The sequence below is a fragment of the Sporothrix brasiliensis genome (genome assembly GCF_000820605.1).
Source record: "Sporothrix brasiliensis 5110 chromosome Unknown Cont19, whole genome shotgun sequence".
In the NCBI taxonomy this organism is placed as follows: domain Eukaryota; kingdom Fungi; phylum Ascomycota; class Sordariomycetes; order Ophiostomatales; family Ophiostomataceae; genus Sporothrix; species Sporothrix brasiliensis.
The window spans coordinates 3,613,606-3,735,501 of record NW_024467138.1 but is presented as its reverse complement, the minus strand read 5'-3'; the positions used below and the strand labels follow the sequence as shown (position 1 = coordinate 3,735,501).

At 55.7% G+C, this 121,896-nt stretch overlaps 26 protein-coding genes and 1 non-coding gene across 27 annotated transcripts; 13 read left to right on the top strand and 14 right to left on the bottom strand.

Annotated features, from left to right (window-relative positions):
- Window positions 1-945: 945 nt before the first annotated feature.
- Window positions 946-1,782, bottom strand: SPBR_00934 (enoyl-CoA hydratase; the record flags this gene model as incomplete). The annotated part of the gene is made up of 1 exon (XM_040759253.1): window positions 946-1,782. The coding sequence occupies one exon, from the start codon at window positions 1,780-1,782 to the stop codon at window positions 946-948; it is 837 nt and encodes a 278-aa protein (XP_040618827.1).
- Window positions 1,783-2,997: 1,215 nt separating this feature from the next.
- SPBR_00865 (peroxisomal dehydratase) lies at window positions 2,998-3,963 on the bottom strand (the record flags this gene model as incomplete). Its single annotated transcript, XM_040759184.1, has 1 exon — window positions 2,998-3,963. One exon carries the CDS (start codon window positions 3,961-3,963, stop codon window positions 2,998-3,000), a length of 966 nt encoding a protein of 321 aa, XP_040618826.1.
- A 368-nt stretch (window positions 3,964-4,331) lies between these two features.
- On the bottom strand, window positions 4,332-4,961 carry SPBR_01024 (uncharacterized protein; the record flags this gene model as incomplete). Its single annotated transcript, XM_040759343.1, has 1 exon — window positions 4,332-4,961. The coding sequence occupies one exon, from the start codon at window positions 4,959-4,961 to the stop codon at window positions 4,332-4,334; it is 630 nt and encodes a 209-aa protein (XP_040618825.1).
- Window positions 4,962-7,325: 2,364 nt separating this feature from the next.
- Window positions 7,326-9,005, top strand: SPBR_00476 (4-coumarate-CoA ligase; the record flags this gene model as incomplete). The annotated part of the gene is made up of 1 exon (XM_040758795.1): window positions 7,326-9,005. The coding sequence occupies one exon, from the start codon at window positions 7,326-7,328 to the stop codon at window positions 9,003-9,005; it is 1,680 nt and encodes a 559-aa protein (XP_040618824.1).
- Window positions 9,006-9,585: 580 nt separating this feature from the next.
- Window positions 9,586-10,329, top strand: SPBR_00978 (uncharacterized protein; the record flags this gene model as incomplete). The annotated part of the gene is made up of 2 exons (XM_040759297.1): window positions 9,586-9,642; window positions 9,706-10,329. The coding sequence occupies 2 exons, from the start codon at window positions 9,586-9,588 to the stop codon at window positions 10,327-10,329; spliced, it is 681 nt and encodes a 226-aa protein (XP_040618823.1).
- A 1,805-nt stretch (window positions 10,330-12,134) lies between these two features.
- Window positions 12,135-13,078, top strand: SPBR_00881 (uncharacterized protein; the record flags this gene model as incomplete). Its single annotated transcript, XM_040759200.1, has 2 exons — window positions 12,135-12,455; window positions 12,533-13,078. The coding sequence occupies 2 exons, from the start codon at window positions 12,135-12,137 to the stop codon at window positions 13,076-13,078; spliced, it is 867 nt and encodes a 288-aa protein (XP_040618822.1).
- Window positions 13,079-13,235: 157 nt separating this feature from the next.
- SPBR_09047 (uncharacterized protein) lies at window positions 13,236-14,182 on the bottom strand (the record flags this gene model as incomplete). The annotated part of the gene is made up of 2 exons (XM_040767173.1): window positions 13,236-13,888; window positions 13,963-14,182. 2 exons carry the CDS (start codon window positions 14,180-14,182, stop codon window positions 13,236-13,238), a joined length of 873 nt encoding a protein of 290 aa, XP_040618821.1.
- Window positions 14,183-17,324: 3,142 nt separating this feature from the next.
- SPBR_00734 (uncharacterized protein) lies at window positions 17,325-18,505 on the top strand (the record flags this gene model as incomplete). The annotated part of the gene is made up of 2 exons (XM_040759053.1): window positions 17,325-17,992; window positions 18,061-18,505. 2 exons carry the CDS (start codon window positions 17,325-17,327, stop codon window positions 18,503-18,505), a joined length of 1,113 nt encoding a protein of 370 aa, XP_040618820.1.
- A 1,028-nt stretch (window positions 18,506-19,533) lies between these two features.
- On the top strand, window positions 19,534-19,606 carry SPBR_09526. Its single transcript has one exon. It is a non-coding gene; the product is annotated as a tRNA-Thr (tRNA).
- A 2,479-nt stretch (window positions 19,607-22,085) lies between these two features.
- SPBR_01035 (uncharacterized protein) lies at window positions 22,086-22,687 on the top strand (the record flags this gene model as incomplete). The annotated part of the gene is made up of 3 exons (XM_040759354.1): window positions 22,086-22,395; window positions 22,464-22,549; window positions 22,643-22,687. The coding sequence occupies 3 exons, from the start codon at window positions 22,086-22,088 to the stop codon at window positions 22,685-22,687; spliced, it is 441 nt and encodes a 146-aa protein (XP_040618819.1).
- A 624-nt stretch (window positions 22,688-23,311) lies between these two features.
- On the bottom strand, window positions 23,312-25,034 carry SPBR_00452 (uncharacterized protein; the record flags this gene model as incomplete). The annotated part of the gene is made up of 2 exons (XM_040758771.1): window positions 23,312-24,583; window positions 24,807-25,034. The coding sequence occupies 2 exons, from the start codon at window positions 25,032-25,034 to the stop codon at window positions 23,312-23,314; spliced, it is 1,500 nt and encodes a 499-aa protein (XP_040618818.1).
- Window positions 25,035-25,595: 561 nt separating this feature from the next.
- On the top strand, window positions 25,596-26,834 carry SPBR_00702 (uncharacterized protein; the record flags this gene model as incomplete). The annotated part of the gene is made up of 1 exon (XM_040759021.1): window positions 25,596-26,834. The coding sequence occupies one exon, from the start codon at window positions 25,596-25,598 to the stop codon at window positions 26,832-26,834; it is 1,239 nt and encodes a 412-aa protein (XP_040618817.1).
- A 2,707-nt stretch (window positions 26,835-29,541) lies between these two features.
- SPBR_01011 (uncharacterized protein) lies at window positions 29,542-30,207 on the top strand (the record flags this gene model as incomplete). Its single annotated transcript, XM_040759330.1, has 2 exons — window positions 29,542-29,933; window positions 29,991-30,207. The coding sequence occupies 2 exons, from the start codon at window positions 29,542-29,544 to the stop codon at window positions 30,205-30,207; spliced, it is 609 nt and encodes a 202-aa protein (XP_040618816.1).
- A 403-nt stretch (window positions 30,208-30,610) lies between these two features.
- Window positions 30,611-31,574, bottom strand: SPBR_00866 (heme steroid-binding protein domain protein; the record flags this gene model as incomplete). The annotated part of the gene is made up of 2 exons (XM_040759185.1): window positions 30,611-31,111; window positions 31,197-31,574. The coding sequence occupies 2 exons, from the start codon at window positions 31,572-31,574 to the stop codon at window positions 30,611-30,613; spliced, it is 879 nt and encodes a 292-aa protein (XP_040618815.1).
- Window positions 31,575-32,403: 829 nt separating this feature from the next.
- SPBR_00163 (uncharacterized protein) lies at window positions 32,404-35,304 on the top strand (the record flags this gene model as incomplete). Its single annotated transcript, XM_040758483.1, has 1 exon — window positions 32,404-35,304. The coding sequence occupies one exon, from the start codon at window positions 32,404-32,406 to the stop codon at window positions 35,302-35,304; it is 2,901 nt and encodes a 966-aa protein (XP_040618814.1).
- Window positions 35,305-41,715: 6,411 nt separating this feature from the next.
- On the bottom strand, window positions 41,716-42,118 carry SPBR_01111 (uncharacterized protein; the record flags this gene model as incomplete). The annotated part of the gene is made up of 2 exons (XM_040759429.1): window positions 41,716-41,828; window positions 41,974-42,118. 2 exons carry the CDS (start codon window positions 42,116-42,118, stop codon window positions 41,716-41,718), a joined length of 258 nt encoding a protein of 85 aa, XP_040618813.1.
- Window positions 42,119-50,266: 8,148 nt separating this feature from the next.
- On the top strand, window positions 50,267-54,568 carry SPBR_00049 (uncharacterized protein; the record flags this gene model as incomplete). Its single annotated transcript, XM_040758369.1, has 2 exons — window positions 50,267-51,118; window positions 51,314-54,568. The coding sequence occupies 2 exons, from the start codon at window positions 50,267-50,269 to the stop codon at window positions 54,566-54,568; spliced, it is 4,107 nt and encodes a 1,368-aa protein (XP_040618812.1).
- A 1,049-nt stretch (window positions 54,569-55,617) lies between these two features.
- On the top strand, window positions 55,618-56,856 carry SPBR_00701 (adenosine deaminase; the record flags this gene model as incomplete). Its single annotated transcript, XM_040759020.1, has 1 exon — window positions 55,618-56,856. The coding sequence occupies one exon, from the start codon at window positions 55,618-55,620 to the stop codon at window positions 56,854-56,856; it is 1,239 nt and encodes a 412-aa protein (XP_040618811.1).
- A 206-nt stretch (window positions 56,857-57,062) lies between these two features.
- On the bottom strand, window positions 57,063-59,678 carry SPBR_00204 (uncharacterized protein; the record flags this gene model as incomplete). Its single annotated transcript, XM_040758524.1, has 1 exon — window positions 57,063-59,678. One exon carries the CDS (start codon window positions 59,676-59,678, stop codon window positions 57,063-57,065), a length of 2,616 nt encoding a protein of 871 aa, XP_040618810.1.
- Window positions 59,679-60,968: 1,290 nt separating this feature from the next.
- SPBR_00382 (glutamate decarboxylase) lies at window positions 60,969-62,880 on the bottom strand (the record flags this gene model as incomplete). Its single annotated transcript, XM_040758701.1, has 3 exons — window positions 60,969-61,125; window positions 61,278-62,549; window positions 62,636-62,880. 3 exons carry the CDS (start codon window positions 62,878-62,880, stop codon window positions 60,969-60,971), a joined length of 1,674 nt encoding a protein of 557 aa, XP_040618809.1.
- A 4,697-nt stretch (window positions 62,881-67,577) lies between these two features.
- Window positions 67,578-68,078, bottom strand: SPBR_01076 (uncharacterized protein; the record flags this gene model as incomplete). The annotated part of the gene is made up of 1 exon (XM_040759394.1): window positions 67,578-68,078. The coding sequence occupies one exon, from the start codon at window positions 68,076-68,078 to the stop codon at window positions 67,578-67,580; it is 501 nt and encodes a 166-aa protein (XP_040618808.1).
- Window positions 68,079-68,309: 231 nt separating this feature from the next.
- SPBR_00082 (uncharacterized protein) lies at window positions 68,310-72,011 on the bottom strand (the record flags this gene model as incomplete). The annotated part of the gene is made up of 2 exons (XM_040758402.1): window positions 68,310-71,512; window positions 71,651-72,011. 2 exons carry the CDS (start codon window positions 72,009-72,011, stop codon window positions 68,310-68,312), a joined length of 3,564 nt encoding a protein of 1,187 aa, XP_040618807.1.
- A 1,991-nt stretch (window positions 72,012-74,002) lies between these two features.
- Window positions 74,003-77,827, bottom strand: SPBR_00072 (inositol hexaphosphate kinase; the record flags this gene model as incomplete). Its single annotated transcript, XM_040758392.1, has 3 exons — window positions 74,003-75,937; window positions 75,995-76,235; window positions 76,299-77,827. 3 exons carry the CDS (start codon window positions 77,825-77,827, stop codon window positions 74,003-74,005), a joined length of 3,705 nt encoding a protein of 1,234 aa, XP_040618806.1.
- A 4,136-nt stretch (window positions 77,828-81,963) lies between these two features.
- SPBR_00196 (uncharacterized protein) lies at window positions 81,964-84,612 on the bottom strand (the record flags this gene model as incomplete). The annotated part of the gene is made up of 1 exon (XM_040758516.1): window positions 81,964-84,612. The coding sequence occupies one exon, from the start codon at window positions 84,610-84,612 to the stop codon at window positions 81,964-81,966; it is 2,649 nt and encodes an 882-aa protein (XP_040618805.1).
- A 1,048-nt stretch (window positions 84,613-85,660) lies between these two features.
- Window positions 85,661-91,591, top strand: SPBR_00018 (uncharacterized protein; the record flags this gene model as incomplete). The annotated part of the gene is made up of 1 exon (XM_040758339.1): window positions 85,661-91,591. The coding sequence occupies one exon, from the start codon at window positions 85,661-85,663 to the stop codon at window positions 91,589-91,591; it is 5,931 nt and encodes a 1,976-aa protein (XP_040618804.1).
- A 524-nt stretch (window positions 91,592-92,115) lies between these two features.
- On the bottom strand, window positions 92,116-94,049 carry SPBR_00368 (histidyl-tRNA synthetase; the record flags this gene model as incomplete). Its single annotated transcript, XM_040758687.1, has 2 exons — window positions 92,116-93,469; window positions 93,550-94,049. 2 exons carry the CDS (start codon window positions 94,047-94,049, stop codon window positions 92,116-92,118), a joined length of 1,854 nt encoding a protein of 617 aa, XP_040618803.1.
- Window positions 94,050-94,723: 674 nt separating this feature from the next.
- On the top strand, window positions 94,724-96,892 carry SPBR_00301 (translation initiation factor eIF-2B subunit gamma; the record flags this gene model as incomplete). Its single annotated transcript, XM_040758620.1, has 3 exons — window positions 94,724-94,901; window positions 94,990-96,654; window positions 96,777-96,892. The coding sequence occupies 3 exons, from the start codon at window positions 94,724-94,726 to the stop codon at window positions 96,890-96,892; spliced, it is 1,959 nt and encodes a 652-aa protein (XP_040618802.1).
- Between the last annotated feature and the right edge of the window lie 25,004 nt (window positions 96,893-121,896).

The window sequence follows — 121,896 nt, the reverse complement described above, 5'->3', positions numbered from 1 at the left end:
ATTAGCGCTTTGACAGTGGTAAAAGCCAGCTAGAGCGGGGTAGACGCCCTGACGCCTTTCCAGACGTCCAAACAGTGAGCTTCTGGAGTGCTAAATTGGGGTACTGCGGGGAGCATCCGGGAGATTGGGAGTGAAGGGGGGTGCCATGAGCGAAAGTTTGCGACAGCGGCCAATTGCACCATCGCCAATGCCATATGAGTGGAAATAGAGGGATCATTACAGACTGGGGCCAACAGGCTCATGATGCATTGGTAGGAAAGCCTTTCAGCACAGAAATGCGGTGAGGAGTAGGAGTGAAGAAAGGGGGATGTGAATGCAATAAGCTGCATTGCCAACTTGTGTGTTACGTATAATTTAACTGCTGAACTTATTAGAGCTGAGAATTTAGGATGAAGGGATGGCATTTCACCCACGTGGAGTCCACATGATAACCGGTCTGCCAGGTTGCAGAAGAGAGCGATCTGCACTGGCGCCGTCTTGACGGATTATCACCTTAAACCGACAACGGCGTTCGATGAACCCGTGAGGAGACATGGGATACATCGACCGAGTGGAGGTGGACGACGAACTTGTGAACGTAGCAGCAAAACTTGAATAGTCACCGCCAGAACAGACGCTGCAAATCTACGCCTCCCTGCGTGACTGACGTTGTTGCTCTTCTCCTCTCTCGATGCTCCTCGGTAACACCAAACACACCGCGCTACTGATTTATTTCATCATGAAGAGGCATCTTGCTTTGCTTGCCTTCTGCCGTCTTGGGTTTGCAGAGTATTATTCTATTGGGACTATGTACGGATGCCGTAAGACACGGCTAAACCTGCTGCTCATGCAAGAAATGGTAAGAAAACGTAGATGACAATGGCAAACATAGAAAACGACTTTTTTGTACAGTTTTGGGTTTCGTCCTGGAAGAGGACTGGCAACGAAGAGACAGCGGGCTCCCGTCTACAGCCGGCTCGCCTTCCACCGGGGCGCCCGCTTCTCGCTGAAGGCAGCCAGGCCCTCGAGGATGTTCTCGCCCTTTTGCAGCTCGGCAAACTCGCGCTCCAGGGTAATCTCGACGGCGCGCTCGACGGGCGCCGTCTCCCAGCCCTGGCGGATGCCCGCGCGCGAGCAGATGATGGCGTCCGGGCTGTGCTGGGCAATGGCCTCGGCGTAGCGCACGGCCTCGGCGACGACCTGGTCCTTGGGCACGACCTTGTTGACGACGCCCCAGGCCTGCATCTCCTGGGCCGACACGTTGCGGCCCGTCAGGGCCATTTCGGTGGCGCGCTGCAGGCCGACGGTGCGGAGGAGGCGCGGCAGGGCGCCGCCAATGGCGGCAATGCCGCACTTGACCTCGGGCAGGGCAAAGTAGGCGTCGTCGGCGGCGACCACCAGGTCGCAGTTGACAATGAACTCGCAGCCACCGCCCATGGCCAGGCCGTTGACGGCCGCAATGACGGGCTTCTTGCCGAGACGGCGCGACAGCGGCTTGAAGGCCGGGGCGTTGCCCATGCGCTTGCTGGGGTCGGCATCGGGGGCCATGGAGCGGTTCCACTCCTTGAGATCCGCGCCGGCCGAGAAAGCGCGGCCGGTGCCGGTGATGATGGCGACGCTGAGGTTGGGCTCGTCGTCGAACCACGTCCAGACCTCGTTCATTTCGATCTGCCCAATGGTCGGCATGGCGTTGAGGTCGCGCGGGCGGTCCATGCGGACGAGGAGGACGCGGGGCGCTGGGAAGGAGAGCTTGAGGAAGACGGGCGTCGCCGGCGGTGGCGTGGTTGTGGGATAGGACGCCATTGTGTGAGGTGGTGAGGGAGTGAGGAGGTGAGGTCGTTGAGAGAGGACGATGGTATGCGAAAATGGAAAGAGTAAGAAGAAAAGAGGTTTCGATCGTGAGGGCCGTGCATGCTATGCTATGCTGATGCTGATGTCGCGAGCCCGATCTTGGAAGTAAAGAAGTGAAATGACAAGACAAAAAAAGAAGAAAAAGGCAGCTTTGGTCAAGTCAACCAGGAGCGCACAAGGCGTGGGTGGGAATGATGTAGAGCAAGGAAGAACAACCACCACAATTGACGCTCGGCTTGTGACGATGCGATGTGTGGGCGCTGGCGGGTCGGTTATGGTTGTATTGCGCCGTCTGCGGGAAGGAGCACAGAACGGCGGACGATGAACAGGTTACCCAGAATAGCAAGACCGGCAAGACAGAAGGAAAGAACCCCAATCCCCAAGCCATGGGAGGTGAACCGGCAAGACCCACCTAGCCTGTTCTCTGACCCCGCTGAGTCTCTGGTGGACCAGGTCGCTTCTTTCCTAGGAAAAGCCCCGAAGCCAACTAGCCCAGTCCACTGAGTGGCAGGTGCGGGAAATCGATACACGCGCGGTGATGAATCATTTTCTCGATTACTTTTGGGGATTTGGAGAGCATCAACGGACACTCGGTGCTTGTCAGTTCGATGGTCGATAGCGAGCGGGAAAGGTGCTGACGTCTCGACGTTAGAGGATAGTATGGGCATTGCCAGATGTGGTACGATTCAGTATGTAGATGCTGTTATTACGGATCTGCTACTGGTAAGGATGATCTGCTAAGATGCTGAAATGTCATTGAAAGATCATCTCCTGAATTTCGTCGTCTTTTCAATCGGACTCTACGGTTCCGACCCTGTTGACAGCTGTCTCCGGCACCGCTTTGTTGATGCTGATGTTGGCAACGTGTCATGTGATTTATTGCCGGTTTGCAGCACCCAACAGCTAATTGCCTAATGCGGTAATCGATTCGTTATCGACCGCCAGGGACTGAATAACAGACCATCTTCAACATTGCAACAGGCCGCGTTGTCCGCATGCCACAGCCTGTTTTGTTCTGCGTATTGTATTGCGTGACGTCTCTTACATTGATTTCATCTTGCTTCTTGTCCAACGCAATACGCTGCATTCATATGGTCCTATCTAGTCGCAACGGTACTATGTACATGATTTTTGCTTTTTCTTCTTCTTCTGCCAGCTTGTCTTCGCTTACAGCCGGCTCTTCTCCTGCTTGATCTTGGCGTAGCCGTTGGACAGAGCCACGCGGCCGTCCTCGACAACGACCGTCTCAAAGGCAATGTTGTCGTAGCCGCCCTCGCTGCCCACCACCCACATGCGCGTCTCCAGCTGGTCGCCCGGGTAGACGACGCTCTTGAAGCGGGCGCCAAACGACTTGAAGCGCGCCGGGTCCGAGTTGCCCAGCGCGCGCAGCACGCCGTGCGCGGCAATGTTCCACGTGCCGAGGCCCTGCATGATGGCGCCCTTGAAGCCGCCGCCGCGGCCAAACGCGTCGTCGGCGTGCAGCGGGTTGTAGTCGCCGCAGAGGCGGTAGAGCAGGGCCGTCTCCTTGGTGGTCTGGAAGCGCGCGACGGCGTCGGGTCCGCGGTTCTGGGGCATGGTCACGGGGACCTTGGCCGGGCCGCGGGGGCCGCCGTAGCCGCCCTGCTTGATGCCAAAGGCCATGGACGTCATCTTGACGTACACGGTCCCCGTCTTGGCGTCGAGCAGCGTGTACTCGTTGTCGGCAATCATGTTGCCGCCCTTGTCGTAGACGCCGAGGACCGTTTGGTGGATCTCGAGGTCCAGGCCGTCGGAGCTCACGGGCAGCGGGCGCACAATCTCGATGCCGCGCTCGCCGTCGACCGAGTTCTGGACGTCAAAGGGCGGCACGCCAGGGACGTCCGCGGAGATCATCTTCTTGACAAAGTCAAAGACGTCCTGGTCGGTCTGCTTGAAGCCCAAGTTGATGGGGAACGTCGGGAACGCGGCGAACTTGGGATGCAGCTCGTACAAAAAGTGCAGCTCGTCGGCCTGGACGCCAATGGCGTTGGCAAAGAGCAGGACATCGCGGCGGTTGTAGCTGCACTTGATGACCGGGTACTTGTAGCCAACCGCCTTGCTGAAGTCGACGTTGTCGTAGCGCCCAGAGGCGTTCTTGACGGGCTTGTCAGACATTGTGAGGGTGGACCGGCCGTGGAGGTGAGAGAAAGGGAAGAGGAAGAGGAGTACACAATAATGTTTAGAACATCGGCGTCGATGTCGCCGAAGGCCGCTGTAACGGTACCTCGCTACAGCGACAGGGGCTAACAGACCGGAACTAGGCCTGGCGTCTGGCAAGGCCAGGCCCGCCGCCCATGGCAATGACCGAGGCAGTTGCCACTGAGAAATGTTTTTGGGTCCTCCAGGGGTTCATTACAGGTCTACTAAACACCTAAGAGTCTTTCAGCCATAAGCGAAACGATCAGTCACGATAACTACTGATTATTTACTTTGTTCTTGATTTGCAGCGCAACATACATTATCTCTTCCTCACTTTCTACCCTCTATAGCATAAGTCCTCCCCACCGCAGTATACGCCGCCGTCCGCCGTGCGTCTTCGGCCGCCACCAGCTCAACCGGTATGGCCACGTGACGCAACCGCATAATTCGCCGACGCTCTTGCCGAAGCCGTCGACAATACAGCTGCTGCTTAGGCCGTCCCGTAGCAGGCCGCGCACCAAAATGTGCACGGCCCGCAGCTCGGGAAACTCACAGCGTTCAATCGCGTACTCGGGCCGCCAGTCGTCGCCCAGCAGCGCCTGCGCACGCTCGCTCGTCGAGAACGCCTGAAGCCACGGGTCGGCGGCGTCGTCGCGCATCCAGACGCCAATGTTGGCGTTGCCTCCCTTGTCACTGGACCGAGCAGAGGCGAGGTCGCCAAAGGGGCAGACGACCGTGCCCTTGTAGTCCGGCATGGTGACCGTCGGCCCGTAATCGGGCTGCACGGCAGCCTTGTCGGCGCACAGGGCGGCATCCCTCGCGGGCACGTCAACGACAGTGGCCACGCCGGCAAAGTTGCCGCCCGTCGACATGGGCCCGCACTCAATGACGTGGCCGGCCAGGGCCTGCGGGTGGAGTGCGCCGCCGTCGCCGATGGCGCCGGAGCAGTTGACAATACGAATGGCGCGTTTCATTTTGGGCTATGTGTGCAGGACGAGGTGCTGAATATCCGTAGAGTGTACGGATGTAGAGCTACGTTTCCTGGATCGTTTATACCAACCTCCAGATCGCCTTGTCCCGGCATTCACGGGCGCCCCCGTGCCGGCGACCGGGCTCTGCAAGGGCCACCTGACTCGGTATGGGTGCCATGGGTTTTGCGTTTGGATTGCATTCGAGTACGAGCGAGGCCGGCCTGCCAAGCCGAATTTGCATCACCGGATTGCATCACCAGCGGGGAGAAGGAAGTTGTTCTGAGCAACGACTTGTACCCCCAAAGAGGAAACTGTTGAACAGGAAGACACCTTTGGGCAGCATGGTCTGCATGAGCTTTATGGACTGACAGGGAGGCCACGGGTCTGCCACGGGGACGGTGCGCACAGGGCACATCTACACCACTGGCAACTGCCATAGCTGCCCCCAAGATCGCTGCCAATGAGCCCCAGTGCCGAGGATCTGGATATCGAAATGCACTGACCAAATTGTCCTCTAACAAGCCAATCGAATCACTGCTCCCACTTATACAATTACAACTAACACGAACGGTTCAAGGCTCTTGGCCAGCGACCTAGCCGCAATTCGCCGGTCCTTGGTTATTTATGAGCAGCTTTCGGGGGACCCTTTTCCGGGGCAAAGTCATCAAGGCCAAGGCCAGACTTGCCGTCCGTAAAGCGTCAAGCCACCGAAATGCAAGGGCGGGAAGACAGCGCAAATGGATGCGGAGACGATGGCGATTTGGGGTCCGTAAATGGTATCCAGAACGGCTGCCCAGGACGGGCTCTTTCCCCAAACTGAATCATCACCCAGGAAAAGGTTTATCCGCCCCTCCCTCACAGTACGGACAGGGCTGCCTGCCGCGCTAAGCACTAGCTCTTGCTTGGATTGGTTTTTAATTCTGCTGTTGCTCCCTGGCACAGCACCTTCCCTCTCTCTCCCCATTTTCGCTGTCTCCTCTTTACGGAAGGAGGCCCCTGCTTTCGTCGCTTCTGTTACCCACTGCGGAGAACGATACGACATCACTATTGCTGCATCTGTCTTACGGGATTCGCTGGAATTGATTTAGTGCGTGGCAGCGTGGGTGAGACGGAGAGAGACGGCGGAGGTAAGGACCTCGCCTGCTCGCAAAACGTGCTGCCAACAACGTGCGAGCCTTTGCGAGATGCCTGCCAACAGAAGATGGACTCCGTGTGGCGTCTCTCCACCCGCCGCTCCTGCCCAGAGCGTCGATGCCGGCCGCAACTTCCCTCGCGCCTCTCCACCCTCTTTTTCCCCCCGGCGCCTTCCACCATCGATGCTAACCACCCACTCGCGCCTGCCTACAGTAGTTCCCCTCTGCGCATGCTTCGGAAACGGACAAGTCTTGCGCAAGTACGAAATACAGTCGTAGCCACTTGCCCAGCCGGCGCCCACGCCTTTCCCCGTCGTTTCCCTCTTTTTAGCTTCCCGTCGTTCGCGCCTTCCCATAGCGCCATCTGGGTGGGCATCACGTTTGGGAAAGAACTTGGCCCCTTTGACTTGACCCTTTGTCTCCATTTTGTGGAATCTCTCCTCATCTTGGCTTTCTCATCACCGTCCATCTCTCTTTGTGTACATCCACCACGCGTGTCTTGTTTCCGCTCATCGCATACTCCAAATACCCTGCTCATACTCCGTATCTGCCGACCCACGGAGCGTATCGTCGTCAGCGCCCCGACTAGACCGGGGTTACGAGGATCTCAGCCCCCCGGTTGGCTCTTGTTTTTATTTTTAATTTAATTGCTATTTTCGCACAATTGGGGTCCAGCACGCCGTCGCTTGGGTCCTGTCATTGTGTTGCCTCTCGATCAGAAACTGCTGCGCAAGCGTGCTTATGTGGGTGTACCAGAGGCGACCCTGGCCTTGCCGAGCTTGCCTTGGACCTTGTCGACTTTTTTCGATACTATTTTTTGCTGGCATTTCTCCTCCTTATGTGACGTCTCCAACAAATCGAGACTCGAGACTTGGGACGAATTCGGATTGCAGCTCGCCATCGGGCCATACTTTTTGGAAGTTCCCGTTGCACTCACGTTCGCCTTTTTGGGACGCATTCTCTCCATCTTCCTGGATATCGTCTTTACATCTTTTGGCCCTTTTTCTTGAACTTTTTTTCCCAGTTTTGGAGCGTGCGTGTCTGATGATCACGCCGAGAGAAGTCGAATCACTGTCTTGTTTTTGAGCGACGGAAAGTGCAGCTTTACTTTTGCCTTTTATCTAGGTTGTTGGCATCGTCGATTTTTGCTTGATTCTTTTCTTTTTTCTTGTTCTCTTTTGCTTTGTTCTCTTGCGCTTTTGTCATCTCCCTGCACCAGTCTCCCATCGCCACAATGCGCATCTACTCCTCCGGGACGATCGACGTCCCTTACGATGTCAACCTCACAGAGCTCCTCCACACAACCGGGCGGCCGCTGCCCGAGTCGCATCTGATCGCCGCCGACAATCTGACAAACCGCAGCATATCCCTCGGCGAGCTGCGTGACCGGGCCGGCCGTCTCGCGCGCGGCCTGCACGACAACCTCGTCCCCGAGGATCAGGCCCGGTGGGCCATTATCCTGCCCAACAGCGTCGACTTCCTCGAGCTCTTCCACGCCATTCTGTGGACCGGCGGTATCGTGGCCCCCATCAACTGGGCTCTGAAGGACACCGAGATCGGCCACGGCCTCGCCGTCAGCCGCCCGACCTACATTGTCGCCTACGGCGCCATTCTCGACACCGTCAACCGGGCCATCCGGATCGCCGAGCGCGCGCTTGAGGACGCCGGCACGCCTTGGGCCACGCGGCCCATTGTGCTGACCGCCGTCACGCCCCGGCCCGGTCTGATGCACCTGGACCGCGATTTCCTGGCGCCGGTCGGCCACCGCCTGCCCATCCCGCACCACAAGGACACGTCGTCGCGCGTGGCCACGATCCACCTGTCGTCCGGCACCACGGGCAAGCCCAAGGGCGTCGAGTTGACCCACCGCAACTACGTGGCCAACGTGCTGCAGCTGTTCAAGCACGACCCGGACCAGTTCCACGCAGGCGTGCGCACGGTTGCCATCACGCCGTGGGCGCACATTGGCATGACCACGATGCCGCTCTTCAACGCGCCCTACATGGGCCTGTTCCACCACGCCATGCCCCAGTACGACTTTGACCAATTTGCCGCCATTGTCGACTCGTGCAAGGCCACCACCTTCCAGGGCCCGCCCAGTATCGTGCTGCAGCTGGCGCGCTCCGACATCTACGACCGCTACGACTTTTCGCACGCCGAGACCATGACGGTGGGCGGCGCCAACTTCAAGCCGGACGTTCTGGAGCCGCTGCTCAAGAAGGCCCCCTGGAAGCTCGTGCAGGTCTACGGCATGACCGAGGCCGCGGGCTACGTGGCCTTCCAGAAGCTCAAGGAGGACGTGCCCGACGGCGTCGTGGGCTACCTGCTGCCCGGCATTGAGGCCTGCCTCAAGAAGCCGGGCACCGACGAGGACGTGCCCGAGGGCGGCGCCGGCGAGCTGTGGCTGCGCGGACCCAACATTACGCGCGGCTACCTGTTCAACTCGGACGCCACGCGCTCGGCGTTCCCGGCACCCGGCTGGTACAACACGGGCGACGTGTGCAAGATTGACACGCTGGGCCGCATCAGCATTGTCGGCCGCACCAAGGAGCTCATCAAGTACAAGGGCTTCCAGGTGTCGCCGGCCGAGCTCGAGTCGTACATCAACTCGCACCCGGCCGTGTCCGAGGGCGGCGTGGCGGCGACGTGGGACGAGAGCCAGCTGACGGAGCTGCCGACGGCGTGGGTGGTGCTGACCGAGGAGGCGGCGCGGACGCCGGTCACGGCCAAAGCAGCGCTCAAGGACATCCACGCGAGCATCGACAGCCAGGTCAGCGGCTACAAGAAGCTGCGGGGCGGCGTGTGGCAGATTGCGGCGCTGCCCAAGAACCCGACGGGCAAGATCCTGCGCAAGCAGATGGAGCAGATGCGCGAAGGGCCATGCTCGCTGGACAAGCCGATTTCGAAGCTGTAACTTGTCTGTTTGTCTGTGGCGGCGCCTCCTTGATCATTAACACGAAATTCAGCGTCTTGGATACCTTTGTACATAATCGTAGATTGCTAGCTTTCTTGTCATATTTTATCTTATTTCCTTTCTTTCACCTCCCTCTGATAATGAAACATGTCCTCTGCATCTCGTCGTTCAAATTGAAAAGCCTTTCGTTGTAATGCAAGAGAAAGCCTCTCTCAACGTATCTTGGCGCTTGTGTTTGTTGGACGCCGGGGCAACCCACAAATTCTCCAATTCTCCGCTCAGAGAGACACGCTGTGCCTGAACATGATCAAGCGCAGACTGTGCGAGGTGTGGTGTCCGGCAAAACATCCCCGAATCCACGGACTGGGTGGAGTTTGACCTGGTCTACCCCAGACTCGGCCGCTCCTCTCGTCTCCCCTCTGGCTGTGTTTGTCCTCTCTCATCTCTGAGAAGGCCGTATAAGACTGTCCTTGTCCCTTAGAGGGATTGAATCTCTTTTTTTTGGTTCTTTTTGGCCCTATGGTCCTTGTTCGCATGCGTCACAAAACAATTTCTACACTTACAATCATTTACCGTCATCATGCCGAAGCTTGTGTTTGCCATCCTGCCCACTGTTGGCGGCAAGGTTCGCGATGAGGTACGTTGTCTCGTCTTCCATATCTACGTAATTTTTTTTGTCACAGACCACTCACCTTTCCAGTACATTGCCAAGCTGGCCGCCACGTCGGCCTACGCCAAGGCTCACGAGCCCGGCGTCCTCACGTACGCCGTCTGCCTGCCCCGCGACGAGGCCGACCAAAAGACCATTTACATGATCGAGACCTACGCCGACCAGGGCGCCTTGGACGCCCACATGCAAATCGACCTCGTCAAGGACATGATTGCGTGGATGGGCGGGCCCGCGCCGGTGCTGGAGGGCGCCCCCACCGTCCTCGCGCTCGACGTGGTCGACGACGGCGCTGGCAAGTTTGGCCTCTTTGCGCGGCCCGCGGGCGTGGCGGCCGCCGCCGACCCGTACATTGTTGTCGGCGCGCTCGCGTACAAGGACGCCGCGCTGGCCGACAAGTCGCTGGCGTACTGGGCCGACGTGGCGGCGACGACCAGGGCGGACGAGCCGGGCTCCCTGGTGTACGCGCTGGCACGCAGCGCGGCGGAGCCGGCCAAGCTGTATACGTTGGAGGCGTACGAGAGCGAGGCGTACCTCTGGGAGACGCACGCCAAGAGCGCGGCGGTGCAGAAAAACGTGGCCGACACCAAGGACTGGCGGGCCGGGCTGACGCACTACTTTGTGAAGCAGGTGCATGGCTTCCTGGCGCGGTCCTAGATGTCGGCGTTGCGCTGGCATCATCGTACCGCCTTGTCGACTCGGATTTGTTGACTAGACTTTTGTACGTAGAACACGAGCCAAAGAGCTTGCTGCCTTTATCGTCTTGGTTGGTGTTTCGTACACGACGCATAAAGCACCATGGCTGGCAATAAGCGAGTCAAGACGAGGACTGAATCATTAGACGCTAGGAGAATGATTCACCGGCGTTTGGGATTAGCACTGATACAGTTGTGGCAGGCGTTGTGCAGATGTTGGTGTCAAGCAATTGGAGACTTGCGGGTGTCCTGGTCAATAAACGGCAGCTGCCAGTTGTGTTATTGTCAGCCAAGGGCTGCGGCTGATGGACGAAAAAAATAATGGGAGTATTAATGTTAATAAAAATAAACGACGTCGGCTGACGGGACATGCCGAATCCAATACCCAGCCGTGTCTAGACGAGGCTGTTGTCGCCAGGCTCGCGCGGCTCAAAAGGTCATGATCGGCGGATTTCTGGCTTGGATTGGTCCGCCGTGGGTCTTGAATATGACGTTGGGATATTGGTTCGGTTCGTCATTATGCCGTATCGTCACGTCGCCGGTGCATGGCTGCCTCGTGGCTTGCGGGTCAGGGCAGGAATTGGGATGGTTCGCATAATTGCGTAACGTATGTCGTACACATAAATACTGGCTGTAACCTTCCCCCGGTCACTGAAACGGAAATGATGGTCGAATTGGTGTTTGGAAGAAGAAACCAGAATTCCGGAAAAAAAAAAAAGACGTAAATAAATTAATAAAAGTAACAAAACAAAAACGAAAAGGGAAAATGAGACACGATGCGATATGGAAATCGTTTGCAGCGCCCTTACAATCCGACGCATCTCATAAGTGGAAAATTAGCTGGACTGCAGAACACTGGATGTCGTCTTGAAAAGTGCCGTTGCAAAACGCGCAGAAAGACACGGCAAATTCTCCACCCTTCCTGCCGGCACCGGCCGACGTCATTTAGCGGGGAAGGCCAACCAGCGCGGCAACTGAACAATTACCCGACGCGGCAATCGTGAATTTGCCCTTTTCGGACCGCCACCGCCAGTTCAAAGGCCGATGAAGAAAAGTACGGAAGGAGCAAAGGCCTCACAGGCGCATCACAAGGAAGGCACTTGCGACGTGCTCACAGTTGCACAGAACTGACCACCTAGGAGGACACAACCCAGACGATGCCGGCGGTGACGAAGGCCGATCTATTTGTATCTCGTAGAACAAGCAACCGGCCCAAAGCAGTAAATGTCACTCCAGGCATTAATCGCCCAAATCAACGGCAACCCAGTACGACTTACAGTGGCTCGACTCGTGCCTTCCTCTGAAGTGACGCGAGAGAGAGAGCTCCTCGCGGAAAGAGCCCGTCTAGCGCCAGAATGGGAAAGGGCCAAACACGCCAACTGGACCACTGGACCACCGGCCAATTGCACCTGCCCCGCCTTTCGCGACTGCCTCCTCAACGGCGAATGTCCGGCATCGCTCGATTGGCTCCGATTCGAAAGAGTTGGAACGAGTCTCCTTCAAATAACGACACCATCCAGGTACCCCATCTCGTTCTCTCTTGGTTTCTTTTGTTTCTTGCTGTTTTATTACACGACGCCCCCCATTCTCATGCTTCTAGCTCGCCTTGTCCCCCGGACTTCGAACATTTTCCGTGCATTCCCTTCCGCCCCGGCCATTTCTTCGGCGACGTTCTACCGACGCCTTTTCAGTCCGAGTTTCACTCCTGCAGCAATACGAACAATTCCAGGAGCGAGAGCGTTCTCTTCTACAGTCATTGCCGCCGCCATGAAGCTCCTCTACCCCACCTCCCTCAAGCTCGACGTGCAGAGCCTCGAGGGCTTCTCCGTCGAGCTGTACCCCTACGACGTCGCCAAGCCGTTCCCCGACGAGCATGTCGACGCCGAGATTCTCGTGACGTGGACCAACACGGCCGCCAACTTGAAGGACGGCGCCCAGCGCCTGACCAAGCTGCGCTGGATCCAGTCGCTGGCCGCCGGCCCCAACGACGTGCTCAGCGCCGGCTTTGATGCCTCCAAGATTGCCGTGACGACCGGGTCGGGCCTGCACGACCACACCGTCGCCGAGCACACGCTGGGCCTGCTGCTGGTGGCGGCGCGCCGCTTCGACGAGATGCGCGACTACCAGCTGCAGGGCAAGTGGCCGGGCACCTGGGCGGCGCGCAGCCCGACCGCCCGGCCGGCAAGTTCACGACGCTGCGCGACGCCAACGTTGTTGTGTGGGGCTTTGGCAACATTGCCAAGCGGCTGACGCCGCTGCTGGTGGCGCTGGGTGCGCACGTCAAGGGCGTGGCGCGCTCGGCGGGCGTGCGCGACGGCATCGAGGTCGTCGGCGAGGACCAGCTGCCGGCCGTGCTCCCCACGACGGACGCGCTCGTGATGATCCTGCCCGGCAGCGACGCGACGCGCAACGCGCTGAGCGCCGAGCGCATCAAGCTGCTGCCCGCGCACGCGTGGGTTGTCAACGTGGGCCGCGGCACGAGCGTCGACGAGGCGGCTCTGGCAAAGGCGCTCAACGAGGGCCGGCTGGGCGGTGCGGCGCTGGACGTGTTTGAGACGGAGCCATTGCCCGCGGCGAGCGAGCTGTGGAAGGCCAAGAACCTGGTGGTGTCGCCGCACGCGGCGGGCGGCCGGCCGCAGGGCGCAGAGGCGCTGATTGCCGACAACCTGCGGCGGTTCCGGGCCGGACAGCCGCTGAAGAATGTGATATAGACTGTGGACGGCGTGAGTATATAGACAAAGGAGAAGATGATAAAGATACAATGATAAAATGACAAAATGACAAAATGACAAAACGACAAAACATATACATTACGATTGATATATTACAGACTGCACGGCATGCATTGGCGACGGCCGAGTGGAACACTCAACTATGACAAGCCAACAGCATTCCCGCGACGACAAGCGACCACAACGCACAAGCCCCCTGTGACCTGCTCTTCGACGTGCCCGCCGACGCTGACGTTGACGCCGATGCGGTCCCAGACACAAAGCACCCCGTCGCCGTACCCGCAGGCACTGTGCTCAGCACCTGCAGCGGCACCGACGCCGACGACGCGGACGCCGCCACCACGAGCCAGTCCGACGGGATGGCCACGACACCGTCCACGCCCTCGATGCCCGCGCACGCATTCGCACAGGCGGCCGTGCTCGCGCTCTCGCTCGTCAGGTTGGTCGACTCGCCAAACAGCCGCGAAAAGCAGTTGTCGACGCACGACAGGCTGCCACACGGCACGTACGCGCCCGGAGCGAACACGGTCGAGAACAGCTGGCTGCGGCCGGTGGCGTTGGCCAGGACGAACGCGGGCGACGACGGCGCCGACGACGTCGACGACGACGCGCCGCCGTAGACCGAGCCGTCGGCCTGCAGCACCTGCATGCGCAGGGCGAAGCGACGGCCCGAGCCGTCCACCGACGGCGGCACCGTAAACGGCACGTGCACGTCGGCAAACTGGATGCGGTCGCCGTACACGGTGATGCCGGGGATGTCGCAGAGGGGCGTACTTTGTGTGAGATAGCCTATGTCATGTCAGGAATTGACGCAGCAGAAACGTGTCAAAGGCATGGGCCATGCTCTCGACCCTGTTACGTACACTCGGACGTCGCGTTCGACAAGGACGTGGTGTCGCGGCCGACGACGGCCAGAAACACTTCCAGGGCGCGCACGGCGCTGGTGTCTCCGTGGCCGGAACCACGCAGAGTGCCGGCTGCAATGGTGGCCGTGCTGGGCACGCCGGCCGTGACGGTCGCGGGGACGGCAAAGAAGGCGGATGTGGACGCGGGGGCGGACGACGAGGCAGACAAGGCGGACATGGCGGACACGGCGGACAAGGGGGCCGAGAAAACGGATGCAGGCACGGCGTCAACCATGACTGCGGAGCCCCACCAGTCGGGCCAATACAAATATGGACCGTCGTGAAGCAAAGGAGGCGGGTGTGAAGTCGACCGTGTTCAATTGTGCGCGTTGGGCGATTCGATCACAAACAAGAGATGTTGAAATACAGAACCGCGTCGCAAAGCAGCACGATGTGCAGTGCGTCCCGCGCCTAATTTCCCGTCGAGTCAGGTCAGAGCGTCCGCTTGTAATGGCATCGACCCCAAGACGGCGCAGAGCTGTGATGACCCCCGGTAAAGACGGCATCTCACTGCTCGCCAGTGACAGTAGTCCCCACCTTTCAGTGAGCGTCAATTGTGACCAAAACTGCAGCACCAGTAGTCGTCATCACAGTCGTTGAAAACAAGAGGACGTTAGTTGAAGAGTTTGGCAGTCACGATGTTCATTTTGCGAGAAGTAGGAGTAAGCAATGTTGGGCTCAATTCCGGTCTCAATAGATGGTACTGTTTACCGCCTGTTTTCATTGTTGTCTTATTTTGGAGACTGCTTATCTTGGTTTTATTTATTACTTTTGTTCTCGTCTTCTTCTTTTTCATTGTACTTTTTGTGATTATAGGGATTCTAACTGGGAAGTGTTTGTTTTGTCAAGTGCTGTAATTTTTCTGTTTTATTACGTTTGAACACTGACTCGTGTATTTCTCTTGCTATAAATGTCCACAAAATCCACGTTAATCTCGATGATTTTATTTTTACTCTATTCCAAGCACAAATACAATTTCGAGCAACAGCAGTTCTGTGGCATCTCGAAATAGCACATTGTGAAGCGAGCCTACGCAGCTACTCAGCTTCCTCTGTTGAAACAATTTCATGAATATTTATCCGAGGATTATCTCAAGACAGCCTAGCAAGTCAAGGCAGCGACTGGTAATGCGACTATTGGTACTACCAACGTTGTGAAACTAGTATGACGAAGGGTTCCCTTTTCAAGGTCGACACTGCACGCTCGAAAGGTGGAACGGTTTATGCCCTCTGAAAATGCATAAATCATGTCTTCTCGCGGTGCAACTGCACTTCCACGAATAGCAATGACCGACGCGAAAGGTCCGCCAAAGGTGTCTAAACTTGGCAAACCTCGACCTCGCTACCGATGCCCTCGGATAGCGCTCTGACTGGCAGGGGAGAGACGGGCTGAGAGAAGCTGGTACCTGATAGTTCCCTTAGACGCAACCTCTTCACTTGGAGCAGAAACACGGCATTTGTTAACTGGCGATGCTTGAAATACTTGGCAGGTTTGATTTTACTAGGGGCAGGCTTGCAGGCCGGGAACTTGTGTTGTTGACGAATATTGACGCGTGAAGAACAGCATGATGTGCTCGGTGCGAATTATACGCGGGACGTGTGAAAGAGTAGACGTGTGAAAGAGTAGACATGTGAAAGAGTATTCAAAGGTAACAACGTCAAGGGACGATGAACGGGTACTAGAGAACAGCGGTTCAAATACCCGACAATCTGCAGCAAAATGAATAATAAACAATAACAATAAACAACAATCGACAGCAAAGTCAACAAATCCGAATGCACGTCGATGAATCTCATTTTGCTATTTCATGTCGCTTTACTGAATATTAGTCCCTTTGCACTACTTATTGTCGCTCCTTTGCGTCTGTCGCCAAGAAAGGTGGCCGCCTTACAGACAGGGGTCAGGTCCTGGCCTGGGGATCGTCTTGAGGGTTTCAAGCCGTTTCAGAGCCTCAACAGGACCCCGAAGCCCACACTGCAACCAGGAAAATGGCGTTTCCGACTCCTTTCGCGCCTTTCTCGGGTCCGTCGTTGTCTATTTTGTCCCCTGTCGATCTGCTTCAATGCCTCTTTTTTGTATGTATTTATGTATTTAGCGCATTCGCATTGGCAGTCGATCAAACACCATTCAACCAAAGTTGTGTCTGCGCCGCCTCTGACACCCACGACGCGCGGGCTCCAGTACGACGTCAAATCAGGATGCAACGAGACAGAGGGCGGTCTTCTTTGGGTGCTTGCGATTGGTGTAGCCGGCTTTTCTCTGCGCTTTCGTGCCCAGATGGCATTTTCTCAAACTGTCGACGACGCAGGGAAAAGGGGAGTTATAGCATCTAGAAATCATAAAGATATAACAGAAGAGCAAAGAATTGCAATTGAGATAGAAACAGGGAAATTGGGACAATAAAGAGAGAAAGAACAAGTAAGAGCTCGTACTGAGCAGAAATAGTAAGGAAAGTAAACATGCGTGCGTCGTTCGTAGGCAAATGCACATTTACCAACAGGAGTACCAACAGACTCAAATGCTACCGACGCTGTAACAAACCACGACCTACACAAACCCTGTCGTCATCGTCACTGATGCATCGTAATCGAATGCTGTTCGTAGTCAAGTTTTGAACCTGTCAGCCAACCTGCCCAAAATAGCCAGGTGAGGCAGCCGCCTGCACATTTCTGTACATCTCCTGGCCTCCTGGCCTCCTGGCCTCTCCTCCTGGCCTCCTGGCCTCCTGGCCTCTCCTCCTGGCCTCCTGGTCATGGTCGGCCTCCACCCCAGAGCCGTGGAAAGCACCTGGCCGAACCCTGAGCGACCCTGGTCTGTTTCGAGGAGAGCCGAGACGACCTTCCTGTAGATGCCCTGTTTTTGAGTGTCTGTGTACGACTTACTCCGTCCTGTCGTCTATGCACTTTTGTGGTATGCACGTTGTTTGTGTGCACACTTTATTGAAATAGGCGGTGCTCGCAGTCTCGACACTCTGCACATCTCGTCTCGTCTCTTCTCCCCTCCCCCCTTCTCCCTCTCTCCCTCCTTTCTTTCTCGTCTTTTGATCATTTACCCGACTATCGACATGATACGAACCGTCTAAACAGCTGTTTTTTTGAAAACAGGTTGCCGGTCAACATCTTCTCTTCTTCTTGTCCTCTCTTCCCTTCTCGTCATCTCTGGTAGACTTTTTTCATACGCCTTTTGACCTTCCACTGTTTTCTTTTAATTTTATTTTTCGTTTTTGTTTTTTCTGTTACTTCATTTTTCACTCTCGTTGTTCACCTCTCCGCTTATTCGTTGCTGTCTTATTTCGTTACTCGTTTTTACATGTCCTCATAATGTATGTTCTACGTGATCTTCTCGGCGGCGTGGCGGGCACGCTCGGCGACTTGGGTGCCGGCGCCGGCGCTCTCGTCTCGGGCCTCTTGCCTGGCGATTCAACTGCACCGACGAGTTCAGCAGCGGCTGCCGAGGCTTCAGTGGCTGCACCGACGACCAGCGCTGCGACGGCAGCGCCAACCGAGACCGAAGCCGCTACGACAACTGCTGCGGCAGCGACGACAACGGCCGAGCAACAAACAACGGCGACCGCAGCGGCCCCGGCGACGACTGCTGCATCGGGCTCTTCGGGCACTGACTCTGGCGTCACGGGCAACTCAGCCAGCGGCGGCGACGATACGTCCGACACCGGCAACAGCAACAACGGCAGCGGCTCCAAGGATAACAGCAATGGAAAGGGCGACGGCAACACCAACAACAACAACAACAACAACAGCGGTAACGGTAGCGCCAACGGCAACGGAAACGGCAATGACAACGGTAACGCCAACAACAACGGCAACGCCAATAACAACAACAATGATACCGCCAAAGGCGGCGCGGCTGCGACGACGTCGACTACTAGCACCGCTGCTGCTCCGACTGCCGCGGCAACGACGTCCACGTCCGACACGGCTGCCCTGCCGACTACCAACGGCGGCGCCATTGTTGTGACGCCGACGACAAGGTAGGCCAGGCCTTGACCGCCTCTCGCCGCAACGTAGAAGCCTGTGTGCCTTTTGCTGACAACCATAGCCCTTCTGCCACGCCCACGTCGACGACGACCTCCTTCATTACGAGCAACGCCGTCGTCACCGTGTCTGTCGCCCCCTCGAGCAACGCAGGCACCACCACTCTGGTTGTCGCCACGACGACGACGACACCGACCCTGTCCGGGACCGCCGGGACCGCCGAGACCGCCGCGACCCAGCTCCCCATGTCGGCCATCGCCGCCGCGTCCACCCCGACACTGGGCCTCGCGTCCGACAGCACGTCCTCGGGCGGCGGCATGAGCAAGCCCGCCATGGCCCTGGCCATTACGGCGCCCATTGTCGGCGTGGCGCTGGCCGGCCTGGGCATTATGATGTTCCGGCGGCGTGTGTCGCGGCGGCGCAACCGGGACTCGATGCCGTACGACGAGGAGTTTGAGAGTCTCAAGAAGAAGCACGAGGAGAAGTTTGACGTGGGACACAACTATTAAGGAAGTCGAACAGTAAGAAAATGCGAAGCATTTTTTTACCTTCTCTGTCCTTCCTTTCTTCCATTCTTCTTCCTTTGCCCCTCACCTCCTCACGAATTTATTTGATTTCTCCAATCTGCTAGCGGTTGAATTTGTGCCTTTTTTTGGTTTACTTTCTTTTGTCATTTTCCTAATTTGTTTTGGACGAAAAGATGGTTATACAAATACATCAGAGCCCTCATAGTCATGCTTCTCCTTCATCAAATACACTGTCTCCTGACGGGAGGAGCCATATTGCATCTGCACATACCCAGCGAAATAACGAAATCAACTCTTTTCGTTCAATGCTGTGACTACGACGAGACATGAGCACGGGTAGATCCGCTGAAGAAGTTGACAATCGTAACCATTCTTACCCTGACCCCTCATCGTAACTCTCAGAGCGCATGTTACGCAACCCACGACGCTTTGGCCGCCTTCTCGCCGGCAAAAACTCCTGTCGATCCCTCCGACAAGCAGTTACACTGTGGAGCTTTGCAAAAGGACACTGGTGGCAGACGGCAGATGCAAAGGATGCCCACGAGATAACACAGCCATCGGTCGATCGCCGTCTGAAATAAATTCCATGTGGCATCCTTTGTCGACTCTTTTCCGTCTGTGGCGCAAGGAGTACTCACTTCATAAATCACCCCATTCACCCCGTTCATCCCACAAAACGGCGGCGGCCCGGTTCTGTTAAATGTACAGCAGTACAACATAATGCGCCGTAAAATAACGCGGGTTAAAGCGTCTGAGCTCTGCCGTCTTTTCTTTTCTTTGTCCCGCGTCTGCACGGTTACTTTATTTCTCCGCATTCTTTCATTTCGGACCCGACTGCTCGGAACGGTGGTTTGATAAAGACTGATGAATCACGATGGCAAGCCAAGTATGATCGTATGAGGCTGTGGTCATCAACATAACTCAAACTCAACTTGCAAGTGTGAGGACGCCAACGTCGACACTCTCCTATTTGAGACCTAACTAGCAGCGGTTTCTCCCACTAGCGAAACGCCCGGGTAGCACAGTGGTAGCTGCGCCTGCCTAGTAAGCAGGAGGTCCGCGGTTCGATCCCGCGTCTGGGCAACGTTAGTTTTATTTTTGCGTCTTGAGAAAACGGGAGTTGAAATGTTTCTTCTTTTTCTTTTTCTTTTTCTTTTTCTTTTTCTTTTTCTTTTTCTTTTTCTTTTTCTTTTTCTTTTTCTTTTTCTTTTTTTTGTTCCTTCGACATTCCCCCCCCTAATCCCCGCCACACCGCACCCCCTTCCACCCCCGATCCCATACAAACGCTCGCCGATCTTGAGCGCATTACGCTCGCCCGTGTCGACAGGATCACTCGCGAGTACTGGACCGATGGCGCCGGCGAGAGTGTTACAGTGTGCGTGGGCCGGCCAGCGCTGTGAGGGCTCGCCTGCGGTGGGCAGCGTGGTGTCGAGCGGATGCGGACCATTCTGCGCGAGGAGCTGATGCATGGTATGGGTCTGACTGACCGGGCGTGCCAGGCTCAATGCCATCAAACCCCCGTGTCTACAGCTGGTGGGCGCAGGTGCGAGTGCGAAGATGTAAGGGACTGGCACGGAATATAATGAGCAAGACGATATTGATGACGACAACGGCGTGTTTGTTTCTATCAGATACCGTGGAGGTTTTTGGGACTTTGCACTTGGGATAGGCCACCAAGATCGTCAAAATCGATGCCAAACAAGAAAACGAGCATGGGTGCCACAAGAACGTGAGACACATTCAAGTTGGTGCCTCCCTTTTTAGAGTTCCCCGTGCGTGCATTAATTCTCCAGCAGCTTGATACAGAAGATTGGCCCCTCTTTTGTCCCACTGCGCTTCATTCCCACCTCATTTTCACCCGTCTCACCGTCTCTCGTCAGTCACACAAAGCGGGAACGGGTGAGCACGAGGCGCAATGACATTCCAGCACGGAGTGCAGCGAAGAAGAATCCAATCAATACAGAGTACGACGATCCATAGCATCCGAGGAACAGGACGAGGGCGTGGGTGACACAGGAATAAGACGAACAGTGGACACACGGACATGACTCGCCACTGGGACATGCCAGCCTGCGTGAGCATGCAGGATCTTCAGAACTGCGTCTGTGCACTTCCGCGTGCATTATGCAGCCGTACCATATCCCGATCTAGTGGTTCTTTGTGCTTTGGTGTGTATCCTGCAGCAGATCGAGTCAAGCCATGGCCGTGGGCCAGGTTCGATGCATACGCATACAGCATCCGAGCATGACTCGCCAATGTTTGCCCTTTTGCATCCATAATGCCCACAATTGTAGATGGCTTGAGATTGAGGGCGTCTAGGACATGTCGGCCATCGTAAACGAGTGACCAGGTTGAGCCCGGGCTGTGAGCCGGAGCAGTCGCCGACCTGGACGACCGTCCACACACACCTCGTGGCAAGACAAAGTGGATAACTCTGCTAGCCCACACTCATCCGGCGGAGATTGGATATACACCATCTCGGTGGCACCACGGTACGGGACGAGAGAAACAAACTGGGGATATTTCGGTGGTATTGTAGGTATGTGATATTTGTTTCATCGCTGCTGTTGTTATTGTTCATTTTAGTTGCCGCTTTACCACTCGGCCCGTCTGCTTCTGTACATCTCGGGCGCTTGCCACGTTTTGCGTTCTTGTGGATATGCGCCACTGGGGAAATTATGTGTTTGCAAAAGAAACAAAGCCTCCGTTTCAGTCGCACGGTGGGTAATGGTTCATCGGCACGCACAGAAAGAGAGTGGTGTAGAGTGAAATATGAGTCCAAAGTCCAAGGGAGATGCAAAAGATGAAAAGAATACAAAGTGAAACAGGCAGATATGTAAGGCGACGCGATTGTCGTACTGGCCAAGTCGGCATCATCTCCCTCGCAGCAAAAGTCAGCATCATCTCCCTCGCAGCAACCATGTAATTGCCTCAGTCTGATGATGGCAGCTCTGGCCTCGGCTCGTCCTGGTCGTCGTCTTCGTCAACACGCCTTTACTTATGCCGCCCGTAGTTGTAGCCGACGTTCCTCAACGCTTTCTCTCGTCCTACATTGGCATTGGATACAAGGTCAAGATCTAAGGTAGGTGCGGAAGTCAATGCATCCTTTGCAGGTTTCAACTTTGCTCGTCGCCAGCTCTCGCTGTGTTGCACACCTCCCACATCCCTGGATCTTCCACCCACACAGTCGGTGAATGAGAGACATTGAGAGGGAGAACAAGTGTTCTGCGGTAGTACAAATGTCCGTGTGGAATGAATTGCCGCTCTCGTCGAGACAGTTGACAAACAAATCACCGAGGACAATCGCCAGAGACAAGACGGTTGTTCAATGTCAGCATTCTCTGTTTACTCGTCACAAGCTTCTTCCCAGGACGAGACTTGTTGGTGTCTTCCTTCCACATCCCCAAGTATAAAGTCCGCTCTTGTCGCTCTCTCTCCTTTCACCGTTTTACTTCTCCTCATCAACCTTCCAGCCTCCATCCGCTCAGCATATTCAGTCTATCCTCCATTCATCTACTTATACCCTACTCCATTCACATCCACCCTACTTCCACTCATCAACATGAAGCTCCACGCCCTCGCTCTTGCCGCCCTCTTTGCCACGGCCATTGCCGTCCCCTATGCCGGGTCCTCGGGCGACGGCTCGGGCAGTGACAATGGCGGCGACGGCCGCGACGGCCGCGACGGCAGCGACGGCAGCGACGGCAACGGTGGCAGCGGCGGCAACGGTGGCAGCGGCGGCAACGGTGGCAGCGGCGGCAACGGCGGCAGCATTGCCATCTACGAGGCTTGCCCATCTGGCCTCATTGGCTCCTACCCGCAGTGCTGCACGGTTGATATCCTCGACGTCCTGAGCCTCGATTGCAAGCCTGGTACGAAACGAGGGAGGCAAACCAGAACGAGGCAAAACAAAACGAGAACACATGACTGACAAGAATAGTCCCTCGCACCCCGACATCCGCTCTCGACTTCAAAGAGGCCTGTGCTTTGGTCGGCGGCTCGCCCGAGTGCTGCACCGTTCCCATTGTATGTCTTTCTATCATTTCCTTCTGATATTGTTCACGTGCCTCGTTTTGTCTTTCGCACCTATATTTCGTTACTTCTTTTCTAACAGAACAGGCCACTCTTGGTCTCCTCTGCGAGGCTCCTCCGGGCACTTTGTAAGTGGTGTCTTTAGAAGACATCATCGACTGTCGATACGGACAGTCCTCAGCCCAAGAACAGGCGGTCAGTCAACATGGAGAATAGCGCACAATTGGTTCGGGGTGCAATGCAATGATCTAATGATCTGGAGATCTGGATGGCATTCCTCCTCAAAAGCTGGCTGTGTGAGCGTTTCTCGCTAAAGCACTCGAAACTCATCGTCTTTATGCCCCATTTTACTTTTCTTCTCGCGTTCAATTTCACAAGTACACGATTGCCTACAAATCTAAATTGTCTCCTGCGCGAATCCTTTTGTATTTATATACACTTCTTTTCCAGGCAGAGCTGCCATAATTTAAATGTGATAAATCTACCCAGAATCTCAGTAACAGCAAGAGCCATTGGCCTCGCAACGTGCCTGCCTCATTCGTCGCTGTAAGTGAGTGGGTCCGGTATGACGCAACAGGTCCCAACAGGGCCAGACAGCGCGGGGCTGCCCCAAGCTGAACGATCAGGACCCCTTTTTTAGCATCAGGCACCAGGAACAAGATCTCGCACCTTTAAAGCATCGCCCCAGATCACAACATCACAACCATCACAACCATCACAACCACAATCGCAGCTCCTGAGCAATCACCACCCATCTCATTGCTCGCCATGGCCCCCCACAATGGCCTCGTGCACGCCAAGGAGTACGACATCAAGGACAGCAACGTCGAGCTGATTGGCTCCGACATTGACCACCGCGTCAAGTACGCCTCGGCCGCCACGGAGCCCGCCTGGAACAACGGCGTCGTCGGCGTGCAGCCGGGCCTCTTTGTCTGGCGCATCGAGGACTTCCAGGTGGTGCCGGTGCCCGCGCACGGCGTCGGTCTCTTCTACGACGGCGACAGCTACATTGTGCTGCACTCGTACAAAGTCGGCCGCGACACGCGCGCCCCTGCGCTCGGCCACGAAATCTTCTTCTGGCTCGGCAGCTACACGTCCCAGGACGAGGCCGGCACCGCCGCGTACAAGACGGTCGAGCTCGACGAGTTTCTGCACGGCGCCGCCACGCAGCACCGCGAGCTGCAGGCGAGCCCGTCCGCCGCCTTCCTGGCGCTCTTCCCGCAGCGCCTGACCATCCGCCGCGGCGGCGTGGCCACGGGCTTCACCCACGTCGAGGGACCTGCTGAGGCCGCGGCCGCGGCCGCTGCCTCCAAGAAGACGATGCTGCTGCGCGTCTTCAAGCAGCCGGGCGCCCGCACCGACGGCGGCATTGTCGTGCACGAGGTGCCCGCGCAGCCGACCAGCCTCGACGACGACGACGTCTTTGTCCTCGACGCCGCCGGCAGCGACGCCCTCTACGTGTGGCAGGGCCGCCGCTGCAGCCCCATGGAAAAGGCCAAGGCCGCCGAGGTCGCCCAGGACCTGCTGACGCCCGCGCACACGGGCGGCGTGCAGGTGCTCGCCCAGGACGAGGGCCGGGCCGGCGTGGTGCTCCGTCTCCTCGCACAGGAGGCACAGGGCGGCGGCAGCCTCGAGTCGAGCGCCCGTGCGGCGACGTCGTTCCGGTCCGACCGGCCGGTGGCCTCGACGCGGGCGCCGCCGCGCGACGGCGTCCCATCGCACCAGCGCCCGCGGCCCCAAACGCTGTGGCGCCTCAGCGACGCCTCGGGCCAGCTCTCGTTTGACCTCGTGCGCGACGGCGCCGCGTCGCTGCGCGACTTTGACGGCCGCGACGTCTTCTTGTGGGACGACGCCGGCCGCGAGGTGTGGGTCTGGGAAGGCCGCGGCGCGAGCGCGGCCGAGCGCGCCCAGTGGCTGCGTGTGGCCCAGGCGTACGTGCGGCAGCTGGCGGCGGGGGGCGACGAGGGGTACCTGACGCCCGTCGCCAAGGTGCGCGAGGGCTACGAGAGCCCAGCGTTCCTGCAGTCGCTGCAGGCCGCGGCGTAGATGGAGAGAACAAGGGGGGGGTTACGAGAATCACACATTGTGGACAGGCTTGTATTGGGAACATTGATCGTTGTGAAAGAACAAAAATTTATTTATAGGAAGCTCTTGCAGGTGACAAACACCCGCCCGGAATACATCAACAAATGGCCAGCATTTGCACTACGTCTTACATGTTGCAACAGTCACACTCGTCGCTGTGGCAGACGTCCGCTGTCTGCTCATTGTCCATAAACAAAGACGGATAACGGTAATTGATCACAAAGACGACGGCAAGGAACACGAGAAAAATCGGCGGGTTCATGATTAGGACCAGCACCGTGCCCAGGCCAAGGAGAGTCATGACCACGCAGAATGTGAGCAGCACCCAAATCCACCACAGGAGGAGGCAGAGGGAGACACAGCACAAAATGGCCGAGGCAAGGAACTGGAACATGGCTCTGGATGGTGGAAAGGGGGTGTGAGTGTTTGTCTGCTGCTGTTTGTTCCTTGAACGTGGCTGATAACAATGCAGTAATGGGTAAAAGCGATATTGGGCAGTGCTGTCAGAGATTCAAGGAACGGCTGTCGTCGTGGTTGTTTTTGAGAAAGAGAATGGGAAACGTTTGTGGTATTTTGGAGCGGCGGCCGATATTTATACCTTCGCCCTAAGCGCCATGCTCGTTTTTGCTGTTCAAGGACAAAGGTGGTGGACAATGGATTATTTGTCGCGAACAAGATGCTCGTGCTTGTTGTCTTTGTCCGCAGCTAAGATTGCTCAATCTATGTCCACAACTTAGACAGTGAACAACATTCATGTCATGGATGAACGGCTGTGGCAATTCCCTGAGTTGTGTCAATGGCAATTGTGAACAGCTGTTGTATAAAAGCCGCCCATATTTCATGATCATGAGGCGTGGATATGAACAACATTTACGTCGCATATTCCAGCAACGAGAATCGAAACACACACACACATACACACACACATCCCAGGCGCATCTCTTACTTCAACACAATGCAAAGGGGATCCGTCAATATAGCGATTCGTGCAGACCACCTGCAGATCATAACCGGTCGTTCTTCCCATAAATACGGTAACACCCGCGGCGACGAGAGCGCATGGATGAGGGAGGCTGCCTCGGATGGTGACGCTCCTAAGCGATCCTATCCTGACACTGGCATCGATGCCAGCAGCAGACAGTCGCAGGGAAACGGCATCGTAGGACGCATAGCCGATGTACCCGAAACTTCATCTACTTCGGAAGCTTCGTATGTGGCTCAATCCGAGGCCCAAAGCCCCGAGGCTGAGTACGACGACCAGTACGACCAGTACGACGGCCAGTACGGTGACCAGAATCCATTTCAAGCCGAACCAGGGCCGCAGGTCCACAGCCCGACCTTAGATCGGACTCAAATGTGGGAAGAGAAAGACGGCCACCACTCCGGCCGACACGCCGGCCACCCTCCTAACCGACGGTACAGCCAAATCCCGTACCCACTACAGGACCAACGCCAGCCATACAGACACCATGGCGCCGCGTGCGAGGTTCCCAATGAACATCGGGATGCATACGGAAATTACAGGTCGCCATTTTCCGGCCAACCGGCTATGACAAACTTCCATGGAAACTTTGTCCGTGGAGGCACGTATACGTCTCCGCTGACACAGCCTCTACGCATACGCGACGATCCTCGCTCCATCATAGAAATGGATGATTCCATGCTGGGCATTGATAGACAACTCGCCTCCTTAGGCCTGTCAGACGACATACGCTGCGATCAGCGACCCAGCCGAGGCCGTTTCCATCGCCGTACCCCGCTAGGCCTCTCTTCCGGCGACGACGTCTATCCCGCGCCGCAAACATTGCATCGTGAGCCGGAACCGACTGGCCTATATAGCGGCGATACGCCTATTCCGGTCAAGAGCGACGATGGGACCGATAGTGACACTATACAGTGCGACGACTCCATCTCCTGCGTTGGCAGACATCGCCGTGAGCCACGGGTGCGCTCGGCACATCGCAAGAGCTCGAGTAAGTCCAAGCCAAAGCCCCATAATAAGGTTCCCGATCGCACTTCAGGCCCCACTGCTCGACCACGTTCAAGACAGCGACGCGTACACCGTCCGGCTCCGGCAGAAGAATGCAACCTTCCGCGTGCTCCGACGCCACCTCCTTTCGAAGACCCGGAATCCGCAGCGGCCGAACGGACGTACTACGGCCAGCAAGCACATCTCGCCAGCCACCACTATTGACGTGGGAGATGTATGTACTTATCGTAGATGCTCGAGCCTAGGCAATCGATGTAGTCAGCTGTTGTTATCAGTTACTGGTATCTGTGCAGCTTCTGTGCAGCTTCTCTCCTCTCTTTTGTTTTCTTTGTTGTTTCTTATTTGCTTTTGGATATAAATATAAAAATAAGCCACACTGTCATCTTTAGGGACCACCGTACTATCATGCAAGTGACTGTAGCATCCAGCTAGTAAAATGTGCGCCGGCCATTTCTCTCTTTGGCCCTTGCACGCCTCACAACGCAGATTGAGCAATTGTCTCTTCCCCACGACTGCCAAGTCGCGTCTGGTCGCCAAGAACGCCGTGGAGTGATCGACATCGCGTTCCGCGACTGTATTCTTGTTGCATTGCCGTATGCCTTACCCAGCGAAATCGAGCGAAGACTGCTCCGTACTTTCTGGGAGCCAACCCCGTCGAGCGTCCGCTGTCCGTCGTACAGCGCCCAGCATCTCGCAGGATGACGAACGCCTCACACAGCGTCTGTCTTGGACGTGTCTCTTCGTTTCAAACGTCAGGTGTCTGTAAAACTCGGTGTTATCAACACAGCGGCTTGGCCTCTGCCCAGCAGTGTCGTTGTCTGTGGGAAGTTGACTGTTTCTTTCTGCTCTTGGCACGCCAACTGCCACAGCGGCGCACAAACACCCCGCGTCATGTGCGCGTGTCCACCTGCTTCAAGACGGTCCAGAGTGGCCCGAGATATCGAGTCAGTCGTGTAAGCCGACGTGCTTGACCGAGTTTGTGTGTATTGCAGAGTATGTATTCTGTATGTCGTAGAAAGCGACGGAAGCACTAGAACGTCGTCGACGAGACCCGGCCTCTTTTGTGCCAGGTCATTGTAATCCCAGCCGCTCCCCGGCCTCACTTGAGACGCTGTCGAGTTTGAGTTGCGTTTGACATGCAGCTAAAACCCACTAAATCTGAGGCACAATCCGTGCGGCTGGGTGGGGCCCACTTTTCTCCTTAAGGTTTTCCACTAAGAGGCCCGAACCCCTGGCGGGCCTGGCCAGGCCTAAATGTTAGCCAGACAGAAGGAGCGAACTGCCAAAAAGGCCCCTCAACTTAGCCATTCTCCGTTGCTTTATTTTCCCTCCCACGACGACACCTTGCATCGCACTCCACGGACAGCCAACATGCCGTAATTGCACAGGGCGGCTCTGAAGGCGCGCAGCCTCAACCGGGCCAGAACTCGCTTCCACTGCCGATATTGACGGGGCGTTTGTTCTCCACGCTAGATCTTGTCTATTTTAGTTTTGTTTTATTCTATTGTCGTGCCATTCTTCAGGCGATTGCTCTGTCGTCAGCCACTCTTCAGTCCATTGCTTGTTTCTGGTAGTGCCTCTCTTCTTTCCGCTCTTTTAACGTCTTTGTAGAGACAGCTAGTCGCCGATAGTGACATCTGGAAGAACTCGTACGTAAGCCGACACGTCAGAAGGGAGAGCCGTAGACGAAAACAAACCAAAGTAGAAGAACGGTACAGACACAGGCTACGATGGATCGGCTGCCACAAACAAACAAACACGGCCAACTCCGCGGACCAGCCTTGTGTCTTTGGAGCAGTCTTTGTCCCTCTGTCCTCCTGGCTTGGCATCTGAACAAATCTCACGATCCCATCCAGACGTTGTCAAGGCTCCAGGTCATCCCTTTCAATTAAAAGTCTCCTCGTTCCTTGTTTGAAAATGTTTCTCCTTTATTTTGCGTTTCTCTTTCGTCCCCTTGCTCTTGGCTCACGCGCAATGGACTGTCGCCACGACACAGGTCGGTCGACGAAAGAGTGTAAAGGCCAAGGAAGGAGTCGAGCTAACATGTTTCCAAACGTTTCTTGTGAACGTGACAGTAAAAAGGAGGTCGTGGTCGAGATGGGGCTGCGACTCATGGCTTGGTGGTGGTCATAAACACACGAAAAAAGAAAAAAAGAAAAGACAAAAAGAAAAAAAATTAGACGCCGAGAAAACGCCTTAGCCACACGGTCATGTTTCGTCCGGGGAAGGGGTCCATGAGGCCTCACCATTTCCTCTTTTTTCTATTTCCCTTCACAATTCCAAGTGAGTGGTCGGAAGGGGCTCTCAGCGCGGGCTTGTCATCTCGTTTCAAAGTCCCCACCCACGGGCGACCCCGTAACGTGCACAAACACGGCTGCGTCGAACAGAGGTTGGCGAAGACGTCGTAAGATAGCAACGCCCAGAAACCCCTGCTGGCCGCTTCAGACATCAGACAAGGGCCACCGGTTTGCGATGCCCGGTCTTTTGCAGGTGTCCCTTTGCTGGTGAAGTCCCCCTCTCTGAACCGGCAGATCCGCTCAATTCATCCGCCTTTCTGTTGCTTTGCAGGGGTGGCCCTTTTTATGTGTCGGATTGTTTCTTTATATTTATGCCGTTTCCCATCCCACTGACCTGTGTCCTTTCTCTCTTTTTTTCCTCTTCCTTCTGTAGGTCCATCTCAGGTTTCTTATTGTTGTGTACTTTTTCTCTCCCTTGTACTTTCTTCTTTTTCTTTTTTTTTTTTCCCATTTCACTTCGTTTTTCAAGAGGCTAGTCCTTTTAATATCCATCATCACCAACTTGCAGCGCGAGTCGCCTTTCAATCTTTACACAACTCTTTCTTTCGTTCTCTCAATTCTTTTTTTTCTTCTTTTTTTTCCCTCAAAAACTTCAGCCTTTTTCCATATCCAAAATGCAGTTCTCTACGCTCGCCCTTTCTGCCCTTCTGGGTCTGGTCTCTGCCCAGCAGACGTCCGTCACGGTTGTTGAGGTCTCCGCCAAGAACAACTCCCTTACTTACTCGCCCGACAACATCAAGGTCGCCGCCGGCTCCATGGTCCAGTTCCAATTCCTCGCGGGCAACCACACCGTCACGCAGTCCACGTTCGACCAGCCGTGCCAGCCCATCGCGTCCTTCAGCAACGTCACCGGCTTCCACTCGGGCTTCGTCCCCGTCGCCGCCAGCGCCAACACGGGCAACATCCCGACCTACACCATCATGGTCAACGACACCAAGCCCATCTGGATCTACTGTGGCCAGGCCAAGCACTGCGAGGGCGGCATGAGCATGGTCATCAACGAGAAGTAGGTTCCCGCCCGTTCCCCCCCTTTTCCATGCCGACGTCTTGCTAACAAAAATAGCACTGCCGACTCGACCAAATCGCTCGCGGTGTACCGCACGAATGCCATGAAGGCCACAACGGTCGTTCCTGGAGGCGCCAACAGCGGCAGCTCCGGCACCACGTCGTCCTCGGGCACGTCCTCCAGCGGCGTCACCACCAGCGCCGCCAACCTGGTCTCTGTTCCCCAGTTCGCCGCCGGCCTCGTCGCCGTTGCCGGCACCTTCTTCCTGCTGTAAAGCAGTGGTGGACGGCAAAAACTGGGTTGCGGATGCAGGTTGTGCGTGTGTCCATAATGATGGTTTCTTGACTTCTTCTTCGGGTCCCCTGGCTTGGTGTACTATGATTTTCTTTTTTCCTCCCCATCTTAGACTTTTTTGGTGTGATTAAGGGGAGCTGGGGTCCGTACCAGAAAGGAGGAGGACGAGCTTTCCTTTTGTCTCCTTTTTTTCGTTTCGTTCGGTGTACAAGGGAGACGTTCACGACGTGTAGTTTACATACCTCTTTTTAACTGCATTTTATTTATTTAAAAAAATATTGAAGTTTTGGAATAAGAGCTCATCGAAAAGCATTGCAACGAAACGTGTGATTTCGCAACGAAAACGGAACCTGTACGAAACGAGGAATCGGGCTTCCCAACGTTCACTTCCCTTCTTTCGTAGGCACTTCGCGGTAGGCCCGGCCTTCCTGTGCAGCCTTGCACAGCGGCTTCAGTTCGCCCTCCCAGCCCGGCTCCCGCTTCAGCTTGCCCACGTAGTGGTACTTGTGGCTCTTGGTGAAGAAATCCACCCAGTGCTGCACCGCGTCGTGCACCCGCTTCACGGCGTCCTTGCGCTCCTGGACCTTCTTCGCCGCCAGCTCCGCCGGTGTCCAGTGGCTGTCCACCTCGGGGTTGTCCAGCGGCAAGAACATGTCCTCGACGCCGCGCAAGTCGCCCGTGCGATCGTCGGCAAAGCAGCCCGTGACAAACCCACGGCTGGCGTCGACGCCCGCAAAGTAGTGGTACGACCCGCCGGGGCCGTAGATGTGGCGGCCGGCCGAGACGTCAAAGACGTTGCCGTCGATCGAGAGGTACACGGGCTTTTCGACAACCGAGCCGTCGTATTCGGCGAGTTCCTCGAGCGTAAAGTACCGTGGGCCGCTCTGCACAAAGAACAAATGGACACGCCATGGTTAGCATCGTTTGCAAGGCAAGACAGAACGGCGCTCCCGGAGTAGGGATGCACACCGAGTAAGGACCGTGGTCGCCTCCTACATATTGCATCTTCCACCACGAGAGCTTGAGATAGTTGGGTCTGTGCTGCATGCCCCACAAGAAGGACTCGCCGCCGGACACGAGGTAGCTGAGGCCGCACGACGCCAGCAGCAAAAAAGTCAGCACGCGGAAGATGTCGAGGTACGGGCTGTACTCGTCCTCTTCTTCCACGCGCGGCCGCTTCTTGCCCTTGGTCTTGCGCTTCGGCTGCGTCGTCGGCGTCGTCGTCGTCGATGGCGGCGTGACTGGTTTGCCGTTGTTTCCGTCGTCGTCCTCGTCCGTCAGGTCGGTCACGTCGACCACGCGCGGCTCAAGCGGAAACCTCCGCTGGCGAGCAGCGTTGTCGGACATTGTGTATTGAAGGCGAGACTCGATTGGGCACGTACAAATCGAAAGTTGATCAGATGCAAAACGGCGAATATAATATTGGCGATAACCACTAGGACGATGCAAGTCGAGAAAGAGACGATGTCGAAAAGGAAGCCGGAAAGGCAGTCGAAGATCTAACAATGGCCCAGGTCCATGAACATCCGGAGCTCAGTGCGTGGGGTGATTCTTGTTGCCAGATTTCACGCGGCTGGATCGGACAGGCTGCGACACGAGATATAGTAAAAGTCTACGACAAACGGCAGCGAGCATAAAGAAAAGGCAACTTTGGCCAGAAATAGAGTGCTTGCTGCCTCTGGACCAATGCGGGACCGCATTACGAGCTCCGACGGCACCAAAGGCAAGCGCGACCCTGATGGAGCTTTCCCCAACTGCAGTTCCGTGTTCCAAAAGCAATCAGGGCCCACAAATGCACTAGCCACGATGCAGCCACAACAATGCAGCTGCTCCACTTTTATCCAAGGCTGTCACCTTAGCCCATCGCGTCGCCAGAGCAACAAACCACCAAAAAACGCGACCCGTAATAAACACAACGCACAACTATGCCAAAAGCACAGAGCAAGTGCCACAACGGCTGGGACAAATTAATATCGCGGAGACAGAGCGACAGAGCGTGTGTATCCCGGATCTTACATCACGAATGCCCATTTGCATTCTTCACGCCTTCGAAGAACGGCACATCGACAACGCCGTCGACATCGACAGTTGACAAAAAAAAAATCAACAAACAAGACGAACACGACACACTCAAGATCAACAGCCTCCGAACTGCCACGCATCGGCAGCACACACAATGGACTTCCACGGGAGCCGGTCCGGCTCACCAACACCGCTCCAGGTGATATCGCCTGAGCGCGTCAACAACCAACAACCAGGAGGCCACAACAACAGCCATCCGTTCGACTCCAGCGTCGCCTCCGTCACCGACAAAATCAGCCAGTTCAACTCGCTCGCGATGCAGTCCAAGCACCTCGAACGCAAGACGGCCGACGCGGCCCTGAAGCGTGCCATGGTCGGGCGGGAAGAGGCCGAGACGGACATGCGGCGGTACCGCGACGAGGCACGGCAGCTGCGCAAGCAGGTGGACGAGGGCCGCCAGCGCGAGCAGCGCGTGAGCGAGCGGCTGGAGGCGGTGATGGAGAACTACGGGCGGGCCAAGGAGACGCACGCACACACGCAGGCGCTGTGGGAAAAGGAAATCCGGCGGGCGCGCAAGGAGACGTTCAAGTCGCAGAGCGCCATTGTCAAGCTGCAGGAAGAGCTCAAGGCGGCCCGGGCCAGCAGCAAGGCGGCCGAGGAGGCGCTGGTGCACGAAAAGGAGCGCAGCAAGGCCCGCGAGCAGGAGGCGTTCCAGGCGCGCTACGAGCTGGTGGGGTGCCAGGAGGCGCTGGAGCAGACGCTGCAAAAGGTCAAGATGCTGGAGCAGGAGCGAGACGCGTTCCGCAGCCTGGCCACGTCCGATGAGGATGTGGCACGGATTGCCTCGGAGGGTCGCCTGCCGCTGCCGCCACCCGATGCGGAGGAGGAGGCTGAGGAGGCTGGGGAGGCGGCAGAGGAGGCTGAAGAGGAGGCCAACGAAGACACCAACGACGACAGCATGGACGAAACCGAGGACGGCCTGACGATGACGAAGCAGCGGTCGAGCCGGCCCAAGACAAAGAGCAAGAAGGCGGCCCGTGCGTCGTCCGTCACACTGCTGGACATCCGGTCGTCCGCCACCAGCGAAGCCGAGATCGGCGAACTGACGCGGCTGTGGCAGTGGGAGAAGCAGCGTGCCGACCGTTCCGCAGAGCTCGTGGAGTACCTCGAGGCCGAGTGCCATCTGCGCGCGTGCTCGTGCATGAAGAAGCGCCCGCGCGCCAGCATCCTCGACTCTGCGCGCAAGCGGCCCAACCTCGACATTGGCGACGCTGGCGATCGCATCATTCTTAGCGAGAAGGCTGCCATCGCCTCGCCGACCGCCAAGATCCGGGCCGCCATGAAGCCTTCGCCGACAAAGACGCTGCAGAGCGGCCTCCACATCAACCTCAGCCCCGAACGCCGCGGCGGTGGGGAGGCGAATGCGATGACGGACGACAACGAAGACAGCACAGACAGCCACGGCCCGTCTCCGAAGGGGAAGACGGCCGCGCGGCTGGGCACGACCACCTTCGTGCCCGAAGAGGGCGCGTTCCGTACCGTCTCGCAGCAGATTGCCGAGGAGATGGAGGAGGCCGTTGCAGCAGCGGCAGTGGCCACGATGGCTGCGATGCCAGAGGTGCCGGGCGCCGAGGAGGTGGCGCGGCAGGAAGCCGAACAGGAGGCTGAGCAGGAGACTGAGCAGGAGACTGAGCAGGAGACCGCCCATGAGGCGGTGCAAGAGACGGTGCAGGAGGAGCCAGAGGCTGCACCGACAGTCGCAGCTGAGGAAGTCGCCGTGCCGACACAAGCCATCACGCAAGAGAACCGCCACCCCTTTCACGACATGCTCGACGCCGATGTCCAGGACGCCGACACCACACTGGGCGACGTGACGACCGACTCGGCCGACTACACCGTCGAAACGACCACAGAGCAGTCCATGTACGCGCGCACGCCCTCTGTGGAGCCGCCCTCGTATGCCCAACAGCGCACCTCGCTTCTGTCTCTGCTCGACGCACCGCACCGCCAAGAAGCCGAGCAGCCGGTCAACTTTCACGTGCCCACCACGCCGGGGCCTTTGCCGACGGAGGCTCCCGCACACAATGCGAATGTGGATGTCCACAGGGATGTCCATATGGATGTCCATATGGATGACGCCCAAGAGGCACCCCGTGCTGCCACTTCGCTGCTGGTTGCGAGCACCTCGATGCGCGTTGTCGAAACGGACATGAACGATGCGGCACCGCCGCCTGTGAGAGCCGTCAGCGAAGAGTCGCCTGTGGTCGAGGAAGAGCGGGACGACGCGCGCGTCTCGGACGTGACCGAAGTGGCCTATGCCCGGAGCCACAGCAGCCAATCCAGCCGCTCCGACAGCTCCAATCTCTCTAATCACTCCCATCACTCCCATCACTCCCATCAATCCAGTCAATCTGGGGGGTCCCGGCAACGGCGCCCAGCATCGGCACAGCTGCAGTACGAAGACCGCGACGCGACACCTGTCGCACAGCCGCAGCGGTATGCGACGCCGGCCATGGATGAGTCGCTCAACAGCCGCTCGGTGCGCCCGCACACAGTGGCTGCGACCAACGTGTTCACGCACAAGACGACAACCACCAAGGTGCCGCTGCGCGAGGAGACGACCGACCCCAGCCTGGCCCAGCGCATCATGGCGGCCCAGCGCACGCCCACCAGCAAGATCCTGCCCGCGTCGTCCTCGTCCTCGGCCGTCTACAGCGACGGCGAGGCCACCGCGACGGCAGGGGGCCCGAGCTTCGACATCAACAACCCGGCGCTGACGCCCACGATGTCGCGCGAGGAGTGCCTGGCCCAGATTCGAGAGCGCCGCGGACGGGCCCGCAGTGCCGCCGGGGGCTCGTCGTCGTCGGCCTCGTCCACACGCACCACGTCGTCTTCGTCGGCCGCAGCGACGACAACGACGACCACGACGAACACGACGACGATGACGACGGCAGCCCCAGGTGGCATCCGCCGTCCGATTACGCCCGGTAAGGAGCGCCGTGAAGTCAGTGCGCCCGTCCGGCGCGTGGCCAGTGTGCGCCGGGTGCGGCCATAGAGGGCCGGCCTACCGCAAGAGCAAAGATGAAGCGTGGTGGATTGTGGGCGTGTCATGTCATTTTCGGCGCTGCATTTCCTCAACGGTATTCACGTTTTGGCCAGGCGTTTTGCAGCATTGTTCGGCGTTTCTTCAGTTTGTTTTTTACGTTTTTAGTTGGATTGTATTCATGCGCCTGCGTTTTATGCCCAGACGTTTTCACGACAAACGTATTGCTCTAATATTTGACATTGCGATTTTTGTTCATTTTTCTGTCTACGTCTGCTCGTTTACCGATCGATTTTGAGAGACTCCGTGAGCCTCACAAATCCCATTCCTAGACAGCCATCCCATTACATGGAAAGGTTTTTCAGTGTCCAATTCTTATTTACATAATACGCCTTTCAAGACCATTCAAATCGAAGGGCATTGCCATGATTCGCGAAACGACCGGAACAGGGCAACCTGATTTTCAAACAAACCCCAAGAACTCCTTTTGTTTTTACTTCTCCCTTGCTTGCTTATGACACGCAAGTTTGTTAAATATAGAAATTGTGGTGATGCTCCATCGGCTTGTTTGATGGCCAGCGCATCGATCTATGCCTTCTGGGGGCCAGGGTTGGATGGCCCTTGCATGTTTCTTGTTGGCGTCTTGTCGCCCTGACTGTCGTCAAGTTTGGACAACACAGAAAAAGGGTATCTTGCGACAATGGAGACCAATTCTATTTACAGTTTGGTCGTCCAACTTTTCTTTTTTTTTTTTTCTGTTCCATGTATTTGGGTGCCCTCGCCCAGGGCCATCCCTCGCGATCGCCCTGCTTCCCCGCGGCATCATCATGCGTTTCTGCATTTTGTGAGCGATGCGGGGGGCCGAGGGGGCCATCCGTAAGGGATTTCTCAAACAAGGGCGTTCCTCGTTCGATCAGTGAGCGACTCGGGGGCCAATACGTTACTTTTTGGCTCTTTGAGGATGGTTTCTTTTTTGATTCTCGGATCGCCTCCAGCGCGTTTTGCTGTCAAGCCCGCCTCCAACGGACATCACAGAGCATCCATCCCTGGGTCAAACACAAAAGCCACAACGACAACAGGACCGTGTCGGATGTTTCCCCCAAAAAGCAAAAGTTGTCTTTGAAACAGATCCCCATCGGTTGTTTCCCCCCTTGTCGGCCTGCGCCCTTTCATCGCCCCCGTCTGGATGGCATATGTCGCTCGTGTTTGTTTCTATGTTTGTCAGAGAACGGCATGTGGGAGCGGCGAAACGGGCCTCTCCGCCGCTGCGTCTTACTTGGTCTTGACATGGTCGCAAGAAACTACAAACAACAACACATGGCCCGTCGGCAGCAAACCCAAACACCTCTGCGCGACTTGGGGAGCCACACAACTTCTCTTGACGCGGAACGCCCGAAACACAAGCACCAAGAAGAAAACAGCAGTTGCACCCGCTCATTTTGTTCTGCAAAGTAGCGGTGACGGCCGTACGCAGGCACATGACGACACGAGACCACGCGGACAAAACTGGAAACTGGGACACCGAGAGTGTTGCCGCGTTGTCGAACGTGACAGGTCGTTTTATGTTGTGCTTGTGCCTACATCTCGTTCTTTTACACCGCCCCTCTGCCTCCTCCTTGTATCATATCAGGACAAGGGTCGAGATAATAAAAAAGGGCCGGATGTCGAAACAGGACGGAGCAGGCCCAGAAACAATACAAAAGCAAAACGAGAAACATGATGTGCTCTCAAACTCTCTCTTCTGGACTCGTCGGGGCTCAACAACCAAGAGTACGTACGGATGTGAAAACGACGGTCTGGAAAAATGTGACAGACGCAATTGCTTGGTTCGCGAGGGAGGGAGCTGAGATGGGCTTGTGCTCGGTGGATGTTGCACGGCAGACGGCAGAGGTCGAAAGGGAGAGACGGAAGAGGCTGGGAGGGTGTGAAGAATGAAACGAGAGGGACAGAGGGCGTCAGAGAAAGGGAGAGAGGACAGAAAGAGAAGCGACAAGGAAAAGAGCCGAGACGCAATAAGCCGGGAGAGGACGAACCGAAGAGGCACACAGAGTCTAAACAAAACGCCAGCCAGAGATGGGTCCGAGACGGGGCGCCACAAGATCGAGTCTCCGTGCTCCCCGGCAGTGCCTTGGAGTTTGATTGGGTCGTGGGTGTTTATGTCCTTTGTTTTCGGGTTGTCTTGGCCCTACAATGTCATGATATTTGCATTTTCGGACCCGAGCGATGGAGCGGAAGATGGACGTGATAAAAAGAAGAAGAAAAGCCAAGTCGGAGACTACAGCATCCATAGAAACCTTGCCATCTTTTCGGACTCTCAATGTGATGCCCGGAATCGACAGCGGAAAGACAAGAACCAGGAGAGCTGGCGCACGAAATGGTATGCATCGACCCTCTTCCGCCGCGGACCAAGGCATTCCTGCCATGCAAGGAGCCCTGTGTGCAGTTGCGTGCGTGTCGGCGTGCGTGTCGGCGTGCGTGCCTTTGTGTCTTTGTGTCGTGTTGTCTTGGTGTCTTTGGGTGCACCTGTGTTCTGTGCTTTGTGCAGAGGCATGCTTGTGGCTACATATGATGAGCGTTTTATTACGAGCCTGTTCTTCCTTGGTCTCGCCTGACCTCCTGCACGGTGCCGGGCGCCGACATGTGACGAGCCAGTCGGATAGCCGCCTTTGGGGCTTGTGGTGGTACATCATGTAGTGGTCATCGTGGCAGCGGAGGCTGCTCAGGCGGCCTCGACTGGGTTCTCTGAGTTATTGGGTTGAGTTTTGTGCAGAGGATTGATTTTGACTTGTCTTGGATGGCTTTTTTTCCCTTTTAAAACTCTCAAATTCTCAACTTTGTAGCTCTCTTAAACTCTCTCAACCTTCTCAACACCCCCCGACCCTTGATCTGGCTCGCGGTTCTGCCCTCCATTCCATACCCCGCCTGCCTCGTCCCTCGTCTGCCGTGATTTACTAATATGTGCGTCGTTAAGGTGCTTGTTCACTTGATGCGGGGGCGAGCCGCCGCTTTGGCGACAATGGAAATGCAGGTCATATCCCCCAAAAAACAATAGACTGAAAAACTGGGATGTGTCGGGGTGCTGTCGTACTAGTAAGACGCATTACAATGTGCGAGTACGTCGTACCGTATGGGAGGGTGTTCATGCCATCCCGCACCAAGCCCGGACAAGGGTCTGTGCACGGTTTATGCACCGGGAGAGGGCAAACGAATGGACGCCGAAGCGAGTGCAGAGGACCAGGGCAGACGGGGGGATGCAGCGTAGTATTGTCGTTTTGCTGGCAGCTTTACAACATAATTACGACGTACAGAATATGTGATTGTTGGATGTGCTGGGCTGGGCTTGGAATTGTGTCCCCAACGGCCTATTCTGCATTCTGATCGGCAAAGAACGTTGTAATGGACGCAACGCGATCCCGAATCACCGCCTGTGCGGCTGTCAAAATACGATGGGGCCTTGTATCGCCAGCCCCAGGAGCCAAGTCATTTTACCATCACGGGTGCTTGTCGATCATACTCGCCTGTTTATTAGTTTATGTACGTCGAACGTCGAACGTCGTACGTCGTACATCGTACATCGTACATCGTACATACTTGGATGATAGTATTCCGGTTGCGTCTTCGTGTTGGCGGCTGACCAGAAATGGCCAACAGGGCTGACCAGGAGGGGGAGAGCTTCCCGTTGCTGTCCCGCCCTTGTTCTTGTTCCGGGGAATGTGAGGGAATATGAGCAGAGGACAACGGAAGGAGAACGGGCGCTTGTGTACAAATTAATACCGCATCGTCGTATACGGTCTGGTTTGAAGGATATGCGGAAACACAAACCATGTTGTCGGCAAAGGACTTCGCCACTTGCAAGTCCAGCTGGCTCGGCATACGAGTTTTGTTTGGCGCATAGGGCAATGTGCATGGCGCATGGTGCATGGCGCATGGACCAGGCTGGGGGGACGTCTGCCCCGGGAAATGGAGGGTGGTTCATTAAGACAAAAAAGATGCATAAAAAGATGCTCCCTCGCCGGACGTTTTGGGATGCTTGTAAAGGTGTACTCCTCTTGGCCTCCGCTCTGGGCGCTGCAAGTAAGCGATATGAAATTGAAGCGGTCCACACAACGTACCTCCGCACTTTTGTTGACGTCCGTCGAGTGCGAGAAGTATGGTGTCGCGAGAGCACAGGGGCTTGCAAAAACGGGACCAAGGAAGAAAATGCATAATGATCGGCTTCACAGTCCCGAGCGCACAGATACGGACGAGCGGGTGTCACGGCCTCTTTGAAATTATTTCAAAGTGATTCGGCTGTATATCCTGGTCGGCGAAGTTGACGCGCAAAAAAGAAAAGACCTTGAAAGGCCTTGAAAGACCTTGAAATAACAAAAAAAAAAAAAAGGAAGAAACAGCAAGGCTCCCAAAAGCGACCGGCGAGCAATACGAGAGCCCGAGATTGTGCAAAGGACGGCGGCAGCCAGATACAGATCATGCAAGGGAGCATGTGAAGCGAGAAAAAGGCAGACGAAAGGGAGAAACAGGACAAAAATAGCAGCATACAAAGGGAAAAAAAGAAAAAAAAAAATCAAAACCAAGTCAAGTCAATACCACCAAGTGTTCATTTCAAAGGAGTCTTCCGTTCCCATCGTCCTCATGTTGCACATGAACACAAACGAGAGAGACTCCAACGGCAGACAGCAATATGGCGCGATGAGGCTGCGCCACAAAAGGCCGGACCCGGTCGCACACGGCGTGTTTGTGGACAAACATGGGTAGATTGATCTACCCAGAAACAGATGTGAGGGTGACGATGTTTTGGATGTTTTACCGCAGGGCAGAGATCTGGTGCCTTGTACCCTGCACGGGGAACTTTTGAGGTGGATGACTATAATGTATGAAGTCGAAATGGCATCGAATGGGCCGAAAAAAAAGGGGGGGGGGGGAAACAACGGAGAGAATAAAACGATTGCACCTGCAACAAGCCACTTGCCGTCGTCCGTCATGCACAATCGATTCGACAGCGCAGAGACACAAGGCAGCGTGCACAGAAGCCGGCTATGGCGCAAAATCCTTGGTTCCTGCGGGGAAGCGCCTGCATGTCTTTGTCGTGTCTTCGTCCTTTGCATGCTCTTCGTCGCCCTTGATTCCCACCTTTGTATTTTTACTATTTCGGCCGAGCCATCTTTGTCACCGAGCATCGGCATCCTGGCATCCTGCATGACAGTGTCGTCGTTGTCGTCGTTGTCTTGTCGCCGAGTTCGATTCCCCAGGAACTGTTTTCGGAAGCCCGGCAGAACGAGCGGCAGACAATACGACATGCTTCAGTACTGGAAAAAAGGACGGAAAGTTCAGACGGCCCTTGTGGAGCGCAGAGGACAGGTCTTGACTACGACACACTCTGTACACGATGCAGGGCCTGTAAAACGGAGCAGAGGTGGCGATGAAGAGGTGGCGGTGTGCGGCGTTGAGTGGAACGAAAAAGGAGGTTATTCAAACAAAAAAAGAGTTCATTCCCGGAACATAAAAAGACACCGTGGTCGATCAGGACACCGAAAGAGCCACAGTCTCTCGTCCAGGTCTTGATGAAAAGCTCCGCGAGAGGCGCCGTGGCGTCGCATCACGGCCACATCTGTCTTTTCTCAGTACGGGGACGTGGCCACCGTTCCCCGCCAGCACTGCTACGCTGTGGATGCATTGCTGTGTGCTGCGCCGTGCGCACAGCGTCACAGTTGCATCGTATTGCCGGCCAGGGGTGGAGAGGGGGGGGCACCTGGCCCGGTTCCCGAGTTTGTCAGAATCCCAGCGAAACCAAAGAGCCAACAAAACCGACGGGGAAATTTAGAGAGTGCCTTATTTTACGTCTGGGTTGAGTGTCGTTCCATTCGCTGGCTCGACTTGTATGGACGAGCAAAGAAGCTGCTGTCAAGCGCGGCAAACTAGGCAATGGACAAGACAGGAAGACCAGACTTGCTTACCACTGGCTCATATTCGCAGGCGGACGGCATCTTGATATTGGGTCCAAAGGAGGTAGATCGTACAAGATACAGAAGAGGAAAAAGGAAAGGAAAAGAAGAAAGGAAGAAAAAGAAACAAGTAGAAAAACAAGACCGTCTCCGCCATCGACTGCGTGCAAATCAACCACCAAAGCGAACTAGCGGGCACTTGTGACGACCAGAAGTGAAACAATATTGTCCACCCGCGGACACAGAAACAAGACGAAGACACAGCTAGTCCATTTCGGGCCGTGCAGACTTGCGGAGGCATAGCACGTTTGCTTTTTTATCTGCAAACGAGGGCAAAACGATGGGCAAAACGACTCGTAGTCGTGTTTCTGTTTCTGTTTCTGTTTTTGTTTTTGTTTTTGTTTTTGTTTTTGTTTCTGTCTTGCTTTTCTTTTTCTTTATTCTTTCGTCTCCTCTTTCTTTTTGCTGCCATTTTCGTCACCTACTCCCAGCACATCACCGCCACCTCTCGTCTCGGCACCACTCCTTTGGTTGTGTGGCTCTGGCCTCGTGGCGGCTGGCCGTGGCGGCTGGCCTGGCCCTTGACCAGGGGTACTATGGCGTGTCGAGGATGTCGAAATGGACCAAATGGACGACGTGCAGGACGGGCATCGCATGCCCTCGTCGTATCACACCGAAAATGGGGCACGAGGTGAGCTACGTCCAGCAGTTGTGCGGCCCTTTGCCGCCCTGGCCTTACATGTTACCAGGAAAGTTATCTGCCCGTCTTTTTGTTTCTGGACCGTCATGAACGTGGTACCGTCGGTGGCGCTTTTGGCGTCCACTATCACCTGTGGCAGAAGCGTGGCCGCCACAAGATCAGGCCAGTTCAGGGCAAGCGCCATGTAGCGGATCGGCCAAGGGCTGGGAAGGGCTGGGAAGGGCCAGGCCTGCTTTGAAGATGGTTGCTGTTTTGCTCCCCTTCCGTACGTCGGACACTCTTTTTGGTCGTGTTTTGTTTTCTCCTTCCTGCTCCACATCGTGTCCACATTGTCACATTGTCACATTGTCCACCTTTCCACTTCACCGTTGACGCTAGCACCTGAGAACTGAGACATGGTCCTCCGGTGGATTCTCTCCCTTGGTTTACGACGTACCCGTTTTCGTATCCTTTCTCCCCGGAATATCCCACCGCTGGGTGCAGGCCAGACGCCGCCTTACATCGTACGCCTTTGGAGCATTCCTGCCTCCCTTGTCGTGTAGTTTGGCGCATTTATGCATCCGGAGTACATATATACATATACATATATACATATATATATGGTATTTACCGTGCATCCTTTCCGCCTTTCCGCCTTCCACCTTTCCGGCATACAACACAGGCACATATCCCTTCAGATGCATGCAATCCATAGTATTCCACTGGGAGGTCGTACTCCGTCTTGACTCCGGACTCCGTATATTGCTTTTCAGCTTGTCACACCTTATGCTGTCCCGTTTGCTGTCCTTGGCGCACAGGGCCACTACCGAGAGCGGCTCAGTATCTTATGGTATTTTGTATTACGGCATATCTCCCTAGCAGTGCACTTTGCAACCCTCCATCACACCGTCTTCAGCCAAACGGGCCAAACGCGGATCGGGACTTCAACTAGCCCAGCTGACTTGAACATATTATTGGCCTCATATGGAATTGGTATAAAGGTAAAGTATGAGAAGAAGAATCAAAAAAAAAAAAAAAAACCTACCGTAGTGCCATAAAACCGGAGCACGGGCGATGGGCCTCAGACGGAGGACTCCGCTGATCCCTGTGGGTCGTATTGCACTGACACGGAGGTATGTGTAAGATATATGCTTGTCGTAGAGGAAATGTGCAGTGCATGTGGACCTGCACGCTGATTGCAACTGTCACAGTCTTGCGCTCGTCCCGCGTTCGTCCAGCAATCTGTCTTGGGTCCAGGTCTTCGTCGCTGCGTTGCTACCCTTCCCGCCTTTTTCGCTTGGATTCTACCTCGTTTTTCTCTGGAGCAGACTGTAGACGTGTTTAGGTTCTGATTCCTCCCATGACTTTCCTTTGTGCTGGTGCTTGGTATTCAATGCAATAATGCAATGCGACCCGGACGACGTCGAGTTGTTGCTCGCCATTTTATCGTCTTCAATGTCTCCTGTTCACGGTCGACTGTTGCAGCATGTTGCATCCTCGCTGGAGCACTGGTCAGCCCTCGAAGTGTAGACAACGAAAACAATCTCCCGTCGTAAATTTCTTCAATGGGCATTCTCGGGCAACGGAACATGGATCATGGCTGCCGGCTGGGGCTGTCACTGACCACACTCCCACATTGGGAAATCACAGGGGGGATCGCCGAAAACAAATAAGCGATGTCCTTGTGGTGACGTGAAAATCGTGAAGATAAATAAAATAATAAAAATAATAAAAGTAAATAAAATAAATAAACGAAATAAAAAGCTCAGCTGCAAAATACACGCTTGGCAGCCAATATTACTACTTCTCTCTCTCCTCTCCCGGCTTGTCTTCTTGGTCTCCTCCTATTGCTCTCCCCCCTCCTTGACGACGTAATTACGTCTTGTTCGTCGTCAATGCGTTCCGCATCCTCATTCGCTCTCTCACAATAAGCTTTCAACAAGCTTTTATATTTTTTTATTTTTATTTTTTTATTTATTATTTTTCAGCCGGCCACCTGTCAACCCGCCCATCACCTCCACGTCATTTCGTCACCAAGCTTTTTTGGCACTTGTGTTTTTGGAGGGTGGCCGGCTTTTGGTTAAAGCACTGCCTGTGCGTGCGCAAGTCCCCAGGCAATCCTTCACTACGGTTGCAACCCCTTGTATCAAGCAATCCCGCCAACACGGGACAGACCCCCGACAGCAAAAAGAAACTACGGAGAGCCTGAAGGGCATAAAGCGTCTGATATAGGGAGGGATAGGAGCTGGACAGGCCGGACAAGAATGAATGGGTGTGGACAAGCCACTGTATTTTCCGTCACTTGGACCGCACATGTTTCCCTGCTCGTACGCTGTATATTTGACGAGGAAACAGAAACCACGATACCAAGCAAACCTCCACAGGCCAGAAGAGCATGGATATGCGCGGGGGAAAAAGGCAGCAAAAGTATCTTACATCACGGCTCGTGTTCCGAGAAACAAGAACAACGCCAACAAGTGTGCTTATCACCTGACGTCGCAGTGGCATGCCTACGTTCCATTGACAGCCCAAAAAGAAAAAGGACACGGAGGAATACCCGGAGTTTTGTCAGTTCATGCTAGCCCATCTCGTCTCCTGCACATCGGCGATGGGGAGGACAGGAGGACAGCAAAGTGCATCGCCTCAAAATATGTCTTGGGATAATTCGTACAAAGTACTCAATCCCTTTGGCCGCGCGAGTCGACGGTCCAGCACAATGGGCCCTGCTGCACTGACCCTGCCGAGCGGCAGCGAACGCAGACGAAGGCAATGCGCAGGTGCTATCCACAGTTATGCGTGGAAATGCGCTCCGTAGTGGTGGTAGTTGTCAGTACGGGCTGATCTTATTTTATCTTTTTTATTTATTTTTGTACATGTACGGAGGAATCCCTTCCCGCCCGCTCTGCATTCTGGTTCGCCTGCCCCAGAGGAGCCAGGGAGCGGAGCCAGAGAGCCAGAATCTTGACAGTGTCGCCCTCGTCGCCTCGTCCCCTCGTCACCTCGTCACCTCCCGTCCCTCCCCAAACTTGACAGAAGTGGAGAGCCCTGCGACAGGGATCAGGGATTGACAAGTAGCGGGAGTTTGCGTTCAGAAACCAGGCCCGGCGCTCGAAACACGTTGTAAGGAGGCTGGAGGGAAAGAGGAGGGCGGACACTGGGTGACAGGGGTCTGGGGCTGACGCAGGGGAAGGACGACGTCGTCACGTCAAGACGTCGAAAAAAGCAAAAAGAGAAAGGAAGTGGGTTCTGTACGAATAAATGTCGAGACTACGCTCCGTTTCCACGCTCCATACTTGAGCCACAGCTTCACGGGCCAGAAATAGAAGATGGATACGTTGGGAAGGATGCCAACTCCCGCAAGAAAATAAAAAGGCGTTCACAAAAGGAGTAACCCAAAAGGGAGGGAGACGGGGGGACGAGTAAAACAAAACGAAAAGACGCTTCAAAACTGAAGACAACTCACGCCCGATCGACAGATGCTGATCATTACACATACCCATCCTTTTCTCCTTGGCCGTTGTCTGCCTCTTTCCCCTCTTTTCTTCGTCTCGGAGCACTCCGTCAAACACGCTAGAGCTAGAGTCGAGCGAACGGTCCGGCCCCTGGCTTCTTCCCCTTTCCTCGTGAGCGATTCTCCATCACTGCCACCCCCCCGTCGTTCATAACCGTGAGCAAGCCGCTCTCCGCTCGATGGGCCGAGGGTGTATTTCCACTTTCCGACTGGTCTGTCCTGCACGTTTTCCAACCTTGGGGAGTTGCTGTTTCCATGTTCTGTCCGGTTCTCTGTTCCCTTTCCTTTTTCTTGTTTTTGTTTTTGTGCCTTTTTGTCGCCTCAGCCGGATCATATGGAAGACAGAGATAGCTCCACACACACACACACACTGATTGCTGGCGACATGCATGACCTGCATAGATGAGAATGGGTCTTGAATGTGGATGGGACCAAGTTTTATGGCGTTGCACTTGTGAAAACTAGTGGAATAGTGCTCCATAAATCGTATGAAAACGGAATCACGACACAACATTACATTTGATGTTGAGTATCCAGTCCACCTTCCAACCCAATCTCTGTGCGTTGTGTCACAGGCCCGAGCCATGGCAACCCAAACCAAAACTCACGTCCCAACACCCAGGCTGCAGGCGCGTGCGGCGCATCTATCGGATCGCAGGCGGCAAAACTGCGGCGGCTCGTTCCTCCTCGTATGTTGTGCTGTATTCTGTACTTTGTACGCCGAGCGGTTATGATTGTGGGTGTGCCATTTGTCCAATCCACCAATCTCGTCTAGCACCTCTCTCACCTCACCCGCGCTCCGTGCTCCATGTCCTCGCATGACGGATGGCAGCTCTCGGCCCGTGCTGCTGTCTATTTTCTTTCTTCGTATTTGTCTATTTCCTCAAACCCCTCCCGCCCTTGCTCCATCCTCCCTCCTCCCTCCTCCATCCTGTCCTCGCTCGGGATAGGGTTGCATACGACGTGCTCTGCCTCCTGCGCCATCCTGCATGCATAGCATCGCTGCTGTATCCCTACTGCATCCTCGCCCGGCACGCCAACGAACGCTTCGGCGTCGATGCCTGCAAACCGACGAACCATAATTTGTGCAAGTGTATTTCGTACATCGTACGATGCTTTCTTCTCGCTTGCCTCGCTTGTCACGTCTTCCTCACCTTCCCCCTATCTATGTATATTACCTGCTGATGTCGGCGTCTGGATGCTGTCAGCAAACCCCCTTTCTATCTTGTCCAAGGCCCTTCTGATCCTGGTTTACCCACTCACACTTGGGCCCGTAGACGCAGTAACCGCTGCAGAGCAGAAATCGCACTTTCACGGTGAGGGTCTTGCATGTGCCGGTTCACTTTACCCATTCTCTTCAGCAAAACGGCCAGACTCCTTGTCTCTTTTTACCTTGGGCGTCTCCCGCAAACATTGCCTCCCTTTTTTTGCTTTGGCAAATGCGCTATTGCACAACTGCACTACTGCACCTCATCCTTTTTCAACATTTTTCGAGCACGTTCCACACACCAATGCAACAAACCCCTGCCCAACTCGCTGCTTTCCTCTGCTCTTTCACCCATTTCATAACCCTTGACTTGTTCGCGTCTGTCCCGCAAACACGGCCACTTGAGCCCTGGTCGTTTACCCTTGTTGCTCATGCTCTTGCATCCCTTGCAGGCCCTGGCCCTCTTCTTTACTCTCACCGGTCATTCTAGCCGAGCCAGCGCGAAAGCAGGGTCTTGAGTGAAAAAAAAAAGAAAAAAAAAGAAAAAAAAAGAAAAAAAAGAAAAAAAAAAAAAAAAGAAAGCAGAGCCGTGACAGACAGTGGAAGCCCGCGGACATACAGGGGGTTGACTGCAACCTTGCGAGGGGTCTGATTCTTTTTTAAACTGTTACATGTTTGTGCCCTTGCTTCCAGCGTACGTCGTATCGTCTTTTCTGTCGTCAAAATGCCATCTGCCAGACGGAATACGGAGTACTACGTCGTACACACACTAGACCAAGCACGTTGTTGAAAACAGCCACAAGCCACAAAGTGCCTTCTTGCAAGATACAGTATTTCGTACTTTGTATGTTTTTCTTTTTGTTACCCGACCGAGTCAAGCTTTGCATGCGTAATCTGCAACCCCGTGTAGCCAGCCTCTTTTTCTTCTTTAGGACCTCTTCCGAGTCCTAATGGCAGCCTCTGTCTTTTTGCTGCATCTCCTAGGCCTCTTGGCAGTTCCTCCCCTTCCTCTTCCTCCTCCGATTCCTCCACTTCCTCTTCTTCCTCTTCCTAGTTTCTTTTGGCTTTCTTTTCCTCTTCGCCTCCCGGCATTCTTTCTCTCGCCAACTTCCGCTTCCACTTCCACCCACTACCGCCACCGGAACTAGAAAAATTCTCACACAATCCCTGCAAAATACGCTCATGATCACCCCTCCCCCCCCGGCGCACATTGTGCTCTGTGTGCTGCATACTTCGTAGCCTGCAGCCTGTAGCCTGCATCCGGTGGAGTGAAACCCATCCTCTTCGGCGGTTGCCGTGTCTTCCTTGTCCACGTTGTGTCTGTTAGCTCTTCCGATTGTAAGTCATAATCGTAAGCTTCTCTCACTCCCGTTTGCTTATTTACTTTTTTTCTTTCCTTGTTTTTTTATAAAATAATATAATTCGCCTCCCCCTCCACTCCTCCTCCTCCTCCTCCTCCACCTGACCCAAACGACAAGAAATGATGGTGTCGAACTGTGAAACATTGCCCTGTGCCGGGCCTGATCGACGAACCGCCTATTTCGTGTTTGCCGCTGCGCAAACTCGCGGGCGGACGAGAGCCTAAAGACTGGTCTGGCAGGCGAGCAAGCGAAGAAGGCAAGACAAGGCAAGGCAATGCAAGCGCAGCCCGCAGCAGAACCAGACAAGCACAAACTCTGGTAATGGGGAGCCGACATGGCGATCAAAAATAAATAAAACTACGTCAAGGGCCCGGCGACGATTTGGCAATTTCGAACGGCTCACGATGACCGCAGCAGAAACAAGCAGAAACAAGCAGAAACACCAGAACCAGCCACGTTCCGACTGAGGCTCGGAAAACATGAGAGACACAGATCGTGAGAACACAAACAGAAAACAGAAAACAGAAACAGAAACGAAACCAGAGCACTCCGTAGATCGCGGCCGAGACGGCCACGTCCACACAACGAGCAACCTCGGCACCCCGTCTACTGTGGCGTGGGCGACTGGAGAACCAAAAGCGAGCCACTGACAAAACAAGAGGGGACGGAGGGTGCGTTAGAAAGAAAGAAAGCCGACCAGGGGGGAGTGTGACTGCGTTCCTTGCACAAGGGAACGGTGTGTTGTTTCTGGTGTTGCGGACGTGTGGGTGTGGACAAGACGACGGGAATTAGAATAGACACGGCGGGGGGGGAGGTAAAACGACCTGCAAAATACAGAAACAGAAAAAGAAACAGAGGAAAAAGAAAAAGGTTAAAAGATAAAAAAGGAACAAGGAACAAGGAACAAGGAACAAGGAACAAGGAACAAAAAGGGAAATCAACAAAGACTGACAGGGGTCCATCCATGTAGACCAAAAGGGCCTTGCCGGCAATCCTTTTTACTTTTTATATCAGACAGCCCTGCTCCAACAAGGAGACAAGGAGACAAGAGGACGACAAGAGGACGACAAGAGGACGCAAGGTTTGTTGAAGACGGCACATCACGACGACAGATGGTCACAAAAGAGGAAAAAGGAGAAAAGAAGCAAAAGACAACGACAAGAGCACCACCGCACTCTTGTCTCCCCTACGCAACTCCCACCTTACTCGCACTTCACTACCACCTCAGCCCTCTGCTTGTCCTCCACTCTTGACTCTGCCCCGAGAGGCCGAATTGGGGACGATTGAAAGGAACGGCAATACAAAGTTGAGAGTCAAAAGCCAGAGCCAAAAGCCAGAGCCAAAAGCCACAAAGACAAACTTCCGGGACGAGCAATTCAAATCTGCAGCCTGGCCTGAGCTGCATGAAAAAGTAACGCAGCACAGCACACCAACTCCAATACGGAGGACACGCACCCACTCGACAACGCAACGCAACACTGCACTGCACACCTTGCAGGCACACATGTTCACACGCATTCGCACACATACAGACACAAAAGACAAAAGGACAGAAGGCTGCAGGCGGAAGCCGAAAGGCGAAAGGCGACGGCGACAGGCAGAACAACAGCCTGTCGGCATTCTACCAGCCCCAATCTCTCACTCTGTCTACCCTCTCCCGCAATCACTGACTATTTCGTGCGGTGCTCTCAGCTCAGACTGCCCTCACGTCTGTCACACTCACCCTCTCCTCGCCATTACATACGCCAGCAAATACTCCTTCACGCCCACCCCATCTCCCCCGTCTTGCTCTCCTCTCCTTGCACGCTGTGCATCCGCCGCCCCCCTTGTGCTTGCACAAAATCACGATACGCTCCTAGCAACAAAGCCGGGCAGGGACAGAGGTAAAGAAAACGAGTCGTCGTCGTCATCCACCGTTGTTGTGGGCAATGGAGGTCGGCCGGCCCTGTCTTTTGTTTCCTTGTTTTCCATCTTGATTTTATTCTCTTGCATGTCCCATCTTGATTGTTTTTTCAGTCTTGTTTTGTCGTGGACCAATTCGGTTATCGAGTTCTCCCACCTCCGGATATTTGACATTTTGTTTTTACCTTGCATATTTTACCATTTCCATTTTCCCATTATTCTCCGCATTATTTTTTTTTCGCTCTGGCCATTACTCTGTCTATCCAAACTACTATTCGGTCTGCTCATCCTCTTGTTTTTGTCGTTTCCCCTTCCCTCTCCTCTCCTCTCCTCCCCCCCCCTCCCCTCCTCCTCACTCCACATCGCCTCGCGATGGCCACATCGTTGCACAACTACCCGCGGTCACCCAACTCGTCCACACGCTCGTTTGACTCCTCGTCTGTCGCCTCGCCGTCCGCCACCTCGCCGCGGCTGCTGCCCGCCTTGCACGGACGATTCAACACGAGTGGCAGTGGCACTGGCACCGGCAGCGGTAGCGGCAGCATCCCAAGCACACGGTCAGGATCGCTGGCCTTGTCCGACGGGCGCCCGCCGACGCGAGGACTGGGCTTCACGGGAACACGACCACCACCAGCCTTTGCACCCGCCTGGTTGGGACTGCCTGGAGCAACCGCAACGCAACAGGGCGTCGGCGTCCTACCTGGCGGCGTCGCCAGCCGTCTGCCCGCCTTGCACGAGCGCGATCGCAGCCACAGCAACCAACACGGCCACCAGCAGCCGCGGCCGCACGACACGCCCTACGGCTACCGACACAGCCACGACCACCACCAGAGTCACCCGTTGTACGGCCACGAGGCGCACGAGCAGCACACGTACGACCAGCACACGTACGAGCACCAGCACCACCATCACCACCATCACCACCATCACGACCCAAACACCAACCCGCCACGGCCAAACGCCTTCTCGCACTCGCACTCCCATTCCCACGCGCACACCCACCCCTACTCGTACTCCAGCATGGGCCGCGACGACTCGCTGCCGCCGACCGACTCCCTGGCCAGCACGCCGGGGCCGGGCTACATTGCCTTGCCGCCGCTGCACCATGGCGGCGGTGGCGGGGGCGGCCGCGGAGGCAGCGCAACAACCGCAGCAGCAGCACCCCCACCACCGCCACCAGCATCGACATCCATGGGCGGTCCTCAACATCCTCTACCACCATCAGTACCTTATAATAGCAGCTTAGCAGCCGCCCACCACCACCAACAACAACAGCAGCAACAGCAACAGCAGCAGCTACAGCATCAACAACAACAGCATCAACAACAACAGCATCAACAACAGCATCAACAACAGCATCAACAACAACAGCATCAACAACAACAGCATCAACAACAACAACATCAACATCAGCAACAGCACGCAGCCAAGCGCGCGTACCGCCAGCGCCGCAAAGACCCCAGCTGCGACGCCTGCCGCGAACGCAAAGTCAAGTGCGACGCCACCGAAACGACCAGCTGCTCCGAGTGCTCCAACCGCCAGGTCAAGTGCCAGTTCACCAAGGAGACCAACCGCCGCATGTCGTCCATCAAGCAGATGCAAGACATGGAGCGCCAGCTGGACCGGCTGCGGCGCGAGAACGGCGGGCTGCGGCGCATTTTGCAGGAAAGCCGGGCGCAGGGCGGTGCCACTGGTGGTGCCACTGGTGGTGCCGTCGCCAGTGGAAGTGGGTCTGTGTCTGTGGCCGGGTCCGGGTCCGGAAGTGGGCCGACGCCGAAACGGGAAGGAACGGACGGCCCGGTCCGGGCGGACCTAGATTCGGACACACCCATGGGCGACCACAGCGCCATGGAGGACGACGACTACTACGAACACCAGCCGCGCCACCTTTCGCACGTGCCGCACCTCCAGCATCCAGCGCACAGCAGCCGTCAAATCCTCCCCTTGTTGCCGATCCCGGACATCGGCTCGAATCCACCACGGCGGCATCGGCGGACACCGCGGCTCTTGCCGTTTTCGGCTTCCACAAGACAGCCACCATCCGCCTATCCCTATCCGTCCTCGACGTTTGCTGGCAGCAGCGGTGGCAGCAGTGGCGGCAGCGCACCACAGCCGCTCTTTGACCTCGGACGGGCGCGCGCCAACGTGCGCATGTTTGCGCGCGGCCTCTGGGCGCCACCGGCGACGGCACTGACACACGCATCACAGACACAGCCGTCTCTCACGACGACGGCGACGAGCAATCTTCCTGAACTGCCTCCGCGCGACATTGTCGACAACCTACTGCACGCCTACTATGCCTCGATACATACCATGCTGCCCATGGTCCATTGGCCGACGTTCCAGCGGCAGGTGGACGAACTGTACCGGACGGGCCCCGGCCCCGAAACGCCGCCCTCGTTTGTCGCCCTTTTCTTTGCTGTGCTTGCGGTCGGCGGTTTGTTTAGCACGTACTTTGTCGCCGCGCCCACGCCGTCATTTACCGCCGTCCACCTCGCCGAGGCCGCGCGTACTCTGATCGATCCGTGGACGATGACCGCGTCGGTGACGCCGACACTGGACGATGTCCGCACGCTGCTCCTGCTTGCCATCTTCCTCAACGAGTCCAACCTCAAGTCGGCCGCTTGGACGTGGCTGGCGAGCGCTGTGCGCATCGCCCAGGCCATGGGGCTGTACGTGGCGCCGGCCGACGGCAGCGTCGAGGGCCTGGAGTCCGAAATACGCAGCCGTGTCTGGTGGTCCCTGTATGTCGTGGACCGTACGATGGCGCTCGACGCAGGGAACCGACCCGCGCTCATCCAGGACGACGACTGCGACGTCGCTCTGCCGACAGACGACGGCACGGGCGACCCGTCGACGCATCCGCAGACCATGCTGGCCGTCTTGGATGTCGTGCGGGCCTACACGGCCTTGGGGCGACTGCTCACCGCCACTTCGTCGTCCGTGTCTCCTGTTGCCGGAAACGACGGCAGCGGCCTGCCCCCCTCTTCGCCTCTCTCGACACCCTCGCCGTCTCCGTCCTTTGCCGTTCCAGGTGCAGCAGCAGCGTCCGCCGGTTCTGACGCACATATCCCCGCAACCCATTTGGCCACCTTCGACCAGCACTTTGCTGCCTGTCTGCGCGTGTTCCCGGCCGTCTGCGACCCGGCCGTCAGCCACTATGCGGACGTACAGCCGCCGCTCTCTCTGCAGTTGCTCAACCCGCTTGCATACCTGCTTCATGCTCGCCTCGTCCTCCATCGCTACAATTTGGCGCCGTATGCTGGGGATCTTGCCAGCCACCACCATGCGCAGCACCAACATCAAAATCAAGCTTACAATCAAACTCACAATCAAAACCAAAACCAAAATCAAAATCAAAATCGACATCAACAAGCTCGTCTCACGGCCGTGGAACAGTGCACCCACACGGCGCTCGAGACGGCCACGCTCCTCCGCCGCTCGGGTCTTGCGGTGGACGGCGACCCAAGCCCGCCAAACGAACAGGCCGTGGCATGGGCCGCCAGCGCCACGTCTCTCTTGACCATGCATCTCCTCCGCTGCACTCTCTTCCTGCTGCTGACGGGCCACACCGACGCCGCCGCCTTGCTGGTGCGCGCGCTGTCTGCCATTGCCGTCGTTCATCGCGACGTGGCTGCACCCTGCGGCCGCTTTTTGGCCTTTTTCACGTCGTGCCTGGCGTTTAAGCGCGCCGAGTACACGGCGTATCTGGCACGGGCAGCGCCGCCGACGCCGCACACACCGCACACACCGCATACACCGCAAACACCGCAAGCACCGCAAGCACCCCAAGGCCCACCATCGGCGCGCCAGCAAACCATACCGCCTGCCGCCGCACCTCAGTCGTTGTACGACGCCCTGGTCCGCGACGAAGAGCTGCTCGTGTACGTGAGCGCCGACCTGCAGGCGTCGCCCGACCGTGCGTGGGTGTGGGACGGCGAGGCGGGACCGGGACCGGGACCTGGGCCAGCGCCAGCATCGGCATCAGCACCAGCATCGACACAGTCCGCTCCGACCGACTTGTCGACCGACGCGCCGCCCTCGTCTGCCAATGCCTTGTCCCGCCCCGATGTGCGGATGGGCCTCTCAGACGAAGAGAGTCGCGACTGGGGCGGCTGGGACCGGCTCGAAAACCGCGTGCGCAGCCTGGCCTCGCTCGTCGGGCCAGGTTCCTCTTCCGCTTCGGCTTCGGCTTCGGCTTCGGCTTCGGCTTCGGCTTCAGCGTCCGGTCCCCTGGCAGCCACGGTGACGGCGAATGCAATGGCCGCTGGACCGCCACCGCCCACATCCTACTCGACAACCTCGAATACCACCGGCACCACAAGCCCTGTTGCCCACTATACGCACCAGCCCGTGTCGGCCCTTTCGTCGATGCCGTCCATGGCCGCCATGCCACCCATGCCCATGTCCATGTCCATGTCCATGTCCGCGTCAGCCTCGTCCGCAGCGACATCGCCACACCCTTCGACCCTGCCTCCCCTGCAGCCCGGGCCACGGCCGCAGCTTCCACCACCAGCACAGCAGCACCAACAGCAGCCTAGCTTCTCCATGTCCGACGCGCCGAGCGGGTCGGCAGCTGCACCGCGCCGCGTGGACAGTCCTGTGCCTGCAGCGAGTGGAAGTGGAGGCAAGTCCAAGAACCAGGACCGCATCAGCATCGCCAATATCATATAGGCGGGATTGCGGGCTTCATGTTTACTCCTATGCTCTCTTGCGTCCTTCGTTCGCCTCTTTGTTAGCCTCTAATAACGCCCTTATGTCTGTATTGCATATTGTATTTCTTCCCCAACTGTAGTCATATCTCCGTCTAATTGGAAACGGCCGGCTCTGGTGTCTGCTTCTAGCGTCTGTTATTCTTTGGTCGTTTGTTTTATTACTTGTTTGTGTTGCTTTCGGACTGGAGAAAACAAAAGGTGCAAAAGGGATTTAGGATACGTCTGTATCAGATGTATTACTCATTATATATTTACTCCGCTTTCCTCAAGTGCCGACCTCGCATCCCACAGTGACTGCAATCGTCGCCGTCTGAATAAAGCCTTCGAATAGAGTCATGGCGGACCAGCTGCACAGCTCATCCGCACATACCCACTAGCAATATCTGCTCGCTCATTTGCCCCCTTGAACGGCAGATGCCGCAGGCGGGCGAGGCGGGTGCGCGCCCTGAACCACGGCTCGTCCGGGCTGCACGGTTGCTGGATATGCCGAATTAACTGCGAACTGCTGCAATTACTTACAGTATCTTTACATTGTGTATATCGTATCCTTAAGGAAGGCTGGATGAACCTTCCGTATTTGGAAAGCAGCACCGTTCCGGCAGGCACGGTGGAGAGGGGACGGCTGCAAAGGAAGGCGCGATAGTGAATCGACGGCGCCTTTTGGGCAGGCGCGGCCCACGTGGATATGTCATCGTTGTGACGAATTGATTGAGGTGGAAAGATCAGAGTTTAAAAACGAACAAAAACGAAGGCGGAAACAATAAAGGTCGACCGCCCCCGGCAACAATCGACACACTTCTCGCGTCTCCTACTCATTCAATCCAATTCACTGCCGATATACGACGAGCGCCAATTGGGCATCGAGTCATCTGCATCTCGTCTTTTGACGTCTGGCGACAAGCGAAAACCTTCTGTTTTATATTCTTCCGCATCACATCTGCTACCGCTTCTCTCCTCCACTCGTTGTCGGCCACCACTCCCCCCTCCCCCCTCCCCCTCTCCTCCGCCATGTGTCACCACACGACCCAGCCGCTGCACACGCTGCTTGCGGCCCTGCCCAAGTGCGAACACCACATGCACGTCGAGGGCTCGCTGTCGCCCGAGCTGCTCTTTGAACTCGCCCAGCGCAACGGCGTCGCCCTGCCGCCCGTGTCCGAGGACGCCGCGTTTGCGTCCGTCGAGGCCCTCTATGCCCGCTACGCCCGCTTCACGTCGCTCGACGATTTCCTGCACTACTACTACATCGGCATGTCCGTGCTGCAGACGGCCGCCGACTTTGAGGCCCTCGCCATGGCCTACTTTGAAAAGGCCCACGCCGCCAACGTGCGCCACGCCGAGATCTTCTTCGACCCGCAGGTCCACCTGGCCCGCGGCGTGTCGCTTGCCGACGTTGTGCGCGGCCTGCGTGCCGCCAGCCGCCGTGCCACGGCCGAGCTGGGCGGCATGACGTGCCTGCTGATTCCGTGCCTGTTGCGCCACCTGCCCGTCGCCGACAGCGGCCAGCTGGTGGCGCAGCTGCGCGAGGGCTACTGGGCGGACGGCGACGAGGCGGCACAGGAGGCGGCGGTCGTGCAGGCGCTGGACGCGGCCTTTGACAGGGAGGCGGACGCGGATTCGCTGCGCGGCGCGCTGGCGGGGCTGGGCCTCTGCTCGTCGGAGCGCGATCTGCCGCCGACGCTGTGGCGCGATGTGTTCCGGGAAGCGAGACGGCACAGCGTGTCGGCCCCAGACGGGTCGACAACAAGATCGACAAAAAAACCCGCCCGCCGCGGTGCCACCCGCATCACCGCCCACGCCGGCGAGGAGGGCCCGGCCGAGTACGTTGCCCTCGCCCTCGACCACCTGGGCGCCCAGCGCATCGACCACGGCATCGCCGCCGCCACCGACACGGACCTCATGGCCCGCCTGGCCGCCGACCAGATCCTGCTGACCGTGTGCCCCCTGTCCAATGTCTGCCTCAAGGCCGCGCCGTCCGTCGCCGACGTGCCCATCCGCGTCTTCTTGGACGCCGGCGTGCCCTTCTCCATCAACTCGGACGACCCGGCCTACTTTGGCGGCTACATCCAGGAGAACTACTGCGCCGTGCAGGACGCGCACAACCTGGCCGCGGCCGACTGGGCCACGATTGCGCACAATGCCGTGCGCGGCAGCTGGTGCGACGAGGCGCGGAAGACGGCCATCCGGAACGAGATTGATAGCGTCATGGCGGCCTGGGAGGCGGGCACCTTGTCTGCACCCAAGGCGTAGGTTGTGGATGGGATGATTGTTTTGTGGTTTATGGAATTTTGTTTGCCATGGCGTCATCACTGCAAAGGAGCATTGTTACGGAGCACGATATTTATTCAACATTTTAATATCACGACTTGTACTTTTATTTCAAGTTTGTACATCATTCAATTTATGTTTTGTGAAGGGAAAAAGTGCGCCTCGGCACAAATGCCTGCTTTCATCTCCTACTCCTCGGTGACTCCAGTGAGACCGCCGACAATGCCCTGCATGCGCCGACCCAACAAATCGTCCGAGCTCTTGAGCTTGACCAGCTCCTTGTCGTCCTTGCTGTCCTTGGCGCGCTGCCGCCCCAGGGCCTTTTGCTTTTTGGACTTTGGCTTGCCCGCACCGGCGGTGCCGTTGTTGTCTGGTGTCGTGGCGGCAGACGACATGGTAGTCGATGTCGACGTCGATGTCGATGCCGTCGTGGAACCAGACGATGGCGCAGCAGGTGCTGTCGTCGTGGCCTGTGCCGGCGCCGGCTCGGTCGATGCATTCGTCTTGCTGACCTTTGTCATGCGAATCATCTCCAGCGGCGCCTCGTCGCCGCTCGACTCGGTCCGCGCCGACGAGACAACGCGGCTGTGCCCGGCTGTATAGGGCGTCGTACCTGTTCCATCCCTGTCTGGCGGTTGCGTCATGGCCGTTGCAGTCTTTGTATCGACCGACAGCGCTGCTTTCGTGGCCGGAGGCGTCGCGAGAGTCGGCGCCGCCTCGTTCCGCTCCGACGTGTTGGTCCGCGAGGTTGTGCGGCCGCGTGGCACGCGACCCCGAGCAGAAGCCGCATCGCTCCGTGCCCGCACCTCGTCGGCGTGCTGGAACGCATCCTGGATCCATCCGGACGCCCGCTGGAACCACTTCCAGGCGGGCGGGTAGACGGCCGGGAACTGCAGGAAGCCGTGGCTGACGCCCGGGATCAGGACGACCTCGGCCACATCGCGATCGTCGAAGCCTTCGGTGCGCGCGTCGGATTCGCGGTACTCGACGCGGCGGCCGCCCGATGCGTAGTAGGCGGCCTTGACGCGGCGCAGGCGGCCGGCAAAGATGACCGTGTCGTCCACGAGGGGGTCGCGCTCGCCAGTCAAGAAGTAGGTCTTGGGAAAGTGGGCGAGCAGCAGATCCGGCGCCAGAATGGGCGACAACAGATAGTCCTGGGAAAAGTCGGGGCGGTTGTGGGGGCCAATGTACAAGATGATCATGGCGCGCATCATCTCGGGCGTCAGGACGCGGTCGTTAAAGTAGGAGATGGTCGACGCGGTGGCGAGCTGGGTGCTGATGGCCTGCGGGTGGTAGGACGCAGTGGGTGCTTTCGAGTCGCTGCCGCCGCTTCCGAGCGGGCTGGTGCTGGCTCCGCGGACGGTCTCTGATTCGATGTTGTCGGTTGCCGTCCCTGGCGTCAGTCCCAGCTCCCGCTTCCACTCGTTTGTCGGCGTCTGCGGCCGCGAGTACGACGACACGTTGACGTGCGAGTAGGCCGGCTTGGGCCTGCGGGCTTTGGAGCGCACGAGCTCGTCGTCGTCGTCGTCATCGTCGTCGTCGAAATCGACATTTCCGTTGCTGCTGCGATCGCTCCCCTGACCTGCGTCGTCGCTGCTGGGCACCGCCTTGGTCATGGTCAGATCCTCATCGTCCGACTCGTGCGGCGTGCCCGCGAGGTCGCTGTACTGCTTCGTCTTGCGGCGCAGCACATTGCGGTTGGTCGCGCGCGTGCGGCGGTCTCGGATCAGGGCCATTTGCTCGTCCGACATCCAGTTGCCAATGTTGACGTCCATGCAAGGGTACGTCAGCACCAGGCCATCGGGGAGAGGCAGCCGCCTCGTCGAGCGGCCACCGGAGGAGGTGCCGGGTGCCGACTGCTGGGCCAGCATCAGCGTCATGGCCGTGGCCAGGTTGCCACCCGCACTGTCGCCCGTGACCACCACGCGCACAGGATCGTGGGCGGCCAGTCCGATGCACCGACCACGCGAATGGACGAGCGTCGCGTAGGCGTCGTAGCACTCGTTGAGGGCGTACGGGAACGGGTACTCGGGGGCCTTTTTGTAGTCCAGACTCAGCACGGGCAAGCCCGTCTGGACGGCCCACGAAAAGAGGCGGTCGTCGTTGCAGCGCGGGTCCATGGCGACGAAGCCGCCACCGGGGACATCCAAAATGACGCGGTTGAGGCCGGACGCGCGCAGATGGTCGATGGATCCGTCATAGTACAGCCACGCCATGATGGGCTGGTCCTGGTAGTCGCTGGTGGCGGGGCGGGGGATGCGGACGAGGCGGGCCGGCCAGCGGGTGAGCCGTGGGTGCAGCAGCCCCTGGAAGAACCGCAGATAGGGCGTGGTGCCCTTGTTCCAGCTGACGCGGAGGTGCTCGACGGTGAGATTGCCGCGGACCTTGCGGACCTTTTCATCGGCCTTTTCGGCGGCCACCAAGTAGAAGCCCGAGAAGACAATGCTGGCCAGGTCGCGGAGCCACTTGGTGCGGATCTTCATGGCGGTCCAGAAGCCGGCGTCGAGCGCGGTCAGGACCCACGTGGCGCGGAAGAAGGTGGCGTCGTACATGTTGGTGAGCGGGTCGGGGCTTGCGAGGCCGACAAGAGTGCTAAAATTGCGCGAGGCGTAGAGGTACAGCATGGTAAGGACGACTACCTGCCAGGCCGTCAGGCGTTTCGAGAGCAGCCGCGAGAGCGACCGGGCGCCGGGGGGGCCATTCTTGTCGCCGCGTGCGAGGTAGGTCGACCAGAAGGCGAGCACGGCGAGGACCTGCAGCCGCCGCGACTTGATGGACGGGCGGCCCAACACGTGGTCGATCATGGCGTTGTTTTGTTGGAAGTGTCGTTTATGACTGGTGCTCGATGCCTTGCCGAAAAGGGCGGCGACCCGAACGTGTGGATAAAGGTTGTATCCGGCTGTGTGCAACAGGCGACGCCAATGTTTGACAGACCCCGAACTTGAGATATGGGAAGGGTGGGATCAGTTATCAGGTTGCGTGGACCAACAACTTCAATGGCGGGCTGACGGAGTGGCCAACAGAACAAAGAAAACGCAACTGTGATGGTGAAATCAGGGACTGTGGCCCAAAGCAGGACGAGATGCGATAATGAACAAAGAACGATGGAAGAAACAAGGAGAATGAAGAATCAAGGACGGGAAAAGGAACGGAAAGGACAGAAAAATAAATGGTATGCGAAATCCTCGTTGGATCTCGTTGGATTCGCAAACTCGTCTCCTGGGTCTCGTCAGTTGTGGTTCGTGCTATTCTGATATCCCCATCGTCTTCTGTGTCGTCGTCGTTCGTCTTCTCCTTCTTTCGATGTTTCCGGGATGTCCGCCGGTGTAGAGAAGGGACCGGACAAGCAATTTGGTGTATTTTCCAGTTTGTTGTTTTCTGTCGTCTTCCGGGCAGCTCTTCTCTTTTGTCCTTCTTGCCCTGGTGATGTGTTTGCGTGTGCATATTGTCCTGGTTATGGCCGTTTTCTGACATGTGAAATCATGTTGGCGTTAAACAAGAGTATTAGTCGCGGAGAGTCCGGCCTCGCACGGTGTCAGGCAGTTCTCTGCTCCCACTCTTCTGTGGTGGCACATATCTGTGCGTCATGTGCGACCTCAAGAATACCAGTGGAACGCACTAATCACCGTGCCCCACAGCGTTGTGTGAGGGTGAGTGAGATTCGCTCCAAATCGGCCGCATGTGGTATTTGAAAGCGGTTTCTGTACAGTGAAATGGTGGTTCGCACTGTACTCGCGCCATTTCTGACGCAGCACCCATTATTCGCCCGTGTAGAAAAGTCGTGTCTAGCCATTATTAACCGCGAATAACCAGTGGAGTCTTGAGATGCACATAAAGGATGGCATCCTTCCAAAGTTTCCAGAAAAGTCCAAAGTCCAACGTCCAAAATAACAGCCAATGGTTTGATTTATTTCGCTAGGCTGAAGCAAGCAAACAAAAGTGTATGCAAAAAGACGAAAGTGCAACGAGAAAGCACAAAGCCAATGCAACAATCCAAATATCTCTTACCCGTGCTCGACACAGTTCCAGATTGCCCCTGTTCCTGCTCCTGAGCTCCTTCTCCGTCTTGAGCATTGCCAGCGTCTGCCGTTCCCTCACCGTGAGGGCCGTGGAAGCGTATTTATCCAACCACCAGCGCTGCGTACCGTCGTGAATGTTGGTGGGGGTGCCGAGGACGCCGTGGACGCCGTGGACGCCGTGGCAGAGTCGTCGACTTCGTATTCGGCATCGTCTTCGCGGTCGTCGCCCGTGCTTTAGCAGACAGCATGCGTCTTGCCAGTCTTGCCCTGGATGGAGTGTTCTTCGTTCTGGTACGGGAGGAAGAAAAAACGGGTCAGTACTGGGAGGTAATTTTACAACAGCAGAAACAAGGGGATCAACAAAATAAAAAACGAACGCGGAACTTAGGGTGGTTGTGCTCGGCACGGGAGCTAGCCAAGTGGTGGTCGCGAACAAACTCCTGGGTCTTGCGGAGGGCCTCCTTGTCCATGTTCTCGAGGAAGGACATGCACAGCTTGATGTCGGAAATGAGGGCGTCGCAGCGGTTCCAGGTAAAGTCCTCGCGGACGACAACGCGCAGCATCTTGAGGCCGTCGGTGTTGGGGGCCATGGTGTAGGCGGGGACGACCCAGCCGCGGACGCGCAGCTGGTGGGCAAGGGCAAACTCGTCGTAGACGCGCTCGCCACCGTCGTCGGACTTCTCCCCGACGTCGGGCAGGCGGAAGGCGACAAGGGGCAGACCCTCGCCAGACTTCTTGGACATGATGACAAAGCCAAGCTTCTCGAGCGAGTCGGACAGGTAGTCGGCGGTGCGGGTGAGGTTGGACATGATGGCGCGGTAGCCGTGCTTGCCGAGGCGGATCAGCTGGTAGTACTGGCCAATGACCTGGGAGGCGCCCTTGCTGAAGTTGAGGGTGAAGGACGACTGGTCGGCGCCCAGGTAGTTGATGTTGAAGACGAGCTCCTGGGGCAGGTACTCGGCGGAGCGCCAGACGACCCAGCCGACACCGGGGTAGACGAGACCGTACTTGTGGCCAGACACGTTGATGGACACAACCTTGGGCAGACGGAAGTCCCACTCGAGGCCGGGCATGACGAAGGGGGCGACGAAGCCACCGCTGGCGGCGTCGACGTGGATGGGGACGTCGAGGTTGCGCTCGACCAGCAGGTCGTTGACGGCCTTGACGTCCTCGTACTCGCCGGTGTAGGTGGTGCCCAAGATGCAGCAGATGCCAATGGTGTTCTCGTCGATGAGGTCGACGACCTGCTCCGGGTCGATGACGAAGCGGTCCGGGGTGCAGTAGACGAGCTTCTCGTCAATCTCAAAGTAGCGGGTGGCCTTTTCCCAGCAGACCTGGACGGCCGAGGACATGATGATGTTGGGGTTCTCGTACGACTTGCCCTCGGCCTTGCGCTTGTTCTTCCAGCGGCGCTTCATGGCCAGGACACCGAGCATGATGGCCTCGGACGAACCGACACAAGACGTGCCGACGGCGCCAGCGCCGGACTCGGGGCCGACCGGGGCGTGGAAGAGGCGACCGATCATGGAGACACAGCGGTTCTGGATCTCGGCGGACTGGGGGTACTCTTCGTAGTCGATAAAGTTCTTGGAGAACGACTCGGTCATGAGCTTCTCGGCCTCTTCCTCCATGTAGGTGGTGACGAAAGAGGCGAGGCTAGGTTTAGGTTTCAACACATTAGCGGCGGGCACCAACGGGGAAGGAGGGAAAACGAGAGAACGTCAGGCAACATAGACACCTACTTCAGCATGGGGTTGCCGTCCAGGCTGAGCTCGTCCTTGATCATGCGGTAGGCGACCTCTTTGGGCATCTCGGTCTCGGGGATCTCGTGGCGGGGCAGGTCGGCCGAGGCGAAGCGGGAGCCGTAGACAGAGGTGGTGAAGCAGTCGGCATCGTTGGCGAGCTGGAGGTGGGACTTCTTGACCTCCTTGTCGATGTGCTTGCCGGTGGTGACATCTTCATGCTTGATCTCGGCGAGATGGACCATGATGGCGGTGGTGCGTGTTTGTTGTCTGGATTTGGAGCAATCTACGTGTCGGTACGGTTGTTGCTGCTGTGCAGTCTCTGTTTTACTGTTGTGTAGACGAAAAGTTAGCAAACTGGAGCGCCGGATAGAATGACGGTTGCTGCTTTTTCGGTCGTCTCTTCAGGAAGCTCCCAGGGAAGTGTGCAAGTCCCCCTGCAAGCTCTGACTGGTCCTCCCGCGTCTCCCATCGTTCCTATTCTTACTATCCTTCCCAAACCCCCGTCGTCCCGCTCTCGCTCTTGTGCTCCCCAACTTGGTTTGCCACAGATGGCAGAATGAGGAGGCAAGACAAATTGAGAGCAAATAAACAAAAAATAACAAACAGAAACAGAGACATTTAGAGGTCAATGGGTGATGGGGACCGTATCTTACCAGGCGAGGCGCAAAACGACACGGAAGACAAGGTGGTCGGCCGTGTGAGAGTGAGGCAAATGGGGTGGTCAAGTGAGAATGGGAGAGAAACGAGGCAAATAAGAGAATGGAGGGGGGGCGATGGGGATAAATAAAAGAAACAAGAAGTACTAGCAATAGAAAGTGGAAGTGAAGTGACAGGGGCGGGGGCAGCCCAGTTTGAAGGAAAGAAGTTCCTGGGTTCCCAAAGCAGGGCAGCTCCTTCGGGAGAGCTAAGAGAGGGGGGGTCAGAACAGATAAAGAGGAAAGAGCTATCCAGTCTCCCAGTGTGGGTGGCCATGCACGTTGGACACATTGCATGCGAGAAGCTGCATTGCTGCTTTTGCCTTTTGGGCCTCTTTCCCCTTTCCCTTATTTCTTACGTTTCCTTACGTACTTTTGTGTCGTCTCGTCGCACCTTCCTCGTCTCACACGCCCCCTCCCTCGCTCCTTCCCTCCCAGCCTGCACCGCACATTGCCACACGTTATACGTCCAAAGACGGCCATTTGCCATTCCATTGTCTCCCAGCGTGATGCAGTCTAGACATCCTCATTGGTACTACTCATTCTGGGCAGTGTCGTTATGCCATTGATTTGTTCTTCGCTTCCTCTTTTCTTTTGGGTTTGCACTACCCCAACGACAAGATTTCTTGGCTTTTTGTCTGCTTTGGGAGCTTTTTGGGAGCTTCCTGGTCTGGCGGAGTGGAGAAGGAGGGGGGATGGGGCGGAAAGAGCGAAGTAGTGGGGCGGCGTGGCATACGGCAAGGAAGGCACGGCCAGCATTGCCAACAGAGCTCCTATGTAATTACGCGTTACAGCGGCGGTCTGCCAGATCCAACGCCAGCTCGCCAGATAGTGCGAACACAGCGCCAGAACATCGGTGTGGAGCAGCTGGGCAAAAGCCAAGTCGAATACGGCTGGGGCTGCCGAGGGAGACAAGAATCGAGACAAATCGAGACAAATCAAGACAAATCGAGACGAAACGAGCCGACCGAGAGTCGTTGCTGGCGATGGCGATCTCCATTCGCCCTCGTGGAAAATCGAAAACGATACTGTGACAGGACCGACGCACAAAGGTGTTCCTTTCTCTACTTGTAGATCTTTGGGCAAATCGATGAGGTGGAAAAACACTGCAGCATCGGCCAAGGTGTGGACCCTTCTGTGCCTTGTGAGCTTGTGTTCCCGTATTGAGTGTCTGAGTGTGTACTTCGTACGGCGTGTGTCGTACATCCTTGCACGAGCAAAAGCTTGATCTGAGCTCGTTTGCTTGGCCGTGCATTGGCCCAGTCTAGCTCGAGAGCCGGTGTCCGGTGTCCACCTCTTGATGGTGGACAGCAGTCTCGTTTTCCTCTTCCCTCGCTTCCCGGAGTCTGTTCCGCGGGAGTGCAGAAACGAAACTTTTGTCTTGTCGTCTATGGATATAGCTGACTCGTAATAAGCAATACTATTTGTTTCAAGAACGAGACGTGGCCTCCAATGCAGGAGAAGAGGAGGGATGCGAGGTAGCGTCGGAGTGCAGGAGGGAGCTGGGCAAGGGGCCTGTCAGACGTAAAGCAGCAATTATGCCATGAAGCAGCCCAGTCGCCAGGTTTCGGCGTCAGAGAATTGGAGGCCTGCAATTGAGAGTCCTGAAGCAATATGTTGTATATTGCGCATTGTCTCCAGGTCGCTGCGGTCTGCCTCCTTCCTGTTTGTAAGATACGTCTTTGCGACGGCGGACTGGACAGGAAGGACCGGCATTGAGCTACAAGCACAGGGGCAGGAAGGAGGGGCAGGAAACACGCGTTCGAAACAGACTATGCTGGCTCGGCTGGCTGGTGACATCATTGGGCCGTTTCTGGCAGGCGCCACAGCCCTGACTTGGGTACATGTGAGTAGGTCGTCGCACACAGCGGGGTTCTGTACGAGCAGCGGTCCATGCGCTACGCCGCGACCAAAGTGCCCTGAAGGCCCCTAGCCAGCCGGCCACAATCGACGTCCAAGTGACAACCCCCCATCCCCTCCCCTCTCTCCCCTCCCGCTTCAGACGAGGCCCAACGACCAACGCCCATACCAGATGGTCGCGTAACACGCAGCCCATCGGGACGGTCCTGTCAAAAAGGCTTGGCTTTTTGTGCATATTCGCCCAGATGCGTTGGCCAAGACGGTCCTCCTTTGCTTTCGAAAATTCAGCTACGTCCGGAAGAGGGAAAGTACAACAAAGGAGATGCCCATGAAAACGACACGGCAGACGCGAGCGTGGACTTTTTCCGACTCCCCGTGGCCGAGACAGCGTTCCTGGTTCGACAACTCCACACGCCAGCTGCGATGCTAGTGTCCGTGGGCTAGGGAAGCTGTGCTGGGGCTGAAATGCGACGATGCATGATGGGTGTGGTATCGTAGTTGGGGGATTGGGGGTGAGTGTGGGCGAAGGTCCAATTAAAAAGACCATACACACCCACATCGTGTGATGGTGCTGAAAGGGGGGAAGCGCGGTTCTCCAGCATGGAACATCGGCACGACCGACTGCCCGCCGGGTTGGTATCAAAGAAAACATGGGGGATAGGGGGAGGGAGGAGGGGGAAGCCTCGACCAAAATCAATCTTCACAAGAAAACGTTCAACGCAGAAAGTGCTTCCTGTCCAAGGGCGGGCACCAGCTGTAAATCGCGCACGCTGGCCGCCAACGAGAAATGAGGAGAGCAATGGAGAGAGCAAGCTGGCTGGGAAGAAGCTGGCTGGGAAGCTAGATTCGAGCTTGCGACCTGGTTGGTGGAGGACGGCCGCATGGATCGGCAACAAAACGATCCGTGGTGCGTTGCGGATGTGGTCGTGCCCAACGACAAAATGGAGCAACAAGGTGCAGCTCTTCTCTTGAAAACGGCTGCGTGGTGAAGGAACCCTGCCAGCCGGCGTTTGTTTGTGTAGCGGGCGGATAGCCGTCTTGTCTATGCTTAACATCCGTATTGCTGCTGTGCCATGGGGTGCATGCTGGTAGTTTGAATATGGCATGTCCTGTCACCCATGATGGAAGATGCCGGCCGCCGTTCTTTCTCGCGGAGCAGTGGCTCTGTCGTTCTCGTATACCTGGTCCTTCGCCTGGAATAATGTGCCAGACGTCTCGCATCGGCGAGCAGCCTCCTTGGACAAAGGAATCAAAGGGCATCACGAGGTGACAAGACCTGGGAAGTGCTGTGTCGAGCTGTCGAACGCAGAAAAGCCTCCCACTATCCGGTGCTGCCCAGATGGGTTGTTGCTGCCACCTTGCTGAGAGCGTCCCGGAGATGGAAATCCCTCTCTTTTGGTCTTCTGTTCTCGACTGCCGCTTTTCATGTCTTTTCTTACTCAATCCCTGTCCATTAGTCGCAGACTTTCTACGACTATTAGCAACCTCTCCCCCTCCTCCCTGTCTATCTTCCTCGTAAGATCATGGCTTAAATATGACAAGGCAAGCTTTCAGGATTGCCATAGCTTGCCGCTCTGCCGCTGCCAAGACGTGCGTTTCTTCAAGAAGCTGTGAGCTCCATGGTGTGGGGTCAAGGCATCCGATCGACAGGGCCACTGCCGTCTGCCAAGACTGTCTCAGACGAACAAGCCGTACAAACGGAGTAACACGAGCTACATATATTCCATGGCCAAATAAAGTACTGTGCATCGTTTTCATATTGCATTTCTGAGCTATCCATTAAAGAACATGCTTTTGTTGTGAGAAACGCGACAAAATTACGTCTGCGAATCCCAAACCGAAACGACGAGGAATAAGAGATACACGATAAAGCCGCTACAGAGAAGCTGAAGCAATGATACTAAACAACAAACACCAACGTTTGTTGTCTTCCCTGGTTTTGCTTGCAGATGCAAAATGAGGGGACGAGAGAAACAAAAAAAATCATATCGAAAACAAAGCAACCATTTGCAAAAACCGCCCGCCCCGTATTTGTATAAAAAAGACGCAACACCATATTCAGACAAGAGTGGCCAATGCATAAAAAGACGAGACAGAATAAAACAAAGACAGAGTGGTCAAAGTAGACACCCATAAAAAAACAAAGTGCCGTTGGGGGTATTGAAACGACCAGAGAGTACAGAGACATTGAAAAAAAAAAAAAAAAAAAAACACGGGGAAAGAAAAGCCAAACATGTAATAGAAATAAACATAAAATATACAAAGGTGAGGAGGGACGAGCCGGCGCTCGCCAAGAGGAGCGAGAGGGAACAGCAGGACGGTCGGCCATAAAAGTCGGGAGGTGGTGAGGTGGGGGGTCGTGGATCAAACAAAAAAGACATGAATTACCCTTGACCGCAATCTTCAGTCTTGACTCGCCCCGCGGCCGTGGTTGCGCTGTTCCCTGTGCCGCCGCGGCCATCATCAACGAGGTCGATCGGGTCACTTTCGCCGTCGACTTTGAAGTCAGGGTCGGTTTCGGCTTCCGCGTCGGCATCAGCATCAGCGTCGGCGCCAGCATTGGTGTTCGCTGCAGCGCAATGGCTCGCGTCGTCCTCCTGCTTGACAGCCACAACAGGGCTGTACGCACGTATGTACTGCTGCTGGTCGATGGCCCACCGCAGCACGTTCAGATTAGGCATCCGTCGCCGGGCCAACGTAGCCAGCATGGCTGCCGCAACACGTTGCTCGTGTGTGCCGTTCAGCGGAGCTTGCCATGGCTGCTGTGCCGTTGCCGCCTGGGACACCGTCTGCTGCGCGCCATGTCGGAGCACAGGCGGCAGCACAGCATCATCGGCAATGAGAGCAACGCCGGTGCCGTCGTGAAACAAGTCGGGAACCACCATGCTTTGCGAGAGCATATCCTGAAAGCTTTCCGGGCCGCTAGACCTTGGCGGCGATATGGGGGGTCCTGGAGAAGGAGGAGACACCGATGCTCCTGAGCGAGCGGGCGAGCCGGTTTCGGGGCCTGTTTCTTGAAACGCGACATCCAGCGGCTCCTTCACACCCGCCAATCCCAACGAGGCAGCATGGGGGGCTGGCGTAAGGCTGTCCACCGTCGAGGGGTCGGAAGCACCCTACTGCTGCATCCCCTGCGGCATCATGCCGCCCAGTCCGTTCATGCCAGGGTTCATGCCCGCCCCCGGATTCATGCCCTGCGGCATGCCTTGCGCCATGCCTTGCGGGAGGCCCTGCATTCCCTGCGGCAAGCCTTGGCCCAGACCCTGCGGCATGCCCTGCGGCATACCTTGTGGCATCCCCTGAGGCATCCCTTGCGGCATCCCCTGCGGCATCCCCTGCGGCATGCCTTGCGGCATCCCCTGCATCCCCTGCATGCCCGCCTGCATCTGCTGCTGCTGTTGCTGGGCCTGCTGCGCCTGCTGGGCTTGCATCAAACCGGCCACCTGCTGGCGCCGCTGGTTCAGCATTTGGCTCACGAGCTGCTGCGCCTGCTGGAGACACATCTTCTGGAAGTTCGCCAGCTCCTCGGGCGGGATGTTCTTCTCGCCGCCAAACCGCTGCGCCAGGTTGCCCAGATTGTTGTTGTAGATGCGGTTCCTGTGCTGCAGAATCAGGTTGGCCTGCTGCGACTGCTGGTGCGTCCGCTGCTGCTGCACCTGCTGCGCCTGGTTCAGCTGCTGAGGCGACAGGTTCATGCTGTTCGCCTGCGCCATCGACAGGTTCTGGCCGCCATTGAGCGACTGCTGTTGCCGCTGCAACAGGGCGTTCATCTGGTTCTGTTGCTGTTGCTGCTGGGCTTGTTGTTGTTGTTGTTGTTGTTGTTGTTGTTGCTGCTGTTGTTGCTGCTGCTGCTGCTGCTGCTGCTGCTGTTGTTGTTGCTGCGCCTGTTGCTGTTGTGCCTGGTGTTGCTGCATCTGCTGTTGCATAATCTGCCGCTGGAGCTGCTGCTGCTGTTGCGGGTTTAAACCCGCCTGCTGGGCTTGCAGCGCCGCCTGCTGCTGGGCCATCATCTGCAGCATCATCGCCTGCTGCTGGGGTGTGCCCTGGATGCCCATCGCGGCAGCGCGCATCTGCACCTGCGCCGCCGCAGCCACGCGCTGCTGGTTCAGGAACTGGGCCTGCTGCTGCGGCGTCGCCATGCCGTTCTGGATGGCCTGTTGCATTCGCTGCTGTGCTTGCATCCGCTGGGCCGCGGCCATGCTGTTGTTCGCCATCTGCGGCGTGCCCATCCCCGCCGCGTTCATGTTCTGCTGCATGAGGAACTGTGCCTGCTGCGGCGTCATCATATTCGGCGTCGGGCTGGCCTGCGCAGCCATGCGGGGTGTGGCCATCTGCTGCGGCCGGTTGATCGGGGTTGCAACCTGTTGCTGCATGTTGGGCGTCGCATTTGGCATCCGGGGCGTGTTGGACGGGTGGCTCTGCTGGCTGCCTCGGGCCGACATGGTGACCGACATGGGCGCGGCCATGGGCGCGTGGCTCTGCGCGACCGACGGTGGCCGGGGCGGGCTGCCTGCGATGCTCGACGTCGACGCCTGCATGGGGACGGTGCCCACCATGGGCGACGACATGTTCTGGGGCGTGCCGTTGCGCGGGACCGGCGACGACGCGACGCCCTGCTGGGCAGCCATCTGCATACGGGCCTGGAACTGGGCAGCTTGCTGCGGCGTCATGCCGTTGGGAAGACCATTGGGGAACCCATTGACAAGGCCGTTCTGGCCCTGGCCCATGGCGGCCGCAGCGGCAGCGTTTTGCGCGGCCTTTTGAGCCGCCGCGGCGGCGTTTGGCTGGCCTGGTGTCTGGGGCTGCTGGTTCTGCATGCCCTGTGCCTGGGCCCTTGCGGCTTGCGCCGCCTGGGCTTGCTGCGCGGCATGAGCCTGGGCCTGGGCTTGCTGTTGCGCCTGGGCCGCTTGCGCCGCCTGGGCCTGAGCTTGTGCTTGTGCCTGGGCCTGCTGGTTCTGCTGGGCCTGCTGCTTGGCAGCGGCCTGTGCAGCTTGCTTCCTCCGCTGGGCCTCCTGGCGCTGCGTCTGCTGTTCGCGTGCAGCCGCCTCGCGCGCCGCCTGCGCTTGTGCCTGGGCCTGCTGCTGCTGCCGTAGCCGCTCCTGCTCGCGCTGCTCGCGGATCTGCTGTTCCCGAAGAGCAGCCTGCTGCACGGCGGCCGCTTGCTGCTCGGCACGCTGGATGGCCAGCTGGCGCTCCCGCTCGGCCTGCTTCGCCTTCTCAATCTCCTTACGTTCTTGGTGTTCACGCTTGATCTGTTCAATCAGCTTGAAGCGCTCGAAGCGAGGCTCAAAGGCCGCAGAGCCACTCTGCAGGTCGCCATCGCCGCCGGTAGCCACGTCCTGGCCGCCCGAGGCGTCCGCACTAAGACGCTCGTCTTCGGCCAACATGTACCGTTCTTGGGTGGCGGCAAAGGCTTCGTAAGCAGCCATCTCGGCAACGGTCTGCTTTCTTCTCTTGGGTTGCGGCAGAGCCGCCTCGTGGTCGGGGTGGGCCTGCTCCTCGAGCTTGCGGCGCATGCCGGCCGCCGACGTGACCGGCTCCAGGTCCAGCTCGGGGTAGTTGGCGAGCAGGATCTCAGCCTCGAATTCGGGAATGTTGGAGCTGTCGAGCTGCATCGGTTCACGCTTCGGCTTCTTCGCGGCGGCTGTTGCCATGGGTGTTGGTGGCGGGATGTAGGTCATGCCGTTCGCGTCCCGGGTTTCCGTCGCATTGCGCGGCGTGCTTGCCATGAGGGCCATGTCGGCGTGCATGCTTTCCTGCGTCGGCTTCAAGACAACTGTGAAGATCCTTGGCTTGGGTGGCGCTTGGCTCTTCTGGGTCTCGGGGAGGCCATTGGATGCCGAACTCGTCATGTCTTTATCCTTGATGTCGGTAGCGGAGTCCCCTGGCGACTTCTCCTTCGCCTTCTTATCAGCAGGGCTTGAAGCGTTCTTGTCTTCGGAGACGATGCTGTCCTTGGGGTATGGAACGAATCCGGATGGCGTGACGTAAGGGTCGTAGTTGTGAATGGAAGAGGGTGTCGAGTTGTTCTTTTGTTGTGCAGGGCGGTTAGCATCCTTAGTTTGCGCGACGGACTTATGGTCGTAGACCTGCACGATCAGGCATCCTTCGTAAAAGGGGACACCATTGCTGGTCAAGACACCGATCAGGTCGTGAGGAACGGTGCGCGACTTGAGGTGCTCCAAGAAAATGCGCATTGGCGATTTGTAGGGGAAAATGCCATCCTGCTGGTCGAAGCGGAAATGTGCCGCATACAGGTGGACAACGAGAGATGGAGGATTGTGGCGGAATTTCTTAAGAATGTACCGGTCGGTGATGACTGCGACGTAGATACAAGGTTAGCTAAATGGAGGAATGGGAAAGGAGCGAGACGGAGATCAATGACAGCCATCGAGGACGGCCATCAAAGCCAGCCGTCAAAGAGAGCCACAAGCAAAATGTGAGCCAGGTGGCATACCATATGGTCTGGCTTCCGAGGCGGCTGATGGGTCGACCTTGGGACCAGTCACTTGGAGCGTCCCATTGACTTTGGAATCGCCCCCAGGCCCGGAGCCGGTGCCGTTTGTCTGCACCGGGGGCATACGTGGTGGCCGATTTGGAGGGCGCACGGGTGTGACTGTGATGCCGTTGGGGCCGGATGTGGACGCGCTACCGAACGCGACAGACTTGCCCGTGGCAGGTGGCTTCTTGGATGTGAGAGATGGTGATGGCGATGACCGGATGGAGCTGGCACCGCTGTTCTGGACGCCGGCCGGGGTCGGCCGTTTCGCCTTGGGGATAGTCGGCGGAGGGACGGCGGTCACCGAGATGGGCGCCATGATTGCAATGGCCTCGGTGAGCGTGTGGTAGTATCGCTGTCGAGTTGTATTCTACCAATACGTGATGTCGACGGGGAAGTGATGCGACCGACAGCGCGTTTCGGAAGAAAAGGCGATACCAGGTCGCGAGAAAGAAAAAAAAAAAGAAAAGAAACGATGTCTCCGCAAAAACTCTCGCACTCCCAGGAGCCTCCTCGAGTCTTAGACAAGAAAACCGGCGCAGTAATTCGCAATCATTTGTTCTGGGGTATCGACTTGTGATAGTGATGCGCTTCGACGGACGGATGCGTGGTTGCGGTTGCCCTGTCGGATGCGGCTGTTGACGCGATACGAGACAGGGGATATTTTTGGCGGGATAACGAGCGGCACGTTGTAAAACGACGAGAGAGCGCTCGGAACAGCTGATGCGCGGCAGAAATGCGCAAATCAACCCCGGCCACCAACGCGATTGGCCAGTACGTCCAAAGTCTTGATAACTAACGTTGTTCCGGTGATGATATCGATGATAGATATCGCTGCCGGAAGTCAGATCGGGTCGATCGATGTGACAAATAGGGACAAGGAGGTCGTTTTCCTGGCTGGTTTAGCAACAGAAGTAGGGGCCCATGGAGGCACGGGGCAGGGAATTCGTGGTTGTCAGCGAATAGTCGTGAGTCTGACGAACAAAAATCACCGCTTTTCGGGTCGAAATAGATGGCGGTGATGGCGATGGCGATGGTCGTTGATGCCGGAATCTGGGCGCGTTGTCAGTCTGGAGAAGGTGTGGGGTTGAAGCCGAGGGCGATACACCACATGGAGCGTGGTTAAAATTCGCGAAACCGGTTAGGGTGATGCACGTTCAAGCCCCTGTGGCTGGTGGATCACGTGAATTCTTGTAGGCGGATGCGACCCAGTTCTTACGACGTATAGTTTTGTATGTAATATCTCAGTAGCCTTGTCTCCCCAGCAGAATTTGTAAAGGTGCGTCAAGGAAGCTGATCAATCAATTTAAAAGGGACTCGAATGTATGACAGTAGATTCTTTTGTTGCTTTGCTCGATTCAAGGCCCAGTTCGCAACTGTCATTCGGGTACCGACAGGGGATGTTTTGTATCACATTTCAGAGGCGGGGTCCACTGAAATCCACTGAAGTGCCAGCTTGTAAGATAATTACAGTGTTGCTGCCACGCGCCAGTGAAAAGATTGAAAAGGGCCGACAAATAAAGTCGATAAATGATGAAATGTAGAGGCCAAGGCAACAGCTGCACGTCCATCTGGGTACATATGACAACCCTGAAATCGATTGTGATAGAATAATTACAGGAGAACTGGATAACAAAAAGACAAGCAGTCAACCTGGAAAGTAAAAAACAGAAGAAAAAGAAAAAAAGACATAGCAAACGCCATAGCCTTTTCACAAACTGGTATTGGAAACATTCTATCGACTCCCAGGCATTGCCTCCCTTTTTCCCTATTCCCTGAACCCTGTCCCAGTACCAGTGAATGTCCCCCATTTCTATTATGCTCCCTTGTATATAATCCCTTTTTTTTTGTTCCCAGTGTCCCGTCGTTCACGCAATACAAATGAAGACATAAGAAAAGAGGAGAGAGACAAAAGGAAAACAGGTCGTCATAAGAGAGAGTCGAGGTCCGAGAGACAGACAGGAGATCTAGTGGAAGGCCGCAGGGGAAACGGCAAGAAAGAAATAACCCGAAAACCATAATCCAACATGCACGAAGAATGACGTAAACAAGTGAGAAAGAAACGCCGAAAATATGCTACAAAGGGGTATGGTGACGGGAAATGATATAAAAAGCCAGATACGCGTTCGTGAAATAGAAAATCATGGCAAAAAAGAAACAAAGAGAGAAGAGACAAGAAAAAGAAACAACAGAAGAAGAAGAAAAGGGGAAGAAAGTGAGGCACTTGAGAAAGAGTTCATTGAGCGCGACTGCAGGAGCCTGCATATCGTCGCAAGAAGGGGAAGGTCGTGTCAATTGCGTTGCGTTGCATTACTCGCTCACATCGCCAGGGTCGTCCCAGGTGTTCAAGTCCATGTCACGTTGGTCCAGGTTACGAAGCGGCCAGGCCAGACCCATCTCTGACCGCACGTCGCGCTGAATCTGCGTCAAGTAGCGCTGCAGAGACCGCAGGCCATGCAAAAAGCCACGGTCGACGTCCGACGGGTGCTGCGGCGGGCACGGTCGATTCTTGACAGCGTCAGCCTCAATCACGCTGTTGGCAAAGTCGGCCATCTTGAAATCGATCTCGCGCTTGTCCCGACGGCGCTGGCGGCGGCGACGCATAATCTCGTCGCGGACGGACAGGTCTTCGTTGTCCGTGGCGAAGTCCGTCGTCGAGTCTTCAATGGCCGTGTCCTCGCCGCCGGTCAACGCGCCGCTGCCGTCGTCCCTGTTGCTCTGGTCGCCGTCGTAAAAGACGAGAAGACTCGCAGCGTAGAAACGGTAGCCGCGGAGGCGACGGATGATTTTCTCCAGCTGCCTGAGCTTCTCGAGCATGGTTGGGATGTGCCGCAAAATGCTAGAGAGGTCGGAACCGTCGTACAAAAACTCCCGGATGACGCTCTTGAACTCCTGGCCTGCCTTGACGTTGCGGCCAAAGTACTTGTCGTGGTAGATGTAGTTCTCCAAAGACGCGTTCCACACCTGCATACCACAGATGCGCACACCAAGCTCACGCGATGTAGTGTTTGCGCATTTGCGCTGCTGGGAGAGCTGTTTCTTGGGGCTGGCTTCGACACCGTACTGCCGGGTGCCCATCTTGAGATCCATGATGCATGGTCGTTTCATGCCCGCCGTAAGATCTTCCAAGAGCAAAAAGTACTCCTGCCGAGACCCGGAGTGCGTCTTTGCTTCTTTGGGGTTGATGGGCCGCGGGATTTTCCTAAACTCGGACGGGCTGCCGGCCAAGGCCATAGCAGTCGAGTTGGCTAGGAACGGCACAGGGCCTTGCACAGGGGTAGCCTCGGCTGGAGCATCCATCTCAAGCTGGTGCGACAGGTTGCTGAATCCGCGATTGCTATGCTGCGGCTTCTTAATGTCCATGGCAGAAATCGTGCTATGATTCTCGGTCTTGTCGCCAGCTTCGGTGGGATGGTTTGCGATCTCGTGACGGGCAAAGCGGTCTTCAAATGCAGCCAAGGCCATCGAAGCGTTAAAGGACGACCGGCTGGTGTTTGTCGTCGTATTCGCGGTGGTCATGTCATCAATGTCGGCCTTGTATGCAGCCTCATCAGCTCCTTCGTAGTACTTGAGGTCACCACGGGGGTCAGTCACATTCTTAGGCTTGCGCCGCAGGCCGGTGCCAGAGTAGCGACGTCTGCGGTGCAACGGCCGCAGCTGGTCGACAAAGTTCTGTGCCTCGGGCGCACTAGTACCGGTCACATCCTTTGGACTTTCGACGTCATCGACAACAGCCTCGTCATTCAGACTCTTCACCACGGGCCCCATGTCGCTCTGCGTGAGCATCATAGACGCAGTGGGCACAGTGTCGGTCTTGAAAGGGTTGGCGAACTGGTTCTTTTGGGCAGCATCGGCGCTGGCACGGCGCTCGCGTTCGGTAACCAAGGTTGACTCTGAATTGGACGGGCGCAGGACGTGCTGCTGAAGGATCTTCCGCGGAACTGCGCGCGCCGTCTTGCCCTTTTGGTACTTTTGAACATCCACCGGCTGCTTGAGAAATGCATCGGTAAAAACCTCGTTGCGCAAGCGCTTATTCACCAGCGTGGCACCCCAGCTGTTCAAGTGACGACCTTCCAGGGTAGGACGGGTAGCAGTACTACGCGCAGGAGGCCCATGCAGTACAAAGTCCTGCTGTTCAGCACCGCCAACTGCCCTTTGCAGGTGCTCTCTAAGCAGTTTGTTTTCGGCGGTTGTGGTAGCAGATTGGGAGCCCCGCGGCGTGTTGTTCGAAGACGCGCCGTTTGGCTGTAGAAGATGGCGAGGAAGGATGTGCTGATTATCAATGAAAGTGACTGTCGGTACCTGTGTCTGCGAGTTCTGGATGGATTGACTGATGATTCTGGTGGTCGTCGGAGCGGCAGAGGTTGCTATAGCTGCATCGTCGCGAGCGGTCGAGGACGACTCTGTGTTATTGTCCTTGACAACAGCGCTAAGCTCGCCTTGGCCAATTTGTTTCAGTTCAGCGGCAGCCACATCGTCCTTCTTCATTGTCGACTTGCGCCGAGGCTTCTTGTGGAACGTCACATTCAAAACACCAATGTACCTATCGTAGGTCAGCATGATCATTTGGTGAAGGGCCAGGGAATTTGTAACAAAGAATACTCACCTGGGCAGGAAAGGGAGCAGGTCTCTGTGGTACCGCTCAATCCGCTCGTAAAACTCATTTTCTCGGTTGGTCAGTTGCTTGCACACGGCCCGCTTGGAAAAGCGCCACAAAGTAGTATGGCCGCCGACTTGGTGTTTGTACGGGATCAGCTCGATAGCGTCTCGCGGCTGGCTAGGCTCGGGCTGAGTATCAACGTCAGGCTCCTCAAAGTACTGCGACATGGGTCGCGACGGCATCTCCACCGCCGTGTCGGCGCTGTCAGACACAACCGGCTCGGGCTCCTCGCTTGGTGTAACCGGATGGGATGCAATTCGCGCGGCATACTGATGGTCGCTGTGAGACATCTGCCGGCGGATCTTGTTGCTAAATTCGGGAGACAGGTTCGAAGAAGGGACGGGTGTTGGGTGAGCCACGTCGTGCTCGGTCGTCGTGCTTTCACTCCGCCATGTGCTGAAGGTTTCCCGGTTTGGCTGCAGAGCCCCGACCGAGGACGCGGGAGCGGCGATCGCTCCATTCGGTGTGCTTCCCAGTGGTGGCGTCTCTGCGCCCTCTTCGACGCTCTGATGGGGAACAAACAAAGCCGATATCTTTTCTTCGCCCGAGTCGTCGCCGTCCTCGGCAGCCACCGCTGTATCGGCGCTGCCGTCCGACTTGTCACCCGATTCCCGCCGGCTATTCGTGCGTCGCTTTGTCGTCAAGGCGGCCAATGCGTTTCGCGAGTCAGTATCGGTGTCATCTGTAGAGGAGTGTGTCGCACGCGAACGGAGTGCTGAACCGGGTTGCTTCGAGATCGGAATCGCAATCGGTGGCCTGTCGCCGGATGCCCCAGATGCTGGTGCCGCGGGCAACGTCGGAGTCCGGTCCGGCCGGCCTGGGGCATGAAAGTAGTCGCGGGATGAAGACCGGTCTGCGCCTGGAGACTGAACAGAAAAGTACAGCGGTTGGTCCGGCCGCACAGAAGGATCGTTGCCAGAAATCTGCTGTTTGGCGTCACGCAGGACGACGACGAAATCGGACGACGTGGGATAGTCGTTGTGGGTGGATGTCGAGGATGCAGAAAGGATGGACGAGGAGGAGAGCTGCTGTTGGCGGCGAGGGGAAGGCGTTGGCGTCGAGCGTGCCAAGGGAGGTGCCGCCACAGTTGCTACACGTGCAGTGGCCAGATTGGATGTCTGCAAGGCGTCCGCTTCAGGTTCTGTTTGGTCGGACGGATCTAGGCCCCCATTGTGGCATTGGGCAGCCTTGCAGTCGGGTTCCGAGGAAATGGCACGGTCGTGACGAGTCGTGGTCTGTGGTAGTAGCTGCAGCTTTGGCTGTGATGTAACCGATGTGGTTGTGCTAGAATGGCGGTCGGCATCGTCGAGATCGAGGTGGCCTGCAGGCTCTTCAAAGGACAGCTTGCGGTCGTCGATCTGGTGCCGAGGTCTGCTGCTTTCCAAGCTGCCAGTACTCGACGCGCCGAGGTGGTGATCACCGGCACTGGCACTGCTATGTGCGCCGTAGTCGGCCGGGCGTCGTTCCGCTGCCATCATTGCGGTCTGCTGCGAACTGGCCGCCCGAACAAGTTCGAAAGTGGCAAAGTTGGCAGGTATTCAGCAGCAGACGGTAGAGGGGGCCGAAACCACCGTCATGGAGCGTCCTGCAATTGCTCGCCGTAGAGGGGAAAGGATGGAAATGGGAGGAAGAGAGGAAGATAAGAGAAATAACAAAAGAGAAAAGAAACTACAAGAACGAGAAAAGACAGGAACAAATAATAAAGAAAATAAAGCCCCCTTAAGCTGCACAACAGAATACGCTCAACGTTTACAAGGGCAAACACAATGGCTCGGTTGTGGGTGGATTGGAAGAATGGGCTTCTTTTGGGTCGTGAGAATCGTGGTCGAACACGAGCGGCGATTTGCAGATGGCGAAAATGGACTTGGGAGAAAAGGCACTGTTGACAAAGGAGGGGTGGGAAAAACAAGTGCGAAGTGCAAGCACAAAGTGTAAGGCAGGTGCAGGGGTGCGATAGTCGGAAAACGGTATGGGTTCTTGCGGTGGGATTGGTCGCACTGGGAGGCAAGAAAAAAACAAGGGAAAGGGCGACCGTGCGGAGAAAGACGAGCCACCGTTTCGTCAGTGAGTGAGTCGGTAGTTGTTACGTAACGCAACACGTGGGTCTAGTGGACGTTTGATTGCTGGCGGTGGTGACGCATCAGGTGCTGGGCACGTTGGGCAGGCGCAGACGGAGACCGATTTGGACACAGGGCGGACAGACAAGTAAATGCAAACAAAACTGTTACGGCAAGTACGATGTACAGAAGACGACGTGGATTCAACATTCCACAAGGAAGGCGTGATGGGGCACCGCGAACGCACAAGTGCTTGTGCGGCGCCCAGACACACAAAACGGAGCAGGAGCGACCGGCGTGGTGAGGACAATCGCTCTCCCTGCGCCCTACACATTCGCAAACCTCCCACATTGTGCAAAACCGGAAGGAACTTTGGCTCCGACAGCCATATCTCTAGTCTGCGCCTTCCCAGAGGCCAGTGCCTGTAACCGCGAAGACACTTGCACCTGATATGCCGGTCGAGGTCAAGTGACGTTTTCCTCCTGTTTGAACTCCTCTTCCCGTCTCCTCTCTCCGCAGTCCCACTGTGTTTGTTCGGTAGCGGTACAGCAATTACGTACGGAGGGCCGAGTTCAAACGCAAGCATTGACTGCCGTCCGGGTTCGCAGTGTCCTTTTTTCCATAGATCGCCCTTTCCCCTTTTCCAAATTACTAGCCAACAGCCGTTTTAGGAAACAACAGTCAGGCTAACAGACAGCAATGAGACGACTGCTCGTAACACTGCCAGTTGTCCTACGACAGGGAGAAAAAGTAATACGACATGGTTCCGATAAGAAACAACAAAAAAACATTGTATTTTTCGCCCGCTGTTTTCGTGAATCTTTTGAGACAGGCAAGGGCAGGGAAAGCCTGATTCTTGGTGCGCAAAGCCTTACTTTATTCCGAAGCAATCATTGCGCCACGTGATCACGTGCGGCGGCTAGCGCAGGCGCCAAGCAAAATTTGATCTGTAATCACCGAAATAGGCATCGCGCGCTGTTTCCCATCAACAGACCATTCGGTGCTGTTATCGTCTCATTGCCAGCGGAAGCACAAAATCGCTGGCGTTGTGCGGCCCGTCTGGCCAGGCCACATCGTGGGAAATCGCATGAACGATGCGGTGTATGCAACGATATCCAGCCGCGCTCAACAATTGCCTCACTGCTCGGCCCGCGGAAAGCATCCGTCGCAATTGGACATAGTTACAACCGACAAATCGTGGACTCGAAGCTCAAAAGGAGGGCAGGGAGGACACCGTATCTCTCCACCGCCCGGCCGTCATGATAAAGGAAAACAGCTGCATAGCATGAGCAAGGGAATGCACGAAAGAGGAGCCAGTGTAAAGAAGGGCCCAGCCGCCATGCAGCAACGCCAAAACGGTGCATCAGAAACAAGCCATAGCCAGCTCAGCGCAACGACAGCGCAGCAGGCGCAGGCCAATCAAGCCGGAACGTGCCCTTGGGATTCATCTCGTCTTGTCCATTGCGGACCGCCGCCCTGGCCCAATTCCAAGCCAAACCCCAGATCTGGTGTATGCGGCAGGACGATGGCTTTGGGTGGTAAAGGAGTAAGGCAGTGCAGCGATGTCTTGTCATTGTTGCTTCTTTGTTCTTGCTTGTGGCCCACTCGGCCCTTTGTTCTTGAAGCTTTCCCCAGTCTCGGGAAGCTCGCCCGTGGTCTTGGTCACTGGCGATCATTCCACGGTACTTTTCCATCGTCTTGTTTATTTTGTGCTTGTTTTTCTTTTTTTGTTTCATTGCAAGGTGTCCTTCTTTCACCTTTCTTGTGTAGCATCAGCAACCAGGCCCTGCGCGTCCTCCCTGCTCGTCATCGTTATCATGCTTCATCCCTTGTTGCACAGAACATCTCTTGGCTGAGATATCCAAGCACAACACGGCACGTCCCAGCATAACTGGTTTCGCATTTGTCCCTTTTTCCAGGTCAGTTTTTTTTTCTCGACGGCAATTGCTCACGGCCGGCTCGTGCTCCCTGTCAAGCCATTTATCCCGCATCGTCCTTAAGGCGGTGACATGGGGCTTGGTATGCATCTACGTGACGGATGCCCCAAGAAGATGCACCGAGCCGACGACTTACAGCCCGTGGTCAAGGTGGCCTCGAGTTTATTCAGCTCCGTCAGTTCTCATAAAATAGTGCAATGCATCCGTTTAACAGCCCCATATCCCGCATCCCCGACTTCTCTTGCTCTTGTTCGGCTGAGACTCGACAAAATACCAAGACATGTACCAAGACATATGCATATGAACAGGGGGATGTGATTGCAGCTCGCGCCAGAACATTCGGGTCTTCCTTTGGTCCCTTGCTGTTTTCCTCCTTCTCTTTCATTTCTTCTTGAAAATTTTCAATCCTGTGGCATCCGATTGGGTATCGAGAAAAGGATTGCATCCAGGCTCGAGAAATCTCTATCCCAGTATATGTGAAATTTGTCGACTGTTCCATATTTGCGTCGTTTCTTCGCTTCGTTCCTCACGCCCTGCTCTTGCTTGTGTTCACCGCTCCGTTTGTCATTGAATCCCTTTTTTTGCTCCTTTTCCTATCGTCCAAGGAGAGCTTCTACTTTGGCCATGTGCGCTTTTTTGCGTCACCTCAATGCATCGTAGAGACATCAAAGCAGCTGTCCTAATAATACATGCCAAGAGTCAGCAAAGGGGCAAAACCCCAACAGATAATAGACGAAACGACAAACCTCTAACGGAGACCAGACAACAAGAGTGTAGACACACAATATCCACCCCATGACGAGCGTTCCGTCTTCCCCGGTGGGAACCGTGGTCGAAAACAGGGGGGCAAACCAACGACCGGAACGGCCATGGCAAGAAAGACAGCCTATCCTATGGCATTTTTTTGCGTGTGCTCTTCAATTTTTGTTCTTCAAAACCCCTTGATTGCATTCGGTTTGTTTAGATGCCAACGATCAGAGACTATGTACAGCCGTCGGTGAAGAAACGGTGTACTAAACGGTACTACGAGGCACGTGGGTGACTATCGGCACTTGACGCGCCAACGCCACTTCTCAGCCTCTTACTAAGATCGCTTTAAACAACAAACTAAAGGCCAAATATGGACGAGGCCAGATTCTCAACCACCGACAATCTACAACGTGCTCTTAAGATTGGTGATCGAAAGGGTTCTACAAGATTGTAACTGACTTGTGAGAAATGTAAACATTTACGTTGCTTTGTTTACAAAAATCGTCAAGTTCACGTCAAGTATTATTTTACTCTTATTTTTATTTTTATTTTTATTTTCGAGAAAATGGAATATAAATTACGTATAAAAAAATTCGATCACAACAACTTCTGTGATTAAAATAGAATGGCAACTTGTTACATCATGTTGATGGTTATAAGTGGCTATGTAAAGGTGATGCTACACGCACTACTGAGTCTTTATAGCTTCTGAAAGAAGTCCACAGTGTGAAAATACTAAACTTGTAATTCACAGATTGTATGTTATACACGTGATTGAAATGCAAACCTAAACATGCCCTCCTGAAATAAATGCGCCTCTGCCTAATGATATTATTTTGTCAATCTACACGCCGTGTTCACGTCCCTTTACATCCTGCCGGCACGCGCTTCAGCGAGCTCGGCGTCCATATCCCATAAGCCCAGAAAGTCATCGAGGTTGTCCATAACGTCTTGCACAGCGTCCACAGCCGACGCGGCATCGTCGTCTCGACTGTCATTGTCGTCCCTGTGCTGTTCGGCCTCCCCGCTTCGCGTGGCGTTCTCCTTATTATCGCCGCCATTTGCACTGGGCACCTTATCGCCAGAGTGCGACACGATCGATTGATGACGCGACTGCCCGGACGGTATCTGCTGTAGTTTGGACGTTTCCGCATCCGCTTCCTGGAACCGGGATGCCATGGCATCGACGGACGGACTGGTGTACAGCTCAAGATCCGGCGCTGGGTCTTGTCTCTTTGAAATTGTAATAGGTTGAACCTTGGCGACGCCGGTGTCGGCAGTCGCAGACCGTGCTTCGCTTGCCTGTGATCTTGCCATTATAGCTGCCCGTTGGCCTCTTGTCCGGCCGGCCATTGTTGCGTAGTGTCCCTTGAACCGGTCGACCTCTGTTGGGAGAGACTCCATGAGCACCTTGTCTTGTGGAGGAGGCGAAGCGGCTCGTTGTGGTCCTCGGAATGCTCCGTCGCTTTGTTCTATCGAGGCAGAGGTTGCGGTTCCGCCAGGAGTCTCGTCCGCGGGCGCCGCTGCTTCGTCCCCGGGAAGAGAGAAGTGAACACGGCGGCCACATTTGCTGGTGCTGGCCGTTGCTCCCGATCGCCGGCGCGGCTGACGAAGAATCGACCGAGGGCCCCCTACCTTTGCGCTCCTCCGTCGAGGTGGTGGCGTTGGCGTCGGGGAGCGGAATCTCCTAAAGGACTTGATCGACACGGTCATGTCTGGCGTGGGGAGGCTGGATTGCTTCGTGTCCGGCGTAGACGGTGCGGTCCCAGAGGACTGAGCGATCGGGATGGGTAGAGATGGTAGGAACGTTTCCGTATCTTGCTCGAGGCCTTCCTTCTCGATTGGTGGTAGGACAGGTGTTTCCCCCTCTGGTGAGCATGGAGATGTAGGCAGATTGGATGTGGAAGATGAGAACGAGGCGGCCGCAGTATTCACGTCCGCCCATGGATTTTGACTGAGAGAGATGCTCGGCCTGCCGGTTTCGTTTGCGCTCGCTTCTGGTTCGTCTGCTTCGACGTCTGGAGATGGAGGATCTGGCCGGACAGCAGCAGCCACTGGAACAAGAGTCTGAGTCTCTCTGGACCAAGGGCTCTGGGCTGTCACAGAGCTTGTAGCCTGGCTATCGTTTTGAGCCTGGCTATCGTTTTGAGCCTGGCTATCGTTTTGAGCCTGGCTATCGTTTTGACACTGGACAACAGGGTCGGCTGAGCTGTGAGCAACCATATCGCCGACCATGGTGTTTGATTGAGCCTTTGCCCATGGACTTTGATCCTGTGTCGCAATCCTTGCGTCCACCATCTCCGTGTCGTAGGTTACTGTCGAAACTGTTGTCGTTTCGCCTGCCACAGAATCCATAGCACATGTTGTTGAGGTCATGTCGGCAAAGTTGCTAGTATTTTGCTTATCCGGTATCTCGTCTGACGGTTCGGCTGGTTCTCCGTCGTGGACATCATCGCTCGGTTCCGATGCATCAATTTCAGTTCCACCCGTGGCAGGTGGGTGAGGCTCGCTTGGCATTAGTCCATTTACCGACTTTGTGCTTTCTTGCTCTGCCGGCCGTAACGTCGTGTCGTCGCCAAAGGCTGCTGATGCGTCATCCCCGACGAGGTTTGTTGTTTCAGTTGTAGTTGTCTTTTCGGAAGAAGCAGGAATTTTTGGTAATAATCGCTCAGATCCGATATGACTGCTCAAAAAGAGATCGGACGGAAGTACCGACATAGAAGGCTCGCTGTCTGATATGTGGGACACCAGCAGTTCAGTACTGGCCAGTCTTTGACTCGGCGCGGCGTTGTAGCTGCCTCCGACAGCTTCGTCGGCAGCTGTCGCGAGGGCGTCTCGGGACGGACCAGACGTGGGTCGTGCCAGGTCTGGCGTCTTGGGTGCGGCTGCAGCCTTTGCCGAGCTCGCTGCTCTGGTGGTTCGCGAAGCGGACGGCGAGGCGACCAAAGCATCATCATAGTTGGGTTTCAAGCGCTTTAGGTTCGTTCGCCGCAGCCAGTTGCTATCGGCTGCCCGTTTCTTGACTTCTGGGTCTTTTTGGGTTGTGACGGTGCTCGGTGTCGTTCCTAAGTCTGTGCTCGATGCAGACGTGGCGACTGGCGCAGTAGTTTGTTTCCGGCTGCCGACACTGGGATCGGACGTCGATGCTACTAAGGGTTGTTGCGTCTTGGTCGAACGAGGGACGACCTTTGTGCCAACCCTGCCCCCTTTCCCTCTCCAGGGGTTTTCCCAGCGCGTCTTTCTGCCAAACGGTCCCCTTAATGACGCTGAGAGAAGCCGAGGTCGGCGGCCTTCGAGAAAAAGCCGTGCCTGCTCCTCGAGACGTCGGCATCGTGCGCCAGGGCTGTTGTAGTACTCATCGTCGGAACCGGACAGTAACACGTCGTCCATACCGAGTGTCGATTCGCCGCACAGCAGCTTGTCTGCAAAGATCGGGAGATGTGGCCGGTTCGACTTGTTCACAAGCGGCCGCCGGGCTGCCGTGTGCCGGCCAACTGTTGCGGCTACCTCGTCCATATTGAGCAGATGTGTTCTCGCGGTGCACCAGGCTCGCTGTTGGATGTTCTTGTCATCTGTGCTGCTGTGACGGTCACATTTGGCGTGATGTGCTGGATGCTGCTGCGTGGAGGCATCGAATCTTGTGACTGTTTGCCTGGGAAATTGTGAGCTTTGATCATTCCCCTGTGGGGCTGGTCGCACCTCCCTGTCGCGGTAGCAACGCGTCTAAGACGCGCTCCTTCCAAAATCAATTAACGCGTGTCACGTGGAAAGTCTGCACAATTCTATCACCACAGACTCTCTATCACACTCCAAATACGCGAAGATTGAAGAAGATACCATGAGCTGGACCAGATGCAATTGTAGGGCCCAATTGCATGTTTTGGGCTCGTTTGCAGGTGCACGGCTTTCAGTGCCTTAATGGGGCGATTGTGCTGTTCATGATGTTGTGGCTGACTGTGGCTGACAGTGGATCGCATGTGGCTTGAGCTTACATACATAAAAGCGGGGCATATGTTGTCACAGCAACCGCAAACATGTTGATCGATTTTCCCGATTAGGAAACCACCGTCCAGGGCACATGGACAAGACGCGCGCGCTGCGTTTTCTTCCTCCACGCCAGAATCCACAACGCCAAACGTCAACGTCAGTGACTACGACTGCTGTGTGCTGCAGCCCACAGCCTCTACGATAGACCCGACAACTTCGATCCTTTTATTTTATCCTGCTTCGTTGCTTTCGACACCCTGTTCTCTTACCGGGCATATCTTATCGCTGCCCTGCTTGGTTTGGGCTTGTGCAAACAATCGAACGGCACCATCACCAAAAGACCATAGCCGCCAACGCACCACCACCTCTTTTGCATCTTCTGCCAATTTGCGCTCGCTCCCATTCTAGTGGCTCAAAATATCTTTGCCTTTTTGCCGGTGCCGAAGCTGTCATGGCCTTGCGGTAGGACGCGTCTATTCCCCGACCATCACGATTATCACGTTCTCGGCTACGACGACGACGAACTTTCCCCCCTCAGCCGACATTTTCATTCCCGCGTGACAAACACCCCCACATCATGGCGAACGCCTGGCTTGACTCTTTGTCCGAGGACTGGGTGTCCCAGGCCGGCTCGGAGCCATCGCACTCGCCCACCCATACAACAAAATTTACCAGCAAAACAAACAGCACAACGCCCACCTCGCGGGGCAGCAGCGGACGTCTCTTTGGCTCGGTGCGCCACGGCCATGACCTCTCGCCTGCCAACAGTAGCAATGTTCTCAGCGAGCGGAGCGCCAATGATATCAACATCTTTGGCTCAAATCGTCGGCCATCCCCCTCCAAGCTCTCGAACGAGTACAAAGTACAGGACGTGCAGCAGCTGCAGTCGCGCCGCGGGCCATCACAACGATCTGTGTCTGCCTCGTCTCTCGGCTCCGTTATCCATAACACCGTCGACCACAAGCCTCACAGTGTGTCGCCCGGCAAGGGTGGCGGAGACACGCCTGAGTGGCGGCGAAGACTTGTCCAGGGTGATTTGGCCTACGGCGAGCAGCGTGATCTCTTCACATCTGCCAAGTTGGGGCTTGAAAATATGTTCAATCCACCAGGTTCAACGACACCAGACGATGTTTCTGTGGTGGTAGAAGAGGTGCTTGAGGATGATGATGTCTACGAACCACATGACTGCTATCAGCAACACACAAAAGAAGATGCACTGGCATTGGATGACGAGGAGCAGGACGACGAGGAAGAGCGAGAAGATGATGGAGGGTTCCAAGAAGGGCGGCGGATAACCCACGACGTGACAATGCCGTCTAGTCCACCGGTGCATGCCGTGCCGTACGACTCGTCAGCGAATTTTGACGAGTCTGCCGCCCCACAGCTCCCCGAACAACCACGCTGGCACGCCCTGGACCCGGTGATCGAAGAGTCTGCAGCCTATGAAGAGGAGCTGGGCGGTGAAGACAATGCTGAAGAGGAAGAAGATGGGCGAGACGGACGTGTGCAGCGCCACTTCCAGGACACACCGAACGGGGTGGAGTCCATGCCGCCTTCCGATGGGAGCCAAATACGCTATCCGGTCGATGGCGGGTCACGAGCGGCGAGTGGCCAGAGCGTGCTCCGTAACGAGAGCTTCAGCGCGATTATGATCTCACCTGAAAAGAACAAGGACGGTGCCGTCTTTGCCCCGATGGAGCTGCCTTCGTGCGAGCTCAAGAGGCGCCTGGAAAATCTTCGCTGGAATCAGATGGTGTTGGCCGATGACGTCGAGCAAGCCGCTGCCGCAGGGAACCGGGTCGTCAGCATTGGAGGAAAATCTCTCAACGTCGACAACACGGAGGAATACGACAAGATGGGTGGTTTCATCAACTTCCGGCGGGGTGGACGCTCAGCTGACGGCTCATTCCGCGACCGCATGCTGAGTCCCCCGATGGGCAACGACACGTCCGAGCTGCTGCCGGAAGAATCTCTTCAAGCAAGCACACCAAAGCAGTTCGCATCCGTTCGTATCGATATTGACACAGTCGACAGCCGCCGTGGTCCCGAGGTTCCTCGTGTGCCCAACCCGAGCCCCGAAAAGCGCGGCAGCCTCTCACGGCAGCAACTGCAGCAGTCCGGCGGCGGTAGCCCGCTCAAGCTTTTTGGCCCCTACGACACATTTACAAACCAAACCTTGATGCGGCGCATCAGTCAGTTCGAAGACCAAATGTCAAACGGCTCTCGCAACTCAGCCGATCGTTCAGCAAACCTTGGCGTGGACGGTCCTTCTCATACCGAAATGGCGCAGGCATTTGTGGCAGGAATCCAGAAGTCAGAATCGCGCCAGTCGTCTGCGCAATTTGGCGCTGGAGAGCTGGACGACTTCCAATTTGGAGGCGATGGCGCTTCTCATCTGCCCGCGGATCAGACTGTGGATGAAGGCACACATGCCGACCATGAGGAGAGCAAATCGACACATGCCGATGACGTGTTCTCTCCCGTGCTCACCGAAAAGAAGCAAGATAATCTTCACATTCAGCGGATGCGCCAGAGCCGCGGCGCCATGTCGAGCCGGCCGAGCACAGCTGAGAAGCGGACCGAGCCGGCGGACCATGCTGCTTCCTTGGGCAAAATCCCTGTTTTGGCGACGCCTCGACGGGTTGCTGAAATTGGCTCGGAGGGGAAGCGCCCCCGGACATCGCCATCCAAGGACCCAACACCAAAACGGAGACGGACGCTGCACAAGTCTGACGTTGCCTTCGGCTTCGAAGCGTCACAGGCATCCCAGACGCCGCTTGATTCGGTCCAGGCATCACATACTACCATGCAGTCTATTATTGGGCGAAAGCGCAGAGACGCGCGTGATGGCGACGAGTACCAGCACGCCGACCCCGAAGTCCTGGCCAACCGCGACATCCTGCGGCCTCGTACGCCGACGCCGAGCCAGCGGTCCTCTGTCCTGCGGGAAAAGAATTCCGATCTCAGTGCCGACGAGAATGGATACAACCGTACGCACGATCGCACATATGACCTGAGCAACAACGACCGCCAAGGTGACGGCTTCGGCGGTGACCATGACGCTAGAGGCTCGTCTGCAGCCTGGTCGGACAACTCAGTCAGCGGTCCCCATATGCGTGCCGATGGTCCAGGGGTCGACGTGGAACGCAAGCCCTCTATTGCGACAGAGGACTTTCTGAGCGAGGCCCAAATGATTATCAACATGTGCCGGAACCGCGGTGTCGGCGCGCAGGGCGGCCTTGCTAGTGTGGACGAGTCGGAGATGGAGACGCCCGTGGCTGCTCCGGCCTCGGAGGAGGACGAGGTGTCATTCCAGGAATCGACAAAGGAGCCCTTTTCGCGCCCACCGAGCCGTGAGGGCAAGCCGGTGCCGCGTGCGGCGCGGATGCAGGAGGACCCGGAGATCCTGGCACGGCTCAAGAAGTACGAAGAACGCAGCGACCTGGGCGACATCGTGACGACTACCACTCGATCGATCAATCTTGCGCAACATGCAATCCGGGCGGAGAAGGAGGCTGCACAGGCGGTGCAGGACAGCATTGCCATCCGCAGCCGCACGCGACTGCACGGGAGTGAGGACATCAGCGATCCGCCAAACATTCGCATCTCGATGCGCCCCCGAGACGAGTTTGGCGCTGGTGTGCACGACGACAACCCGTCCCAAGCTTCTCAAAAATCGGCCTCCTCTGGACACTCCACGGTCAGCTCGATTCCAACGGGGTCGTCTCGCGGCTCAGACACTAGGAAGACGATCGCTCCTCAGACAGTATCCCACTTGATCCCCGACCAGGTCGGCAACATGATGCTCGACCGTGACCGCAACATCTGGATCAAACGGCGGAACGGAAGCGGCGGCAGCGTCCAGAACACGCAGCACATCCCCAGCCTGCGTGATGCTCCGAGCATGCATAACATTCTGCCTTCTGAAGGAAGCGAGGAGGACCCCTTTGCAGACATCCCCGATTTAAGCGTCGATGCCACAATGGAGCTGCACAACCTCAAGCCAGCGGTGGCCAGCCCTATGAAGTCTACTGGTCCCGTTCTCTTTACGAAGTCGAACTTGTCTCTGCCAAGGCCTAGCACAGGCGGCGCTTCCAATGGCACTGAGCCGACTCAGTCGCCTGTGGTTGTTGTGAGTGAGACAGACAACGACACGATTGTGGAGCACGAAATCAGTATCGACGAGGGCCGCCTTGGGCACTCATCGTCGCCGACCCGGTCGAAGCGAAACCTCGCCATCAGCTTCTCGTCTCCGATAGCGTCGATTATTCAAGATTTTGTGGTGGGGGACGACAGCGAGTCACGAATGGACCGCAGCCCGGACGAATCCCTCCAGAATGCGGCGGCCGCATCTGCCCGGCGTGGCCGGCGAACGGTGTCTGTGAAATTTACGAGCACAGCCAGCGGCGACCATGGAAGCAGCAACAGCAGCAGTCTTCGGTCTCGCAGTGCCTCGCGTGGGCCGGCCCGGAAACTTTCCGTGGCCGGCCAGGCGTTTGTTCCGCGTCCCGTGTCGCGCATCGACGAGCACGAGGAGGACGACACCAACCATTCGCGGGGCAGCAGCGCCTCCGCACGAAACCGGGAGCTGAGTTTGGTCGGCGAGCGTAGTGAGCTTGTGCCCGGCTCGGACGGTGAAGAGCACGGTGACGAATTATCTGAGCTTGTCTCGCAGCGCCAGACGAGTGTTAGTGTGCTAGTGACGACGCCCGGCCCGGCTCCTCGCGCGGATGACGAACAGGTTATGGCCCAGTACGTGGGTATGCTGTCGCTGAGCCCCATGTCCGAGTTCACGATCCACCAGGAGCGGTCGCTGGCGTTGGAAGCCAGTTACGTGCTGGGCGACCGGCACCTGGTGACGGGAGACAACTCGAAAGCGGTGATGGCGCAGAGTCTCCGTGACCTTGTGAGCCGGCTGACGGAGGTGGAGCCGTTTGAGCCGTATTGGGAGGACATGGAGGAGCTGGACGTGCATGGCAAGAGCCTGCGGAGCCTGCACAAGCTGGACGAGTTCTGCCCGCAGCTGGTGTCGCTGGATGCGGCCGGCAATGCGCTCCGCAACCTATCAGGCATCCCATTGAGTGTGCGCCATCTGCGGGTGGTGGACAACCAGCTGTCGGAGCTCACGTCGTGGACGAGCCTAGCCAACCTGCAGTATCTCGACATCTCAAACAACGACATCAAGACGCTCTCGGGACTCAAGAACCTGGTGCACCTGCGCGGGCTCAAGGCCGACAACTGCGGCCTGGAGAACTTGGACGGTCTCAAGTACCACGACGCTCTGCAGACACTGCGGGCACGAGGCAACCAGATCTCCGCAGTCGACTTTGACGGCACGCGGCTGCACAAGTTGGTCGAGCTGGACCTTGACGACAATCAGATCGAGTCGGCGCTGGGCCTCGACCAGCTCGTGTCGCTTTCGACGCTCAGCCTGCGGCGCAATACGCTTGCCGCGTTCACGACCGAGACCTACGGCGCACTGCCCCACGTGCGCACGCTGAATGTGAGCGACAACCAGCTGGCAGCGCTGGATGTGGGCGGCCTTCCGTCGCTGCGGGTGCTGTTTGCGGACCGCAACTGCCTCGCACGTGTGCGCGGCTTCTCCAAGACGCCGCGGCTGGACAGTGTATCCCTCCGCGAGCAGCAGCAGCAGCAGCAGACGGAGCAGACGGGCACAGGTGGCGGCGCCAGCGACGACAGCAACAGGGCGCGCCTGGACATCTCGTCCCTGTATCACGCGTACGAGATCCGCAAGCTCTACTTGTCGGGCAACCGCCTTGAGAGCTTCGACCCGCCCGTGGACTTTTTGAATTTGCAGCTGCTGGAGCTGGCCAACTGCGGTCTGACATCGCTGCCGGTGCACCTGGGCCGCGCAGTGCCCAACCTGCGCAAAGTCAACCTCAACTTCAACGCACTCACAGACCTGGGCCCGCTGGGTGGCATCTCGCGGCTCAAAAAGGTGCTCGCGGTCGGCAACCGGCTGGCCAAGGCCTTTGCGGTCATCCAGACACTCGCGACGTTTGCGCATCTGACGGAAGTCGACCTGCGGGACAATCCGGTGACGCAAGGCTTCTACCCGCACGTGTCTGTGCCCAGCGCCACCACGGTCAGCAGCACGACGACTGCCAGCAGCGGCCCAGATGTGGCGGACGCGGCAGCCGCGACACCCGAACCGTTCACGCTGCCGCTGGCCGACGCGGACCACGACAAGGCATACTGCAGTCGGCTGGACCTGGCCACGGGAATGCGCCGGCGGGTCTACAGCCAGGTGCTGAGTGACGCCTGTGCCACCCTCAAGACGCTCGACGGCCTGGCTGTTGACCGCGGGCTGGGTGATGTTCGTGACGAGGTGTGGCATGCGCTGAGCGCCAAGGGCATTGTGAGCAACGAGGCAAAGACGGGACACGGAAGACCGTCCAAGAACGGCGGCGGCAAGACCGTCGACGACGGCGCCAAAAAGGCGCCCAGGGGAGAGAGTCGATGGGGTGCTGAAGACAGTTTTGCGTGAGGTGGGATTCTGCTCTGCTCTGACGAAATGAGCAAAGGCGACGGCGGCGGACATGGTGCATTGTTGCGATATGCTGCATAATGAAGAGGGGTAGGGATTGTGGATGCGAGCGCTTCATGTCGGTTTCCTGGTTCTCTGGTTTTCTGGTATTTTGGGTTTCTGGGGTTTGCATTCTGCATTTTGTTTATTTGGGAGCTTTTGTTTTCGGCAACACGGCAGGCACTACGGCTTTCTAGACTTTCAATATGATGAACAGCCTTGTCAATGACTTGCATAGCATCGTGATATTTTGTTTTTGGAACTTTGTTTCATTTTTATGCGGCTATTTTCTTGGCTGTGCTGCTCTCGTCTAAATGCCATAATAGAAAGTCTATGTATAACTTTTTGTACCATCCCACCCTGAGAAGTTTTGGTTAACAATGCTTCATCGGTCAAGCATGTGCTCTTCGTCCCTTTTCCTATATGAATATTGTCCATTGTCCATTTTCGTTTTCTTTCTTTTTAATTGTTTCATTATATTTTTTTCAAATCAAAAGCTTCTTGATCTCGGCGACCAGGTCATCTTCGGACACCAGCTGGCCGCGGTCCTTCTCGTCGGCCTCGGCACCGCCGGTCCCCAAGACCTTGAGACGCACCTGGCCGTTCGCCAGCTCGTCCTCGCCCAGAATGACGCCCAGCGGCACGTCCTCGGCGGCCTTGAACTGCTGGGGCAGCCGCGGCTTTGTCTTGGCGGCGAACTCGGCCTTGATGCCGGCGTCCCACAGCCGGCGTGCGACCTGCATGCGCTCCTTGAGTAGGCCGTTGAAGCTGCCGCCGCCAAAGGCCATGACGTAGACGTCCGTCTCGCGCACGCGCGACCGGCCCTCTGCCTTTTCGCGCTTGGCCTTCATGATGGTGAAGATGCGGTCGACGCCAAACGAGATGCCGACGCAGGGGATCTGCGTCTTGCCGTACATGCCGACGAGGTTGTCGTAGCGGCCGCCGGCGGCAATGCTGCCCACCTGGATCTCCTCGCCGCCCTTTTTCTTGGGCGGCTTGTTCCCACCCGCCGGTGCGGCATCAGTCTCAACGGCGGCGCTCGGCTGCGCCGTGACCTCAAAGATGAGGCCGGTGTAGTAGTCGAGGCCGCGGCAGAGGGACATGTCAAAGGACACCTTGGTGCTGGGGACGCCGAGCGCCTCGAGGAAGCCGTTGAGCAGCTCCATGTCGTCGAGGCCCTGCTGGATGTCGCTGTTGGCGCAGAGCGCGGCGTCCGCCTTGAGCAGCGCGACAATGGCGGGGATGTCGCCGCTGTGCTTGACGTACTCGCCGATGCGGTCGGCGACGGCCGCGTCGAGGCCCTTCTCCTCCACCATCTCCTTCTTGACGTCGGCCCACGGCAGCTTGTCGAGCTTGTCGACGGCGGAGCTGATGGTGCGGATCTTGTCGGCGGGCACGCCGGACACGGCAAAGAGGCCGTCGAGGATCTGGCGGTGGTTGAGCTTGATGACGATGGGCTCCTGGAGGGCGTCGAAGATTTCGCAGATGACGCGCAGGATCTCGGCGTCGGGGATCATGCGGTCGTAGGTGCCGGCAATGTCAAAGTCGCACTGGTAGAACTCGCGCATGCGGCCGCGGGCCACGGCCGGCTGGTCGCGGCGGTAGACCTTGGCGATCTGATACCGCTTGATCTGCTGGACCTTGTTCATGGCCAGGAAGCGGGCAAAGGGCACGGTCAGGTCGTAGCGCAGCGCAGTCAGCTCGCCGCCCTGGTCGGCCAGGTCGTAGATGAGGCGCGAGTCCTCGCCATACTTGCCAGCAAGCACCTCCTTGAGCTCGAAGACGGGGGTATCCAAGGGGACGCCGCCGTGGCGCTTGAAGACGTCGGTGATGGTGGTGCTGCGTTGTCAGTACGGGACTTGGACGAGGATGGATGCAAGCCGTGGTGTGAGCGGCGGTGTGCGTGTGGGGGGGCCTACAAAATCTCGTCGCGCAGAATCATGTCGGCGCCGGTCCAGTCGCGCGTGCCCTTGGGCGTCTTCAGCTGCACGGCCGGGCCCTTGGCCTTGTCCTTTCCTTCTTTGGACGCCATGTCGTCGGTGTCTAGGTCGTGCTCGTGGTCGTGCTCGACGTCGTTGCTGAATTCCTCACTCGCGGCGCGTGCTGTGACAAGCTCTCTGCGCTGCGCCTTGGTCTTGCGCGAGTATGAAACGTTTTCTGTTCTGGTTGTCGACGAGGCTGCAGTCGCAGGGAGCGGTCGGCGCGGCCAAGGATGGAGCGGGTGTCCGCGCGGGTCGACGGGGGGACAAAGAGAGTAGAGTCGAGCACCAACGGCACCAGTAGCGGGAGAGGAGAGGCGTCGCAGCGGCGGTGTCTGTCGACGTTGTCGGAGTGAAGCCTGCGAGGTCGAAGGAGTGAAACGAGCAAAACTGCTGGCGGTGGAGCGGCTGTTGCGTGCAATTGGCAGCCTCAACTGCATGCCGGGGTGTGCAAAGAACGGCCTGATATGTGCAGAGAGGGAGGAGCACGGAACTGGCTGGGCGGCGCGTGCGTTGAGGGTGGCCGTTGCGATCTCGTGTGGTCGTCGTGTTTGGATCTTGAGTCACAGCCGTGTCGCAGATTGGAAAGTACTAGCAAGCTGAGGTACTGCCCAAACGGGCAGAATTGCTGTGCCGCCACCACTGAATTTGGCAGGCACAACCCCGCCGTCCGATAGCGCCAGTGCTCTTGCCGTGGCCAGAATTTTCTGTGCTGTTCCAAGAAGGAAGGCCCAGACGGCTCCACTTTTGTCAAGATTGCCGCCTGATGTGTCAGGCATGAATCAGCCACACGCTGAACGCCTCTGCAAAGCAAATGAGTCAAGACGTGCCTTTGGGCGCATTGTGGTGCGCATCAGGACATTGGATCGCCAGATTGGCTGGCGACGTCGACGACCCTTTCGGTGCACGGAGCGAGCGCAGATTGTCTACAGCGACGACAATTCGATGACGACGGCATAAACACCTGGCAAATCGACGGCATACAAACATTGTCTTACGAGCGCCCTTTTTTTTTTCTTTTCTTTTTTTTTTTTTCTTCGTTTTTCTTTTTCTTCTTTTCTATAATCGCCATATTTTCCGTCTCGACCCTCGCCAAATCTCTCCAACCGCGACGATGCCGCACGCGGTTACCAAGGGCACCGGCCTGCAGGCCCTGATCCTGTGTGGCCCTGGCTCGTCCTTCCCTACATTCACGGCCAACCCTGACGAGAACCCCAAAGCCCTGCTACCCATCGCGAACCGGCCGATGGTCTGGTATCCCCTCGACTTTTGCAACCGGGCGGGCATTACTGGTGCGTCTCTACTCTCTACGGCTGGCGGAGGGACGACCCCGATGCCGTAGCAGTATTGGCTCTGTTCGCTAACAACGTGGCTGCGCAGACATCACACTCATCTGCCCCCCATCGGCAAGCGAAGCGATCAAGGCGGCCCTCAGCACAAACCCGTTCCTGACAAGCCTTCCTGCGCCGTCCGTCCTGGCGCCCCAGGACCTGGATCAGACGACAGGCACGGCGGCGATCTTGCGGCTGCCCGAGGTGCGCGCGCTGGTGACGGCCGACTTTCTGGTGCTGCCGTGCGATCTGGTGTGCGAGCTCGGCGGCGAGAAGCTGCTGCAGGCCTGGATGGTCAAGGCGGCGTCCCTGGCGGACTTGCTGCAGGAGCAGGACCTGGGCCGGTATTTCTTGGCCGAGGGCGGCGCCAACGCCAATGCTAATGCGTCACCCAGTAGACTGAACGGCAACGGCTTTGCGACGCACAGCGGCGGCCTGGGGGTGTGGTACGACACGCGGACGGGCATTCCGGCGGTCAAGAGCGAAGAGACGGATTTTGTGGCGACGGTGCCGCTGTCCAAGGAGTCGTCACAGGCAGCCGCCGGCGCACCCGATGCCAAGACGACGGCGACGTCGGTCGTCGCCCACCTCGAGCGCGTGGTCACAGCCATGCCGACGGACTCGCTCAACGATTTGACCGAGGCGAAAAGCGGCTACCCGACGCGCCAGGGCCTGCTGCGGCGGCACCGGGGGCTGCGCATGCGCACGACGCACCGCGACGCGCACATCTACGTGTTCCCGCACTGGGTCATGGACTTTGTGCAGGCCAACGAACACATGGACAGCATCGGCGAGGACGTGCTGGGATGGTGGGCCAAGGCGGAGTGGCAGCACGGCCTGCCCGAGAAGCTGGGCGTGGGCAAGGCGCTGCAGACGTACTGTGCGCCCGCGGGTGGTGACAACAGCGACAGCAGCAGCAGTACGGGCGGTCACGACGGTCCCGGCGGAGCTGACGGTATTGACGGTGCTGACGATGTTGCCGGTGTTGACGGAGCCCGTCACCAGCCGTCGCAACAGTTGTCTGCCTCGCCCGGCCGCAGTCGTGGGCAGTGGGCACGGAGCCTGACGTCTGGAGCTGGCCCGACAAGCGCGGCAGCGACGCTTGTATCGTCGGTGCCGCTCACCACGCCGGCAGCCGATGGTGAAAGCGCCAAAGCAGCACAAGCTTCTGCGGCGGCGGCCGCCGCCGACGCAGTCGACCATGACCAGCGCCAACAGATGCCGCCCCTGCTGGCCTACGTGCACCCGTCGGCCGCCACGGCGCCGCTCATCCGCCGCGTCGACACGTCGCAGCTGCTGCTCACGGTGTCGCTGCAGCTGGCCAAGCTGCCGTCCGTCGAGGAGATGGCCTTGGCGGCGGGCGTGCCGGCCGACAGTGCGGCCGCTCTGGCGCTGTCGTCGCCGTTTGCGCACACCAAGAAGGTGGCGTACCCCGAGGGCGTCAAGCCGCGGACGACGGTGACGCGGCCGGACAGCCTGGTGGCCGACAACGTGACGGTCGAGGAAAAGGTGTCCATCAAGGAGTGCGTGATTGGCGCCAACTGCCAGATCCAGGAGGGCGCGAAGCTGCACCAGTGCCTGCTGATGGAGGGCGTGGTGGTGGGCAAGGGCGCCCGCCTCACGCGGTGCATCCTGGGCAGGCGCAGCGAGATTGGTGCGCAGTCGGTGCTGGTGGACTGCGAGGTGCAGGAGAACCTGCTGGTCGAGCCCAAGAGTACGTCCCTTTTCGTTTACGTTTTTCTTATCCTATTTGCCCCCTCACGTTTTCCTCTCGTGACCAGCCGTCTACTTGCATTGCTTGACCAATTTGCTAACATACTGTCCTCGCACCCACAGCCGAAGAAAAGGACAACAACTTTATGAGCTCCGAGGGTCTCGAGGCGACGGCAGAGGAGATGGACGAGGCGATGCAGGACGCCTCCGATGACGACGTGGCTGTCGGTGGCGCGTGAGGGGCAAGCATCTGGACCCCCCTTTTGCCTTCTCACCTCTGGTTTCCCGGTTGCTCCTGTGCCTCGTATTGCAGTGCAGTCATATAGCACTCTGGCTTATTCAGGTTCGGGGAGAACATGTCTTTGCTGAGACGCCGGTAGTGGCAACAAGGAGCCAAGAAACAAGCACAGGTGGACTCTTGGACTCGTGAGCTGCCTGTCTTTCTCTAGAAACCAAAGGGAGAAGCAAGAAGAGAAACGACAAGACGCAGTGTTCCATGTTGTACGATGACGGGACAGCGGCGATAGTTGGTCTCTGTGTCGACCCCGTTTCAAGTTACCCGTCGTCGGCCGCCCAGCGCAAGTTTTCGTCTCGCTTGCGGCTTCAATGCCTAGAGTATCGAACACCCGATGGCCGACGCACGACACAACGGTACACGAAATGACGAGAGCGGGTCTGGATGGGTGTTTGCGCAGTAACGAGGCAGGTCGGTGTCTACGACAGACGATTCCCTCGGATCAGTATGCCATCGAAGTGAGCAGTCCAGTGAGACTGCCGTGCATGATGTGGGGAGGAAAGCAAATCAAAAGCGACATAGATCCAAACGAATCGATAGATGAGCAACACAATACAAATGAACTTGGAAATATGGACTGCAGACTGCAGATCGTCACGGAGGATGTTTATGCAAAAGTCTTCAGAGTCTGCTGAGATGATCAGCCACGACGATTTTCGAGGCCCTTGTTGGGCAGACTACCAACTACTGAGCATTGCAAGACGAAGGACGACGGGCCAGAAAGCAGCCGCTCTGTCCATGGGTGCGCTTTGCCCGACGGAGTAAGCTGCTTGCCATGTCATTGCAATGCCATCTGCCTTTCCTGCATGTCTCGTGTTCCTGTCTGGCCCTGTTTTATTTGCTTCTCTTCTCTCGCGCCTATGCAATGCATGTCTCTCGTTTTCGGCATCTGCTGGCGCAAGGGGACGGACGGCTGTGATTGGAGGGCAAGGACACGGGGCAAGCTAGAGTAGCCCAGATGCTGCGCGGACAGGTCTTTCGCTGAGGGTCTCTCTCTCTCTCTCTCTCTCTCTCTCTCTCTCTCTCTCTCTCTCTCTCTCTTTCTTTCTGTATTTTTGCCGTCGGAGCTGTGCACGACATGCTTGTTAGTGGCTACTGAAATGGGTACAATTTGCTGTCCTGGTGTTCTGGACCCGTTGGACCGTCTTGCAGGTGTCTGGAAAGTCGAAAGACTAATGGAGTCACTATCGATATTGGCGGCTTGGAGCGCGACGAAAGGGGTGTGGATGACGAGTCGATGGCAGCGACAGGAGGTGGACAGGAGAAGGGTCTACATATCGACGTCGTGTCTACAAGAGGCTTATCTCGACCACAAGATATGAGTTATTCGCTGATCTGGACCTTTATTGGGACAAGCCAACACGTCTCGAAGCCCGGGCCAGAATGCACTCTGCCCCATTTGTGCGTTATAGGCCTTACTGGGACTGCCATTTGCATTGTTTAGTCTAGATTTTGACTCTGCACTTGAGCCTCACTATGCACGCCCCTGCGTCGCCAGGTCCTAGACTCAATGGCAATTCGACCATCTGGGCCGGACTCCGAATGCAACCCTACCTCGTTTTGCATTCAAGCACAAAATTATGTGCATCAAAGCGAGATGCGTCCAACAGTATAAACATCTCCCTGGACGCCTCGGTCGTTTGCAGAATTCAACCAGACATGCTTGGATATCATCCGTTTTGTCACGTAGTTGGTCTTACTTGCCAGCGACAGAATGGCCCAATTTATCCTCTTGTACGCTGAGGACCTGCATCCGTGAAACTCCGGGTGTGCCCGTCTTTCTCGTCCGCTTTCTCTTCCACTTTCTCTCTCCACTTTCTCTTTCCACTTTCTCTTTCCACTTTCTCACTTTTTGACCATTTTTGTCAAGGTTGTGTCGTTTTTTGTCTGGTACGGCATATCTGCATCTTCCTTCCCGCATGTCTATTTCATTTCCACGTCGTATTTGACGCTGGACACTTCTAGTATCTTTCCATACGGAATAATGCACAAGAATTTATATTGAGTCGCTTGTTTGTTTACTTTGTATATTTTCCATTTCGTTTCACACACTTATTTACCACTATTTACCACTACTCTTGGCAACTTTCTCCTCACATTGACTGTACACAGGCCCTAACATAGCCTCGTTTAGACGGCCTCTCCCTGGGTAGCCCAGCCTTTTTAAGCATCGCGTTTACAACTATTGAATTTAAACATTCATCGTTTCGTACGCGACTCTCCTTTTAGCGGTATGTCTCGTAGAGTGCATCCTGCTTAAAGACGTACTTGAACCCAACTGGTCTTATTCTTCTTCGTAGTCTTTTTCGACTTTACATCTTGCACATCCATCGTCCTCCGTCCGTCACGATCCGTCGCCATGGGCACGATCCTCGCTAGTTTTTGTCGGCGTGCGAATCGTCGCTGTGAACCATCGCCGCTCCTTTTCGCTGCTCCTGGTCCGCCGTATGCAAGGCTTGTAGCGTACATAGTAATGATCCCGTACGACATGCGCCAATCGAAGGCTTTGTGTGGAGCATTCTTTCCGGCGCATACCAATGCAACTCGGAGCAGACTCAGAGGAGACTAGGTCGGCCTCACGTACGGGACACTAGCCTTGCACGGCGACTAGTGCTTTCGATAGCCGTGCAAGGCGAAGGGTGCATCGTTACCGAAAAGCCAGAGCTAGCGAGCCAATAGCTGCTGGTGGTGGACAGGAACTACAGAGTCGTTGTGTGGCGTTTACATTGTTGATGTCATTCGTATGCTCTTGCGTCTCGTGCAAGTCGTATTTTATGAACTACGATGTCAAGCCTGCGAGTCTAATCAAACAGCCTCGCTCCCGCCATTGTCATTCCTCGCTCCCACACGGCTGGCCATCCGTCTTCCGCGAGCTCCTGATGGCATGCCTGGCCGAGAGCGACAGAATCACACAAATGTCAGCGTAACTTGGACGCCTCACTTGGCCCGAAAGGCATATGCACAGCTGTACGATTTGCTCACCCTCACCGGTTCGCTTAATGTTCCTAAATGGTCAATGGTCCTGTGTGTGGCGGAAGGATCAGGTGGATCGAAAGCCATCCGCACGACGGCGAGAAATGATAACGCCAACCGGCCAGATGCCACAATGAGAGAACGGTGTCGTGCTCAGAGACTATGAAGTCGGGGATAGGAGATTGCGATGCTGCGTCGATGTCGTATTATTTGCTTGCTTCCTACGCCGAGATGACCATCACGTAGCTGTTGCGAGCCCCGTTTTGCGCATCAACCACCTTGCATCCTGGTTATATCCTGGTTCTGCCTCTTTCGCGCTGCGTGCATCTCTTGACTCTCGCTTGTGTGTCTTGGATGTCTCTTCGTCTCTTTTGAGCATTCATCTCTCTCGTTCTTTCATTCTTTCATACTTATTCCTTGTTTATTTCCTTATTTCCTTATTTCCTTATTTTCTTATTCCCTTATTTATTCCTTTCTTTTGTCCATCGTCTCGTCTCATCTCGTCTACCCCTCTCCAGTGAGACATGGCTTGGGCCAGTGCGGCTCAACCGGCCCCTCTTCGTGATCGCCGCTCTTCCCGGTTATCCTGGTCGACAATCCTTGCTCTTATTTTTCCTTTTGTGCTTCCTTTTGGGGACGTTATCTCTACGTTGTTTGCCCCTGCTCGATGTTACTTTCCCTTTTGGTCTCGACTGTGATTCTCGCTTCGTCTTTGGTCCTAGACAGCTGCGGCGTCTTGCTTCCTACTGCAGACTAGCGTAGATGCATGTCTTATTCGATTTTGATTTTTTTTTTCTTTTTTTTTAAAAAAAAAAAGAAAATCTAGTTTTTAAATCTAGTATGGATCCATTGACAATGGCTAGCCTCCTAGCCTCCGCACGACTTGCACATCCCCTCACTTTCTTCTCTCGCTTCGTTCGTCTCCTGCTCCTCCCCACCGTTCGTTGCTCAGACAGCGCCGGTTCGCGTTGTCTCGGCCTCCCTTCTCTCCGCCCGCCCTCTCCAAAGCACCCAAGGGAGACCAAGACGACCGTCTCCAGCCCACGCCTGGTTTGTGGTCGACGACATACGACGCACGGCGTTTTCCGTTGGACAATACGGTCGTCGTCCTCTGCCTCTGCCCAGAAACGCCCTCCGTAGCGTCCAGAACGGGTCCGTGGCCGGCGTGGCCGTTGCCTGTGTCGAGTGAGGTGTGTCTGCAAAGGAACGTTGGGTGCAGATGTGTGTACAACCAGCAGCTCGATGCAGTCTTTCCTCCTGCTGATCCTTATTCTTGCAGGCAAGGGATGCGAAGCGTTGGTGACTTGCCCTTCATCTTTTCACCTTTTGCCTCTTTTGCCTCTTTTGCCTCTATTGCCTCTTTTACCTCTTTTACCTCTTTGGCCTTTGGATTTTCGACGCGCCTATCCGACATTCAAAGTGGTTTCAGCGGTCTCAGTCGCGAGGACAAGATCTCGATGAAGACAGCGCAGTCTGCATCTGTAAGTGGCCGCACTGAAGAACGAGGCCGAAAGACCCATTCAGTTTGACTCCATTTCACGCAAGGGAACCTGCGGCTGTGATGCAGAAGAGGACGATGTCGTCGATGCAGCAGGATCGGAGGACAGACGACAGAGGACGAGATAGTACGGGATCGGAGGACGAAGATCACTTTAGAGAATTGTGCCCTCCACGACGGCTCAGCACTTCGTATGCAACCTCTTCACTCTCCGCGTTCCTGTTCGTTCTCGTCGGCGCTCACCGTCGGTTTGCGATTCCACCTCCCTTGTTCGCGTCTGAAGCTCACGTCCACGCGATGCTCTCCGCTCTCTTCAGATATATACACCCTCCTCGTAATCGCAGCTGCCCTCCAACGTCTTTGTGCTTCGTGTGAGAGGGGTGTGCCCTTTGGTCTTTTGTCCTTTTGCCCCTCTGATTTTAGTCTTTATTTTTTGTTCCTGGATGTCGCCCTTTTGTGCCTGGATGGCCGCCCTTTAGTTCCTGATAGTCATCCCTGGAGAGCCTTGGATCGTTTCGGGATGGGCCTTTTCACGCGTCTGGAATGCACTCATGTCTTTACGATTGGCATTGTCATCCAACAAGATCCCAACGGTCCGGACGACAAATGGCTAAAAACCACTGGAGGCACTCGAAGCACTCAGCGAGACTGGACGCGACGATTCGCGCCGGCTCGCGTAGGGGTGCGGACAATCACGATTATCTTCTGCGCATGATGTGCGTTTCGAAAGTCCTTTCAAGTCCCGACTCTTTATAATTTTAAAATGTACGAGCCCTTGCTTGAATAGCGCGTAAACGTGTGTCATGCGCACCATCCAAGCTGGCGTTTTATCATAAAGGTGATTTCGTTGCCGGAGAATGAGAATCGTCGGTTCATACGATGCGATTTCTGCAGAAGCCCGACGAAAGACGCGTCAAGAGACCGTGCAGAAGACACCGCCAGCACACTCCTTGACCGGCATGACAAGATAGCATGACAAGATAGCATGACATGACCTGCCCGCTCGTCGTCTCGTCCTTCCACTTTTCTGCCCTTTGGGCTTGTCCCCTTGGTTCTCATCCACTGGCTCTTGACAAGGGAGGCAAGCTCGAGGCCGTGCCCGCCCGATGACGTGCCGAGCGATCATTCTGAGCATTTTTCCGAGCGGGATCGTAAGAGATTTAAATTCAAAAATGAAACCCCAAAACCCCAAAACCACAAAACCACAAAACCACAAAACCAGGGTGCAGCACACGAAAGAGGCGGGAAAGGACGCTTGGGCCAGAGGTTGCTCGGAGCTTTTTCGTTGAAGCAAGCGGAAAACGGGAAGTGTGGGGAAGACAAGGGGGAGGGGTGGCTGTGGAGGGACTTTCAGGCAAAGGACGGATGGAGCGGCCCTGTGAGGCATCTTGCATTGTGGGTTGGGGCATCCACGTCCGTGCAGTCTCAGCCACTGCAATGTGTCGATGTCTGAACGTGAAAGCAGTCATGTCGTAAACATTTGGCGAGATGCCGAGTCGGTCGATGGACCGTCCTCTCTTGGTCGTGGTCGTGGTCGTGGTCGATGTGGATTTGGATGTGGACTCTGAGGCGGCAAGATCGCGATCACGATGGACTCTTGTACATTGCAGTAGCTAGGCTGTTTTCACTGGGGTAGTCATGGAAGCAGGGGTGCTGTGGAGGCCGCCAGGTTCGCAAGGCCAGGGAATTCGGACATGGTCGAGCTGAGAGCAGGGGTTGGGAGCGGGAAGGACAGCAGGGATTGTTCAAAATTGGGGAGCAGCGTCGTACTCATTACGTCGTACGTCCAAGGCTTTGACCAGGCTCAGCAGGCTCAGCAGGCTCAGCAGGCTCAACCGGCCCATCGTTTCGAGGCGGCTGATCGTTTTCTTCGAGCTCCAACTCTCTTGTATTTCTTCCTTGTCTGTCTCACGCTCTCGTCTCGTTACTGGGGCAATGATTACTGAGTGATGGCATGACTAGTGGTTTGCCTCGGCTGTAGTTTCGTTTTCCTTCTTTTCCTATTTGAATATTTGAATATTTGAATATTTGAATATTTGAATATTTGTCATGCTGGAAATGTCTGCACATCTCATCACCTGAAAGGCCGTCACAATCTTAACAGCCAAGAACTCGAGCACATGCATCTGATGAACGGGCCATTACCGAAACCACCGAGGACAGTGTTTGCGTCACGACTTTTTTCGGGCAGGATGCGCATCACCAAAAGACGGCACGTCCCAAGATGGATGCTCCCTGCGGCGGCGGCGCGCATCGTCTCTTTGCAGCTTTGGGTGCGTCCAGTCGTCTATCTATCGTCTATCTAGTCGAGCATCTAGTCGAGCACCTAGTCGAGAGGTAGTCGAGTACTTCCGCCTGCCCATTCCCATGGCAAACGGTGATCTGGCAGTGCAAAACGGGCAAGGCTCCATTCGCCGCGGGTTTTGTTTCCCAAACCATCGGCCGGTCTCACTTCTCGCCTCGTTTTGTACGACGATTGCCTCATGCCAATTTCAAAAATACGGCTGCCGTCCACCCGATAAAAGGACGGCACACGAGCTGGCGTTTCGTGCTCGCGTTCTTTGTCAGCGCTACTGTTCCAAGACCAGCCGCGACGGGCATCCGGAGGCACAAAAAGACCAAAAGACCAAAAGACCAAAAAGACCAAAAAGACCAAAAAGACGATGGAGCCTGGAGGCAGAGCCACTTGCACGCCATCGTGCTGCTGCAGCACATTGTCAAGACTGATTCATAATCGAAACCAAAAATACACTGCAGGGCCCCTCCTGTGCGTAATCTTGCTCTCCGCGTCGTACGGCATGACACCGGAAATTTGCCTCTATTGGCTTTTGTGGCTGGCTGCTCGCCGCATGGCCAGCAGATCACCACCCAATGGCAGCCTCGAACCGGCGCGTCGCGATGGGGTCCCCTGCGCGGCCAACGGTCTGGCCGGCTTGGCAGGAGGACAAGGACGAGATAGTTTGTACGTCGTACGGGATGCCCGTCCCTCATTGGCAGAAGGGGACCGGGAAGGGCTCGGGTTGTGTCGTCTTTCACGGCCGAAGGCTCACTACACTTGGCCTTTGGGTTTGACCTTTTGACTCGTCTTTTTCATAAGCCCCCTCTCGTTCGACACATCACACTGCACACAGACACTCCCCTCAACCGGTCCCACGAGAGCGCATGTGAATGCCGGTGCCCTCACAGGACGAACCACGGCGAACTATGAACGAACTACGGCGCACCACCACGCCTCCACACTTATGCCCGTCCAGCCTGGCTGCCTGGCTGCCAATCATCTCGCCCAGCGACACGCCCATTGGACGGCTCAGTCGTCGTCTCGACGCGCTCCGCCGCGTCTTTGGGGCGTCGATCGCGGAAAGGGAGGCTTTTGGTCTCTCGTCTAAAAGCGGAGCTGGCTGAGAGCGGAACAACGGCTGCGAGAGGCGACGCCTCATTGGCAGGCGAGCACATCGTGCTCGTCTTATCATGTCACCGTCTGCCGTCTTCCGCCTCTGATATTCCGCCTTCGCCTTCCGCGTTCCGTCTTCCGGCCTTCCGCACTTTCTTCTTCTCCGCATCCCCAGCTCTCGATTGTGGCAAATTAGACATTAGGTCGTCGCCTGTTTAGCATTGCTACGTTGCTTGCTTTGCTTGCTGGCCCCATTTTGGTCGCTTGCTCTGTTGGTGCCCTATGTGGACGCGGATTTGCTCGTCTGTTGCGCATGCCGAGCCTGTTTCTGGATTTCCTTTTGTTTTTGTTTTTCCTACGTTTTTTTTTAATAGTTTTTAAGATTACCTCATTGTCTTGCCTTGTCTTGGCAGTAAGACATTGCCTCTGGGGTCCAAGCGCGGGCATCCCAATCAACTCCCAAAGCCGACGATCCCTGTGAGGATCATCTCCACCTCCAACTGGACAAATCCAGCATTACGCCTGCACGGCGAGACAGCTCCTCTGATCCAGCCCCAAATCGGGCCGCCAGATCGCCCCCCAACAGCGCAGAAAGTCGTCCCGAGGCGCCGCCGGCCGGCCTTGGAAGGGGAGAAAGTAGGCGAAATGTCGACAAAATGGAGGCGCCGTGGATCTCCATTCACTTTGAGAGCCTGCTGCCTCTCCTGTATTGCTCTGTGCGGTGTACGGCCCTACGGCCAATTTCCTTTTCAGCAGCAATGGTCAACAGATATTCAGGCGATCATCTGTCCACAGCTTGGCTCCTATCGCCCAGAGCGGCATCTTGCCCTTCCGTTTACGTCCTTTGCTTTCTTTCATCGTCCGTGCAGCTCGATGGACGCGCAGAGATCCGTGCCCAACGAAAGTATTTTCGTAGCCATGAACCGGTGATGCTCCATATCTCGACGGCTCCGATTTCGCACAACTTCTACCGGGGAGGAACCAGAAAAACAGCGAGCCACACGCTACCGGGCGAACTTCCACGAGAGAGCATAATCAAAGCCAGCAACAGCCAGGAACAGCCAGGAACAATCAGGAACAATCAGGAACAGTCAGGAACAGTCAGGAACAGGCCGTTCATTGGCCTAGCTGAGTGGTGACGGTTACACCCAGTGCGGCCGGCGAGATACTGGGCCCTACAAGGAAAGGGGGCCACGGCCAGGTCCCCCAGCCAGTCAAAAGTCAAATTGCACGTGGCGTTTCCCTTCCCCAACGTATGTGGCAGCCGCTCCAGAAATCCTGCCACGGCGGGATGGATCCAAATTCGTCCCAAAAAAAAACATCGAGGTAAAGACTGACAAATCATCCACCGAAAGCCGCAACTGCCCGCTCCGAAAAGCGCAGCAAGACAGCCGCCAAGCACAGAGGCAGCTTTTATTTTTGCTTCAGTGGGAGGATGGGCGTCAGAGAGAAATGAGCGAACCGGGTTAATGTCGGCGGAGGATGCGTCATCTTTATGGGTTCTTCCACTTGACGTCGATGGTGACTTGGCGGGGAAGATGTATTGCATCGTTTCCAGGGCCATAGCCACGATCCTGCCCGCATTATCAGACAATCAGACAATCAGACAATCAGACAATCAGACAAGCGGACAAGCGGACAAGCGGTCAAATGAGACGCACTTTGCAACCTAATTGCAAAATAAAATAAAATTACAGCCCTTTCAAAACTACTTATGTCATTGCCCCATAGTGCAAATCACGAAAGAAGAACAAGACATCTTCAGTGGCGAGCATCCCCTGTTTCTGGGCATCATGTTGGGTAAATCGGACAGGGGTTAGGACAGGACGGCCAAGGCCTGGGCCTGGCCTGACGCGCCTTGTGGTAAGGCATGTTCCGTCGAGAGTGTTTCACGCTCAGTCAGAAGCACCGGCGGGGTGCAGAGGCTTCTTTTCCATATCGTCGTATCTGCTGTTTTGGTTTCTTCCATCAGACGTTTCCCCTCACTTGGTTCGTTTGCCTCGTTCGACCGCTGTTGTTCTTGTTCTGTTTTTATTAAGTTTTATTTATTTTTATTTTATTTATTTATTTATTTTATTTATTTTTATTCTTCCTTCTTTTTATTTTGCCTCTTATATTAATCTAGTTGCTTGCTCTATCCTTCCTAATCGAGGCGTTGAAGAACGACTGCCCCCGTCCTGGGCTCATAATCTGCCGTTTGTCATCTCCATCTGCTTCTTTTTCCTCTGCGTGTTTCCCTTTTCTCTATATGAAGTATCATTTATCCCTCATTTTGTCTCGCATTCATACTTTCTCCTCCTCGTATTTTCCTCCCACTACTCACGCACCATCGAGGCTGGACGGTCTTGGCGGGCCAGCTGGCTGGCTGTACTGAAACCTGGTTGCTCTTCCCGGACTAGCCACATGTACGGTCCCTTTCGTTGGGTTTTTGTAGTGCAACACATTTTGCGTGTGTAATTACGCAGTACGTTGTAATTGGGTGGTTTGTTTCACATCGATTGGCCTCGACGTTGCACCCGTCTTTGTCATATTCTTCTTTTTTCTTCTTCGATTCTTCTTTTTATTGGTTTTTATTTCGTTTTTCTTTTTCTTGGTGCTCCTCACCTGCTTCTTTAGAATTAATGGGTTATTTTTGTTCCTTTTATTTTTATGCCATCTATTTTTGTCCCTCTATTTGTCCCTCTTGGCATCTCTTGGTCCACTACGGGAAAGAACCAAAGACGGGCCCAATTCCCCAGATTTCGGCCCTATCAGTTTGAGAGTCGAGCCAATGGCCCAGGCCATGGCGGCCTTTCTATGGCCGCACTTGGCACTTGTATGCATTTTGCGACATAGATGCCGCCTTTACGTGGTGCTCATCGAACGACAACATCGTGTGGCAACTGAAACGCGGGCGATGTGCATTTGATGGTTGGGGAGTTGGGGAGAAATTACGCAAAGATTTTGTTTTTTTATTTTATTTTATATTTATATCTATATTTTTCCTTTTTTCTTTTTTCTTTTTGTTTTCTCTCTTTTTCTCGCTCAAACACTTTCTCTCCTTCCTTTCTCGTCGGGGTACATTGAAATCGGACAACGGACGAAAATAACGCAAGCAAACAACGACAGCCCAGCCCGACAAGGACGAGGACGAGGACATTGGCGAGCGTTCTTTTCGAGACATCAGACATCGTTTTCTAGTTTGTCTCTTGTATTCTAGGATAGAACGTGATACTTGTTTATCTCCTTTGGGACATCACATCGCAGTCGTACGATGCCGTCTGGTCAGTGTGGTGGGTGGTGCAGCAAAGCAATGATATATCCGGGTTGGGTTTAGACACGAGAAGCAGCAGCAAAGCTGAGAGGCGTCTAGACTTTTGGACTTTCAGACGTTCAAACCATTCAACACTTTTTCAGACTTGCACACTGAACGAGAGCCTATCGGGGATGCGATCCGTGCACCAGCACCAGCACCAGCACGCTAAACTCGTGTGGGATGTTGAGAATGCAGCTCCCTTGCATAGGAGGCATGAGGTCCTCGTCGTTGGGGACAGTCTGCAGAGACTCTGAACCTACACAGTATGCACGCAACGCCATTCTGCAAAGCCCGAATGCTATCTAAGTGTCTGAAGTGTCTAGAGTGTCTGAAGTGTCTGAAGTGTCTGAAGTGTCTGAAGCTGCCTGAAGCTGTCCGAAGCTGTCTGAGGCTGTCTGTTGGCCATTAGCTCCAAGCTTGTGGCTGGGACAAACTTTGAGCTCGTATGGGATTACGAGATGTGCACACCCACAGACACACAGCCAGCTGCACAAAGCAACCAATAGTGCGTAGGCAAGGGCAGACCCCGGCCAGGCACGGTCACCGGCTTGTCCAGGAACAAACACTGTAAGGGACCAGTTGGTGGTGGGCGAAAGATAAGTTGGCTACAAGTACTGTACAAGTGTTAAAGTGAGTAAAGTGTGTAAAGTGTGTAAAGTGTGTAAAGTGTTGCTGCACGTGGAAAGAGCACTCGTTGACGTGTCCATTGTACAAAATCCTTTACTTATTTTGTCACAGACGATGGCTTACAGCTTACAGCTTACAGCTTACAGCTCACATTTCACGGCTCAGCTTCATTACGAATTCTTCCACTCGCAGGTCGTCAGGTCCTCCTTCGCCAAGAGTGAGCAAAGGAACAAACGGTCCGAAGGTGCAGTTCCCATTTCTCCGGGAATCTGGGAGACAAGGGTTCAAAGAGACTGCAAGAACTGCAGTTCTGGCCTACAATAGTGTCTAGTCCAGCAGTTGTAGACGAGCACTTGTTTCTGCCTCTTTTTATCTTTTTATCTTTTACATCTTTTTCTTTCCTTCTTTCTTTTTCTTCTATTTCTTTCTTTCCTTCTACTCTTCTTTACTCTGCGGAATGCACTGATAACACTCCTTACAGAGCTTGAGCCAGTTTGGCTGGACAGACAAAGGGAGCCCGAGACAGGTCGGCGGAGACGAGGAAATGGTGAGAATTGACTGGTCGATTTCGATTTCGCGGAGTGGGCCTCGCATTGCTTTTGTCCCGATGCGATGATGGATTTATGACTTGCTGTATGATGTGCTTTATGCCTAGATTTATGACTTATGACATCGTTTTAAACAATCCAGCCTTTTGCAGCCTTTTGCAGCCTTCGAAACCCTGCTTAAATCTACTTTATTCACAGCTGGGCCCCATATTACCACGCACAACTGTGCGGGCTTTGGGGCTGTCAGGGCACGGCCAATCCGTGGCGACCTCATCTGAGACATGCATTCAGCCTGGCGAGTGCGATGCCGGGCGTTGATTTGTCCAGGCACAACAAATCAAAAAATATAATAATAAAAAAATCATAAGAATAAAACACTGTGAGTCCACCACGGCGAGGTGCATGGAAATGTCTCAGCTTGGCCCTGCAAGTGGCCAGCCATTGCAGCTGCGGTCCGTCCTCACTGCTGGAGTACGCGCAGGCAACCTGTGCGTCGCTGGTGCCTCTGGATGCTTCCCTCTGTGCAGACTGCCGCCGCAGGTTCATGCACCTGATGTTCCGACGAGGATGGAGGGTATCCCTCCCCCTCCCCAAGTCCCTCCCCAAGTCCCTCCCCAAGTCCCTCGTATGTCCATCTATTTCCACTTTTGTGCATGGCCCGAGCCCTGTGCCTGGCCACAAAGTCACCAGTCGCTGCGACACGACGCGCCGTACGTCGAGTGCGTTGTGCCCACGCTATTCCGCGTCTGGTCGCCGGCTGGGCGTCCTTTCCTGGCCGTCGATCAGCACCGTCGTATCAGCCCAACACAGGGGCCCAAGACGACGCTGTATCTCTGCAGCTCTGCAACTCGGTCGATGCAGCTGCCTCCCCACCGTACGACAGAGCCGCAGTAGGGGGTTGTTCGACTGTCGGTATTGCTGTAGCATCGTGGTGGATCGCCGTGTCGTTGCCGTGTCGTCGGTCCACTGCTCTCGCGTCCTCCCGCCTCCGGTCGTCTCTCGTCCCCGACGGTCTCCTCTGTCTCGACCATTTTTCTACATTCGGCAGACGACAGCATGACACTGCTGCCGCAATCCCGGAAAGGAAACGGCGAGGACGACTACGCGCAGTCAATCGGCCGACATGCGAGTCAAGGGGTTGGGAAGACAGGACTGTGGTGGCGTCGATGGCAACGCCGCCAGAGAACGCGTATTGGACAGTGATGGAGGAGCCAGGATCGAAACGAGCGACGAGGTGCGCCTACAAGAGAAGCGAGATGGGCACACACACTATGTCGACATGCTCGTTTTCGCCCGGGCACCGCAGGACGTATATGTATCTTACATGTACAAGCACAGGGCTGCATGCATCGACAGCCAGCGCAACCCCGCAGTTGTGTCGACAGTCGACAGCTCTTCTTTGCTGTCCTCCTGGACTCTGCTCTGAGCTGGAGTGCCTCCTGTCCCCTACAAGGCGTCAAGGCGTTTGCTGTTCTGGGTGTCGTGGCTGCACATCATAAAGAGGGGCAACTGAGACAAAATATGCAGGCGTCCGGATACGAACATCAGACGTGGCCTTGGCAAGCGGGCAAGCAGGCAAGTGTATGTGATACAGAGGCGCTTTGCGTATGCGGCAACTTCCGACCACCAACGAGAAACATGTGCAGAGTACAAGCGAGCCTCGCACAGTCGAATCGGACAAACAAAGGCAGGGCAGTTTGATGAGAGAGGCGTCCCTGCATCTTCCATTGTGTCCCCAGCAGCGCCGACGCAACGAAATACAGACGGCACTACGTCGCACGTCAGCCTCCGTTTTGTTCACACAGTATGTTGTGTTCCAGGAACTGACACGCAGCCGACAGTATATTAATAGTGTGTTCCAGAAACTGACACGCAGTCGCCCTCAGCGCCACACGGCGTCAAGCCACCGTGGACGGGACAATGCAATCCGTGGCAACCACGGTGGGGCGACTTGGGCACAGGTAAAAGTACGATATGCGAGCTCTGCACGACATGCAAAGTACAAGGTACGGAGGTAGGTGATAGGGTGAGACATGTCGGCGAGGGGGGCACGCAAAGGGAAAGCAGTGTGGCAATCCGATCAACGAGAAACGAGAAACGAGAAACGAGAAACGTGAAACGAGAAACGAAAGACGAGAAGATGAGAAGCAGTCACAATATGCAGAGGTCGAGTTCGTCTCATCTCCTCTTCTGTAGGTCTTATGTGAAGTCGGGCACGCGCGATTATCATGTATCACAATATCACAATATCACAATCGTCACAAACGGCGTCTGCGCTCTGTCGCTCTTTTTCTTTTTCTTTTCGTTATTGTTTCTTGTTTCTTGTTTTCAAACGGAATGCTCGGTCGTCGTATTTTCTTTTTCTTTTTCTTTCTTTTCTTCTTTTCTTTCTTTCTTTCTTTCTTTCTTTCCTTCTTTCCTTCTTTCGTCGTGATCTGCACTCACTGCATGGACCCCTCTGCTCAGTTCGTGTCCGCTTCTCCGATGCCTTGCATGCGGACGCGGTGTCTGTAAGGAAACTGTTTCGGGGTGCCAACGCCCAACGCATGCAAGTGACGTAGCGACGATGCACAAGGGAAGGAAAAGGCGGCGAGCCGAACAGGAACTGTAGCAACAATTGACGAGCAAGCTCGTGCGAATCGACGACGGCCACTGGAGCCCTACATGCGGCATTCCTCGTTCTGCAGTCAGCTTGCGTGCTGGTCGGCACCAAGTGGATTTGCGCATATTGGCTGATTAACCACCGCCGCGCTGGTGGTGCAATCCTGGTCCCTGGCCTGGGCCCCTGGTCTGTGTCCTACGTTGTTTTTCTACATCGCTTTTTTCTGTCTGGATTTTGGATTTTCTGTCCACTTGCTTTTCTTCTCCTTACGACGTCTAATGCAGCCGCCATACCAATGGGGATTGCACTCGTACAACTCTTCTTTTTTCCCGTCTCGTTTCCTTGTCTATCCACCGTTGTTCCTCGACACTAATGCAATAACACCCAAAAAGGAAAGCAAAGGTAACAAATTGCGCGCACACCCCAGCGGACGCAGCGGACGCAGCTGTCCATGCAAACCCTTGAACCCTTACTGCTCTGCGCAGGGTTTTTCCTCGGAGGCAAAGAGGGGACCTGGGGCATGAATAACAGGAACCACCTGCAAGTGCATGCGTGCGTGCAGCGTTTTGAACAGCGGCACATTGTGCTGTCGTAGCAGGACGATGGCAATGGTCATGTTTACTTTTTTGTATGCAGGTCATGTTCGTCCCTTGCCGTACGCAACGTCAACGACGTCATTGACTATTTTATGAATGATGAATGGTTTGCTCTTTGCAGTAATGGCCCGTAACGGGGTTGGGAGCAGCCGTTCCCGTTGCTTTCTCACTCTGGCTGTCTCAAAGTCTCTCGTTTTTATTTGTTTTTTTAGCTCGTATCCGTCGCCCTCTTCGGGATCGTCAGGAAGATCAACCTGTGCGGCTGCCGTCCTAACGGTCAAGTGTTCTCTCTTTGCATTGGCATTGCTTGCCACTACCTGTAATGGGCGGCAGCCGTCGAGTTCCAACGCCTTTGTGCTGACCGGTTCCTTGTTCTTCTAGACACACGTATCTTGACCAATGGCTGGACCACGGCTGCCATCAGCATCCGAAGCTCCGAGGCCGAGGGATGGCAGAGATTTGCAAACAGTGCAGAGGGCATAGGGCTGTGTGCACCGGATCGATTGCGATCCCGTCCGGTGGTTATCAAAATTCGTTTGTCTCTGGCCCACCAGACGGTCGCCTGCTTACTGCGAACTAAAAAAGCGAAGATACGCTAACAAAACAAGCGAGCAACTTTTAGGGACGCTTCTAAACCGGTTTAGGGGACCAACTCTGTCTTGTTCGTGCTGAGCACCGATGGTGCCTGTTCCTCAATCCCTTTCAGTCATACAAACTCCATTTCCAATGCTGTCCTGACGTTGCCCTGCCCCCATGCACTTTTGCCACGAAGGGCATGTATAAGATAAAAGAGAGGTGAAATAGAGTCCCCCCAAAAAAGAGGAAGGAGAAAATAAAAAGTAAATAAAAAACAGGAAAGTAATAAACTATCAACTCCCTTGGACCTTCGGCCATTTTCTTTGGACCTTTCGGATTATGTACGACGTACGACGTACGACGTCCATCCCGTTTGCCACGAATAGCGTCACAAGTGACGAACCTTTGCGGAGAGGACAAAAGCGAGCAAGAACAGGTCCCAACCTCAAAACACCTCCGTTCCCTACAGCGGCCGCTCTCCGTACACATATTATCAAGTTGTACACCGGGTACTGTTGTATCACCGTTCTTGGAAGGAAACCAAATCCAAAAGGCCTTCTTGGAAGAATCCAGAATGCCGAGCGAGGGTGTTCCAATGCTACATAAAAACGACACACAACATCCCAACCGTCCCACCCCACCCTCAATGTCATGGAGAGAAAAGCACGATGTGACTGCAAACACGATCTGCATCCACGACGGACAATCTTTCCTCATTTGCTGTATTTTGTGCATTGAGGATGACGCTTTGCGCATTGTGGCTTCTTTTGTCCTTTTGTCCTTTCTGCTCTTTCTGCTCTTTCTGCCCTTTCTACTTTTTCTTAGTTTTCATTGTTCTCTTATTTTACTGCTCACCGGGGATGAGCTTCGTCTCGCCCCGGACGACTCCACACTACCGACCAAATGGAGATATCCAACGGAGTCGAGGTACAGTAATCATGTGTCGTACGAAATACGTGTGCTGTGAACAACATATGAACAAATCTCACAACCCCAATGCCCACCGACACCACCAAAACCACCAAAACCACCAACACCCAAAGAACGTGGGTCCGCACAGCCAAGGCCACCACAAAAGTCAGACCACAACAACGCAACTTTTCTTGTCCCAGCCCCGTAGTTGTACGATTGCATTGTTGCCATTGCAGCGTATTTTTTGACGTGCAGGACCTGGCCCGTCCGACGAGCACTCTTTTTATACAAGCCGTCACAGTGCGCTCCTTCACAGCACGACGCCGATTAGCGGGTGAGCGGATTCCATGTCGGAGCGGATTCCGCATTGCCAATGGTCGCCTTCGTACGTGCATTCTGTATGGCATTCGACGGTATTTCGTACTCTACTCTGGACCCTGCACTCGGCACACCACACCACACTGCATTCTGCGTTCTGCGTTCTGCATTCTGCATTCTGCATTCTGCACTCTGCACTCTGCACTCTGCACTCTGCATGCAACCATACAATGCTTTCGAGCGAGTAGAGTCTAGCCGTGTCTGCTGTCTGCAATCTGTCTGCAAAGTTCTTCAACAAAAATCCCATGCATCTCGTGTATGCCTTTGTCTTGCTCCTCTTGTTTCATCTTTTCGTCTTTTATCGTATAATTTTTTATCTTTTATCTTCATCTCTTTTAGGTGTCTTAAAACTTGCCATGCTCTTCCTTGCTTCCTCTCATCCACCCGTTTACGTCTCTCTCTCCCTCTTGCCGGTCCGGCTCACGACCCCGGCCAGTTTTCTATTCTTTTTTTCTTTTCTTTTCTACCACTCTTGGCATCTTGGTGTCTGGTCGCGGTTTTGTCTTGCTTTGGTCTTGCTTTGGTCAGCTTTGCTTTCTGCACCACCTTTGGACAAGTGTCTTGCCGAACCGTCCTCTACACAGCGGCACGGCATGCCGGCCACCTGTTCACTGGTCAGTCCACTGGACCTTGGTTTGCACCATGTGAGGAATCGACCCGCATCCGTTGTCGAGCTGCTTGTGTCTCTTCTCAGAGTACGCAAGGACAGAGTGGGTAATTACGACGTTCAACGTACAGTGGACGCAATGGAGCTCTCCCAAAGAAGGATAGCCTGGTTCTGGACTGATGACAAGCCCGAGGAACCACCATATCAGTCCATCAGTCCATCAGTCCATCAATCCATCAATCCATCAGTCCTGGTCTCATGGCGTTGCCCGCGCTCTGTCAGGGATCCGCAACTGCACCCTCAACGTCGACCCTGCTTTCTCTCCTCTTGTGGACCTTTGTCGACGATGGCTCAATACTCAATACCACCTTTCGTACCATTTTGCGCCTCTCCCTCACATGTTGTGCTTGTTGTCCTTTCTTCGCCTCCCGCACACATCTCTACATCAACACCTTTGCCATTCCCACACGTTCCTCCATGCCTGCATGAAGCCTCTATCCACCTCGCCTGAGCGCTTCCTGGAAGCTCGCCCACCTCTATTATCCACTCCATCAACCCATCTTTGACGTTGTTCCCTGTCCCGGATATATCCTTCCCTCCGCTTCCTCGCCCACTGCATTCTGTCGTCCTCTTTCACCATCTTTCATCATCGCTCATTGTCACCACCCCTGTCAGCATGCCTTGCCTGTTCCCATGTATCGGTTCCCATTCTTCCTTCCTTTGCGTCCCCTCCCCGTCCTCCTCGCATCTCCGGCCTGCCGATGTAATCCCATCCTCGCGTGGCCCTTCCGGCGGGCTTACACAGATGTCCATTCTTCGCATCCCATGACCCCGTCGCTCGTCGCCCGTCGCCCGTCGCCCGTCGCCCTTCCTCTCGTCCCAGACACCACCCTGGCCTCTGACTGACCTCTGACTGACCTCTGATGCGCCTTTTTGCTCAATGCATATGTCGAACGTCGGCATGGCTTGCCTCTTTCAGTGTACCATGTCGCCTCTCGTCCTTCCTGTTGCGTTCTTGTATGTTTCCTGTTTCGCGCCGTCGTTATGTGATGTGCTTTCTTTTTCTTGCGTTCCATGGGTTCCGCACAACGACCCTTACGTACCCTTGCTTCGTCTGCATGTACGAGCATGCCATGCTTTTGGTAGTAGTGGTGGTGCTGGTGCTGGTGGTGCTGGTGGTGCTGGTGGTGCTGGTGGTTCTGGTGATGGTCTACCAATCTGCTTCACACCTTCATCTGCGTCTTCCTTACATGCCCCTATTTCAGCTTTTCTGTTTTATGTTTTCCTTTCCTTTCTTTTGCCATTCTTTTTTTGCTATCCCCTTCTCGTTTCTCCAGCCAATCTCGCCGGCCGGAATGGAGGCACTGCGAAACAGAGAGTCGGAGAGTCCCTGGCTAATTCTTTCGAGGGACCGTCCACCGTCTCGTAGTCCCCAAAAGCGTCGTACGGACTTACACCTCTAGGTGTGCATATGTATATATGTCTTGCCGTTTACGGATGCGTGTTAGTCTCTGCGTCGTATTGCTGCGTATGGATTACTCTAGTCGCCTCTTTGCGCGTTTATGTAAGGCGAATCCTAAAAGCGCGTTTCGCCGCCACAGGCTGTTCCAAAAAAGGGTATTGTCTCACTTTTCTGAACCAAGCAAACGGCCATTGGCAAGTTCAGACTCACACCATGGCACGAAGTGTGTGTAGGCTTTCTTTGATGGTCAGATAGGGAGTGGCCAAACGACCAAAACGTCTAAAACGACCAAGCAACCAAGCAACCAAGCGATCAACCAACCTTGGATATGTCAGGATTTCCATGCAAAGAAAACACAAAGAGAAGAACAATCAAACCATAGGCCACCTGCCACCAACCATGAAGCAAGAACCAAAACTTGTAAACTCCAGTCGGAATAGTGAGCGAACGGCAACATACGACGTACGGGATGCAACAACGAAATAAAGCAAATTAAACACATACCAGTGTATATGCACACACTTACAAACACATACACACACGTTTCTCAACGACATGATGTCCCCCTCCTTCAATCTGGTCACACCCCCCCTCCAACCCGTCTCGGGGTCCTGTTCCCCTCTTTTAATCATAGTCATGTTTTCGTCTTCTTTTTATCATCCTGCCCTACCTTGTCACCTCTCGCCTTTGCCCCTGGAGCTTTTAATTGATTGTCTCTCCGCTTTCTCTTGAGGTGTCTAGCTCCGGCCTCGAAAACGCGTCTTGGTTTGCGGCATTCCAGACCACGAGGTCTTTTTGCCTGTTGGCCTTTATGGGGCCTTTCTCCAGAGTTTTATTTTTATTTTTATTTTTATTTTTACTTTTACTTTTGTTCTTTTTTTGTTCTTTTTTAATTTTTCCACCTTTCACTTTCCTCTGCATCCTTTGTATTTTCCTGTTCCTTATTGCCTCTTTTTGTTTCACAATCTTGTAGACTTGGGTATTTTCGGGCTTTAACGCTCCTCTTGGACAGCCGTCTGGTTCCTGGCTCGCTATCTTGTTCAAATCCCGAGCTGAACCTGGTGAAAAGCTCCGATTTGGAGAGGGTTGGCGAGGACGATGACGGTCTGTATACGACACACACAAACAAGCTCTCCAGGAACAAAACCTCATCTCCGCAGCGCTCCTGGCCGCCTTGCATTCTTTTTTTTTTCTTTTTTTTTCTTCTTTTTCTTCTTTTTCTTCTGTTCTTTCTATCTTTCTATCTTTCTATTCTTTCTGTTCTTTCTGTTCTTTCTGTTCAGCACTGGCTGTTATTCCCCCCTCTGATGTGCTCTGTCTCCATTTTTTCTCTGATCCTCTTTGCTCCGCCTCCCTTGCCTGTTCGACCGTTGACTACCTGTCTTACCTACTATTCTGCTTGTGTTCCGCCGAGACCGTCATGGACGATCGGGCACGCAGGCAGGGCACTGATGCAGCCAACCCATGCCCTGTCTAGGACACGCGTAGGGACTGCTCTCGCGAAATACAGTCTTTGCCTTTGTCAATGCCGCCATCAACACCCATCTACATATTTCATAAAGTCCCCTCGTCATCTTTGCCACTTTTGTTCTGCATCTGCAGCCGCTGCCATGAATGTTGAGCGTCGATTACCGCGTGCTTGTTGGTAAGCACACTGCGTTGCTTATCCGTTTCAACTGCTTTGTCGACTGATCTTTTGTCTTCTCCCGGTTCCTTTTCCCCTCGCTCCTCCCTCGGCTCATTTCCTTTTTTGTTATGCCTCGCCATCACGTTCTTCGTCGCGCGTCTTGCCTGTCCCTTTCGCCATCCCGTACTTCTTTAATGGCGTGCATGCTTGGTGAGAATGTGTCTAACATAGAGTGTCTTTTTAAGTGTCTTAAGTGTCTTTCTTAAGTGCCTTTCCTAAAGTGTCTTTTTAAGTGTCTTTTTAAGTGTCTTTCTTAAGTGCCTTTCGTAAGTGCCTTTCGTAAGTGTCTTTCGTAAGTGTCTTTCGTAAGTGTCTTTCCTAGTAGTCGTCCCTGCTCCATAAAGAGGAGTCGTCGTTAAGAGCTTGCGTTAGAAAGTGCAATGCTGTGGGCTGTTCATCAATACTTGGTCTTGCCTTGTGTCTTGACTTCTCCTTGACCCGTCCCTGGCTTGTCCCGGACCTTCCTTTACTCTATTTGTCGTTGTTCCTCCCTCTCGGCCAGGTACCGAGTGTTTAAAGTGGCTCTCGACATTCTCAGCGAGGGGAATCAAGGGAGCGCAGAACGGCAGGGAGAAGCTCGCCCCGATGAAAAGGGAAATAAAAATGGAACAGCAATACGCTGCATAGAACTGCAGAATTGTTGAATACTTGCAGGAGAATATATGAAGAAAACAAAAATAAAGTAGATAATACATATATAAAAACCATAATGGAGAGACAAGCCACCAGGAACAAGAGACATCGTCTTTCTTGCCTCTCCTTCTCCTCCATTAGACTTATTTTTACTCTCTCACACGCCCCTCCACGTCCAGCGCGCGTCCGGAATGCAACACGACCAAGGCGACGCGATAAACGAGGTTGAATAAAAAAACGGCACAAAAAAAAAGACGTTGCATTGGCTGGTGGCGCTGACACCGTGATATACCTTTACACCTTGCAGCGCCGTTCGTTTCTCGCTCCAGACAGACACGATGTCGGTTCGCATCTCTAGCTCACGCCCCGTCGGCGCAAGGTTGGGCAGGAAATGGACGGTTGATATCGCCGAGTCGTTCGTGGCGGCGGTCCAGACTCGGCCTTGCCCTCTCGCCCTCTCGCCCTCTCGCCCTCTCACGTTGGCTTTTCTTGTCTCATTTTCGTCTCATTTGTCGTCCCCTCTGTCATGTTCTCTCCACGACGTCCATTGTCTTTTCATATCTCCTCTTTTTAATTTATTTACTTCTGTCCCTTTTTTTTTCTTGACCTTTCCCATCCAAAAAAGGATCTTGGCGCGAACGCGGAAGTGGATTGTGGCTTCCGGACCGTGCACTTTCGTCGTTTGCCACGCATTAGTCGCAGCCCCTACGAGATATTCCCATTTTTGCACTTTGCATACCTCACAATCCGTAGTCAGCGGCCGGTTGTCGTCTTTGGCCACCTGTATGTCCCCCGGCCGTCACACCATGTCGTCACGCCCTTTTCGTTTTGCATTCTTGCTCCAATGGTCTGACTGTAGTTCGTTGGCCTCCCGTTTATACACAGCGCGGCGTCGTGCGTCGTAGCATCTTGACCCGACGTCGTTCGTGTTACTATAATAGGCAAACCCCGAGCAGCCAATCCCTGAGGGCCATTGCTTACTGTTTTGTACGGGAAACTCTGCTATGCCTGAGGTGCCGCGGCATATGTGGATACGGTCTTTTGTGTATTTTTTTTATTACTTTTTATTCCAAAATTGTATCTCAATGTCCCGTACTTCGGGAGCAGCATATGTCTTTGACCTATAGGTCGTAGTACGTTGCACACGGTACATGCGACGGGTGGTTGCAGTTGCATCTGCGTTTGTGTGGCGCACATTCACGGTTTGATGATGTGAATGCACCGGAGACGCTTCCTTCTTTCCTTGAATCCTCTCATCCAACTTACACCCACTCGCAGCACGTCTCTCCTCCCTCCCACCGGGACATTGGACCAATCGTTTGTCCCTTTCCCCGTTCCCGTTCCTGTTCCTGTTCTTGTCCCCTGTTCCTGGTTCCTTGGTTTTTTTTTTTTTTTTTTTTTTTGGTTTTGGTTTTCGGTCCCACCGCACTCGCCCTGTCGTCGTGACGCGACGCGCACCAATAGAAGTCACGTCGGCACGGCGAACATCTCCACCGAAAGGCGACAAGAGATCGGACCCTCGCTCCCCGTCCATAAAATAAAATGGCAAGCCAGAATTCCAGTATAGTGCTGTACTGCAGTCGCTGGCTGGCTGGTCGGGTCTCTGCTTTCTGTTTCGCGGCCGTGTGTCTTGTCTCTCGGCCCTGTTCTACTCAGTCCCCAAAAGAAAAACTTCCCTGTGCACATCACCGATCAGACCTGGTCCCGGCGGCATAGCACAGACAGAGCCCCATCGCGGCACATCACGGGCAAATCAGCCCCTCGGGCGCGCGCGCACCCACTGGTGGCTCTTGGCTCTCTCTTTCTTGGGTGTGGAAAGAGGCACAAGAAGGGGAAAAAAGGAAAAAGAGGGGAGGGGAGGAGCTTTTGGGGCAGACACCCAGAAGCCCGCCCGCTTCTCTTTTGCTTGATCCATGTTAGCTCCAAAAATTCCCAGAGCACATCAATGCTGATCATGTTCGATTTCGCCCATCACAAGCCAGCAGAGAGCAGCAGCGTCCACTTGGTTGGCCGGCAACGTCATTGGTCCAATTCATTGGGATAGGCCAAACTCTGTACTTGTCTCCCCGATGTAGGGTATCCTTTTGCTTTTTGGGCGAGGAATGGCGTCGTATATGGAGACTATGAGAAGGCAACGTACGGCAGAAAGAGGTTAGTGAGTGGAATTGGAGGCGGAGGCGGAGACTCGATATCGAAAAAATGGAGAGATGGAGGGGAAAGAAGACAAATCATACCGTGTCTGCGTCTGTCGTAGAGATAAGGGACAGCATCTTGTAGAACTGACGTATGTTTCTTACAGGCGATTGGCCGTCTGTGGCAAACGCCAATATTCGAACCAGGAAATCAGAGAGAAAGAAACGGAAAGCCTGCAAGAGGCCCAGTGGGACGGAAAGAGGATGAACCAGCAACAGCGAGGAATGGGCAAAAGAAAAAGAGAAGAAAAGAAAATGCAAAACCACAGGGACTATAGGGCTTTGGGCGCATTTCGACTATTTGGGATGGCTGCAGGGCGCGGAGAGACACTCAACAAGACAACCCAGAACACCAAGACATTCAAGACATTCAAGACATTCAAGACATTCAAGACGCTCAAGACGCTCAAGGATGCTCATTGGCAATGGAGACAATGGAGCCGGCCAAGACACGTCCAGCTCCCTCAGACACACAGGCCGACCACTGGAACATCTTTTCTTCACGGTGCCCCTGGCCGGATCTTGGGATGTCCGATGTGCGCAGAAGGAGAGCTCAGAAAGCAGATGGAGGAAAAGAGGGGAAAAGAACGACGAGACAATCAGACCAGAAACAGACATGAAGAGCGCGTCCAAGACCTTTTTTGAAGGGCCCACGCCGCCAGGGAATCAGTAGCGTCATCTCGACAATCAGTCAGTGCCCATCCGTCCAGGCCATTGCATTGAGGCCGTGGAGTGATGTTCCCGTAAGCTCTTTGGTCGTCCAAGTCATCTTTACACGACTAGAACACGAAACCCACGAATAAGACGCGACGAAGCTCTCGACACGATCGAGACGGCCACGGCAGGGCAAGGCAAGACATGACCATGGGCTGGGCCATGGCACCGGATCGCTTGGTAAAGAAGACGAGCACCGGAGACCATGAGAATGGACGACTGGAGAACTCGCTGGGTCGCGGACTTGCTTTGAAGAA